The 144179-nt window shown below is 40.8% G+C and overlaps 2 protein-coding genes across 4 annotated transcripts; one reads left to right on the top strand and one right to left on the bottom strand.

The window, feature by feature from the left end:
• Positions 1–12187: 12187 nt before the first annotated feature.
• abhd15a (abhydrolase domain containing 15a) lies at positions 12188–27991 on the bottom strand. The gene is made up of 3 exons (XM_074641908.1): positions 27079–27991; positions 14994–15346; positions 12188–13482 (listed from the first exon to the last, which is right to left on the bottom strand). Exons 1-3 carry the CDS (start codon positions 27577–27579, stop codon positions 12825–12827), a joined length of 1512 nt encoding a protein of 503 aa, XP_074498009.1. The 5' UTR covers positions 27580–27991; the 3' UTR covers positions 12188–12824.
• A 53949-nt stretch (positions 27992–81940) lies between these two features.
• On the top strand, positions 81941–139921 carry LOC141771527 (cGMP-inhibited 3',5'-cyclic phosphodiesterase 3A-like). 3 transcript variants are annotated; one of them, XM_074641905.1, is made up of 16 exons: positions 81941–82996; positions 114081–114131; positions 123845–124090; positions 127479–127624; positions 127710–127825; positions 127974–128217; positions 128454–128527; positions 128742–128938; positions 129296–129433; positions 130538–130649; positions 131613–131720; positions 132240–132439; positions 132857–133060; positions 133275–133436; positions 137570–137843; positions 139347–139921. In XM_074641905.1, the coding sequence occupies exons 1-16, from the start codon at positions 82079–82081 to the stop codon at positions 139688–139690; spliced, it is 3534 nt and encodes a 1177-aa protein (XP_074498006.1). In that variant the 5' UTR covers positions 81941–82078; the 3' UTR covers positions 139691–139921. The 3 variants fall into 3 exon arrangements, with proteins under 3 accessions (XP_074498006.1, XP_074498007.1, XP_074498008.1); XM_074641906.1 differs by lacking the exon at positions 114081–114131; XM_074641907.1 differs by lacking the exons at positions 81941–82996; positions 114081–114131 and adding an exon at positions 116520–116703.
• The last annotated feature ends 4258 nt before the right edge of the window (positions 139922–144179 follow it).

Below are 144179 nucleotides of genomic sequence, written 5' to 3'. Positions count from 1 at the left end.
ATTCACCTATGTATCGCGTTTTTTTTTTTTTTTTTAGGATTTTGAAATAAAAAAAATGTATTGCTTCATTTGAGTCCATACGGAGGTAAAAGGAAGTTACCGCTTTTGTTGTTGTAGTCTGAGTAAGGTGACGTCATATCCGTTCCGGGTCCATCACCAAAACAAAACACAGCCAGCCGCAGTGAGCAGGAACGGCAAAGCAGAAAACGGCCTGCACTCTCAGATGTTAAATCCAAAGTAGTAAACACTACACATACAGTAAAGTATGGAAACACTTTGGGTTTCACACATTGCCAGGAAAAGCAGAGCTAGACATCATGGCTAATGCTGCATGCTTACTCTGTCATGGACATGAAATGTTATCATATTGCGTTAACGTGGGGTCAAGCCTGCCGTCACTCTCACCTCCGTGGTCAAATCAGCCGACACTACAACTGTAGAGCACCCATATACTGACATTTATGTTAAATGCATTCAAGCGACCCCGATGGAGCTGATCATGTATATATATTTAAAGAGAACGGAGCTAACGGTAAGAGCTAGCGGCGGACTTGGTGAAGTTAGCGTAAATATACACGTGTGACTACGTTCGATTTTCAAAGTAAGGTGTTAACAAAAGGAACTGTATATACAAAATACATATATGGAAATAAGATTAATGGATTATATTCACCAGTAGTTTAAAACATTACATGTCGCTTATAAATTAAAAGAAAAGGAGGAAATGTATTAATAAATAATGCCTGACAATGACTGATATACAGTATTTGACTTCAGGACATCTCTGACTACATAAGTGCTGAAAATCAAACATTTTTACTGTTTTAATTTAGATATTTTCCAAAGTAAAAGTCCCTAGAAGTGTATGATTCAACTTTTTCCCATGGTCTAGTGATAAAAAAGTTAACAAAAATCGCAATAAATCGTAATATTGAATCGACACCCAAGTATCGTGATAATATCGAATGGGGAGATAGGTGTATCGTCCCATCCCTACTGCATATGCCAGATATTTCAACTAAAAGCCACTTTGTTTTATTTCCCTGAATTGTTTAAACGTAGACAAAACTAACCAGGATCGACCCAGCTTGCAGGTGACTCTTGTCCTACGCTCTTGTCTTGAGAGATGCTTTGGTTGTAGTTGCCATGGCTGTTTGGCAGACCAGGTTAACTGTCATGTTGCATTAGTTCTTCCAGTGTTAGCCGACTCCAATTTAGCCTGAAGGAGGGGTGGTTACCCACTAGCAACCTCATCGTACAGAGAAAAGGACATGCATACACATGCAACGTGCAGACTGAGATGCACACGCTCACACAGCGGTGCACACTGACAAGCAGTATAACTGTCTTTGTCCCCCCTTTTCTCACCCTCATTTCCCTCTCTAGTGTCTCAATCTCTTGTCCCTTTCAGGCCCAACAAGAATGAAACTAGCACACATAAGCTGGTGGATATGCGCTAAGCTAAACCACTCCTCGCCAGCAGAGAATGGCCACACCCTGTAAAACCCATGTAATGTGACAGTTAAGGAATTCGCTGCAGGCTAGCCACAAATACTTGCAGCCTGAGTCCAAGATGCTTGTACGTCACTTGCGGTGTAAATTGCGGAGCTGGAGTCAGGCTTGCTGAGAACAGTTCTCAGCATGTTGGCTCCTTTTTTTAACTTTTTTTTTAAACTTTTGCAGGTGCTTAAAAAACGTTTGGCATTGTTGAAATACTTGTATTTGTAAATGGTTTTAAATGTTCGTATTTTGCATAAGATTCTACCCCCCAAAACCGCTTAGTTTTCTTTGTAATATAAATAGTGATTTTTGGGTGAGGACTGGTTTTCATGTAGAGCAAGGGTTACTGTTGCATGTATGTTGTCACTGGTATCAGGAAGTAACTTTGTTTCTATTGCAGTTTGCACTACAAAACAACTTTGAAAACAACTTGTTTGCTTGACAAGCAGAACCATTTTTATGATTACAATGTAAATAAATAATCTGTAGTATCAAAGTTATTTGTAAGTTAATGTATCTTAAAGGAACAGTGTATAGGATCTGGCGGTATCTAGCAGTGAGGTTGAGATTGCAACCAACTGAAGCCTCTCCCGTGTGCCCAGCATGTACAAGAACTACAGTGGCCGACGCAAAAACGTGAGTGTCACTCTCTAGAGCCAGTTGTTGTAAGAGTAGCGTAGGTCATTTGGAGCAGAGCCAGTGCTCAGTGTGTGTTTAGGTGGGAAGTGAGTTGTGAAGCAAAAGAGAGAGAGTGGCGGCGACGAGAGCGAGTAATGTTATCGACTCCGGCTCAAACCGTTCTGGGCTACTTAAGAAATATGGCAGTGCAACATGGTGGATTCCGTGGAGAGGTCCCGCTCCCTATGTAGATATAAACGGCTCATTTTAAAGTAACGAAAACACAACGATTCTTATTTGAGTGATTATACACTAAAGAAAACATACTTATTAATATTATATTCCATTTCTGCCAATAGATCCCCCGAAATGTTACACACTGGACCTTTAAGTTGCTCGGACCTCTTGCCCACTTCACTTTGGAGAAGTACGACACAACACCCACTGAGTGACATGACCTGGTTATATTACACATTGTGATTCTTTCTCTTATCTCCGTTTAAGCTCAAATTTGGAAACATGAGCTGTTCAGTCCAGTGCAATGACACACTGTACCACAACTCAAGCAACAAGAATGCAGATGATATCACATTTTCAAAAACATGCAGTATCCAGTTTAGTCTTTGTTCTGGGACAACTGGGACATTTGCTTTGTGTTATCCCAACATTGGTGGAGAACACATTTCCTCACACATTCTGATGACCTTGGAATTAACCAGCTGATCAGCTCAGATTTATACTAACATTTAATCTACTAAATCTGCTAAATCGGAAATCTTGCTCACCTGTCCCTGCACACTTAGAACAGAAAAGACAGCACTTACTATCATTGTTGAAATGTAATTTAACAATGCAAGTGCGGTACACTTCTTTAATTAAGTTATAAAGTACTCTCACGTTACTACTTACTTGTTTTGCGGCACTATTGTAGGGTTTGAAAAACTGACACTTGTATTATGTTGCTGTTTATTAGTCATTATTCCTACCATAATTGCCAAATCATGGGAACACTTTATTTTTGTTTTTGTTTTATGGAGACCAAATCTTGGTTTTGCATTTTCAGATTTGCAGAATGTCAGTCCTGCATGCACAGACACACCCCATGTAGCTCATTGTCAGTGACCAGGCCACGAATTATCTGTTGACTCATGGACCAAAAGCAAACGCAATATGTCAAATAGTCTTTATGGCCTTTCAGATAACATTTAACGATGTTTGTTTCTGTAATCATTAACTGCACTAAACACTATTAAACACAATATTCTATTTTAGAGTTATTTAATTGGATTTCATTGCTAATGAGCATTACATACACATTAAGCAGGGTATAATGCCACTATCAGACGGGCCGCAGTCCAAGGTGAGGCTCAGACTCCAACCACATGGTACGCTTACATGCCAAGGAGCACCCACTGTTCACGTGAGCTGACGTTAAACCAACGCTCACACATGGCGAACACATGTTCGACTACCAACCCGAGTATGCAAAGAAAATGATCTTATAATCTGGTTTTCATTCAGCAGCATGCTAGTTCTGAATATGAAAATAGAAGAAATAATGAACATATCTAAGAGCAAGTATCTAACAGTACAATGTAGACATTTTTAGATCACATGAAAAATCACACTTTTATTAACAATCAATTTTAGGATTTTTGAAAAATTTGGAAAAAACATTGTGTTTAGTAAAAGGTTTTCCAGGGCTGACCCGAATACCATCTTTTGGGCTTTTGAAGCTTCGGTGAGAAATATTCGAAGAGATTTGAAGGTATTCAAAGCTTCGCGGCAATCTGTTTCAGTGCCCAGGACAGTGCCGCTGACGCACTACTGTACACACACGCACCCTCATACACAAAAAACAGTGATATCCATCTGAGAATAACTAATAATAATTAATGTTGAATATGAATAATGTTATTTATGTGATTTACCCTTATTTCATGGGCTATTTGGGGATTTATACTTTATTATTACATACTTGTTTGATTGTTTTCCATATGGAATATTTTTTTACACTGCATATGTGTGCATATCTTTGATATTCAACTTGTTATGAGTTCATAAATACCAAATACTTGCTCCTTGTAGTTTCTGAGATACAGCCATTTATCATACTATATGTCGTATTAGGGCACAGGGGACTACTTTTATAAAATATAACAGTATACCGCTACTGCTACTACTTTTATAATATATCATGGAGTCTATTGCAAAAACAGTAATTCCATGTGCCCAAAGACTAGATATAGTATGATAAGAAAAACTCACTTTTAAGCCAAATGGTTCGGACGATTTTGAAAATGTCTTCAGATTTTTGCTTAATCGAACCTAGAGAACACTTCCACTAGAGGAAATTAAAAATTTCAGTTGCGAATACAAATGGGTTAACTAGTTCTTCTGTTCTCATGCACACTGCTACTCAGGTGCTGCTGTTGTTTGTATTGTTTTTTTGCTTTAGCTAGTTTGCTCCTTACCACTCTGTAGAGTGGACGTAATTCCAACTGAGTCATGTATCAACAGCAGGCAAGTAAAGTATATAAAGTATATCTCTCTACAATTAATTTAGTCACGTGGTTTGTATCAATGCAAGTAGCTATAACTAATCAGTATGCCATGAATGCTCAGTTTGTTCACATCTCTTCAGTATGGAGTCATGTGACATGAAGTAACCTTTGTAACACATTTCATGAATGCAGAATGTATCTATGGAAGATGATCGGTCGTTTCCTCAATAGTACAACTGAGGATCAATATTGAATATGCAACAAATTCAAAACTTAGTCAAATGCTTTTATGTTCAGTTCCCCTGAAAGCTGAACTCCTCCATTGCATCTCCGCATTATTTATGGACATGGACATGTGTGACTCGGCAGATATCTATTTAAACGGCCAGCTTAATATATTCCCCATGTGCTGAGCTCTAATTTTAAACAAGGTGCTAAATATACAGGCAGTTTCCGAGCCAAAAGCAGAGATAGCTGCGTCATTGTGTCTGTCAGAGCCGAGTCAACCCCTGGAGGAGAAGTCTGAGGGAGGAACATGTCAGGCATAGGCCACGTTGATGCCGCCATCTGCTGGCCGGTGCAGCAGAACAGGTGGTCTCCATGGCGACGTCAAATGACATGGTTGGGTAGTTTGGATGGGCAAGTAGGTCGAGTGATCTTGATGAAGGCACCGTTGTGAAACCAGGTCAAAAGGAAGCAGACGACGTTTAAAGGGTCATGGATGTAAAGCTGCACTGAATAATGATGTGATCAGAACAGTGCAGTGGTTTCATGTGCTCTCATTAAACAAACAGACTGTTTGCTTTATTTAGTTTACTTTACTTTACTTTTGCTCCCAATGCCACTTTAAAACTTTGGAAGCTAAATGCACTTTCTGACCCAAACTTTTTCCTGAGTTAACTTTTTTAAATTAACATTTGCTGTCTTAAAAATGGTTAAATAAACTAATTATTAATGCCATTTTTTTTAGATAATAATATTACAGTAATCCCAATAAATGTGCTGGTCTCTCTTGGCACAATCTTATACTTTTTGTAATACTGTACATACCTGATACTAACAAGAAATGACTAAAAAGTATATTAAATCAATGCCAATTTTGAACAAATACATAGAAACTAAATGTTATTTTGGTCGTCAAGGAAATCCTTATTTTTTTTAATAAGAATTACAATTTAATTGTGAATTGGACATGCAAACCCTCTTTAAAACGCTGCAATTGGGACCACAAAGAGCCATCCTTTTCCCCATAACATCCACAAGATGGTGCCCTGATCAAAGGAATTTTCTGGGGGATATCTCAAACTGTGTTGGCTGTTTTTTTTCATATCTGCACTTTAAAATACTTCTTTAAGAGAACAAAATGGGAAATATGAAATAGATAATAGATACCAAGGACATCCAGAATGAATGCCTGACCAAAACCCAAATATGAAGCCCAACATGAAGAAATGTTATATATGTGATATTACATTAAAGGTGCTCTATACGATATCCAGAGCATTAATGTAGCAGCAAACAACTATTTGCTATGTAAAGATATAGAGGAGTAATGTCTACCTGAGCAGAGAATGAAGTAGATGGGCCTGCCGCAAGTGCCTTTTAGTGCCTTTGAGGCTGCATTCACACCAGATCAGGCGGTGTGGCGAAAACACAAGTCTTCCCATTCATTTACAATGGGGTTAGTGCTTTTTGACTGCGGCTGCAGTTACCCCCCCAGGTAAACACTATTAGCTCTGTCAACACTGTTGCTGTTGTTTGCAATGTCAGCTGCGAGCCGCCGGCTCAGCTGTTGCCATGTTGAAAGCAGTGTTAAGGCAATAGAAATGCTCCCAATCTCGCATTCAGCACCTTTAAACGGAAATGGCACACATTTTTACACCTATAATAAGACGTAATAAAGCCGACCGTTTCCTGCTATAAGTGGAGTTCTTAGTAGCTGAGTGGCCAGGGTCAGCAGTCTCAAAATGAAACATGATGGGACATGCTCGCTCGACAACCCCACTGAACTGTGTCGTGGTAAATACTGCATTAGACATACTGCAGGTGTATTGTAAATATTTTACAGCCTCACATTTCATAAAAGATTGATAGTGCAAACGGCTTGTTACTATATGTAATAAAAGAGTAAATATCCCCTGAATCGTAAAAGACAGTGAGGGTTTAAATGTAAAATGCTGCACTATTTGCGGTCCATTTATTCCAAATAGTCGATGCCAACTCCCTGCTGAATGTCAAAGGTCATTGTTGTTTTTGTGCTGAACTCTAAAACCAGGAGCCAACACGTCACCCAGAATTAACAGCAAGCATAATATATGTATATACCACAGTAGATCAAACTTGAGATACAATAAACAGAAAACTGAGAGTCATAAAAAATACAGCAACGGTTTCAGTACGAAATCATGGGAGGTTTATCTTTCTCTCTTGTCTGTCCACACTATCTCTAGTGTTTTATTTGAGTTGTACACACATGTAAACAGCAGGAAGTCAAGAAGTCCTCTACTGTAATCATAGCCTGTGTACAGTATAACTCGTTTGGAAACTTACTGAGAAGCAGAGCCAGCGAAGAAACACCAAAACTCTTATTCCTCACTTGTTGATCACCGTCCAAACCAAGTACAATTAGAGTGTCAGTGACCCAATCCTAAACATCTGTTTTGTATTCTTGTTGGCCTGCTGTCTCTGATCGCATTTAGTTGTCTTGGCTCTAAAGAGACCCTGATAACGTAATGCTTTCAGCTAAAATGTCTCTAAAGTTACTGCACAATATCTCAGGCATTCCTGCTATTTTCTGTGAAAGTAAAAGCTTTGACCACACCAGCTGTTAGATCATCTTTAGTAGAGATGGAAACAAAAGAATCCAGAGGAGGTGCTTCTTGTCTGCAGTGGACGTTTTTATGATTAATGTACTATGTTGACCACATCGGAGTGTTTTGTTGCTCCTTCTTGACCCGAAACTGATTTCATGTTGATTTTGTAGAGAGTGGCTCAGTTCTCATTGTAGACTGTATAAAAACATTCAGTGGAGACATTTGTTCTGTTGATACTGCATGTAAAGCTCATAGTTTATCTACAATACAAAGAGTCTATCATAATAGTTTGACATTTTGGGATTTACACGTATTCGCTTTCTTGAGTGTTTGATGAGAAAATGGAAACTTCTCATGTTAGTTTGTTAATTAGTAAGCTAGGAGACGGTTAGCTTAGCTTAGCATAAAGACCGGAAACATTCAACCCTATCTCACAGGAAGGCGTATAAATTGCACGACATTACAAGGACATTCCGCATGTCATGAGGACCCATTTCGGGCTCTTAGCATTTGTACGCCGCTTTTCACGTGTCATTTGTACACCACGCAGCAAAACTACGGTAAAGTCTGCAGTAAGGTTGAGGCAACACAACCACTTAGTTAGGTTTAGGAAAACTATCATGGTTGGGCTTAAAATGAGTACGTAAACTAAGTAAAATACATTCCGAAACAACGTAACATAAGTATGAAAAACATGTCACTAAAAAACACGTGACAAATGTCACCAACATCCGCGCATCCACCTCCCCTTCCGCTTAGCTCTGAGCGCAGCATATTTATGCAGATGCAATTACCACGCAGTTAGTCCAGACTACATGGCGTACAAATGACACGAAAAAAGCAAAATAGGTGTTCTTATAGCACGCTAAATGCCTAGCACATTATCGTGTCATTCATGCGCCTTTTCGTGCGAATGGGCTGAAACATTATACTTTATATCTTTTGTTAAATCCGTACTGATTTCAAAGCGCAAAAACAACACATTGTGCACATTACCTGCCATAAAAAAATCACAAATTGTCATTTGTACACTTCATTCTTTTTTTTAACATAAGCTAACATTAGCCACCAAAAGCTACTGGTCATACCAGACCAATAAGGGTTGTAGCAGCAAAACCCCTGAGTGTACTGAACTGATAAATTGTTTGTTTTATTGACTATTAATTCAGATTTTCATTTGTAAGATGAGGATGAAGAATTTCTTCTTTCAATAATGACACAATCTTGCTTTAACACACATACATACAGTATTTCATCCCCCAGGCAGTTTACTGAATATTATGGCAACTCTAAATCTTTGTTGAACTCATACCTGCAAAGAATTTCCTATTGTGTATTTACCATATAAATGCATTAACCAGCCTCTCACCTCTTTATTTCCATTATAATGCAACCATTGTGTATTATTTATGAGAAGGTACAAACATATTTTCTTCTAGTTGTCCCACTTCAACAAATGCCCAACAGAGCATGAGCCTCGATATAGAGAACCTATGATTTAGTGTAATCAAAGTGATGGGAATGTCAAGCTCTTTCTAAATGAAATATCAATCATTTTAATTAAATCAGTCTCTGATCACTGAGGCAGACTATAAGGTCTGAATTGAATAAGCAAAGTGGGAAAGGGCAATTCAATCTTAATGGCTTAATTTGCTAGAGGCCAATGAAAGCCAGCGTTTATTGCGAGGGGAACCGTGTCTGCTTGTGGTCATAAATTATGAGGCTTAATGTCAACAATAAAACAGGACAGGTTGTATAAAACCCTGTTTTCTTTATTTTTTTTAAGCATGGCACCCCTGCTGTCACGTATGCTCTTTTTCAGCATGTGCTGGCCAGATTTTATTCCAGTAATAAAAAACCACAGACTTGTCTTTCTTAGAGGTCCCAGATGTTTGTTCTGGTAATTTCAAAATAAGAGTGACATAATGTGCCAACATCTAGTCTAAAACACATTTTCTAGGAGTGATTAAACAGCTTGCTTGCATGTTGGTGTGTCTGTTATGACACCAGTGATAAGATCTATCTGCAATGACAAGTGCATGCTTTACTTGTCAACAGTATTTACGCCTATACTGCATCAACATTTGATTATGAAATGCTTTATAAAGCACACTAAAATACTACTGTAATAAAAGAGTAATTTGTGCATCATCACTTACATAATAACAAGACCGATATCCATCCATCCATCTTTTGTATATCCTTTGCTATTTAACACATCCATAGCTCTGATGCATGCGTGTAGTCTGCTTACGGTATATTTGGTGACAGTCACACATACACATGCACATGGTATCTGTGCAACATTTTAAACCAGTCTTGTATCGTCTTGTTCTCTAAAAAACAAAACAACGGTTTTAAAACTCTAAAACCGTATACATGAAATGTAAGGCCTCTAATTCTAATTTTGAGTTTTTTTTTTCAAGAGAACCTGATAATTAAAGTAACTGTGTGTAATATTGGGGAATATAATATTAATAAGTATGTTTTCATTAGTTTATAATCACCTGAAACTATAAGAATCAATGTGTTTTTGTTACCTTAGAATGAGCCCTTCATATCTACATAGGGAGCGGGTCCTCTTCACGGAGTCCGCCCTGTTTCTACAGTAGCCCAGAACGGACAAACCAAACACTGGCTCTAGAGAGAGCCTTTCACGTTTTTACGTTACCTGAAGGCCACCGTAGTTCTCCAACATGCTTGGGAAACTGCAATAATGTGAGCTGCAGGGTGCAAGACCGTGGTACCACCAGCCGCCACTTGCAATCTGCAGCCACACCGCTAGATGCTAGATGCTCCTACAAACTGTAGCTTTTAAAGGGATTCATTTAAGACTAAAGAGATGTCGGTTTCACCCCAAGACTGACAGGTAACAGAATAAGACTCGTCCATCCACAGCTGCAATACTGATGATTAGTTACAAACTGTCATTATCATGTCTTGTTGGGTGCCACCTGCATTTGACAATGTCAACAAAGTCTACTGTAAATACCAAACGGGAAGTTAAATAACTTTTTTGTACTTCTGTTGAGTTCCTAATGAGACAGATTCTGGCTTGTCATCACTTCATATTACTTTTATTGAAGCGTAATCTGTATTAATGATGGTGTCATCATACACGTGTGTGTTTGTGTGTCACAGCCAGGCAGCTTGTGTTTTGCATGAGGCTGTGAATCTCCCCGTAGATAATGAGCGCATATAAGGATATCCTGCATGTATGTGACAGCTCGTTTGCATGTCTCTGTGTGTTTATTCTCTGTGTTGGTATTTCTGTGTGTCTCTCTGTTTATTTGTGCGTGTGTGTGTGTGTGTGTGATGGCGAGGAGGATGCGTGTTGACAATGTGTCTGCTGGCACACATTTTGTGTGTGTACACTGCTGTGTTCCAGCTGTCTGAGTGGATAAGGCTCAGTGGGTGCACACACACACAAACACAGAGAATGACTGTAGGCACTGTGCTATAATAGGGTGTGTCTGTGAGCATTTACTCAGCAGGGTTTTGACAAGACCTCAGATCCCAACTTTAGTGTGATGTGCTTTAAAATGAAAATGATTATGAGCAAAAATAATGAGAAACTGAGAGCACGATATATTAATGCAACATGCTGGTATTAATGAGGCATTTACTTACCTGTAGTGGAAAGATAAATGCTATCTTTCAGATACAAGTGTGTATCCCAAGTTTATCATCTTGGTTCATTTATAACATTTAAAATGTTTGAATTCCATCACATAATATAACACATTTAAAAGGCGTCTTTATAAAACAAAAATCAGTTGACAGTGCTTGGTAGTGTTGTGTCCTGATGCTTTCTACTGCTCTGAATTAACCTCTGCTTTTTCCTGCCTATTAAACTGTTGAGCTGCCCTTTGAAGTGTTTCAACACAATATTTATTACTTTGTATCGTTATAATTTGTGGAATTTATTAGCTTAATGCACAAGAATGAACCCAAATAGCACAATTTCCAGGTACTTGACAGATGCTTCAAACAACGCAACGTATCCTCATACAACGGTTCGTATAACTCACGAAAAGTTATTCCTAATTTTTTGTGTTTTCCTACTAATGTCCAGCAACATGTCCCACACATGTCAGTTCGCGCTCCAGTCTTTTCAAAATAAGCATCAGTCTTCACAGGAAACAACTTGGTTAGGTTTAGGCAGCAAAACTACTTAGTTAAGTTTAGGAAAAGATTGTAGTTTGGGTTAAAATAACACCGGAAGTGGCGTAACTCAAGTATGGAAGTTACGTGATAAATAAATCAACGTTGACTTCTGGTTTCACATGGGGTACGAACACCGGTCGCTTGGGCGAAGGTCTGGTGTTTTTTTAGCCGCCCATCCACCCCGACCTCTGCCTTACGTGGCATTTGACGCTCTTTATACTTCCTGGTTCACGATTACGTGGATTGAAATTGATTTAGTGCGATTATTTACGAATTACATTGCATTACTTTTCATAGGTATAGCTACGAACGGTGTATGAGAACAGCCTGCAAAAAACAGTATGCTGCTGTCAGTCTTGAATGCTCCAACTTAGTGCGAAACCAGCCACCATCACAGCTCCACCACCTTCAGATCCTGAGCAGCCGGGGGAAACCTCGGAGCAAAGAGTTTAAATGATGAGACAGGAAAGTGCTCATTAAAATATCATAACGTCATGACACAGATTTTCCTCTATCACACATATATTCCTCTATTCCGGGGCACCACAGGACATTTCCCAACACAGAAGAGAAAATCAAAAAACATACACAGTAAACTGTCTTTAATGTGCACAATAACACTGGATGAGTTCAATAAACTCATTTGACATGTAGCTCAAATTCATTTCACAGGATTGTTTTCCCCTTCTTTCTACTCTACTATACACAAGACTTTCAACACTTTTTCTCCTCAATAAAAATCCTTTCAGTGATAAAAAGAAAAACAGTAAGATGCCACACTAAGTGTCCAGATGTCAAACATCTTGTGTAAACTGTGTAAAATGTGAGGCAGATGAATCAATAAAAGCATGTGCAACAGAAGAAGCCTGTAGTTTTAACAGCTGGCAGTGAAGAGATTTGTATCAGTCTGTAGAAAAATATATCCCCACCCGTCTTGAGTGTTTAGTTTCAACTGTTCAGCAGTTAAACATTACGGCTGCATGCAGGCTTGTGGCCTGTCGTGCTCTTTTTTCTGTCCCGAGTGTTTTATGGTTCACATCAAGTGTGCGAGAACAACACACACTTAAAAGTACTTCATGACCTCAGTACTTCACAACATCTGCACTCTTCTAGATTTGGATATCTTGACATTTTGAGTGTCACAGAGAGCAGAGAACAACCTGAACACCCCCAATCTAAACAGAAAGCATCAGTGGAGTCCATTAACTTCCATTAAGCTCCCTCATCGTGTATAGGACCTCTGCCAACTGTAAATGGCGTGGATATTATGGGAACACGCTGGCACTTTTTTACACGTACTGACGCTGCGGTGGCGGAAAGCCCTCCCTCCTGCGCCTCCCCCCAGCCCCCTCCTCCTCGCAGCGAGCTGCTTCGCTCTCTCTTCTGCAGCGAAGAAGTCTGTGGTCGCCCTGAAGAATTCCAGCACGGCTTTGTGGCTCCAGTTGGTCCGACGGCCCTCCGTCCCAGTGTTCGGTGCAGCAGCAGCACTGACTGCACCACATGCACCGGTGGCGCTCCCCTCGGGCTGGGTGGAGAAACCACAGTGACTCCCACGGTCAGTTAGGAGGAGGAAAAAATGTGGGTTTGTCTCAAAGAGTTCCAAGGGCACCGTGGATTGGGCGTCGCCGCGGACCGGGTCGTCCTGAGCGCACACACTCAGAACAGGAATAGCCACTTCGTCCACGTCTCTCAAGGGTTCATTGCGTTCCCAGTAAGCGTCCCAGGTACCTGAAGTATTGCAGCTACTGCTGGTCCCTGCTGGTGCAGGTGCTGAACCCACATGTCCAGTCTGACAGAACAACGCCTCCTCCAGGCCACGCAAGGAACAGCTGGAAAACAGGGTGTCTGTCTGTATGGTCTCACCCAGCACCGTCTTGTACCTGTGCACATCAGCCGAGGACACACACATGCGCCAAAAAACAACACAAACATACAAATAAACAGAGACAACAAGAGAAAAGCAATAAATCAATTTTGAAGAGCTGCATGGCTCTCATAATCCCTCAGTGGCATTGATTAGAGAAACCTCACCTGGGTCACGATGTCTCTCAGAATCAATGACTTGACACTGAGCAGGCCGTCTGTTGCTACAGTAACTTGATTGTCTCCTTAATCTGTCTGTGCCTTTCCAGTTAATGGTTAGCGAGTACTTGCATCTGTTTTTCTTACAATTCCCTGTAACTGTGTCTCCCTTTTGGCTGACTGAAAATTCATCATTTTCCTCGTCTCAGTGTATTTTCATTTGGCATACTTCATGCAGCATCCTTATGAGGCTGTGCTGTTTTTCATCATCTTGACAATAAACTGAAAGAAGAGAAGGAGCTGTTGATCTCGTTCTGTCTTCCAAAACTCATTATTCTTCAACTAATGCACCATGTTTCAAAAGGGTAGGATGTGTACGTACTGCATATCTGCACCCAGAAATCTACTATAGACCTTTCGAAATAGAACTTCTTTGCAGGTTACAGGGTTATTTTCATTTCTGGCCATCATTCTTATAGAGTGCTGCAGGAATGAGTCCTAAAACCCAGTTTTTTGTTTTTTTTAATGGGTTTTTAGTTATATGCCTGATATGAGGTCTGTGGGTAACACAAACTTAAGAGAATTTAACGTTTAGTTCTTCGATATAAAATGCGTCAGTAAATATCCCACTTGTGAATTTTGTAGCTTTTACATGTCTTGAAAAAGGTGATTGCTAACAAGTGGCTAAATGAAACTACTAAACAACATCATGCTGACTCGTCCGCCTTTACAGCCTTGTTGTATTCTTGCGCTCATGCGACCGTGGTTTAGTTCGTTTATAGCCTAACGTTAGCTTTTTACTTCTGGCGATCGCATTCACACTTCAAAAATCTAAAAGTGTTCATTTGTGGAGATTATCTTGCTGAACAAAACATGTAAGTATCATATACTTTTGTTTGCCACAGAGTTTATTTTCTGCAATAATACAAAACCCAATAGAAAAAAAACATTGGCTCTTTGTCTTCCGGGTTGGCCTACAAAAATACGTCATCCTTGCAGCACTCTATTGGTAAGTACTCAAGTTAATTGCTGACACCTGGGAACGTGGCAACCTCACTTTAAAAGGAAAAAAATTAGACATCAAGTTTTTAACAAACTCCAAGGTTAGCTAAACATCTTTCTGGTTGAACTTTGACCTACCCTACTTGCCGTAGTTATGCACACGTTTTTTGACAGATATTGCTGTGGTGATGTCGCTGTGCTTCCAGATTTCAGCAATTAATTTGTTGTTGAGTACAATGTTATCATAACCAATAAAGGCCCAAACTATGCAAATAAGACCAGAATCTTTCTGTTTACCTATATCTGTATCATCACCATTTTGCCCACACATCCCTCACTACCACCGCCAGCATGTTTCCCTCCATACCTGCTGAGACATATCTTCTGGTAGAGCACCAACGCCCACTGCAGGGGCCAGCGCAGCCCGTTCTCAAACCAGCTCTGACAGCGGAACACGGGCGACAGGCAGACGGCCGCCGTCACGTAGCTGGACGATCCACACTCCCCAAGGTAAGAGAGGAGGAGGCCTGATCCGGTGCTCTCGCTGACCGCATACAGCCTCCCTGCAGGCTGTCGGTGTCGAATGTAGCGCACGGCCTCGCGCAGATCTGCAGGGTCACCAAACTGCTGCAGCTTGAGGGTGGTGAGCGGGGCGCCGTTGTGGCTGCGCCGGTTGAAAACTGCTGGGAGGTAGCCGTGGGACAGTGCAGTTTCACACAACTGTAGAGAGAGGGAGTGGAGAAAATAAATACAAGGCTGTCCATGTGTCTTCAAAAAGGGTGGAAGTGTAACGGATTGGGAGCATTATGGAGGATTTGCTGGGAAATTATGTGTTAAGTGTGTTAGTTCCTTTGAATTGAATATAGAATTTTCAGCCATAAGACAAAATGGGAAAGGTATTAATCCATTTATGTAACATTACAGAGAAAGGACATGAAATAGTTGACATACGATGCATTTTACATACACAAAGAGCTGGATTCTCGCTGCTACTGGCAGCTATGGGCATGGCTTTGGTGTTTGATGCGACACGGAGAGATGACTGTTTAGGTTAGCATAGATGCTGAAATAGTATCAGTTATATCAGAAGTGGAGAGTATTTCTTCTTTGAAAGAAGAGCAAAGAACGGCACTGAAGTATTTTCTCGATGGAAAAGATGTTTTCGATCTTCTCCCAACTAGTTTCAGCAAGAGTTTGATTGACCGATGGTTTATCCAATCTTTATATTTTTTTAGATTGCCTGCCCTTTTCCAAACAGGGTCATCTTATCTGAACAGGCCACATGCTCGACACAGTGTGGCCTGGTCTCTTGGTTGTAACCACAGAATTAAACAATGCCTCCTTTTAGAAATCAGTTTCCATTTTGTTCCACTAAATGTCTTTGCGGTTGTAACACCTGAAAATGGCATGGTACTACTTTTTATTGTATGGAAAAAGAAACGGTTGCCGGGGGAAGTGAGAACCCAGTAAAACTACAGGATTAAGTGTTGCTCCATTTCACTGTGCTGCTTCACTGTAATACTACAGAATAGGTTCAACTGCCTTCACTCCTTTGAAAAAGAACACAGTTAACATTTTGTCATACACTGAATCACAGGCTATTTTCTCTTACAGTTTCCCCTATTAATGATTTCAGACGGTTGAGGAACCAACTCTTGCGAGACAGATATACAATATTAGGCTTTTTAGTAATACAGTTTGGCTCAGTTGAACGTGAGCAAAGACGAGTTATGCATCCCGAGATACTGCCTTCAAAATGTGGCCCAAATAAGCGAACATCAGTGGCAAAACACAGCCTAAGAAAGCTTCCTGTAACATCGATTTGTCAACTTTGAGGCTGTTTTCAGAGAGTGTGTAGACGCCTTGGTTAAGGCCAACAGTGCTACAGTCGGTTTTGCTCAAAGCTACAGTATTTTGTTAATCCACAGGTACTTTCTGTGGTGACTATGATTGGGATTGGGATTATTTGTTCTTGTTTGTTGTCATAAACTTTTTGTTTGTATTTCATGTGTTCATTCTAAATTCCCAGAATGAATTGTGCTTGCATTCTTATATATTGCTAAACTAAACTTTCTATTATAGCATATTAGTCCGGGATCATTGAACCTCATTTTTCTGTAGTAGTATTATTTGTTATTGTTTGTTGCATCAAAATTCACTAGCATTTGCTATAAACAATCCAGCCCCTCCGTAGCTCCCCCAATCACAATTCTCTGACGCCACCGCTGATAATGTGGCAGTTTAAAAGTGATTTAGTTTGTTTACCAAATATCTAAATATGCATGTACGGGAGCCCGAAAAATACAGTCAGCCTATAGTGTAATCTATCCATTTAATCCAGCTCTGTGTCTCTGGCAGGAAGTCTTCCCTTTCAGTCAGCTGCAGTGTGGAGAGAAATATCACTTGTCTCTTCTAAAGCGAGCTATTGTTATTATTATGTTTATTTTGATACCAATGTAACAACATTATATATTTGGGCTGAATGAATGAATGGATTTAAGAAAACGCTTTACAATTGAATGAGAAGTGATGCCCTTTTCATGTTTCTTTAACCGAAATTCAAATGTGTGAATCGTTTTAATCACTGTTGTAAACGTGGCAGTTCTATTCAGCACATAAAAACATTTTTACTCAACTTTAAATGGTGTGGAGAATGTAGGAGAATGATATATCTTCAAAGTTTACGACTACTAGGTGCAAAACAGCATCATTTAGTGTATGGCTCCATGAAGAATTATGCAAAACTGATGGGAATAACACATGACAATAACAAGCCATAAAGCAGGTATCATTGAATAGGTCTCTTTCAAATCAGCAAAATAGTCTTCTGCTCACCCAAAAGTCTTTTTATCTTCAAAACGATAAATTAGCATAATTTTCTTTTGCTTTTAAGACTTTTGAGAATCTGGCTCTCCACATCTAATGGTTCTGCTGGTGTCTTTTCTCTCTCTGCATGTTTACTGTAAACTGTTGTTTACTAGAAATATTACAAGCCTGTAGCTGTAGCGTTAAGGAAGGAAAGCAGAGTAAATATATAACTTCTTCTTATAGCCTTGGCTGGACATTATCTTATTCTAAGCATCACTTGATTTGTTAAATCCTTAATCTTGTTAATGATAGTAGTTAAGTGTTTAATTAGCACAGATTCTCATATGACATAACTCTATTATACTAAAAGTTGAGCAGAAAAGACTTTAGTAAGCCTAAACCTGAGCTTATAATTACATAAAGTGGGGAAAATAACTGTGAAGTTTTGATTCGGAGCAGAAATGACAGTTAAATATATAAATTACACTGAAAAGCTCTCCCTGCAGAGAAGGACTGAAAATGAGAGATTGTTCCAGGCAAGTCTCTGAATATTACCTTTTAGAATAAATTATTCAATCCACTACAGTTTCTGGAAACACAAGCAGAGGATTTGTCTTCCCTCTTCCCCTCAACATAGAAGGAGAAGAGTTCAGTTCTCTGTTTCCTCATGTGGTCAGAAACGATTGTGATAGCCTGTGCAAATAAATAATCAGATTTGAAATGAGTTTCATTCTGCTTTAAATCTGCAGAAATCCCAGTGGGATGCAGGAAGAGCTGCAGAATCGCTGCATTAAATATTTACCAGCAGAGGAAGACTGCAGTAGGATTTTTGCCACTTTCTGGTATGAAAAGAGGATGCTTTGCGAGGCAGTGTCAGGAAAGCTCCGAGCAGAGCTAATACACCGGAACATCATTCATTCATTCAATCATTCTTTCCCTAACTCATTCAATAGATACTACTCTGAATCATGAGAGGAGGAGAAGAGCCATTTCAAATGAAAATGAATCACTTGAGTTCAGTTTAATTCTCAAAGATATTGAGAGACACGATTAGATATTTCACAATCTAGACTGCATATGAGGGCCGGGGCTGAGCGCTGACTGTCGCTGACTGAGATTAAATTAGGTGAACTGAGTGTGAAATGATTTCGTCCTGCTTACGCCTGCCTGCTCCGGTATTAATACAGCAACACTGTGGTGATGCACTCTGTGAATCACCCACTATAACAGGCACAGTGAGGGATGAGTAACAACTGCTCACAATAAACACACATTGAGGATGGCAAATAGGAAGAATCCACTTAGTCCAAAGATACTGCAGCTGTTATATAATTTGTCATCAAAACCTAAAAACCTACTTTTTGTTTGGAAGCAAAGCAATAACTCAATACAACTTTTTTTTGACAAGCTGATGAATTCACCAGCTTAGAGGGAACACTTGTACTGAGTACTTCCTTAATGTGACTATTTATTAGTTTGAACCTGTTAAGCCCAAGCCTTATCCCTCTGAAGAAACGCCTAAAGTAATATACCCAAAATGAATCAGGCATAGCTCCTCAACCATAAGGTTTATATGCATATATCCGGTCTCCTTTGAAAAGGTAAGAAGCTAAAGAATATGAATCCAGTGTAAGTAAACTAAACTATTTTACCATTCCAGAGAAAATTAAGATGCAAGATTTTTATCCTGGTAAAAAAAATCTTAATTTCAAAGGCAGTATCACCATTATAACAAAGGTCCTATGGATAACAGTGAAACTAAATGTATTCTAGACAACCTTGACAAAACACGGCTACTGTTTTCTGCCTGAGCCTCACCCAGACTTCCCATCAGCCCCAAGTGACTAAAATGTGCCGTTTCGGGTGAAAATAACATCAGCCTTGGTGAAATAGTTTGGCAAGAACATGGAACACTGTGTCAGTGTGACTGTAAAATGTGACGTTTGACAGCTTAGTTTCCCCGTTAATAGTGGGCGATGTGTTTTTTGAGTGGAGGAGCGTTTAAGTGCTTTAGAAAGCTTGGAATTTCTAGTTTCCAGCATTACCAAACATGTTATTGTAGACTGACGAGGAATTTATCACGGATCTTTTGAACGCAACTTGTTTGTGTCTTTACGAAGCTTATTTTTCTATGACTTTATTGTTAAAATACTCCATAGTAAGACATAGTTTGGACAACATACAGTTACAGATTCTGAAAGCTGAAGACCCCACATTTTCAAAACAGCATAACATGCATATCTTCTACAAATAGACCATCTTCCATGGCAACATTTTGTAACTATGCCACAGGGTTCGGTCAGCGGGCTTTTTTTCCAGATCAGATTTGTACACATTCAATTTCTGGCAGTACTTTTCCGAAAATGTTATGTTGACAGTGTGAATTTGTCTTTTTTAGAGATCTCAGCGTCATTGCAGGAACAGTAAAAAACGAGCAGCAGCTGCCCCAGCAGTTTTCTGCCAGAGCTGATAAACTGTCAGCTCGGTGACAAATTCCTTCAGCAGGGTCTCCAGACACTGGACAGCATGCCAGCCCTCATACTCACTGTCCTCCTTATACACACACACACACACACAGCATTTAGACAGCATTTATTCTGCTCCCCGCTGTACTGAAACAATGACAAAGACATAAATACAACAATAATCCCTTTAAAGCATATTGAATGAGGTGATCTACTTCTGTGTGACCACATCTAGTGTTAAACAAACTTCAGCAGCTTCATGGCGACATGTTGCCACAAATCAGGTTAAATTAAGGATGTTATTTGATTAGAGGCCTTTTAGAGGCAACAAAGCCTCTCGCTACAATGCTCTGCCCTCTATCCAGGTCAATAGTTTCCCTAAATACTCTTCAACAGGACTGTGATACATGTCCAGGGAATAGATTTGATTCTCTCATTTGGATATGTGCAGCAGCGCAGCCAACATTTAAGGGAAAATTTGTTTTTGTCCAAATGCAACATGATACTATTGTATACTACTGTATGGGCTCACCACATGTAAATCTTCATTTCACTGCTTCGCTGACAGTTCAAAAAAATGATAAAAATATAGATTAAACGTTACTGTTCTTGTTGTGTAATGAATGCCACAACTGCCATCTTTATAGTTAATTGATTGGCAGTTTTCCGACCAACTAATTGTATGAATGAACCCTGGCTAAACAAAGCAGAGTCTGTTTCTTCTGCATTACAGCAGACAAATGGCAGAGATAGAAAACTCTCCTTCCATCCAACATGGCAGCACTGCTGGAGAAGAGAGTGGTTAATTTAAAAAAAAAAATCATGATACCATAGATGTAGAGTGTTGTGAAGTCTTACAAAAATGATGGACTTTAAAAAATATAAGACAGTTTAATTCCTCTCGCTCAATTTCAAAGTGATAAGCATCACATTGATAAATTCAAAGGGGAAAGCAGCTATTAATTATTGAGGATACCTGTCACAGTAAAAATATCTAGAACTGAAGTCCCAACCGTTTGTCAAGCTACAGTGGCTCCTGTTCCACAAGCCTCCATGAAAATGCATTTCGTCATAGAGGGTTTGTTGCATTTGTTGCATACTGTATTGTAAAGTTTAAATACATTAGTGGCATCCATATTTTAAGGTAAATGAGCTTCTGATACTTTATTGGGTTAGTGAAAAATGAGATACCTTGTCATTTTAGCAAAGAAAAAACAGCCGATTCCATGAACCATAGACAGAAGTGCTGCCAAATCCTGATGCGCATATTGAATATTCCAGGTAGGGCAAGGCACTGATATTGGAAAAAGTGTGAGGAAAAAATGTATCCAAGTGTCCACTCCACGCACTCCCAACAGTTTTGAAATGGTGCAGCAAACCAATTATGGACTACAATTCCTACACTGGTCAGAGCCCATTAGGTTTTATTTTAGTTATAGAAGACTGTTTGCATATCGTCCAATTAACACTGCAGAATAAGGATGAAGGAGTCTTCTGTAAATCTCACTCAAAGTTAAACCACAGTTTTTGTTGTAAAAGAGGTCAGTGTCTTGGAGTATCTTTGTTTATTGGTTCTCTTTCCAAACTTTTAATAACCCTGTTTTTTGTTTTTTTAAATGAATAATAATGACTGACTGTGCATGGTATGGCTTGTCTGTGTTAGTATGGCTCACCAGAGCAGGACTGATGTTTGTATGGCCAGTCAATCATGTGTTTCACAAGTGTATTGATTTTTCTGCTACACACATGATAGCCTGACTTTGGTTTTCTATTGGCTGTGGTCTGGAGATGGTCATGCTTTTTAGTTTGAACAGTTCACCCAATATGTCCATAAACACCTTCTAAGTTAAGCTGAAAATCCGCTCTTTAAACACGTTGTCATTATCCCATTTCAAAACCAAGAGCCAACACCAAAAGATAAGTTACTGTTTTAATAACACAGACTGGCACGGGTGTGTCGACTCGACACCAAACCTTAAAATTCACAAAGAGATGAGGGGACAGAAAACACACATCTACTGTAACGCCCCATTTGCTTCTTTGCCTACTCATTGTTATGTTATGTATATAGCAGGCCGTTCTCATACACCATTCATAGCTATACTTACGAAAAGCAATGCACTTTAATTTGTATATATCCCACAAAATCAATATACTCCACATAATCGTGAACCAGGAAGTATAAAGAGCGACAAGCACCACGTAGGGAGGAGGAAATCTTGTATTTAGCGTAAATTGACACGCGTTGCTGGACATTCATAAGAAAAATGAGGAATAACTTTTCATAAAATATCATACGAACTTTTGTATGAGGGTACGTTGCATATAGACATAGATATCAGTACATCTGTCCTAGTATACCCGGTCCTGTGCTTTGTACCGCTGGTAATGTTTCTTTGATTGAGACATTTCCAACACTATGACTGATGAAGTATTACTGCTACTATTACCTCTTTCACTGATCTAATCGGGACTGTTAATGGTAAAACTTTCCCACTGTTACTCCAGGAGTGCTAAACTGGCCCGCAAGGAATTTGGAAAATTCCAAAGCTGCTCTCAGAAAAACAATTATCTAAGTGTTGAATGGTAAATTATACGTAATGACTGGATTATATAATACCTCATATCTATAAGGAATGAAAATGAGTATGCCAAAAGCATTCAGAATAAAACACTTAACTAGGTCACAAGCTTATGGTAAACTGCTCACAAGTCTATCTGCTCGGTCAGGAAAGTGTGACGCGTGTAAATCATAAGAAGTGAGACAGCTGCAGCAGCTGGATGTCTGCCTCAGGAACATTTAAGGCCTTTCAACACGTTGCTCTAAAACGCTGAATATGAGTCTCAGTCCTGCATGTCTTTACACACCTTCAGTATATTAAACTGGCCTCTTTTTGAGGATGAAAATGGGTTCAAATTTAATTTGTTGATGGTTGAGGTCAGGAGAGTTTATGGACGTGTAGCTGTCTGTGCAGACGTGCTTGGACTTGAGAGTTTAGATTAATGCAGTGCTGGTTTAAAGGAATAGTTAGACATTTTGGGAACTATGCTTCTTCATTTTGTTGCTGGGGGGTTGTCATGTGCTGGATATAAACATGTAAAATCACAATGTGTTATTTTTACACTTCAGCTTATTTACTGATTAAAGAAACAAGATATAATGCCTTAATTGATGAGCTTTAGAGGTGCTGATAGGAGGATTTTGTTACCTTCGGACTGAGCCAGGCTAGCTGTTTACCCTTGTTTACAGTCAGCTAAGTTAAACAGCTTAATTTTTTACCACACAAATATGAGAGTGGTATCAATCATCTCATCTAACCCTCAGCAAGAAAGCAAATAAGTAGGGCTGTCCTCGACCAAAGAAATTATTAGTTGACTAACACTCATGCGATTTTGTCGACCTATCGATTAGTTGATTTAATTGACAGATCTGTAAAACTGAGTTTCTCCACAAAGAATTACTCAAAAGCACCACTTTAAATGTTGTATAGAAAGCATAAAAATGGACTAACCAACTAAAGAATCTTAGTCCAAGACCAAATGGACCGGTTAGTTGACTAGTCGACTAAGAGGGAGCAGCCCAACAAATAAGCGTATTTCTCTAAATGTCGAGGTACTGCTTTAAAGGTGCTCTCTACGATATCCAGAGCATTAATATAGCGGCAAACAACTATTAGCTATGTAAAGATAGGCTATAGAGGAGTAATGTCTACCTGAGAATGAAGTTGCTCTCCCTTTGTGTGTGTTGTAATCCAAGTTTATCCTTACATTGTTGACATTGCGGTCACGGCTGATAATGCCGTCCGGATTGACGGCGCCATCGCGGAAGCGTAGCACCCACCCTCCGGTTCCCCCCTCCCCAGGTTAACACTGTTAGCTCTGTCAGCACTGTTGCCTTTTTTTCCACTGTTAGCGCTGTTAGCTACGAGCCGCTGGCTCAGCTATCTCCATGTTGAGAGCCGTGCGGAGAAAATAGAAATGCTCCCAACCTCGTATTTAGCATCTTTAAGAAACGGAAAGAACAAATGTGTTATATGATCCTAATGTCATTCAATTCACAGTGATTTAACTTAACTAAGCAACCGACTGACTGACTGACTGAATGAATGAATGAATGTTTGTATATTTTGTATTATTTGGGATGAACACATTTCAAACTCTGTAGACATTGAAAAGACTGTATATGACTATTGTTAGTACTGTATCAACGTTTCTACCTATACCATATGTGAATATATATGAATCATTCCAGACCACATGAAACAAAGGAGCATGAGTCAAACCGAGAGTAAAAATATAAATGATTTAAGAGGAGATGGCTCATTCATAAATTCATGAGTTGCTGAAACGTGCCGTGTAAAAGAGAAGGGGACGGGGACCACAAGCCTGCACACTCCGAAGACAATCTACATTTCCCTCTCTGTTTCTGCTCTGTGTCACAGATATAGACCCATGTGTGTGTGTGTGTGTGCCCACGCAAACATGAGCTCTTCTTATCTACACACACACACACACTGGGTTGTGCACACCAGTGATAGGAGCAATCTTAATTGGTGTGTATCCCTTGTGGTGCCTCAGCTTTCCCAGGCGTAACCGGCTGACAGCATCACTATACTCTCTACTCTGATGATGACCCAAAAAAAAAAACACGAGGCAGAGATCTGTCTGAATGTGACAATTACTTTTCATCTCTCCATCAGTTTTTCTTTTTCCCCATGGTAAAGCTTTAAGTCACCACATGTTTATGCTTTAACACCGCTTTCCTTCTATTTTTGTCTGTTCACACTTCTCTTCTGTCATCCCTTTATCCTTTATTTTCATAGAAATTATTCCCTCTAGATTAATGTCAAGCACATTTGGTTTTGTCAGTGTGTTGAGTTCTTGCAGACTTGTTATTTCTGACATGGGGCTGACAGTGAGCCTGCTGTGACTGATTTGCACACAGACCTAACAGTATGAGATGAAATGAGCTATTGCGCGATGCCAGGTGCCCAGAGTGGCGCGAGAGCCAACAGGCAGTCATGTGGAGCGGCACTGCACTTCCCCAGGCCCCTCAAGTCAAGCGACGCTTTGTAATCCCTCACTCAATTACCTCAGTCAGTGTATTGAAAGAGCAGTTGAAAGCCTCCGCATCTGCTCCTTTTACCCCTCCGCTCTTTTCTTCCAACTGAGCTTTGCCATGGCTCAAACTCAAGTGATTGCTTTTGCCCAAATGGTCATTGTTGATTCGCACCGACATCTCCTCACGTCTCTTTTAAAGGGGAACTACGGCCATTTTCAAAATTCATACATGCTATTTTTATGGTCTAAGACAGTCCAAAAAATCTCAGTAAACATGAACAACTCTCTCCCAAATCCAAAAACCAGAGTTCCAAAAACTCAAATTTGTGATGTCATCAAGTATAACATCTGGTGCTGCTCCATAGACAATGAATTGAGAGAGATGTTCTAGATGACACTGAGAGCACCCATTTTCTGTTTCACAACTGAGAATGCTACCGTAGAATAAAGCTCATTTGGGTATAAAATAGAAAACATTCATTGTCTATGGAGCAGCTCCAGACTTTATACCCTCTGACATCATATGTTGAGACTCTCTGGTTTCTGGCTTTGAGAGAGAAGCTCATATTATGGAAATAACATATTTGAATTTTTAATTTAGTCGGTGTTCCCATTTAAATGGCTGAATGTCTGACTTCTCTTTTGACTATAGTTGAAATACTTGTTCTTGTATGTGTCTTGCATGTTTCTGGATTCTACCCTCTGAATTTGAAAATGATTCGCTCTGTTATTGTTTAGTATTTTGGTATTTTAGCTATATGCAAATGCTCACTTCTGCCTTTTTTTAGTGTAGAAATGCTACTGTTATATTTACATTGAATAACAGGACACAATACACTCATGTAGTTGCTGTACTGTAATTTTCTTTAGTTGATTAGTCTTTTTTTATGTGTTTTTTTCATGCTGAATGACTTATTTCCAAGAAACTTATGAGCACATCTCTGGTAAACACAAGATTTAAAGTGGTGCTTTTGTATGATTCTTTGTGGAGGAACTCAGCTTTACAGATCTGTCCATCAAAATCGTGAGTGAAGAATTTCTTTGATCGTGGTCAGCCCTAGTTGGCTCATGCTGTGAGAGACCGAGCAGAGACAAAGAGCAGTTACAAAGTTCATGACACAATTTAAGATGCATCCTGACCTTTTTGCCAATGAAATGGATACAAATGGGTTTCTTTCTGTAGATATGTATGATTCAGAAACAGCAATATGAGGCTGTCAGTGTCTGCAGGGAAATCTGCTGTTTCTAATCTTTTACAGGTTAGCAGGTTTGTGGAATGTTTGAAGTTTATTTCTGTGGTATTGTTAGGGATGAGGCACCTGCTGTCCAGCAAACAGCTGTATGGATATTTTTAAAGGGACTGTTTGTAACTTTTTACAGGTATAAATCTACCGGGTCAGACCGCTCTGCTGCCTGCTTGCCTTCACTCACACAACGCGCGCGTTCTCGCTCCACCTCACGTTCATGCGCGCTCACTACACCCTGCAGAACAGTTAGTTTAGCTCTGAGAATATCTAGTGAATGTACAGTGAATGTTTGTGCAGAAACAAATGCTGTAGCTCCTCCAGACCAACAGAGGTTTTCCGTGTCTGGTGAAGTGACGGGGCTCCGCAGCGAGTAACGTTGTCGTCTCCGACCGGGTGCCGGTGTCTCCCTGTTCACTCCGGCTGCGGTCGGGAGACGATAACCCCGGAGCCCCAGAGGCTGAAGCAGCGGGGCTGAAGCAGGAAAAGCCAACACTAGGATCAGCATTGATTCACGGAGAGACCTCCGTCTGGTCAGCTAACATTACTGCCAAGCAGGTGAAATATAGAGTAATATTGTGGTTTTAGCTGACGTGTGTCGCCTCACTGTTTTGAGCGATGCTCGTTCATGTCTATGTAGACCGACGCTGACTTTCGTTGACTTAATGGCCACAGGTGTCGCTGTTAACAAGCATTTCTGAAAGTTACAAATAGTCCCTTTAAATTTTCTATAACTTTTTATTATGAACACTGTCTGATCTTTTGTTTGATGGCTGTTCAGTTTCAGCATGCATATTATTTATATATATTATTATCTATGATCAACAGGATCATTTTATACAGTGAAGTCTGTGAGAGAAGCCATGAAACGCACCTTTAACACATTCCTGGTGATCTTCCCAAAGGAGTTTGGGATGATGATCAGAATTGGACTGGTGGAGTGACTGGAGGTCCTGCGTCGTCTCTGGTAGGATGGCACAGCCCAGTCCAGCGCCACCAGACCGTCGTCGCTCAGCTGCAGGTTGTCCCGCACGAACTGGACCGGGCTGTCGTAGGGCCAGCACGCCTCGTACACACTCTGCAGGAAGGAGCTGGACCGCCACGTCCAGCCGACGCACGACGGAGAGTAGTTACTGAAGGTCCGGCAGTGTTTCAGCAGGTAGTTGGCCAGCGCGGACGGTTTGCAGATGAGAGCCACGGTGCGTCTCTCATCACTCCCATCTCTTGGTGTCTTGTCCTTCGCTGCCTGGTGAGAAATCCCCAGTCCCTGCAGCAAGGCATCCGACTGGCTCTCGGTGCCAAAATATTTGGAGCCTGGTGGCCAGATCAGGACCACCAGGATCACAATGCACAGAGCCACCAGCCATTCCAGCATTGCAAGCAAAATGAACACAGCACTGGACACCTTATTCCAGATCTGAAGTTAAGATAATTACAAATTTACATTACAGAAAACAACTCTCAGACTTGTGCTTATCTTTTGTCCCTCAATTGATGCTCAGCTCTGAAGTTTGGTTCTTCCCTCCTCCGGTGCCAAAAGCGCACCTCGTCTTCTTCTTTGTATAGGCGTGCTGTGTCGTTAAACAGCGTTTCTATCACTCCAAACCGGATTTCATGTTTCCATTTCTCGAGGCACTTTTTAATTAACGAGGAGATTCCATGCATCCGACGCCAACTGGCTCATAAACATAGACCATGTGCAGCAGGAGGACTGCGCTCAACCCAACAGCTGGGAGCGCAACACAGTCTGTGAGCAACGTGCCTCTTAATGCTGGAAACGCCTCCCATCATGTCCAGCCCCTCCACCCAGAGGGAGCAGGTACTCACTCTGGCACGTGATAATCTCTGCTGTTAGAGTTTAATTTACTTCCAGTACACACACAGTAAAAGGAAGTACACTTTAGAGTGGTTTTTTTTTACACTTAAGATATTATCTTGTTTGCTCTTCCTGCCAGGCGTGTAGTAGTGCACATGGTCATTATCAGATCTGAGTGAATTCTTTGTGAATGAAATTGGCAACATGTGCACACTGTGACCTTGTAATGAGAGAGTAAAAAAATAATTAAAGGGACTATTTGTAACTTTCAGAAATGCTTGTTAACAGCGACACCTGTGGCCGTTAAGTCAATGGAAGTCAGCGTCAGGCTCGCGCTTCCTCGCTCTACATAGACATGAACGAGCATCGCTCAAAACAGTGAGGCGACACACGTCAGCTAAAACCACAATATCACTCTATATTTCATCTCTCCATGAATCAATGCTGATGCTAGTGTTGGCTTTTCCTTCCTCAGCCTCCAGGAAGCAGCGGGGATCCGCGGCGAGTAACGTTATCATCGCCGACCGCAGCCAGAGTGAGCAGGAAGACACCGGCACCCGGTCGGTATAACGAGATGATAACGTTTCTCTCTGCGGAGCCCCGTCACTTCACAAGACACGGAAAACCTCTGTTGGTCTGGAGGAGCTGCAGCAGTTATATCTGCACAAATGTCCACTGTACATTCACTAGATATTCTCAGAGCTACTAACTCTTCTGCAGTGTGGAGTGAGTGCGCGCATGCACGGGTAGAGGTGGAGCGAGACAGCGAGAACTCGCGCGGTGTGTGAGTGAAGGCAGGCAGAGGAGCAGAGACTCTAGCCACACGTGAGCGTGCATACGCGAGCATGGGATCCCGACCCGGTAGATTTATACGCTTAAAAAGTTACAAACAGTCCCTTTAAGCATGAGATATGGATACCTGTAATCTATGAGCAGCTTCTTTGGTGGAGACCATAAGTAATGTAACCAGTTAAGCAGGTCTCTGTTATGTAACAAAACAACGTCAGGTTGACTTCAGACTTCAGTGTCTCAGTGTTGTAAGTTGAAGGAGAGGGTGAAAGTAGGCCAGCGTGTATTTGGACGTGCACATTGTGATGCACAGCGAGCGCTGCAGACATCCAGTTTGATTCAAGCTTATAACGTTTATGTAATGAGAGAACCTCCACTCTGCTATTTCCCTCCTTCTTTGTTTTATCTCTGCAACTCAAACAGATAAAAATAGCCCAATTCAATAATGAAAGCAAGGAACCAGAGAGCAGGAATATTATAATTGTAAATCAGATATGTTGGAGGATATATAGGGCAAATAGAGATTATCATCTACAAAGGAGTATTTCTCTCCTCTGTGGAAAAGAAGAGGAGCATTTGAGCAGCAGGAAATAACATTGTCCTTCACTTATAATATTGTTAGCTTCACATTCTGAGGCACAAGTTGAAGTAGGGATGCTCATAATCCCAATTATTTTGGTCAATATTGAGATCATGGTTATTTAACATGATTACTCGTTGATTTTGGAAACATCATGCATTTAGAAAAGAACATTTCGTAGGCTACATTTTAAAGTTGAATGCATCAATCTGGTGAACCTCGAGAGCAAAATTAATTAAGAGGCTAGATCTATGAAGAACTTTGTGCTATAGTAAACAATTTAATTAGAAACACATGGGTTGTATACATAGGAATGTTGATGACACGGCAAAAAAGTCACACCCATAGCATGGTAAATGAGACGGGGTCGACATCGCCGCACTGAGGACAGCCCCAGTTGACAGTCGTGCTGCACCACAATAAAAGAAATATGGTGCCTACAAATGGGGTCGTGTTTACCGTGTTCACGATAAGAGTCCATATGAACACCCCCCTCTTGTGGTATTCACAACCTTGTGAGTGGAAAGTTTCTGAAAGCTCAGAGTTCACGAGTTGTGACGTGTTTGTTGACGTTGTTAGAAATGGCGGAGGCCATGGAGGTACATTTTTCAGTGCATAATAAGTTAATCATTTTGTAATTTTAGTTTTATATTGTTTTTCTTTGTAATTTTTTACAATATGTCTGAGGAAAATGTTGATATTCCCAACGGAACATCTTTTTTCTCTGTCCTTATGCCTTTGCATTTTCTGCATTATGTTACCCACTTGCTTGCCAAAGTGTTAGCCTCTGTAGCTTCTAGACGCCGACAGTAACGTTAATATTACCGTTGCTTAGCAGCGGTGTTCTCACGACTTAACCACTTGAACGCCCAGCATATCGTGTACACACCTTCCCATGTTGTAAACACGAGCTCACAAGTTTCATTTGAAGGCAACAAAACACGCCGTGGGCCAGCCAGCGATGGGGAGAGTTACCATGAGAGGATCCTCCCACATCGAGCAGCCGTCACTGACCTGCCAAAAAATGTCAATTAGATTAATTTCACAGCCCTAAGTTGAAGCCATGGTTGTTATTGTACACTCAAAGATCCATGGGATATTGAATTGACATCTTAATCAGTCACAAACACACGTTCGTGCTACTACTTATTTGGTTGATAGATTTCATGGAAAGCTGTAGCCGTGCCATCTGTTTTTGAGGAAATGTTGTTTTGGACTCTCATTTAACCGATGGCAGCATAAACAAAGCGCTGCGGCCTGCTGAACAGAATTGGATGGCGGTGTCACTGTGTGTTGTTCTAGTTTTCAATGCCACACTGTTCCTGTGGATTAGCCAATGGAAGAAATGAAAAACAAATGGCAACACGGGAGATGCCAAGCCGAGAAGAGGAGAATTGAGACAAATGAGTGGCTGGAAGGATCTCAGTATCACCTCAGAGACACTTTGAATGCCAGAGCTGAACAGCTTACAGCTGGTACACCGGAGAGAACCGGGTGGGGGAAGTTGTATTATGTTAATTTACTTAGCATGCAGTTCCAGACGCTGCTCATGAGACACTTCCCATTTGTGCGTGATAACCATCTCACTTGTTGTTGCAGCCCCGGGGAAAGATAATCCCTCGCTGTAATGTAATTTTAGAGGCTCCGTGGTGGTCTATTAAAACTGTTTGATCGTCCCCTTTAATAAGACGTCACGTAATTCCTAGAAATGTTATTTGCACAATGTTGATTTTAACGCCCTTAAAGCAAAACTTGCATGAAAATAATATATTTAATGGTCATTCCTGTTATTCCTGTCAGATGTTGTCAGAGGCTGCAGTCTGAGCTGCAGGTGGAGCTGGATTTTCTCGTTTCGTGATAGTCATATTGGCCTTGACATGATCAGATTTTAGCCGAAGCTTAGAGATAAAGGAATGGAAGTCATCAAGGGGAGCACAACCTGTTCGAAACATTTAGTAAAATCATTTCATATTTTTAGTGTGAAACTGACTGAATGAAGAAGGCTCAAAAAATGAATTTTGGAAACTCCCAGGGAATAACCAGGAATGCATGAGATCAAACACATTCTAAATGATCGTGTTCTCTGATATACACACTGTCTATCAAGGGCTGAGTGAGGCTGATAGGCATCAATAAACACTAGACTTGTAGTCAAGACAGATTTGTAAGTTTGCAAATGGGAGATGACGTAGTCTTCAAAATATGATCCGTGACACCTGCATGTCACATTCTGTATCGTGGTTTACGGAAACATTTCTCTCAAGCAATTGTTTTATTAATTTGTATTAAACTTAAAGTAAAGTGTGTCACCCATCTTTGCAGATTTCTGCAAAATGAAAAACCTGTGAGGGATAGTAAAAGGAGGAGAGAAGACTGTCGATGTATCCGAAAAGGTCACAAAAGAAAAAAAAAAATGTGTGGAATATAATGATACGTTTTGCATTGATGGGAGGAGGTGAGGAAGGAAAAGGTCAACAAGTCAACTTGAACTTTGGGACCAGATGGAAGTGACTAGATTAGATAAGGTTTGGACTGACCGGGTAGTGTAGGAAGGTCGGACATCAAAGACCCTGGAAAATGTCATGAAGGTTGTCTAAAAAAAACAAAAAACACTGCTGTCCTCTGTTTGAAGACCATGACCCTCATCTTTAGGTTAACTGATAACTGAAAAAGACATACAAAGAATTGGTTGGGGAAATGGTGCAGATGATAGAGGCTTGTCGTGTTGGTCATTCAAATACTTTTAGGTAGTTTAATCCATATGTAAGAGCCAATTATGCACATATTTATATTTGGTAATTGTTTATGTTGGCATGATATATTACAAAAGTTCTGATATTATTTAAGTTTATACCACAGTTTTCGTATAGTTTGATCCATATAGGATTATGTTGTTTAGTGCTAGAATAGACATTGTATTATTTACCACAGGTTATAGTGCTGAAAGGTAGTTTTTCATTGATTATGGCCAAAAAAGGTTTTTAAAATATGCCGTGAAGTCTGCGTAGGTGTGGATCGCAACACATTTTTTACTGTGTTAACGTTTATTAACGTATATATTGGAACATGAAGTCGGATGTGGACCGGCAGGGATTTAAGTTGGATGGAAATCACCCGCTGTGACGTTGTAATTGATTCTCAAATAAAACCCCATGTCAAGTTTTCCCTGGCTCCTTGTGAGTACATTGGGTCTTCACAAAAAGTATTGAAATTAATTGGAATAAGAGTCAGAACTTGTGCAGACTGAGTGACCTATAGTACCTTAGAGCATGGGAAAACGGCCACTAAACCATATTTAAGATAACAAATCTAAAGTAAAATCTGTAGGGGTGAAGTTTTGTGGAACATGCAGTCCTCTATTCTGTCAGTATTTGGTATTGTGAGAATGTTGTGTTACCAAATTAGAGGCATTATTTAATGATCAATTGAGGGAGAAGACAAACTGATAACACACACATATCTTCCAGAGTAGACGAGGAGTCTTTGTATTCATTTTATTCAAGCAGATACATAACTGAATGCAAAACTATTCCTTTGGTGCAAGAAAGATGGGAAGAGCCTAACCCAGTAACTTTCCCAGTCATTGACCCCGGAGAGACACACACACACACACACACACACACACACACACACACACACACACACGCACACATGCCTAATCCACAGTCAAACATTGTGCTTTGATACGCAGAATATCTGGGTTCTTTCTTCAGGAGTGCTGACAGGATAGGAAAAGTAGTGGGCCGAAATGAAGACGTAGCCTAGAGGATGCACTTTATCCTCTCTAGATATTTAATGAATGAAGTCTCCTGGCTGCGATTCTGCTGAGTAACACATCTTCACTGTGGCAGAGTAGGTACAGTAGCCTACAATCAGTATGAGGAAGCCAATAGAAATGTTTTAGTGTGACAGATTAATTAAGAGGGCTGCACGGTGGTGCAGTGGTTAGCACTGGCGCCTCACAGCTAGAGGGTTGCAGGTTCAAATCTGGCTTGGGGCCCTTCTGTGTGGAGTTTGCATGTTCTCCCCGTGTTAGCGTGGGTTTTCTCCGGGTACTCCGGTTTCCTCCCACAGTCCAAAGAGTTAGGTTAGGTTAGGTTAATTGTTGACTCTAAATTGTCCGTAGGTGTGAATGTGAGTGTGAATGGTTGTCTGTCTCTATGTGTCAGCCCTGTGATGGACTGGCGACCTGTCCAGGGTGTACCCCGCCTTCGCCCAATGTCGGCTGGGATCGGCTCCAGCACCCCCCGCGACCCCTAACGGGATAAGCGGTTGCAGATGGATGGATGGAGATTAATTAAGAGTGCGTTATTATCCGTGATGAAAATAACATTGGAAAAACCTAAATCTAGTGCATGCTGTTATTCTAAAGCAATAGTTCAGCACACGAAAATATGCTTATTGGGTTGCCGAGAGATAGATGAAAAGATTGTTATGCAGTCAGTTAGCATAGTTTAGTATGAAGACCGAAAACAGAGGCTTGAATTATTTGTCTTGGAAGAGGTGAGAATGATTTTTTTTGGCTTGGCTGTTAGCATTTTTCACAGCTTCCAGATGATTCGATTCTGACATTTTCAACTTGTTTTTACTCTTCAGATTAACAGCCAAACACATTAGTTTACGTGCCGTCAGAAACTCCTGTAGGTTAAACTAGGCTTACTAAACATTTTTAAGGCTGACTAACTCTAAAAGACATAGAAACTGAACATGTTTAGTTTCAGCCAAATATTTAAGGTACATACGTGAGTCTGCAATCGTTCTGTGTGACGAAATAAACACGAAAATGCAAAATACTCGGGTTACTAAAAGTGAGCAGGACCAAACAAGCAGGAGAAAAGAGGAGTGAAGACATTAAATCCAAAGAGAAGAAGACAGAGAGCAGCCTGTGCAGCCTCATGACACATTTTATTTGTTTGGATCTAATTCGTGGGCCCAACCAAATATCCATCCTCCACATTTTTTATCGAGTTGCCTCCTTGGCGGGGATGCAAACCAGATTTGATATTGAGATTCTTTAATCTAAAATAATGTCTCTGCAAGAATGGAGTCTGCTCTGCTACTATGTTGGTCTCACTGCGTCTTCCTCCTCTTCTCCCCCCCCACAGACTCAGCCCCTCGTCACCATGACACAGCCACAACCTTTAACATCAAAACAAACAGTGACTGTGTCACAGCTTCAAGCTGATTACTGTAATTCAGGGGAACGGGAGCACCATCTTGGCTCAGACACGGTTCCGCTTTTTTTCTTGACTTATGTTTGATTGTTTTATGGGTAAACTTAGTCCAAACACAGTGCACCAACATCCCACCTAAGCAATTACAAAAGGAGAAATGTTACCTCTCCCAACCCAACCTCTGTAGCTGCAACCACACGCAGAGCTCGTGTTTAAGTTGGCTTTGACTTTTTTCTATTTATGTGGTGTTGCAGTGCATGTCCTTCTCCTGAACCCTGACTCTGACGCAGGTCTACTGTTGACTGACTCATACCCATGATCAAACAGATGTGTCCACTTCTCAGGGTGGTTATTTGATGGGCTGCAGTCTCTGAGGAATGGTGGATGAAAACAGAAACAAAATCCAAACAGATGTCTACATTTACACTTGCTTTGATAACATCAATAAATCACATATGAATTTAGAGCGTAAACATCGTCTTCCACAAGTGTCACGAAGATTAAAAAAAATATATCAAGTCACCAACAGCCCATCCTGTTGCATTGCCACAGTCTCGCACGTCAAGACACGACCACATCCGAGGCAGCGGCCTTCCTGTTCCATTTAAACTTCCTGTGACATCAAAATGAACATCTCAGCTGAGGTATAAAACCTCCCAGCAGCTCACTGAGCTATCAAGATAAAGAGTGAACAGTAAATTAGCCAAACAGGAACTCAGGTAATGTCTTTAAAACAGAACATTTATGAATTTTGTACTTTGAACTTCACTTTTTGATCATTTACAAGTGAGGTTTGGCCCAGGTGTTTATCATAAAATAGTCGGTCTCATAAAAACACCCAGTCAACTGCAATCAGCCAACAACCAAGCACTGTTTTAATTTTAAAGCTCGTCAACAGGAAAGCTAATCTGAGACTTGTTCATTCTCCAAGAGCGGGACAACAAATAAAACAACAGACGAGAGAAGCAGTTGATTGAGGAACTTTAAAGAGATGCTGAGGCAGAAAGTTAAATAAGGAAGGAAAGGGTGGTGGAGGGTAATATAAAACAGAACGAGATAAAAGAGACGCAAAGAGGTAAGAGAATAAGAGACAACAGAGTCTCTCATGGCAGTTTGTGAAATACTCACGAATTTTAATTTAATTTGATTTGTGTACATAGACACGAATTTCCCTTTTTTTTGTGACACTCAGCATGACTTTCAACAATGTAGTTTTGTGCGTTTTTCTATGAATGTCCAGCAACACGTGACGCACGTGTCAATAACTGCTCCAGTCTTTTCAAAATAAAACTGCTTAGTAACAAACTACTTAGTTAGGTTTGGGAAAAGATTGTGGTTTTGGTTAAAATAACTCCAGAAGTGACGTCAATAAAGTACAGAAGTTACGTGACAAATAAATCAACTTTGACTTGTGGTTTCAAATGGGACACGAACACCTGTCTCCTGAGCAAAATGTTTTTTGACCCACTCATCCACCCTGACCCCTTCCCTACGCGACGTTCACCGCCCTCTATACTTTCCAGTTCACAATTACGTGGATTATACGAATTGAGTTTGTGCAGACCATCACAAAATAAATGTGAAATTCGTGTCTATGTACACAAATCAATACGTTAAATTTCTTGACTATTTAACAAGCTGCTGTGCGACTGGGCTGTAAGAGATGTTGAGGTGGTACAAATGAAAGGGACAGAAAATATGCAGAATTATGCAGATGTGCCCTGACTGCTTTTTTGCCTCTTGACCTTCTCAGCAGAGACGAGTGAGTTGCCTCTTGGAAAATAGATTAGATGGAGATTAGCAAGTCTTGGATGTCTTTTCTCCTGCTATTCCTCCTGCTAGAGGTCTCTTCCTCTCAAGTAAACCATCAGAAGGGCACGCCATGTGAGTGTGAGAGAGCACATCAAGCATTAAATGTTCAAACAGATGCTGCTATCGTTTACGAATGAATCCCAATCCCTGGTTCACTGAGTGAGAAACTTTAAAGGAACAGTGTGTAACATTTCATAACTATGTTTTCATTATTTTATAATCACCTGAAACTGAGAATTGTTGTGTTTTCGTTATCTTATAATGAGCCCTTCATATCTACATAGGGAGCAGGTCCTCTTCACGGAGTCCGCCATGTTGCTTTGCCATGTTTCTACAGTAGCCCAGAATGGACAAACCAAACACTGGCTCTAGAGAGAGCCTTTCACATTTTTACGTTACCTGAAAACCACCGTAGTTCTCTGACACGCTTGTGAAACTGCGGTAACGTGAGACGCAGAGTGCAAAACCTTGGTGCCGCCAGCCGCCGTCTGACTTCTTTGGCTTCTAAAGTAGTGTTATTATGGTATGGATAGCGTCTGAGTGAGGCGAACGACGTTACCACGGTTTTGCACGCCAGTACTGGTTCACATTACCGCAGTCTTGGAAAGGGAGGATTGAGTGGAGGGGTACTCAGATGGTTGCAATCTGCAACCACACAACTAGATGTCACCAAATCCTAATCTAATCCATTTTAAAGGGCCTGGAAACCAGTTTTCTTCATCAGCTTTTCATCACAAGCAATTGTGGTCCTACACCAATTATTTAATCATGAATATTTAATGTTGTAGAGAATTACCCAAGATTCAAAAGCAAGTTTTCAGGGGTTTTAAAATGTAGTGCGGTGATCTGATATAATGGAAAAATCAACTGAGGAAAATACTCCCAATCAAGAAACGCAAACGAAAACACTCCCACAAAAAACATTCAAAATCTTATTTCAGCATCAGGTCAACATTTTTGTTTTTAATAATATCTTAATTGGCTGGTTGAGATTCATAAGTCAAAACACAACAGCAGGGACGTGCTGCAGGGAACTGTATGATCTCATAAAATATCAAGTGTCTGCTAATGCAGAGTCCTTGGCTCAGCTGTGCTTTTGTAAAAAGAGAACAAGGCAAAATATGTCGAGGTCCAACTTGGCAGCAGAATCGGGTGTTTTGACAAAGACATCAGAGAGTGGGAGTAGGTCGATGAGGACAAACAGTATCATTCCACACCGCCGGACCCTCAGAGGAAGTCACTGACAAAACAGGGCGACATTCATTTAGCCATGAACTTTGTCTTCTTAGGAGGGACGGCAATTTTACAGACTCATTAATTCAATTGATAACGCGACTTGTTATTATTCCCAACTCATCACATATAGATGTCACTTTCTTACACACTGGGTAGCCCTATGCGTCAAACTATTACGCTCCAATACGGTCGCAGTAAACACGTGGTTAACATTGTGAATTCAAACAAAAACACTTGGTCACGTTTAGGCAACAAAACTACTTGGTTATGTTTAGGAAAAGTTCGATGTGAGTTAAAATGAGTAACGTAACTTAAAATAACTCCATGTCGAGTTTTGGTTTCTTACGGGACACGTACAGCGCACTCCTGGGTGAAAGTCCTGTGTTTGTTTGAGCCATCCATCCGTCCAACCCTAACCCAACCACCTCTAAGTGGACTTTATCGGTCTTTATACTACATGCAGACTTCCATAGCGCTTGTTCTGAGCGTCCAATATTGCCGCTGATGGGTTTACATTGGAGTTAGTTGAAAGCCTGGTGTGTCTCATACAGACACTAGTGCCTTGTGCAACGTTTTCAGATGCCGACGGCCATGACAAAACATCAGTATTTGACGCTCCGAGAGTGAGACTGGGCTGGATATAACCAGAGCGGTAAACAAAATCGTATGTCTTCTATTCAGCTGTAGTGTAAAAACCACACAATCCACAATTTGATTTAATTTTGTTTTGTTTATTTACTTTATTTAAAAGGAACCATGTTCAATTTAAAACATAAATGTCACCATTTTAAGCACTGGTACGGTGTCTTTAGTATCTGCATGGTGATGATTTGCACATGTGGCATTCAAGAAACTAAGATAACAATTGATAAGTATGCCCAGGATGCTGTCACCCACTGGACTGAACTGCAGAGGATATTTCTTTTCCATTCACAGTATTTCTGTGGTGAGGAAAAGGGCCAGCTCAGGGTTAATGTTTTCACTGTGACCTCGGATGCCATCACTACAGAATATTAAGTACAGACAAAAAATAGTTTGAACTCCTGCAAAAGAGCTGTCAGTCAAGCGGATGATTTAAAATCCCATGTCGGGGTGGGTGAAATGTTGCGAGGCAGCCAGCTAGATGATTGTTTAGGCCTACACTGTGACTGCTAATGTCAACATGTCTAGTATATAAGCATCAAATCTTCATTGGATAAAATTAAATATGCCTTGGATATTGTTTGACCTACAATATTATTTTTTAAGAAACTATACCTATTACATATAAAGTGCCATCATGACAGAACTTTTCCTATCAGTTGTCAGTTACTCGCTCAGGGATCCTTTACGTGAGGAGAGCCTCATCAGCTAATGGTGCCTCATTCACCCTTAGTGCAATAAACACTACCAGATTTCCATAGTATTAGAGTATTAGTCAGTTGAACCATAACAAAACACTGTCCTTTTGTAGCATTACTCAAGGACGGTACATGCAAGTGGTGAAAGTGAAATTTAACTATTGAAGTAAACTATTACGGCCAGTGGGCGGTGCTTGGTTTTGGCTTCAGTGTTAACATGGTAGCCGGGTCACAAACTTTCTCATTTTACAGCTAAATAGTACACTACAAGATGTTTCTGAAAACATTTGGGTTAAGAAATAGGCATTACAGTAACAGAATATTGATTCATATTGATCACTTGATCAGTTGCCCAGAGACAACTTTCTTAAAGGCCCTGAAAACCAGTTTTCTTTATCAGCTTCATATCACAAGCAATTGTGGTCCTACAGCAATAATTTATTATTTATTTATTATTTAATTTCTATTATCTATAGAAATTATAGACTGTATAAAATATGGACATAGTCTCTGTATTGTCACCCATAGATTTGAGCCGTTGTGAAGCTCAAAGTGGATGGCTTCGTTGATGACACAGCCTGACTCCCGACTAATCCAAAAATGGGCAAAGAGGTGACGCAGCTAGCGACCTTGTACGGCACCCACCTGTCACTCAAAGTGGCCACGCCTTTATTATGGCTAAGTTTAAAGTTTAAGCCTTAATATACTTTAAACGGGTGATTTTTATATAACAATTCACCCCCGCACAGTTATTTTAGGGGACATTAGCTATAGAGACCACAACTGTTGTTTGTATCAAGCTGTAAACATGTTAATTCTTCTGTAAAGTTGGGCATTTTAACACGGGAGTCTATGGAGATTGACTCTTTTTCGAGCCAGCATCAAGAGGCCATTTGATGAACTTCAGTTTTTGGCACTTCCGCGTTGGCTTCATCTCTCAGCACCGGAGTTTGTCGCATGGCTGAAACTCCCAATACATGTAAAACTGTGTAAAGTCAAGGGGAGCTGTAGAATCAGCTGATAATTCACTATGAGCGAACCCTTTCATATTTCCACATTGTTATTTCATACATTGTTATTATAAAATATTGATTATAGCCGCTTTAAAGTATATAAGGATCATTATTTTTAATATTTATAGACTGCTATTATTATTTTATTATTATTCATATTTATAGATTACTATAATAATAATAATAATAATAATAATTATTATTATTATTATTATTATTATTATGATTATTTCAGTAGCATATGACCAATAAGAAAACAATATTTAAAGGTAACACTGTTTCTGTCTGCTGCTAAGGTTAGAAAGGATTGCAGGAATAAACCCTGTGACGTGTCGGTTGATGGGATTACGACTGCCCCAGCATAAGGCACAGTGAGTAGGAGTTTATTGACATTTATAGTGTTTATAGATGTTTTATTGATACAATAGCATCTGGACGCTGACTGTTCTAAGAGTTGACTATATGTTTCCCAAAAGCCTGCAGAGTTCTGTCCAAACAGTCCACCATACCATCTGTTACTTCTCTTCTGCACATCTTATTGTCTCCATCTCTGGAGCACATTTTTGTCTGGTGTCTGCATGATGTTCCATTGAAGGTCGTTTTAATCAAACCCCTGCGACTCTTTCGGAATGGCGATGCCATTTTTTTTTTTTCCAGGAAGCTGATTTGTGAGAGGCCATTTGGATCGGACACGCAGAACTCAATGTTCAGGTTACCATGGTGATCTACCTTACTTTAGAGGGCAGTTCCCTCACTAATGTGGAGCATTATAGTACACCTCTGATTGCTTTGATAATAATATACCACTATAGAGTACGTCAAAGCTGATCTTTACCCTGAATACAGATGGATATGGGTGACATTTGCAATAATAAACATAGGCAGAACAATGTCCGTTAAAGCTTTTGTCACTGCTGCACATGCAATTAACAAGATGAAAGCCAATCCCTTATGTTTATGCTGGATCTCATCCAATTACAGCTGAGGCGCTGTGGTAAATCCAAGCTGCTTTGTTTGTGTTTTTCACGGATGGTCTCTCTCTTTGAACCACATATCTGAACAGGTTCCCTTTGAGGGTGCAGGGTGCTGTTTGCATGTGTTTGCACGTGTTGTGTGTGCATGTGTGTGTGTGTGTGTGTGTGTGTGTGTGTGTGTGTGTGTGTGTGTGTGTGTGCTCTTTGTGCCAGCGCTGAATGTACAGTAAACAGAACATGACCCGTAAGCTCCAGCGTGCTGGCTGCAGGAGCCTGACAATGAAGAAGGGCATGCAGAATCAGCAACTTGGTTAAAGGTTGCTTCAATCTGCTGATATATATTCTGTGAACAATATAAATCACTGTTCTGGAGGATTTGTAGATAATATTCAGGAAATCTGAGTTTCAAGTTAAAGGATCAGTGTGTAGCATCTAGGGGGGATCTAATGGCAGAAATGGTATATATTATTAATAAATGTGTTTTCTTAAATGTATAATCACCTGAAAATAAGAATTGTTGTGTTTTTGTTACCTTAGAATGAGCCGTTTGTATCTACATACGGAGCAGGTCCTCTTCACGGAGCCGTCTGCCATGTTTCTACAGTAGCAAACACTGGCTCTTTTCACGTTTTCGCATCGGTCAACGTAATTCTCCTACACGCTTGGCACACGGAAGAAGTTTCAGTTGGTTGCGATCTGCAACCTCACCGCTAGATGCTGCCAAATCCTACACACTGCACCCTTTAGGGGGAATATCTAGAGTCATTCCACGATTGGAAACCAGTGATCTCAGAACAGCACAAATCAGGAGCATCAGGGCTTTGGGCCGCTTTTGTACCATAAAACACTGCAACACATAATTTACTTATGTAACTTTATTAAAAAGGTGCAAATGACTAGTTTACAAATCAAATCAATCTCGACTGAGATTGACAGACTGATTATAACTGTCCATATGCCTGTAGAGGCACCAGGCTTTCCATTAACTACAATGTAAACCCATGCACGGCAACAGTAAACGCTCATAGAAAGTGCACCGGCAGTGATGTAGTTTAAAGAGCGAAAGGACACACACACAGTGCAGGTGGGAGGGGAGGTGGATGAGTCCAACAAACAAACACCAGGCTTTCATCCAGGAAACCGCTGTCCGTGTCCCGTGCGTTAAGTTTCACTTTCATGTTACAATCAGCTGTTCGTTCGTGTCCTGTGTTCACAACGTTCAGTTTGTTTTCACTTTACAAACGTAGTGGTTTTAAACCCAACCATGTTGTATTCCCTAAACCTAACTCAGTGGATTTGATGCCGCCAAGAGGAGTGACAAAGCGGCAGTATGTGACAAGTTGGGATGAGAACGTGTTGACTATTTCCGCCACCAACATGACAACAGTTTCTTGAATTATAGAGATTTTTATCAGAAAAACAAATCATATTATTTTATTCTATACTTTAGGTGGTAATTTAAAAGTACATGACAACCAGTGGCCTCTGTTAATGCTGTTTACTTAACTAGATGGATTGCAAGTCAAGATTTGTTGCCGCTGTAGAGGAAGATTTCGGAGCTCAGACTGCTTACAAAGGGCAGACCTGTCAACTATGTCAACAAAGCCTGAGGCAATGTTAAAGTTTTAAGGTGTAGACCCCAGACCATACAGTATTTGTTGAATTTGATGCCGAATGCAAATATTAATGTTCCATTGTTGTACATTCAGAGAGCTACGGCATTAGTTCTCTAGTAAGCTCAGATTTCCTCACAGTATATTGCACGCCACTCAGTCCCATAGCCTCTCTTTCACACACACACACACACACACACACACACGGAGACACACTCACACACATGCGTCACATCATTCTCCACTTAATTAAAGAGCCTTCACCTAGCTGCTTCTGCAGTGAGACGTATGAACCCGTGAGATCTTTAAGGATCTGTCAGTCACCGGGGGTAGGCGGTCAATCTTCCTTTGAGGGCGAAGTCAGTGCACATTACCATTATTATCATTAATTGCAGTCACTGAACCTTAAACGGAGCTCAAATGAGACAAGCAGCTTCGTGCTTTAAAATCCATCAGTTATATCATCATTGTGCGCAGAAAATGACATTTGCACACCAGCTGTTTGAAATCATGCTTCATATGAGGCTGTGTTAAACATCATACGTCACACTGAGTGTTATTTGCACGTCTGTTCCCGAATGGTCGGGGCGTTATATGTCTCTGAAAACTGCTCGAATATGCCTCCCTGCCTCTTGTATATTTCAGAGGAATCTGCAAGAGAAAATCATTATTTCTCCTCCCAAAGGTAGAAAGTTTGGCTTTCTGTTGAAAGATTTATTTCAGTCCCCTCCTGTCATGAGATGAAACAACAAAATGCTCTTTGAGCATGTTACAGTAGCTTGTGTCTCTATGAGTTTGAATTTTCTTGCATTTCTTTTGCTTTCCTTTTCATATTTATTATTTTATTTTGGATTTAGTTCTGAGTATTTCTAATAATTTGATGGTTACTTTCAACGTCTTATTCATGCTAATGGCCCTCAGACCTCCTATAGAAGTCCTCTTAAAATCCAAAACTTTAACTTGATCATGATTCCTCCTTGTGACTGTCACCCCTGCATGGGATAGTAGCCTGCTGCCTGTGCAAACACGATGCCCAGATAACAGCATGTGGCAGACGCTGAAGGTGAATAAAGGGTACGATAAGAGCATGTGTGGCTTTCCATGCAGTGACCTGGCATGGGATTTTACTCAATCCAACATTTATTCCACGATTAGTCAGAGCATTGAACAAAGAGGGGCAGAGATGTTATTTGTGCTCCGATACCTTTCAGTCACTCTTTCATTCATTCACAATTTTCCAAAAGCTGCAAGAATAAATGGGTCATGTATTATGTATCTGTGGTACTTTACCATCATGATCCTGTTTAATTTGTTCTTCTTTTTCTCCCCACTGGAGTTTTAACCCCTCCCACATGCAATTACCAAACATTTGTTTCAGTCTTCCACTGTAAGTCAGTCACACAGTGGTGACAGTTCGCGATGTGCTCTTAAAAATAGCACCGATGACTTCAACAGTGAATGGCAGGAAGGAAGTTCTAACATGAAGGGATAAATGCACATAGAAAATGGCCTTTAACAGAGTCGCAGACAACAATGGAGCCTCGCGAACCCATCCCGTCCCAACAATGACGCCATAAAGAAAAATAACAATAAAAGCCTGCAGCCACTTTGCAGCCGATGGAAGAGCAAACAAAAGTGTCGACCTGATTCACGGCAGAGATTTGAAGAACACAACAAAATTGCTTTTCTCTGTTGTAGATAACTTCTAAAATAACTTTTGTTTGCTTGATGGTCTCAGTTTATCTCTAGTGACAGGTCTCCCTTCGCAGGACTACATTAACACTAAACAAAAACAATCCTTTGAGATCCTGATGGAGAAAAGGCATCTGTCCTTTTAGGGTGTAAGAAAATGAGAACATGCAATAACAACTGAATAATAAGATTACTGATTTTCCCCATAATTGCATTTGTTTAAAGATAAGATAGAACCTTTAACCCTTTGGCCAGAACTTCATAACTAGAAAGGGAATTCTTTTTTTCCATTTGAAGTTGATATATTTGCTCATCAGAAAAGAAAATTAACTGATAAGTGGTTTCATTGTAGAGAAAACATTTTCCACACTGATATTCTCAAGGGTGGAAGAAGTAACACGAGAAGTAACCAGAAGTGACACGAGAGGGTGGAGCTAAGTACAACCGAACGCTGAATAAGACATTTTCCGGTGATCAAAAAGGATATAATTAACTTTCATGAGCTCAAAAAACACTGTGAAAGAGTTAAAGTTGTAAGATGAAAACACGATACACCCAGACCTGACAACACCGTGGTAACGACCTGTCAATCACAAAGTAGCCATGCCCTAAAGCATCCCCTGCTTTATGGTCTATTTGACTCTAAATGGGACCATAATTTACTAAATGAACATCATGCTGTATTGAAGAAGACTTGAAACTAGCGATTGAGAGAATACATGTGCATACAGTGAATATTGAACAGTCTTTCTGCATACAATGCAGTGCAATAATGTTTAAGTAACAACACACAACTTTAAACTTCCCAGAGGGACTCTTTATGCCAGCAAATTATAGCATCTGTCATGGAGGTCTATTTGTTTTTCTCACATGGATTCACATGCAACTAAAGGTCTAAAGATCATTGTGTAGTTGTGGATGCAAACACACAGTCACGAGGGTTGACGCTGCCCTTTTTTGGCATCCTGCCTTAGTAAACAATATTTCCTGAGATACAATGCAAATTCTGTCTCTCCCTCTTTGTTTTACACACAAACACACACACACACACACACGTACACGCACGCACACACACACACACACGCGCGCGCACGCACGCACGCACGCACGCACGCACGCACACACACACACACACACACACACACACACACACACACACACACACACACACACACACACACACACACACACACACACACACACACACACACACAGAGAGATCCTGCCTCTGTTTATATCACTTAGCACCCATTAAAACTTTAGCCTGTTGTAAGCTGTGCATAAACACACACAGATCACACAAGTCAGTGTGGATCAGAGCAGGAATTTAGTGCTTGTTGTGATAATGGAAATGGTTTATTTTAGAGATAAATACTGTAGGGTTTCTGAGAAGTAGAGATATGAGCACTGCAGTTCTGATATGTAAACAAACCACATGCCCAAATACACTGAGAAGATTATCCTACCATGTGTGTATGATATGAGATGAAGAATTTGCGCTCGTGGTTGCTTAAGAATCAGTAACTCAAAGATGCTGCGTCCTCTATTCACATGCAGAAAAGCCAGTATCCAGTATAGCGGTGGGTGTTTACAGCATCACTCTGCTGCCTGCTTTGATGTAATTTTGGAAATGCTGGCATGGAAAAATCACACATCATGGTTTTGTCAAAATCGGGTCAGCTATTGTGCGTGACAGATGGATGGACAGTGTGTGAGTGACCGAGATGCTCTGACTGAAAATGAAGAGTGTTGAGGATAAATGGTCAGCTCAATATCTTACTTTGCATAAATGAACTCCTCTGTTGTGAAGAGTGAAACAGAGAGACAGAAAGCCTTATTTGGCTGTCCAACTTCCAGGAGACTGCACCAAATATTCCCAATGAGTCTGAGCTTCTGTATGTACAGGGGAAGCCAGTTTTAAGGTTAAAGCTATGAATAATGAAGGGCTACAGCAAATGTTAATTTTGGCACCAAGTGTTTTATTCATGGGTTCTTGCTACACCCCCAAAAAAACATGGCAAATGGAATGACGTGGTCAAAATATCCGATACAATATGCATTAATGTAACAAAAACAGGTTCGGTTCCCAGGCAAATTCACACTCTTGCTTTAGTTGACCTTGTGCCATAGTTTGGGACAATAATGGTTGTCTTCACAGTGTTTAACATTATAACAACATAATCTTGAGGCAAAGATAAGCCAGTCAAAATGAAAGACCTGGTCTATGTTAGTGGGAGCTCAGTATTAGTCGACTTTTTTTTATCGTTTCAGCGAGAGTAAATAGAGTTGCCACCCACAAGCAGAGTGAGCTTGTATAGTAAATTTCTATTCAAAGAACCATTTGAAATATATAATGTGGGAACAGTCGCAACAGAACAAACAGTGATGGTATAACCAGTCGGCAACTTGGCCGACCGCGGTAGTCGGTATTACCGATGTTACACGGTGGTCGGGCACACACCACCTCCCCCACCGTCGTTTTGCTTTCTTTTTTTTTAGAAAAGAAACATTTAGTTAATTTTTGCGTGTCAGTGCCGTGTCATCAATACATAGTTGAACGACGGACGCTACAAACTGAAAGTGAAAGTGTTTGCTCCGTATGGAGTCTCAGCTCAGAGTAGCAGGAGTCAGATTTCACACACGGGACGAGAGAGAGTTGACAGACAAGAGATGGCGGAGGATTTGGTGTAAAAGCAAAAAGCACAAGCACCTATTTGGCAATATTTCAGATTTAAACCCAATGGTATCAGGGAACCATAACGTTAATGAGGTAATTGCCGTGAGGAGGACCGAGCGGTCACAGCCGGTGTGCGCGGCGGAGCAGCGCCAGGTGGAAACCTGCAGCCCCGCAGCGAAAGCTCGACTGGAGAGGCCAGACACACAGCCACCCGACGTTAAAGATCAAAGTAAGCGCTCTACACATATTGACCATCATCTTTTCTTGTAAAATGTCCGGTGTAATCGGTAACACCGGTGTTGTCACAAGTTTATTAAAATTTCCTCACCGTCACATCCCTAGCGGCAACCTTTGGTTCTGAAAAGTGAAGCCAATACGGAAGTGTCTTAAAATTGCATTCTTCCTAATAGCCAGCAGGAGGCGACTGCCTTTGGGCGTGGCTACCTTGTGATTGAAAGGTTGTTACCATGGCGTTGTCCGGTCTGGGAGTTTTGTCTTACAACTTCAACCCTTTCACAGTGTTTTTTCAGTTCATAAAAGTTAATTGTATCATTTTGCTCAACTAAAAATGTCTTATTCAGCGTTCGGTTATCTCCACCCTCTCGTGTCATTTCTGGTTGCAAAAACCAAGATGGTGATGGCCAATAACCAAGATGGCCACTACCAAAATGCCGAATTTGAGGCTTCAAAAACGTAGTCCACAAACCGATGGGTGACGTCACGGTGACACCGTCCACTTCTTATATACAATCTATGGATAAAACAGAGAAAATTAAAGCGTAAAACAAAGCAAATATGAAAAAAAATCAAATAGCTCATTCTGTTACTTGCCAAATTTCCAAATCTTGAGTGCCTTGTCACCCTACTTCTCTCCGTGTACTGTAAGTAGATTCTGATGAAGATCTTTATTTCTTTGTTACAGATCACATAGAGTAATCGTATTAATGGCTACATTAGCTACAAGTGGCAATGTAGGATAATAATAAAAGATAAAAGTGTAGTTGTGAAGTGTAGGAAACGTAGCAAAGAAGACTCAAAAAGTCAGCAAATTGACTCAGTAATGTTAGTTACAGAGTAATATCTATCTTGCATTAGCTAACATTAGCCATCGTAAGCCACTGGTCATACCAGACCAAGTAAGGCTGGAGCAGCAAAATCCGTAGTGTATAAGGGCTGAGTACGGCATGTTGTTTTTGTGCTTATAAATCGAGGTTATTATTTGTGCGATATTGTAAGAATTTGTTATTTTTCCTTTCAAAAGTCACATAGTGTTGCTTTAAGGCAGAAGCCCTCTGTCCTCAATGAATGACATTAAAGGACTTCTACATCAGGCTGATGCACTTTTTAATATCTTAGAGAGAGAGTGAGCGCTGGCTGATGAGATCAACTGTCCCAAAATAGAAGATTAAGTCAGCAGCAGTGTGTGTGTGTGCGAGAGAGAGAAAGTGCAGAAGAGAAAAACTGAGCTCACGAGAGACGGAGAGAACATTCATCTAAATTAAAAAGACATGGACCCCGGACACCTAATACATATTACCACCACAACGACACCTGCTATAAAACTCATATTCATGGACTTATGCTCCAAACACTTAGATGCGATGCAGAAACAGATGTTCATTAATATGCTGTATGGAAATTAATCAGCAAAAGAACTTCCTCCTCAGTATGTGTAAAACTTTCCTACATCATTTTTCTTTCAAACGCCTTCCCTTGATTGAATGAAAACACAATGCAGAAAAATATACTTATGGATATAAACACACTTTCACAGAAATACACTCAGATGTTACTTACTCTTTCAGCAACAATCCAAAGCTCCTATTTGGACCAGTGGACAACCTTCCGGGTTTGAGAAGTGAAGCCAATGTGGAAGTGCCTTAAACTTGTATTCTTTCTAACAGCCAGCAGGGGGCGACTCCTCCGGTTGCAAAAAGAAGTCTGATTGTATAGAAGTCTATGAGAAAATGAGCCTACTTCTCACTTGATTTATTACCTCAGGAAACATTGTAAACATGAGTTTATGGTCTCAATCTCTAGTTTCAAGTCTTTTTAATATAGAATGACGTTCATTTAGTAAATGATGGTCCCATTTAGAGGCAAATAGACAAGGCAGGGTATGCTTTAGGGCGTGGCTACCTGGCGATTGACAGGTTGCTACGACGGCGTTATCCGCTCTGGGAGATGTCCGTGTTTTCGTCTTACAACTTTAACCCTTTCACAGTCTGTTTTCACTTCATGAAAGTTAATTATATCCTTTTTGGTCACCTGAAAATGTCTTATTCAGCGTTCAGTTGTACTTAGCTCCACCCTCTTGTGTCACTTCTGGTTGCAAAAAAACAAGATGGTGATGGCCAAAATGCCGAACTCAAGGCTTCAAAACAGCAGTCCACAAACCAATGGGTGACGTCACGGTGACTACGTTCACTTTTTATCTACGGTCTATGATTTGGACATAGTGGCTCTTGGCATGATGGGAAAAATAGAAACATTATACACCCTACAGAAAATCCACACTCAGTGCACAATGCAAATTTAATTTATATCGACGCATTATATGATTTTCCTTCCGTAAAAGCAGAGAAAATATGATACAGTAAATGTTAAATTGGTTTTGTATGAGCTTATCTTGAAAGCATGCATGCATAGCATAACATCATTACTGCTATGCTCAGTTACCCTTTCAGTGGGGCGGACTCAGATCTAATAGAGAGTTAAATGCCACATGGGATGAGTGTGATCTTTGTGCAAAGATTAGAATAGGTGTGGCTCTCCTAACAGTGGCTGCACAATGGTACATTCTTATATTCCAGGTCCCTGTTTATTTCAGTCATTCAATGTTATATAGCAAAGACAAAAAAAGTATTTCCTCCGTCCTTGGAACAATTGTGTCACAACAGCAAACCTTCCTCTCTGGACTGATGCTAAATTAAACCCATGGTTAGTTAGTGCCACGGAGGTCAAGGTAATGAACTGGAAAGGGGATACAGCTCGCTAAGAGCTGCCACGGTCAATGGCCCCGACATCCTCTCTCTCCTGCAGCGTCTCTGAATAGCACGATAAGGGCCCCATAATTAGGAGGATGGATAGCTATAGTATTGGCCAGGGATTGTAAAAACTAATGGATCACTAAACTGACATCCATTAACAGGCTGCTGTCACTGAGGCAGCAAGACAAAAACATACTCTCCTGCAGTCAAATGTAATGTTTTATCTTGTTTCTTGTAATAATTCAGCCCTCTTTTTTCTTTTTTCTTTTTTAGAAACTCATTTCCATATTAAATATATTCAAGTCAGAGGTGCCTGCAATGCATTAACAACATCCTAGGACTGTAGCGTTCATGGCAGCTTTCTTGCAGTCGGGTGTGGGGTCACAGTGTTTAATGATTTCTTAAAGGTTCTCTATATGATATCCAGAGCATTAATATAGCTGCAAACAACTATTTGCTATGTAAAGATACAGAGGAGTAATGTCTACCTGAGCAGAGAATGAAGTCGCTTTCCCTCTGTGTGTGTTGTGAGCCGAGCTTCTCCTCGCTTTGTTGACATAGGTGGGCCGGCCACGCGTGCCTTTTAGTGCATGTGAGCGTGCACCACTGGCTAGCTCACGGCGTCCGCTCTGCGCTGCTCTCATATGGTGGTCGTCGCGGAAGCCTAGCACCCACCCTTCGGTTCCCCCCAACCTTTAGCTCCGTCAGCAGTGTTTGCCGTCGTTTTCACTGTTAGCACTGTTAGTACCTACTAGCCGTCGCCATGTTGAGAGCCGCGCAGAGGCAATAGAAATGCTCCCAATCTCACATTCAGCACCTTTAAAGTGCATTAAAATATGGTTTAAATCTAGAGGATTTGAAACGTTTGAGACCTATTCAAGTCTATCAGTTGCAGTGTATTACACAGTTGTAAAGAAAACTCTATACTTGTTTTACATAAAGTACAGCAGAGAAAAAAACGAAGATGTTGCATGAGACAATAGAGCTGGACTGACCTTGAATAAGAACACAAATTACTTTTCCCACACCCACACTGTTGCTCACCACGAAACCAAACAGAACCAACAAAACAGTGACCCAGCAGAGCCCTCTTCTAATGTAAAACAGCCTCAAATAGAGAAAAAAAGTCTCATACACTAGAGACAAAGGAGGGGAAATCAAGCAGCCTCTATACAGATCAGTGACACATAAACCCTGAAAACCAGCGTAAAAGAACAGAATAGACTAAATTTACTGAAGCAGGAAGCAGTAGGAAGAACTAGAGACAAAAATACTTAATAAAGAAAACAGAAATGGACAGAAAGACAGATATGTTAGTCCATTTAGACACAGTTGAGGCTCAGTAGCAGTGAGTCTGCCGGCTGATGTGAAATGACAGGCTGTTTACTGAGGCAAGAGAGGGCAAAGGGAAAGCAATAGGGAGCACTTTGGCCTGCCATCAGGGTGGCTGCCGGAGCTTTTAAGAGCCTGAATGAGGGGTGGCGTAACTTCATTAGTGTCCCTGGGCAGCAGCGAGAGCAGGTGGGGAGCACTGAGGGACTCGAGGGAGGATTCCATCTGCAGCCAAACAAGCAATTAGACACACAGAGTCTCTGCCACCTGCCTGGGCTGTGACAAATGGCAGGATGAAGATTGCCGTGTAATTATGACGTCTATCTAAGCCATCTATCTAGGTGTGTGTTGTGTAACTGTGTTGTTCACGTTTGCTTTCCATGACTGTGTATGTATGTGTGTCAGAGGGGATTTTAATATACAAGAGTGTATTAGAATAGCATCAAACTGCTGTCTGCAACTCGGGAAGGGTAACGGAAAAAGATGGCACTTATTGATCTGGACTCTGTGAACACACAAACACACAGAGAGAGTTAACTGTGTGAAATGGAAAGATTTCATATTTGTTTCTATGACAACAGTTTGATTTAGGACTTGATGCTAAAAGCTACTCAGAAATACAACTTTCCATTTGTACACGTAAGACAGTCAAGATTCACTTTGTTTTCCTAATTATAACAGTGATGATGATAATGTTTAAAGGTGCAATGTGTAAGATCTGGCCAGAATTTTTGTTCAAGACATGCAAAAAAATTAACTAATATTATCAACAAAATGTGAAGAGGTTACAGTGTTGACGTTATGTATGTATTGTGTTGCAGAGATATCTACTGAAATGAGCATGCTAACCAGCTAGCCCCGGCCTGTCCTGTCTTGTAATACCACTTGTTCACTCGAGAGGTGATAGTGAGTCGCTGTAGCGTCCATGTTTTTCATTTCCCTCTACCGGTTTCCTCCCGGGGTCACAATTCTCCTGTATTTCTCCCAATTCATGGCAAATTTTCCCACTTTTTTTCCTTTTTTGTTATATTAACCTGTCTCTCTGTACAGCGTGTATAAGCCCTACTGTTCCCACTGGGACAGCAATAGAGGTATACCAACTGTAGTTTCCCGGCGGAAGAGAGCAGTCTATGCTCGAGACACAGCACAGTGTGAGCTCATGTTTGAGCACCCAAAGTTGGGCTTTGCTCGTTATAGCGGAAAGCCGGTGTGGCGCAGCGCAAGCCATTGGAAATAACGGGGTTCAGAATGTAGTGGTGTTGTTGTCGCGTTGTGTTTGAAAGGGCCTTCATTGAGTGAGAAACGGAGAGAGAAATGGAGTGTAGCAAGAGAAAGAAATACTCAAGCTGGGGCAATAAATAAATAAAAACTGATGAATATTAGTTTCACATAAGTTTACACCAGAGGGGCGAATTATTCAGTTTTCTCTCCTGAGAGTTAAAGGTAAAATTAAAAGTTTAATATAAAAAATGCTGTTGCAGTGTACTTATTATTTAGTTATGTCATTCTTTAAAAGTCACCAGAATGCAGGAAACAAAGTCTCTGAAACTCTGATGTTTCTGGGGGAGGACCCCCAGACCACCCGCTTTGGTTCTGAAATCCTCCCTATTTTTAAGGTCTCAGGGTTGGTAAGTATGGTCCACCATGAGAGGGAGAAGAAGTAGAGCTGCTCCGAGGGTTCGTCAATAATACATTCATGGTCCGTGTGCGTACTGATAGTTTGTTTATTGGATTAAATCCAAAGTGGCAGAAACAAGAAAACAACTCGCACCCTCGCCTCGTCCTCACCGCCACCAGGAGACTACGGAGGACAGCCTGAGGCGGCGGCTCTGGGAGACAGAGACAGACCTTCCATTAGCAGTTAGCATCAGGTCCAGGGGTCTGATCCTGGGGGACTGCTGCCCTGACACCTTGCTGGATCAGCAAACTTTTTGTTGCTGCCGCTTCACTGGTTAGACCCAACGCTCCACCAGCCCACTCTGATTTCCGGTGTTGGGGTTTTCGCTGCCGGCGGGGAGGGAATAACGGAAACACGAGTTGTTCCCTCATCTTTGTCACCCCAGAACCAATCCAATAAACAAACCGTCAAAAAACTACCGTACAGCCCCCGGTTACTGTCACAGTAAACACACTACTGTAAACTATAGGCCACACGTTAAGATTGTAAAATAGCAGTGTTATTTTGACCAGCTCTCAGAGTTTCAGCAGTTTGGTTGAATTTTACGTATTTTTGCCGTGCTGTTGATTGATGACTATAAATTTAGATTATATGGACCCAGTAGTAAAGGTGAAATGCTGCCCCCTGTTTTTTTGGAGCAGGTGGCATTACACAGTGCACCTTTAAATTACAAACCTGAAAAATCATTCTGTGTCAGCATCTTGATCGTCACTAAAGCAAAGAACATTTGTTCAAGTACGTACTCTGAAGTATGGTTACAATCCGTGAAATAATTGGTCGTAAATACAGTAAACCTTCATTAACTGTGCGTCTCCTCTCACTCTTCTTAAACTATTCAGGGGAAACGTTTGCATATATTCTAGATTTGTCTTTAACACCGATTCACTTTTTAAAATTCAAAATAAAAGCAGTAGAAGTGTTATATAGGAGGACTGTTGGCTGGAGCCACAGAATTGGGTCACAGGCCTGTTTTTGTTGGGTGCCATGAAGAGAGTTCACAAAAAATATCATCTCTCTAAAATGCAATGAAGGATGCTCAGGAGCATTTAAAGACACATTTTATGTATTGTCTTACACTTGTATTGTTAACACTTCAGGTGACAGAGTTAGGATGGCTTACTGACACCCTTCAGTGTGTTTTGCCCTGTAGCACCATCTAGTGGATAAATACTGTCATAGCAGCTCAATGCATTTGTTGGTTACTAAAGTGAATTATAATGAATGAAGTGTTTAAGTGAAATGGTTTCACATCAAATGTATGGTTTATTCTTTATTCTTGATGGTTTGCACAATAGGAGCAGTAAATTCAGGTATTGTGACACTATTTTTTAAACAAGGAACATTATGGGATTAAGATACTATAGAAAACATAAAACAAAACATATGAGTCGTATAAAGTGGCATATTTTGTCAAATTTGTTCTATTTGTCTGTTTAGAGTAACTACCTGGTCCTGCAGTCACAGACAGCAGGTTTGCCAGTTCATTTTAAAGGTCTAATCTATGTACAAATCATTTAAAAAAGACAAACCATCAACACTGTAAGTGGTAATTATGTGTATTACTATGTACCATGTATGGGTTGTGTGTATTGAGAAAAGTGAAAGATTAATGCAGTGACATTTTCTTACGTTAGATGTACACTGACCTGAGAAAATGTCACCGCACACTCGGGTGACTCTATGATTGTTGGCACTGAAATAAAAGTGTGGAACTGAATGGAAAGATTTAAAAGAAGATTATCCCTAATTACCTGTGAAACACATTAGCTTAGACCTATGATCTAAGACCTTATCTTAACATTTGCCTTACCTAATCTAGGCTACTTAAACACTTAGTTTTGTAGGTTTGAGTAAAGGCATAATAAGCCATATGTTGATACATTGGTCACAATGTTTATATTAGATTTAAAGTATTTGCTTTGTCTTTCAGTGAAGCATCCTCCTTTTCCTCTCCTACAGTGAGTAGCCTCAGGGTAGCTCATTACTGTTTCTGTGGCTGAGGCAGCAACTGGATGTTGGCTTGAAAACAAACAAATTAAAATAACAAAGAAGAAAAAATAGACGCGAGAGTGTTTACCTCTGCATGAAGGAGATTTACTGTAGCGCACTGTGTTTTTATTGAGCGTCCTCTTTGTTTTTCTTAGCATTCCTCTATACTACTTGCACATGCTTTCAGCTCGCTTTTCACGTTTCACAAATTTCAGCATTTTATATGTGCTGTGGTTTCTAAAACGTTTAGCTTTTAATCAAACAATTTATGTTTGCTTTTTCCCATAAAATGTATGTACTCTACAGACAGATGACGCACAGATATTTGACAATGATACCAATAGTGCCATCCTGTGGCCAGTGATGAAGCACTTTAATTGTTGTGTGTTTGGTGCAGTCATACTCTTACAGATATAACTTCTATCTTTGTGGCTTATTATGTAGTTAGTTCAGTTTCAGAGGAAAACAGCCTTCACCACCTTTTAACCAACACCTAAGACCATTAAAGGATGGAGTACGTATGAAATACAAACAGAGGTTACCGAGCTGTGACTTTGACTCTATGAATACATGCATAACATTTATTTATTCATTGAGTTCAAAAGGAGTGAAGCAGCAGGCTTCTCAGTCATCTATATAGGGATCCCAACCAACTGACTGGGTAAACCAATAGTTCAAGCATTATTTACACACTAATAAAATTGGAGTTAAAAATTGCAGATAACTACAGGAATTTTCTATACAACCAGCGGTGCCACATGGAAACACAGCCTTCTAAAAGACAGTCACAGTTTTCTTCCTCATGTGAGTAATCAGTAAGAAATTGAGTACATAATGAGATTACTTGATCTGTAAAAAAAAAGAGAAAGTCACCATCCTTAATTTGCATACAGGCTACAGTTTGCAGGCATGTGCTTCCTCATGCATGTCCTCATCGTGTGTCATGAAAACATTTACTCACATATGCATGAATGCTAAAATAGGCCCACATGCAATGCACCTCTCGTGTTAGTTCCAACATTCAGACACGCAAATGCACCAGCACCCGCCCCCCACACACACAGACACACTACACACCCGCTCAATATCAGCGGTAAACCATGTGAACATCCATTGAAGCAAAAATAATATGGCTTCTTCATCACAGTTTGAATAAAATAGGACACTGAGTCAGACGTGGTCTGATATGAATGCAGTTGAAATTGGAACATCTGTACAAACCATCAGATGTAACTTTTTGCACGGAGCGTTACGCCACTGAAATGCATTTACAGATGGATACTCTCTAAGGCAATGCGTTTGATTGGCAATAATGTTAAGATGTCCTGTGGCATTCAAGCGTGACTCCTCTTTTGTCAAGGGGCCCAGTGTTTCTTGAAAACATCGCTCGCATTGTCCCACACAGCCTGAACGACATGATCAATATGTTTTTGCCCGCAGGCTTTTGCCGTTAGCTCGTTGTCAACTGGATGATTGGCCATCCTGGAGAGACACAAGGGAAAACTGAACTGCAGCTCCTGAAGTCGAATTGAACCAACTAACAGGCACTACATTCTTCTGTATTATACATTTTAACTGTACACAGATACAATGTACGTCTTAATAATCCACTCTATACATGTGCCTTTATAACCTTCTCTCCATCTGCTCTGACTGAAGTAGATTAAATATGTGCAGTCAATAACAGAATACTGTAGTTTGTACCTGTTTTGACCTGCACGATTGCTGTATTTAATAGAAAATGCATATTTTATAAAATATTCTCTATACGATATCCATTAATATAGCATCAAACAACTATTTGCTATGTAAAGATATAGAGGAGTAATGTCTACCTGAGCAGAGAATGAAGTCGCTCTCCCTCTGTGTGTGTTGTAATCAGAGTTTCTCCATGCTTTGTTGACATAGCCGGGCCGGCCGCACATGCCTTTTAGTGCATGTGAGCGTGCCCCACTGGTGAGCTCATTGCCTCTCAGCGCTGCTCTCATACGGCAGTTACAGCTGATAACACCGTCCCGACCGACGGTGGCATCGCAGAAGTGTAGCACCCACCCTTCAGTTACCCCTCCGGTAAACACTATTAGGTCTGTCGGCACCTTTGCCATTGTTTTCACTATTAGCACTGTTAGCTACGAGCCGCTGGCTCAGTCGTCGCCTTGTTGAGAGCCTTGCGGAAGCAATAGAAATGCTCCCAATCTCGCATTTAGCACCTTTAAGATTCCAGTACTGGTATCATAGATTTACTCACCCAAGTAATGAAAATGTAGTTTGGATTTAATGCAGAAAGAAGGTTAATGTACATCCCATTCCATAGTTGGGCCAGGTGAAGGACGACAGATTCAATAATGTCCCAAATCTGTGCCTTTTTTTCAGTCTAATAAAGTTATGGGATCTTTAATCCAGTGTATGGATATTCTCCATTTTTACTCTTTCAGATTTGATCTCATCATTGGATCATGTCTCATGCTTGTAAGGACTGCTTTTATGAAATGAACCAAGAAAAATCACTCCATAGAATAGATTGTTTTATAATATTTGTTTTCCTGTAAACCCAGCTTTGTTATTGACCATTTTGTTGCTATCTTATTTAAAAGTCCCTCTGGTCCACTCACACAGGACGAATATTACAAAGAATCAACTAGAGAAGGACATAAAGATCCACTTAACCTTTGCAGTAAACTGCATATTAAACCAGATATTGATCAGGTGGACGTAGAATCAGAGATGCAATAGTGATGAATCAAGAACGTATATCATCCTAGAGGGTAAACACCCATAACAACACACATGTGCACACTCAGGTTGAGAGGTGTGATGTAGGCACTTATTCTCTTACTGTGTTATAAACAAATACTGAATACAGGCACACAAACACATGAGGTCCAGCTGCATTGAGGTCTTTTCCTGTTTCTGACAGCTACACGCACTACTGGCTGGTTTTGTCTGAGCCAATCAGCAAATGGCTCACTGGGTGTTTCCTTTTACTGCAGCGGGAGTTAAGAGGAGCAGGGCAGAAACAAATGACTGAAAAGGAAAAAGGAAATGCTGAAAGGTGTGTGTGTGTGTGAGAGAGAGAGATCGGACCACTTACTACAGTGACGTGAATTTGTTAACTGTACGTCAAACAGGAGAGCAGTGTCACGCCGGGTGGACCAATAGGAGGCAGAGAAATGGGGCCACTTATGACATCAGTGCTGGCATGGGATGAGAGTTGCCTGCATGAGGGAGCTTTCCAATGAGTAGACAGACGGAGTGAGCATGCAGTGATACTCCAGTCATCAGCAATACAAAAACACAACCCACACACTCTCTGCTTTATAATCCACATTGGGCTCATTTTGCACGAGCCAAACGTTTTCTTGTTTTTCATTCACACTTATGTGTACATACAGAGCATAGATGCACAAAGCTTGTAAAAATGGATGGGGATTCCTGCGTAATATTAGACACTGTGGATTTAACATGTCTGCTCCGTTCTTGGTAAAATCCCTCATATAAAAATGTAAATGTATAAGCAACTATTTTGCATATTTATGCTTGTAGGATTAAGCATAAATGGGATGCCCTTTTGTTTCAACACAGGTAAAACACTAATATTTGGACGTTTCTACATTGGTTATTCCTACAATAAATACAGGGAAGTAATGTACGGTTAATAAACAGTAATGGTCAAGCAGCTAAAAAACACAGGTTGTGGAAAGATTGTAGTAAAAACATTCATTAAATAATGATAATTATTGATAATTATATATATATATATTGTATATATTATCATGTAATTATGATAATTCGCAAGGCATTTAGTGTGCAATACAAATGCCTTTCTTGCTTTTGTCATTTGTACGCATGTAGTCTGTACTGACTGCAGTGTAAATGCATCCGAGTGAAATGCTACGCTCAGAGCTAGTGACGTAGAAAAAAAAAGTGAGAAAGACCTCTTATGGTGGACAGGAGGAGAGGTGGTTGGGTCCAACAAACACACAATTTTGACATTCATTTTCACATATGTTGATCTACCTTGGAGGCCTCCAGTGTTATTCGATAGTTTGTTGAGTACAATACAAAATCTTAAGGCAAAGGCTCCAACTTTGAGATGCTTTTATGCATGTGCACGCAAATATACATGCAAGACACACACACACACACGTAGACCTAATGCATGTTTGTTAAATAGGCACAAATACACACTTGCACATGAAGGACTATGGAGGAATCCAGGTAGCCAGATCAGGTTTCTTTCCTCAACAAAGAGCTCTCTTTCTGCGTTTATCTCTGTCTCTCTCGCTCACACACTGAGCGGCACTGCGGCAGCTGCTGCTGCTCATACCATCCATATTTCACAGTCATGTTACTCATCAAGAACACAGCGGAACAGAGTAGTTGTAGGTGGTGATTCTGCTGTGTAGTTAAAATAAATTACAACACACTGTAGCAGCAACCATCCAGAACCGATTATTGTTTGTCGATGTGTTTTACAAGAATTACATTTTGGTAAGTAGCTTGTTAACATGAAAAAAATGCAGTTAGATTTTCCTGATTTAATATGATGACATAACATTTAAACATATTATTTTAGTGGAGGGGCAATGTTTTTTTCATGGGAGGGTTCAGCACAACCGCCCCTTCCCCCCGATGACCCCTGACACGTGTATGTATGCAAGTCTGTATGCAATGCAAATCAGCAGGCATGAACGTGTGCACATACATAATTCATGAACATTGATGGATGGATGTACACACAGTGTGATAGTATGTACTGTGTTCTAGGTAATGGTAAAACTTTATTGATCCCAGACAGAAGGATGTAGGGGGACATGTCCCCATTCACAAACACACGCACGCGCACGCACACACACACACACACACACACACACACACACACACACACACACACACACACACACACACACACACACACACACACACACACACATTGTGAATGAGCTCTTATTGATCTGAGACCTTCACTTTTGAAGAGATTGAAATCACTGAAAACTTGTAATTACTTTTATATCCCTCCTATTATGTGGACGGCAGTAATGTGTTGATCCCTGGAGTACTGACGGTGACACTCAAACATAAATGCTGTTTTGTGTACAGACACAGTAAATGAATGCAAATGCACACACAAACACTTTTCTGGCCTGACTGACCCCCACCAGAGGGATTACAGTAAGTGCTGGCCTCAAGGAAAATGTGTTGGATCGACCATCTGCATAACAAGGAGAGTTAGATGACGTATTCAAAAAAAAGTAATCTTTTGTTTTTGATTTGGTCATTCCAGCCACATTAAGCCAACATTTTCAAACACACATACCCCAATGTATGATATGCTCTACGAAAATGCTAATGCTAATGTTACTATTATTTGAGTCATGAACAAGCCGCACAATAAAAGTGTGCAACCTGATATCGTGGCAAAGCGTGTAATAGGCCCACCTGTCCACCAGAGGATAGCATGTTAGTGTCAAGTTTTCCCTCGCCGAGGCGTGAATATGACACACGTGCAGTACCAGCAGAGGGCAACAAAACCACTTAGTTAGGTTTAGGAAAAACATCATGGTTGTCCTTAAAATAGTACATAAACTAAGTAAAACACGTACAGAAACAACGTAACAAGAGTACGGAAGAAACGTCACTAAAGAACACGTCACTAATGTAGCTTACAAAACAAAACACTAGTCTCGAACTGCGGTCTCCTGGTTGAAAGTCCTGTGTTTGTTGGACCCATCTACCTCTCCTCCCGTCCACCATAAGCAGTCTTTATAACTTTTTATTCTCTGTCACTAGCTCTGAGCGTAGCATATTTATGCGGATGCATTTACATTGCAGTCAGTACAGACTACATGGTGTACAAATGACACGCCAAAAGCAAGAACAGCATTCTTATTGCTGACTTTAGCCTTGCGCATTTTCGTGTCATTCGTACGCCTTTTCATGCGACCGGGCTGCAGTGTGCCGATGCACCCCATTCTTCAGGCTTTGGTCTGAAAGCAACAAACTTTACCAGAAAAAAAGGAACAGCAAGCCACTTGGCAGCTTGATTAAGTGGCCTGCACATGATCATATCACATGTGTCCACATCAATAATGCTTGATAATATTATGCGTCATTATTATTATTATTTTTGTGTGTTCATGGTTTCATAACAAACTTATCAGCTATTGCAAAAAAAAATTCTGGTCAAGGCAAGGGTTCAGTGTGACTCAGGAAACGGCAATGAGAGAAATTCACACAACTTTGTATGGAAATACCTCTGAGGATTGGGGGGAAATTTATGACGTCATGACAGACCGCTGTGAACCAGCCCGTTCTTCTCGAGAGGGGACTTGCTGAGTGAGAGCGAGGCCGGGATGTGGCTAATCAGAGGGGCCTGTCAACTTGTCCAGTTGTGTTCCCACATTGTTGAAGTGATGATGACAAATTGGGCATTTCTTTGTTCATATATTTGTATGCAAAGATATGAGACAAGCACAAGTTGTGCCAAGTATGAAAGCATTCAATATTCTTGCATTTGCACACTATCTGTGTACACTGTGAATTACAAAGACTCTAGATGAGAAACAGGCCTTGTCATAACAATAATGTATTAGAAAATACTTTTCTAATACGCAACATGAATTTGAAATGTTGGGAACAAGCTGCGCCGTGACCGTCAACACTGCACTCTTACTAGTAAAAACAGTTCACATTAAGTCCAGACCAACTTCAGTATGTAGAATATTGATGTGGATTTTCCATGGGCACTCATTTGTACAAGCTGATGTGATTGTTACAATAAAATACCCCTCTATATAGAAAAGACCCCCGGGATTTTACTGTACATTAATCTGCATTTCCATCTTCTTTCTTTCTTGCTTTCTCACCCTCGCTCTGTAAGCCCACAGCTCCTATGGGAAGGTGTTGGGACGATAAGAAAAAGCAAGTCTGGAAAGCAGGGAGAGGCAGGAAGGAGAGCGGGGGAGTGGAGTAGGGGGGGCCTTTACAGCTGTTTCATTCTCTTTCTATTTACGATTCCCACATGTTTGTAAGGCAAATCCTGGTTTAGTAGTGTACACAAATCAAATAATGCACAAATCAGGATAAACTGCTTAATATACTGCGAATTGTCTTCTAAAAGCCAGATCACCAGGTGGTGCTTTTGGTTGCATAACTTTGACATGGTGCGTTGTTCAGAAACTACTTTACAAAGACAAGAGGCAGAAAGAATGAAAGATAGTGACATTATTAAAGACAAACAGGAAGAAGCATATGAGGTAATGACAGCACCGTTGGCTCTGTAATATCTTTATTTATCCAAAACATACAGTTATGGAGAAACTGCCCGTAGTCGCATTCTTTCACCGTTTAGTCAGTGCCTTTGTGACGGTAGCTGTGAGACATTTACTCTCTCTGCAACTTTTTGCTGCTGTTCTGAGTCAAACCAACGACCTTGTGGGCACAAGCGCAGTGCTGTAACCTTGCGTCTACCTCCATCTCCTACTTTCCAAATCGTAGAGCATTACATCCTTTGTGTGTGTGTGTGTGTGTGTTACAATATTCTTAATTATCGTTTGATTGTTTTATTTTTATTTAAAAAAGGCCTGTCCCTCATCCTGAAATACAAACGATCAGGAAATGAACAACTAATGTTACGCGCACATTACATGAGAATCAAGCCAATTTTGGGCCCGATTCCCCGCTCTGACAATGGTCAGCAAAGCCCTGATTTTGTTATGGTTCTAAAGATTATCTTGCCAGATATTCTTGTGGTGTGAGGTATGATAAGGGTATTTTTTACATCCCCGATCTTCCCGGAAGTCCATCCTGGCCACACTGATTTCGAATCGCAAATATTAAAAAATTTGAATATCTACGACTGGATATCCTGTTGTGTGTGGAAAACCCAGAGGACAGTCGATGACGCAGTCATGTGGGAAAGAGCGATAGCCCATTGAAAACCAAGCTGACTGAAGAAGGAGCCAGAGCTGCTAAAAATCTTTTAGTGTGGGCCAGCCTTAAGAAATGAGAGAAAAAAAGCAATAAAAAGGTCAGCTAGTAAGCACTTATGTATTTAGCTGTGTAGATGTTCCTTCTTCAAATTGGCATTCAAGGGTCTTTTTCCTCACCTCTGTGGATGCCCACCGCTGGGTTTATGGCTTCACAAATAAGGCCAATGTCAGTGCTTCCGGGTACGCCTGCTCACTGTGAGCCAGTATGACACTGGTACAATGGGCCGATAATGGCTCTCTTGCTGGGCAATAAGCCCATAAGGATGATGACTAAATGGACCAGGCTTTTCCTCATGCCTCTCCTCCACTCGCTTGCTCTCTCTCCTGTTTATAGTGCTTCTATGCCTGGTGTGTATCCATGTGCATATTTCTTTTAGAAATAAAGAGCAGCCCAGACAACCTTTTTACTGGAAACCTGCTGCTTCTTGTAAGTTATTATTACCAGGCCAGCTGGGAAATGTAGTTCATTTTGTCCTGCATTTCCTCCCAATTGGTCGCCTCTGTGTCCCCAGTGAGGAGCCCGGGGGGGAGCCTCTTTGTCAATTGCCTGAAGAACATAAACAGACCAGCAACCCTGCAGGGAAATCTCAGTTGGGTAGTTTGTATCCACAATCTCATTCTGTTGGTCACCACCTGGCAATACTGTAGCCACTGCACTTCATTAGTGATTCATGTCACAACACTTCTCTACTTGAATAAGGGTTGGGCTGTGCTCCAAAAGAACTAGTTTGTACGATGTGTGGTCCCACCACGTTGGTTAGCAAAAGTGTATAAAACTCTTCTGATAGGCCGTTCTCATACATTGTTTATAGCTATACTTATGAAAAGTAGTGCACTGTAATTCATATATATCACACTAAATCAATTTGTATGTGATCCACGTAATTGTGAACCAGGAAGTATAAAGAGTGACAAACGCCGCATATGGAAGAGGTTGGGGTGGATGGTTGGGTCATAAAACATCAGACTTTCACCCAGGAGACCGGTGTTCATACCCTGTGTGAAAAAACAGAAGTCAATGTTGATTTATTTGTCACGTAACTTCCGTACTTAAGTTATGCCATTTCTGTAGTTATTTTAACCCAAACCACGATCTTTTCCTAAAACTATCGAAGTAGTTTCGTTGCCTAAACCTAAGCTGACACGTGTTGCAGGAAAACACACGAAAAATGAGGAATAACTTTTCGTAACATATCATACGAACCGTTTTATGAGGATATGTTGTTTCCGAACAACTACACTGGAAGATAATAATTGGTTGCGCTCGGTTTTTCACATGAAAAGTGACAGAAACTGTTGTGTAAAGAATGAAAAGTTTAAGGACGAAGTTCAAATTCTGCCAATTTTGTCATCTCAGTGAGTGTGAATGTTGCATTGTTAGTTTCACAAAGTTGTCGAAAAAGTGTGAAAGCTGTTCAACCGTCCAACAAGCACTTCAGTTGAAGAATACTGGCCACCTTAAGTTTCTAAGATCCTGAAGTCCTCCACTTGGGATAGATGCCTAACCTTCACTGGGAGGAGGAAGCCCCCATTTTCTCATATCAGACTCGCCAGAGCTGTTTTTTTATCTTGAATGCATCTTCGAGATCCTAGTCCAATATTGCAAGAAGGATGTCACTAAACTGACATAAGGGTGACATCATAAATGAGAGACAGGATAAGATCCTTTCAAAAATTCTGATAGCCACCTTGAACATGCTTGACTCAATGCAGAGCATTAGATCTCAGTGTAGAGGTGGTGCACCATTAAACTACGAAAATGGAATCTGCATCATTCATTTGGAATCTGAGGTTCAGCATTTGACCAGAGTGAGAATAAAATGTATTTTGCATTAAAGACGACATGATCTGTACATGTTCTGTAGAGAGCAGTTCCATATCATGACCAAAAAAAGATAAATGCGGTATTCAAAATATATAGCAGAACTCTGCTTCTTCCTCCTTTTAGTAGAGGATGTCAGAGTATAACAAATGACTGCAATAAAGCACTGGCTGCACGACGGAATTCAGTTTCCACACATATGCATTTCAAAGCTCTTATGAGGGGGGATGTGACAAACAAATTCAATAAAGCAGCAGAGATGAATCGACACAGAAGAAGAAAAACAGACTGGTGTTTCCTGCAACATCCAAACAGTTCTACCAATTGTACCCGAAAGTCAGTCATTCACTCTTCAGATTTGTGTTGGCTATTGAACCCTACTTGCTTCCAAAGAGTTGGCTTTTTCATCCATCATTACCAATGCCATACTAGCATTACTAAACGTCTGATCCACTGTGGCAGCATTTCACGCTTTCGTCTGGAAACTTGAAACATCCGTAGGCCAGTCGCACAGCAGTGTTATTGGTAGCTGTCCAGAATAGAAAGTGCTGCAGAAGCTTAACCACTACGCTGTCCCTCAGGAATGGTTTCTATTTCAGTGTAAGTACACTGTCTGCCAATGGATATGGATGAAGTGATTGGAGGAGGTTTGGAGGAGAGAGACAGGAATATTTTATCCCAGAGCGAACCTGCTTGGCAAATCCTTCTGGCTGCTAAAGCTTTGATCGTCTCGTGTATCCTTGATTGGACTGCTTAGAGCTGAGCAGAATATATGTATTATTTGGTACAGTACAGTAAGTGAGATGTGAAATATTAAAAAGCTCAATAAAAAAAAATATTTTGTTCTATTTTCTGTTACAGTGCAAGGCAACATCCCATAAATTCCTGCTCCATTGCAGTCAAAGAGCTCCTCTAATCTGACTTAATGATGAAACCTTTTTCAGCTACACATTGATCCTGACATATAAACTTTGCATCACTTCCCAAGTCTCATTAGAGCGTTAATTAACTCAGTGATTCCTAACCAAACTGACGACCCTTGACGAAGTAGCATATTTTATGGATATTTCATATTATATTCAATGCATAACAATAATGGTACAGAATAACTGATAAACTGTACAATTAACTCAAATAGGGAACGGGAAAACTGCAGGAAGCTTGTTTAAAACGAGCAATTTAGATGAATTTTGAGCAGATTATCTCATCAGAGATGAGTTTTTCTGTTACTTTTATGAACTTGTATTACAAATATCTGTCTGTATTATGTATTATTATTATTTTTTTTAACAATCATACCTACTCAATAAGCTTCTTTGCGCTTGGCCAGTCCTACAAACGCAAAAGTCTGTCAGAGTGACTGACTGAGTGATGAAATTACACGATTGGTTGACCGAATGTTGGAGTTTCCTCATTGGCCATTGCTCTTTCAAAGTGAAAAGGCGGGGAACAGATCTTTATGCAAATGAGCCCGTCCAGCGCGACGCATCCGTCTCATGAAACTTGGACCAAGCTGTCAAATAAGGTGATCTAGTTCTAAAATGAAACGAGATTCAGCAGTGGCATAGCCTATTTCTCACTTAAAATGTTTTCAGAAGTAGATTTTGGTGGATTGTTTAGGCGGAATAACAGTAAGATAGGGTACGCTACCGCTTGAACGCCTCGCCGGACCTGGTGTACATGTACCGCTGGATTTAACATTATAGACAAGACCATTGACTATTTGTGTAACAATTTAGCACAAATTCACAGACTGACCATACACGGTCCAGCCATATACTCGGTTTTGACCGAGTCTTGTTTAACTATGTACTTTTCTAATCTTTAATATTTATTTTTATATATTTCTATTGATTTTTATTTATATGTTAAATAATAATCCAAACTTTAGAAATAATTTAATGTAGTTTTCTTCACAGAAATGAACGAAATGCTGAGATATAGGCCATCTGTATATATATATATTTTTTAAAGCTGTCTTAAGTCAAGTTTCCACCAGGAAGTTCCTGGTAATTTTAGTCCCGGGACTACTTATGGACAAGGAAGATCAAGAAGGCCTCTCGACCCCCCGTGAAGCTTTGGAGACCCTTAGTGGGGGTCGGGAACCAGTAAATTAACTTATGGCCCCTCATCTTCAATCCATCCAACATGTATATGACTGTAAAAAAAACACATACAGATATTCAGAGATCAGGATTACTCTGGTAAATCCCCTTGCTTTTGTTTGAGGAAGTTGCACTCTGACCCCTATGTACTGGAGTTGATGCAATCCATAGTAAACACTAGTTGATATAGCGGCAAATAGATTTCCCTGGGAGGCTTATCGCATACCTCGACCTCTGTATTTACGGAGAGATTGGGGCGGCCTGGTGTGCAGCCATGATTGCATTTTTGTATTGTGGCTGCCATTCAGGATTTCAGTTCTGGGCCCAGTTGTAATAAAGCTTGCAGTGGGATGGGTTATGGGCATTAGTAATAGTAGCTTTTCCTAGAACTGTTTTTATTCCAGCATTTTGTATTGTATATTTGTGAAGTGACAAGCATATACTGTAGATGTGTGTGTGTGTGTGTGTGTGTGTGTGTGTGTGTGTGTGTGTGTGTGTCAGTGAAGTAAGAGCAATATGCTGTAACATGCTGTAAGTGCCATTGTGCCGCATAGGGAGGGAGTGACGTGGGTGGGAGAGAACCGGGGGATAATAGAGGAGCTCAAGTCAGCGAGGTAATGATGACGACAGGGGAGGGCCAGGATCATAAAGACGGGCATGAAGGCTGGGACTGCTGATCTGCAGAGTTCAACCAGGGACAGCTAGAAATGGAGGGTACGCTGTTAAGGAGAAGGGAAGATCGTGCTAAATGAACTGGTTCTGTCACTTACAGTAAAATCAGCAGGGATGGGAGGTCTGGGTCTTCTCAGTGGGGATGAATGTTGGATGAAAATATCCCCCCTCCCACATCCACCACCTCAATACACACACAAAAGCACATATACTGTAAACAAAGACTGTCTGTAAGGCTGCATTCACACCAAATCCTGATTGACAGGATGTGAGGCCTATCAAAATGGTTGGTTTTAAACTGGTGCACAAGGCCAAACTGAGAGAAAGACAAGGTTACACTCCATTGTGTCACATGCTGCTCTTTTTCCCGTGGACGTCTTCCGGTCTGATCGGCAGTTACGTAATTGGTCATTGCAGCATGACGTCGGGTTGCGTTTCTCCAACTTTTGCCGCTGCAGGTTTTTTTTCGTTATCCCTCAGCGGCCCCCAATATGCCTAAACGCATTACCCACATTCAGATGAATGGGAGAACTGGCGTTTTTGCTGCAATGCCTGATTTGGTGTGAGTACAGCCTCAGGTTAATTATTGTGTAAAGCAGTGGGCAACATCCGGGTCTGAAAAGTGAAGCCAATGCTGAAGTGCCTTAAACTTGCATTCTTTCTAACAGCCAGCAGGGGGCGACTCCTCTGGTTGCAAAAACAAGTCTGATTGTATAGAAGTCTATGAGAAAATGACCCTACTTCTCACTTGATTTATTACCTCAGTAAACACTGTAAACATGAGTTTATGGTCTCAACCGCTAGTTTAAAGTCTTCTTCAATACAGCATGATGTTCATGTAGTAAATTATGGTCCCACTTAGAGTCAAAATGCCGAACTCTGAGGCTTCAAATCGGCAGTCCACAAACCAATGGGTGACATCACTGTGACTACATCCACTTCTTATAAACAGTCTATGGTAAAGACAGATGTTTAGCATCAAGACCTTCAGCTGATTCTGACTTTAGAGCAGGAGCTGTTTGTATTGATGCTGCATCTCCATTTTTTTCTAGGTGTGTTTGTTTGTGTTTTCTTCTATGTTCACATCAGCGTGCCTTTCGTTGTGTATTTGTGTGTACTGGTGTTACTTTTCAAGCATGTGCAACCATGCATACAAGTGTCTTTCCCTGTCTGCCTGAGTACATCTTCATTTTAGCATTTGGCCTTTGTCAGGAAATGCTTCAGAACTGTGGCTGCATGCTATGATTTCATCATGTTATGGGGATTTTGTTTGTTGGATGTTTTAAGGAGAGATTTTCACACCTTGTTGGAACATTATTAATTCGTTGACAATATAATTTTAAGGGGAAATATGTGGGAAACAAGTTATATGGCTTATATGTTGCTTTTCATAACTGGTCATATCACCCATTGGTAAATAGAATAAACAGTTCAACTGTGGTAGGAAGGGACTGATGTGATGCTGACGAAGCGCCCTCTGAGTAAAGCTGATCAATGACAACCAAAAGTGGTAGTAATCATGTTTATCCAGTTTGTGTTTGCGTGTGTAAGCGCTTGGGCTGTATGTGAAGGAGATGGATAGGGAAACTGAGCTGGTTTGATGTTAATCAAGCTTGGCACAGCTACATTAACTTCACTGGCCCCACAGGCTCGCTCTCATTCTTTGACTCTCTTGCACCTTTTTATTTCCCCCATCTCTGTCAGTCAACTCTATACTGATGGGTTAAAGGTTTACATGGATCTTTAGGCTTTAGTCTCACACTGTGTCAAATGTAATTAGCAAAATGAAAATATATAAAATTATCTTTTCAATTTGGCAACTTAACAAAATATATTAGCTGGAAAATGTGTTTCAAGATTGAAGTTGCTGCAGTCAGTCCTGCTGTTGGAACAAAAAACGCTGCATGCTAATCATACCATCAGGGAGGTACTTTAGCCTCAGGAATGCAAGGTTTGACATTGCAGTGATGGTAATCTGCCAACACAGAATCTGCACTGACACGGAGGCAAAGGTATCCCACGTACAGTAATACACAGAGATCTAACTCTCCACAAGAAAACTAAAAAGCACATTTCCCAAAATGTCAATCTATCCTTTAATAGTAATCCTTTGTGGCTAATATCAATATCCCAAAAATTCAATGATAATACAGTCAGGACCCCCGTTTTTTGTCTTTTTAAGACATTGTTACATGTTGCAATGGGAAGTAGAAGCTTTATAATTATTATAATGTGATGCTCTGAGTATTGTGAAACCACATCATTAGGTAAGTGATGACAATTATTCAATCAGCTGCCCACATACAGCGACATATGCTGACAACGAACAAAACATTATTATGAATAACAAACAGGTATAAATAGACTATTAGCATAAGGTTCAAAAGCAAAGAACAACTTGCGCTAGATGGGATACTTGTCTGGAGGACAACAAGAGGCCCTTGGAGTTGCACACATAAAAAACACACAAACACACAGACACATGGCACAAATAAACCAAATTTGAGAGTTTTTTTTAATGCCACTTAGACGCATGCTCTACACAAATGCAAATTTTTTCATTTACATATTACTGCAATGGGAGAGTAGGTGCAGCCTGCTGTTCATGTTTGGTTCTGTTTTATCAATGAATCCATGTGAATGCTTTATTATGACGCCCATTCGGGTGACTTGGTGACATAATGAGCCGTGCGTCAGTCACTCAACCTGAATTCACCTTGGTGTAGGAAAAAACGAGATGAAAGCTGGAGTGTGTGTGTGTGTGTAAGCACAATAAGGCTTACATGTATGTGTGGCCATGTGTTTGTGTGATTTACGTGTGGACAAGAACACGTGTTTTGTAGCTTAAAAACTGATTTTGGGATAACAAGCGTGCTCTCCGATGCCGCGCTGCTCTGTCTAATCAGATGGAAGAATATGGAGCAGTCAGTTTCTCTTTCATCATCCTGTTCACTGTGAGGTGAACTCATAAGCAGCTGTCTGCATGTGTGCACACAAGTGAACGCACAATGCATGCACGCGTACTGAACCCTTGCTGAATTTTTCACCAGCAGCTCTGTTCTTTCATGATGACAAACTCAAAACTCTAAGGCATCCCAAAAAATGAGTTTCTTGCAAATGCGTTTAACAAATTATGTCATCAGACTTTAAGCAGCTATAATCTGTATTTCCATATAGTTCCCCTCAGCTCTAAAGATATTTATAGTGTCTTTCAGCTCATTGTTTTGGTTTTCCACTTTGCAATTTTACTGTTTTGATTCACTTCACTGCTCTCATTAGCATTGTTTTCGGTAGAAAAATACAGTTTTTAACCCACTGTGCACTACTTGCTCAGCACCAAATGGCAGAGAGGCAGTTAGACTAGCTGGTGAACATAGTAGAGCCATTAGCAGCTAAAGAGCCAGATATTTCCCTCAGAAGTTGGTGGAGACCAAATCAGAGCAACAAGGAGAGCGAACATTGGATTTAGATTCATCAGGTGGACACAAACACGACTCTAAATGAATGATAATGTTGCTCCCTACCTGCAGGATGTGGCAACTTTTTGCTAACAAGTTCTTCATATTAACTTAATGTGTGATAACATGTCTGTGTTGTGTTTAAGTAAGATTATTCTTGTATCTTGTTTCAAGAAAGATTCAAGAAAGACTTTCCGCCAAAGATCACAATAAAACTATTTAAAAAGATGTATTCAAAATATTTCCAATAACTCCAGAGTGTTATAAAGTCCAAAAGTCAAAATTTATTGAAAAATGATAAATGTAATAATTTCTAAAATTTACAACATGTTTTTATCTAATGAAATATTCTGCTTCAATCCATATTTGTTGGCATTTAGCCTTTCAAAAACAATATTTTTCACTGCAGTCAAAAACCTATTTACTCTCCCGATTGCTGCACACAAAGGGAGAACCGCACACGGGGAAGCCCAGCAGCAATCTAACAGCACCATAAATTACATTTATTTAACAACAATAACAAAAAATCAATTTTGGCTCCAACACTATTATAGTAATTAATTAAGTCGGTACAAAAAAAAGATCAGTCTTTGTGTAGTAGAATAGACTTCAATCAAAATATGTTGGGAACCACTGCACTAACCCATCAGGATGATTTTCTTTTTTAAAATTTGCTTAAAATGTCAACATAATTTGGATGGAAACATAACTTGTGTTTCTAAGGGCCTCGTCATACTACATAAAACTGTAAAAACTGTTCAGCCGCCTCATCTTGTAGCATCAGTAGTCTGATCTTGTCGCTCACATATAGGGAGACAGGCTGTAAAATATTCATAACATAAGGCCTTTCTATATAATTCATTGGTATTTTCTGTAGGCAGCCACACCAGGTTAGACCTTATATTTGTTCTATTTAAGTGGGATTTGTAAACCACGGTGGGATGAGTTGCCTGGCTCCTTGTACATGTGAATGTGTGTTATCCCAGCGGATCACAGTAGTTTGTAGATAGCTGGACAAACACACGTCTAGAGAGGGTCAGTCAGAGGTGGCACATGTGAGAAGGAGACGCACAAGAATGGAGTGTGCAAATAAATTGGACTGAGACCAGCGTTGAAGCACAGGTACAACTCCTGATAACACATAGTTTCTTTTCTCTGTCTCTTCATATACGCTGAGGTCACACAGTACCATGCGTACAAATACAGGAGCGGATGAATACTCTAACCACATTTCCTTCTCACCTGTAGTCCCATAGATATTGCTACATACATGCCAACATATATGTACAATGGCAGGTAGGGCTGCACGGTTATGACCAACATGATAATCACGATTATTTTGATCAATATTGAGATCACGATTATTCATAGATTTTAGGGACAAAATATTTTTATTGCACTTTCTAATGTCTCATTCAGCATTCGGTTGTACTTAGCTTCACCCTCTCGTGCCACTTCTGGTTGCAAAAACACAAGATGGAAACGGCCAAAAACCAAGATGGAAACGGCCAAAAAGCAAGGTGGCAACAGCCAAAAAGCAAGGTGGCGACGGCTTAAAACCAAGATGGAGACGGCCAAAAACCAAGATGAGACGGCCAAAATGTCGAACTCGAGGCTTCAAAACGGTAGTCCACAAACAAATGGGTGGCGTCATGTTGACTACGTCCACTTCTTATATACAATCTATGGGCATGACAGTCCCCCAAAAGTGAAGCCAAAATGGAGCACGCATTTTAAACGTCAATATCACAGTCGATCATGTTCATTTAATTGTGGGAAACAAAAATCGTGATCGCAATTAATATTCGATTAATTGTGCAGCCCTAATGGCAGGCATGGAACTGCTCTGAATTTCTCCCAGGCTGTCCCTTTCCTGTTCCCAGGCCTTTGACTACCTGAGTTAAAGTGACACACACACACACACACACCACACACACACACACCACACATAGTGAGGCCGCTATCGCAGCCCTGATAAGCAGTCCGTGGATTCCTGAAGGGTTAGCAGACACAGCTTATCTTGCTGCTGACGCAATGCTGCCCTGTTAAGAGACTCTTTCTAGTTTGACCAACAGGGACTGACTGGTTTGGTTGTGTTTTCCGGGTCTGGTCTGATGAGATCAAGCAGCAGCGGGAGCCCGTATTAGGCCGGGCGTCTGCGTTGGTTCGAAAGAAAAGGTTGAGCAAAATACGCTGTGGCTTTTCTGCTAGAGTCACAAATTCATAGCAAGTTTTTTTTCCTCGTTGTAAAACATAGATAGGACTTGGAAGACACAAGAAGAATAAAATGCATATTTCACTATCACGTCGTAAATTTCTCTTCTCTACTACCACACATACAAAACCTATAAAGAGAGAGCTGCATGTTCCAAGTCATTACTGGTGTGAACAGGCCACTGTTAGAGATTTATGACTGGTGGAGAGTAGCAAACAGGATATGGAACATTTTCTGCTGCGCTAACTCATAAACAACTCCTAATCCATCATATGGTAACAATTAAGGACAGACTGAACAATATGTATATGTGCGGGTTGGGGTATTGCATGAGCACATATCAGTGTAATTTTGATATTTTCCTGTTTAGCAAAGCAGTTCTATCAAATGAACTTGAATAAATTCCATACTTTTGGGTATGATCCCACCAAGCAATTTCCCATTATTTGCTATTTAAGAGACAACCATAGAATTGAAGACATCTCTGCTAAATTTAGGCTCCACGAGGAGGGGAAATTCAAATGTTTAGTAGATGTCTAAATCTTAGATTACTGTGAATGACTTCTGGAAGACATAACAATAATACAGCTTCATCTTAAACCTGCAAAGCAGCTGTCTATGCATTCCTCATTACTGTTCTGAGAAAGATAACACGTTATATGTCTTTATTTTTAACATACCACTGGATACAATACATCATGCATTCATCTTGTCTGTGTGGAGAATCAGTGATGCCTTGTACCCTTCTCATCGTAGTGCATTTATGTCTTTTGCTTCCCTGTAACAGATCTCAGGAAATATTGATTAGCTAACTCCGAGGCGTTCCATATCCTTCCTGTACCATTTGCAATTCAGTCAGTGTTTCCTGCATAAAACGCTGCTCTCATGTAACATTAATCAAAGCCGTTATGAAGATCTTCTTTCAAAGTTCTTAGTGCAGATAAGGTTTTGGACTGGCTGTATTGTCGAGCCTCCTGCTCGACTTTTTATATTCACATGATTGGTTTGTTTTTGTCGTGGTCAAAGATTTCGTGAGAATTCAGAGTCCCAATTCCTGGACCTCTACACAGGTCAACTGAGATGCTGTTTACTCCCTAATGTTCTCACGATCAACAGATTTCTGGCTACTCCAGACTTCTTTCTTCAAGCTGTCACTTTTGCATCCCGTGTATTTTCAGCTGCTCAGAGGTGGCAAGTGTGCTACAAGCAAGTGACCAGCATCACAACACATTTTGGTGTCGATCCAAAAGGAAGATGACGTGATATGTTGCTGAACTCACCATGACTTTTATATTAATTTTCTGTTATTACATACTAAACAAGTCCTCCCTGGTTAATGATGAAGAATGGAAGCTATAAATGAATAATGTCTTTTTAAAAAATGACTTCAACAGTAATGAAGTGCCAAAAGAAAAAGCGCTGCCAGGACAAGAACTGTTTTCAGCTGATCAGAGTCATGTTCACAAACACACTTGAGGTCTGAGAAGTGAAGCCAATGCAGAAGTGCCTTCAAATTGCGTTATTTCTAATAGCAAGCAGGCGGTGACTCCTCCTCAAAAAGAAGTTCTCACTTGATTTATTACCTCAGTAAACACTGTAAACATGAGTTTATGGTCTCAAAGGGATGTTTCACATCATACAGCATGATGCATTTAGTAAATTATGGTCCCATTTAGAGTCAAATAGACCATAAAGCAGGGTATGCTTTAGGGAGTGGCTACCTTGTGATTGCCAGGTCGCTACCACGGCGTTGTCCGGTCTGGTAGTTGTCTGCGTTTTCTTTTTTAACCCTTTTACAGTGTGTTTTCAGTTCATGTAAAGTAAATGATAACTTTTTTGGTTTCCTAAAAATGTCTTATTCAGCATTCGGTTGTACTTAGCTCCACCCTCTCGTGTCACTTCTGGTTGCAAAAAAACAAGATGGTGACAGCCACAATGCCGAACTCGAGGCTTCAAAACGGCAGTCCACAAACGAATGGGTGACTACGTCCACTTCATATGAGCAGTCAATGGTTGGAATGGGCAAAACAAATCTGTTTGCAGTGAGTTACCCAAAAAGATGCACTTCTCCTTTAAGATTTTAGAGCAGTGCTTGTAGAAGTATTTTTTTCCGCTTCCATACATTTTTATTTTCCCCACTCCACATACATAAACCAACACAGAAAATCATTATAACCACACTGTGTTTTTCCCCTCCAAAGTATTACAAGCCTTGTGAAAGAGCGGCTTCGTTCTGAATCTCTCGTATGATCAAGCTCAGCTTTTTCTATGTAATTCACAGTGGATCACTAATTTGGTGTGCTTTGTTTAGTGAGTCGTGTGTCCTTGGCATACAGTCACTGTTGGAGTGTGCCACTGCACCCAAAACTGTAGAGCGCCACGGGTAAAGAGTTCCCCCCTCAGAGCAGGAAAAGGGTCAGAGCAGCACCTTCAAATAACATTTCTGGTGTTTAACAAAACACGGAGAGGCAGAGGGAAGAGGTGAGAGAGAACAGTCATCTCACTGCTGCACAGCCCCCCAGAGACACAGCCCCTTCTCTCTCCACACATTCACACATGTAGACACACTCAGCGGTATATATATATATATACACACACACATGTAGGCAGACACGTACAGGGGCAGCAGCACAACCTGCGCTCTCCTTCAACAGGCACAAGCACAGGCGGTCTGTTGTCTCTGGCAGCCAAACAACTGGCCAATGACGTCTCTCTGGCCCAGTGTGTCAGAACATGACGAATAGTTTTATGTGCCATTATCCAAAAAAGGTTATGACAACAGGAACACATTGTATAATGTCTAAAAAGCTACACCTGCAGCGGGACGATGCTGTAAACTTTATTGTATAAACCAAAAAGCAGTCACACGCTCGGGTTTGGTTTTAAAACACAGTGCAACTGCGCATGACGTATGTTTGAATGTGTGTGTGGGTGTGTGTGTGAAAAGAGAAGAGAAATGAAAACTCAGTGATTAGAATTGGCCCACGACCCTGTAACATTCCTCTTGGTGTCCTTCTGTGTGGCGTTGAGGGTATTTTTAGTTTCTCAAAATGCGTAACACTGCATCTCTCTCTGTGAGCGGCCAAATCTTCAGAGCCCGGAGGTCTAAGTTAACCATGACAAAGCTAATTAGTCAAGCATAACAAAAAATAAAATCTGTTATCATTATGAGTCACCCCATAATTTGGAAACTTGCAGTGTTTAGAAAGTTCTGGCTGTTTTATTGTGGGCTATTTTTGATTGCACCTGGTGTACTTTTAATGCACTTTCACTGTGTTGCAATAAATGGGAACCATGTGTCCAGAAAACATTTGGAGCTCTATTTCTGTAATACAGCATATTATGTCCGGGTTAATGAAGTGAAAATTACTGTGTTTTGGATCATAACCGAACTGATTTTGATCGGCTACTCCATCACTAGCAACTCAAAGTCACATATCATACAGTGTTGATGCATGTGGTGAAAACACATTGTTTTTGTCTTGTATTACAAAATAAATCTGTCATTTTACTTTTACTAAAGTACTTTTTATCACAAGTATTGTAGTCTACTTTGCTACATACAGTATATTTCAAGTCACATGAAAAAAGTCCCGATAAACTCTATTTGAGAAAGGAACAAAGGAAATTTGTCAAATCAGCAGCCTAGGCCGAGAAGAAGCACACACAGGCCAGCAGATAGTGAACACTACAAAAATACACAATAGTGCGATAAAACTAAGAATCCGTACATTATGGGTTATGGTTAGCATTATCCTGTTGTACCTCGGCATAGTAGAAAAATCAAATAAAAATGTTGCATCTATCCTAATGAATCAGATTGAATGCACTACCCCGGCCTTCAGTGGGGTGTGTGAGGACTTCCTGTTGTTTTTGACAATAATCTCTGATGTGATTGCAGCTCAACATGTTTGAAAACTTTGAGGAGCTCAGTGGGACCGCAAGGCTGAGTGGACTGGTGAAATTATGGATTGAGAATGAACGAGCAGAGAAGTTGAACCTGGAGCAGATTGAGGACTCCCAGCATTACGTTCAGACAGGTGAGTAAGCCATAGGATAACAAACCTGCTGAGTGTTGTATTATAACTGTGCAGCTCTCTATTTACTTGAGTGGCTGCAGCCGCGTTGGAGTTTATATTGTTGATACATCGTGTTGTGTCTGCCTTGGTTGTGTTTTATTCTGCTGTCGATTCTAACATTACAAGAAGTGGCAAGTTATTTAATTTATGTGTCCATAGACGTTTTATTTATTAACGGTCATTTTTGTTTAATTATGTGAGTTTAGTCTCTTTAATTCTTGTGGGGCTACATTGAGGACGACAGTTGGATATCTATAATTAATAATCAGTTGTATGGACAGGCTGCAGAGTGCCCTTTTATAGAAGTGGATTTATTGTTGCTGTGGACATAAATGCTCCCTGGTGAGATGTTGTTCCAGTAGTGTAGCTATACTTGACATTGAATGCAATCTTGTGCAGCCTAGAGGTGTGTCTTTAATTTTGCAATGGTATCACATCATCATATAACTTTTTTTCTTCTGTCTTTAAAAATATAGTACAACATACAATAGCCTACATATGCCATATATGATATATACCATAGACATTACACAAGCTTACAGGAACATTTAATAAAGAAGTCATCCACTTTGAAAAGGTCAGAACATAAAGGGGAACGTTTACATATGATGCCAGGAGATATAGTATATCAGGATGTATAAGTGTGGTTGTGTAAGCAAACCACATGCAGATAACCTGATGAAACACATTCACATCCAGTTCTCTTCAAGCACTTCACAATGATAGATGACTCTGTTACAACACTTCCTCAGTACAACTGGAGGAGTGTGTCTGGACAACATCTCTGAGGCCAAAGGGCGAAGAATGTTATTATCATGGCTACCTTTTGCCAAAATGTGATTTACAGTGTGTTAGTGCTGATGTACAGCAAAAGACGGGGCTAGACCTCGCTAGAGCCGGCCCAGACTGAGTTTGCTTCTTTATTGCACCTGTGGGTCCCCATGTAGAGGACCATATCACAGTTCGGTGATTGTTTTTCTTTTTTTTGAGATGGCAGAGATGGCGACTGACTTGTAAACATTCAGCGAGGGCAAAATAACTGTGTACCTGTCCTTTAGTCAAGTATCAGAAAATTTGGACAGTGACTGTAAAGTAATTTGTCACTTTGGAAAATTGTCAACCAGTATAAAAAATAACTATTTGGCCCCTTGTGCACTAAATGTTCCTCTCTCAATCTCCCTGACCTGACACCATGTTTCTAAGGAGAAAAGAATGAATGAGAATGAACAGTTTGTACTGGCAAATATCCTCTGACCACCGTGATGCGATGACTAAAACATGAGATTTATGCCCTGATTGCACTCGACTGATTGTGCTGACCCATGTTGTGTAATAAAATGCTGTTCCTCTGTTGCATCGTAACTCAAACTACTAATGGGGGAACGGAGAGACCTCATAAATTTATGATGCATATAAAGCTACAAATAACAAAATGAATGTTCCCAGTGTGTTAGACAGATGTTTTTGACTACTTTTCAGAATACAGCATTTTTCAAGTCAACTGTATTTATACATCCCAATATCACAAACCACAAATTTGCCTTAAGGGGCTTTTCAATCTGTACAGCATACAACACCTTTAATTCAGATAAGCAAAAGCTCCACAAAATAACAGCAGAAAAATGGAAGAAACCTCAGGAAGAGCAACAGAAGAGGGATTCACCTGCATCACGAACAGACATGCAGTATGTTGTGTGTACAGAGAAGACCAACATGGTGGACAATTTGGATGACAAAATTATAGATAGGTAAACGTATATGAGGAATATGGATCCGGGAGGATGTCAAGAAACTTCCAGGTGTTGCCAAACAATATGTCACCACCACATGATCTCCTCTCCATCATGGAGACCTGGAAAGAGGACAGGCTATGCAAGCACACAAGAGGCAACGCTCAAGCACAACATTCATACAGCCAGGAGAAAGGACACAAGGGAGAAAGAGAGACAAGAGGAGAGGCTGAATATCCTGCAAGACGACGATCCAGATCCAAAGCATCTGGAATGACACCGACAGCCAGGAGAGAGAGAGAGAGAGAGAGAAGGTCTCAGGACGGCTGATGATCCAGCACAGAGGAGTGAAAAGAGAGGACAATGAGGAGCAAATGATGAGCGAGAAAGAGGGGCATCCAACTTGGAAGCTTATGTGCTTGTGGGACACAAACAAACGGAGGGTTAGAGAGATGCAGAAAATATACAGTATATATCATCGGCGGGACAAATATGGACTATAAGTATGAGGCTTAATAGATTAAACCTGCAGTATAGGCAGAATGTTTTTGGCATCATTGGTCAACAATTTCATAATAACCTTTCAGCATATTGTTATTCAAGTGTTCTGAGAGAAAACTAGACTTCTGCACCTCCTCATGGCTCTGTTATCAGGCTTTAAAAAATCGAGCCCGTGACGGAAGACTTTGGCCAATCACAGGTCATTTCAGAGAGAGAGAGCGTTCCTATTGGCTGTTCGCTCAACGGAGGCAGCTGTCAATCATTCGGAAACTCCAATCAAACGGTCAAACTAGGCTATATGAATCAATATTCTGTTACTGTAATGCCTAATCTCGGTTACTACTAACATTGTACTTTTTAGCTGTAAAATGAGAAAGTTTGTGACTCTGCAGCCATTGAGATCTGTTGAGGAAATACCAAGCACCGCCCACCAGCTGGAGCAAACTTTCTCATTTCACAGCTAAACAGTACACTACAAGATGTTTCTGAAAACATCTGAGGTGAGAAATAGGCATTACAGTAACAACATATTGATTCATATTTGAGCGCTGCCTAGTTTGACTGTTTGATTGGAGTTTGCGAGTGATTGACAGCTGCTCAGAGATGACAGGCTCCAGATCAGCTCTGATTGGTGGACACCAAAGGACACAGAAGCACATGATTTTTTTCAGATTACCTGTCTCATGCACTCGTGACCGTTTCATAAAAATAACTTTTTAAAATCATATTTGCTCCAATTCTACCCACAGCAGCTTTAACTGAGACTGAGACCGACCCGCCGGACGGATAGTAACAGATACAAGGCCTGAAGTAATCAAAGAATAAGCGGAGGAGATCAGACAGGTTTGAATCACCTAGGTAGATAATGATAGAAGCTACAATTGTTGTAATATAGTCAAATGTTCTGGTTAAGAGACTAGCTGCAGCATTCTGAACCGTTTGAAGACTTTTAGTACTATAGCACACGGCCGGCCTGACAACAAAAACATGTTCCTTTCATACAACCAATTTAGAGGATTTCGTTGCTTTACTAATACCACAGAAAGAGACGACAGACGTATATGTGATTGCAGAGTAGTGCATCCTTTTTAAATCCTCTCATAAAATGTAGGGCAAACAGGTGAAGGCTGCTAACTTGTCCTCAGCCGGTCTGCCACACAGACAGGAGGCAGAGGATGATGTGATTTAGGATTTTAATCCGGGGGGGAAAAAATATCATGGGTAGCAAGATGATTAGTGCTAAATTCTGCTCTTTGTTGTTTGTAGGATTCTCATTTTGTTTTTTTGGAGTGCATCCATGAAATGAGCACTGGATGTAACCAGATTAAAGGAAAGTGAAGCTTCCTGAAGAGGTTCTTATATAGTAAAGTGTCCTTGACATGTGAGTTTAGGCTGATAAATGATATAGTATAAAGTTGTTTGGAAATAGTATGTTATCCCTTTTTTGGTGCCCTGTCATATTTATACAGTGGAGTACCTCCAGAATGTATTACAGGATCACTATAGTCAATTCACATAATGGGCTGCTCCGTCTTCCAGAACAAGCCAGGAAATCTTCATGTAAACATGGCATCCATCCACCGAGGACTGAGTCACATCAGCCTGCAGAATGAACCGAAAACACGGGGAAAAGAGATGAAACGTGACGGAGGAATCACCGGAGCAGCACAAAAACGGGATAGTGTCTAGTGGGAGGAGAGAGACAGAGAGAGAGACAGAGAGAGACAGAGACAGAGAGAGAGAGAGGGGGAGAGAGAGACAGAGAGTGAGAGAGAGACAGAGTGAGAGAGAGACAGAGAGGGATAGAGAGTGAGAGAGAGAGACAGAGAGAGGGAGAGAGAGACAGAGACAGAGAGAGGGGGGGAGAGAGAGAGAGAGACAGAGACAGAGACAGAGAGTGAGAGAGAGACAGAGAGTGAGAGAGAGAGACAGAGAGTGAGAGACAGAGAAGAAGAGACAGAGAGAAAGAGAGGGAGAGAGAGACAGAGTGAGAGAGACAGAGAGAGAGAGAGAGTGAGAGAGAGACAGAGAGAGAGAGAGAGAGAGACAGAGAGAGAGAGAGAGAGACAGAGAGGGAGAGAGAGACAGAAAGAGAGAGAGGGAGAGAGCGAGAGAGACAGAGAGAGAGAGAGACTGACAGAGAGAGAGAGAGAGAGAGAGAGACAGAGAGAGAGACAAAGAGGGATAGAGAGAGAGAGAGAGAGAGAGAGAGAGAGAGGGAGAGAGAGAGAGAGAGACAGAGAGAGAGAGAGAGAGGGAGACTATGTGGAGGCAGTGGCCTAAATGTGTGAAAAGCCAGCCAGGGGTTTGCTGTTTTGGTTCACTGGTTGACTACCAGAGATCAAATGAAAGGGGGGAAGTTGTGAAAACTTAAAGAAAAGTTGTGTGAAACCTATAATTTGGCATTTTTTTTTTAATTTTATGCATACTTATTGAACTTTAGTTTTGGGAGGAAAGCATCACTGACCTAATGTTGCATGCAGCATTATCATGGGAATCAGGTGGAGACATGACACTGAGACACACTTTTAAGGATTAATCTATTATTTCCTTCGGTCAGCAGCAGCAGATATTCCGCTTGACTCTCTCCACAGCCATGGCCTTGGAGGCGGACAGCGACAGAGGTTCATCCAGAAGCGCTCATGACAAACATCCCCGGGCAGCGTTGGAGCGCAGCGGCTACGTGAAGACATGTGTCACCCCGTTGCACCGGGACGCACGACGGAGCCAGTCGTCGTGGCTGAGACTCGCCGTGACATGGACTCACCGAGGAGCGTCGTCGTCTGCGGTCTGCTGCGTCGCCTCAGTCTCCGTTATTATTCTCGCTCTGCTGCTCAGATTGGTCGACTGGGATGCAGAAAGCAGCAGCAGCAGCAGCAGCGGGAATAACTCTCCTCTCCATTTCTTGGCTGCGGAGCTGCTTTTGACTGTGTGTTACTTTCTCTCCCCGGTTTTTACTCTCGTATGTGCCTTCTTCTGGGTCGGACTGTACTGTATCCGCTGCGGGGTGCTCGTCCGCACCGTGGTTTTCTTGTTAGCGGTGTGCCACTTGGGCGAAGCCGCCGCGCAGTGCCTCCTGAGCGGCTCCGAGCAGCAGCTGCTGTCGCTCCCAGCAACCCTGGTAGTCCTCGGTTGCCTAGGCAGCGGGGCTCTGCTGGTCGTCCGGCTGCACCAGGGAGTGTCCATCCTCGTCTTCGTCAGCGTCGTCCGGACCGTGTCTTTAGTCTCCCTGGGCGGACTCCGGGCCAGCTGGAGACCCTACCTGGCCTACCTGCTGGGGCTGCTGGGGGTTTTGCTTGCGCGGTATGCTGACCGGCTTCTGCCGGCCTCGGGGACCAGCGGGACGGGGTGCTGTGGCTCTGTGACCGGGGCGAAGGAGGAGGACATCCCTGTCTTCAAGAGGAGACGGAGGTCCAGCTCCATAGCGGCCTCGGAGATGATTATTGCTCACAGTCAGAGCAACAGCAAGTCCCACCGCAGGACTTCGCTGCCATGCATTCCGCGGGACATCCAGGTAAGACATGCTTCCAACTTCGGACTGCTGGCTCAGAGAGTAGAGGTCGGAAGGTCGGTGGTTCGATCCCCGGCTGCTCCGGGTCACATGTCGATGTATCCTTGAGCAATACACTTAAACCCAAATTGCTCCCGAAGGCATAGCCATAGTTCAGTTAGAGACAGCCAGAGTTTGAAGTCCTTCATAAAATATGTTTTTTTCCACAATAATACTTTACACAAGTAAAACATAATATTCTCCATCTTCTACTGAGGTTCTTGGTCTGTTGAAAAGGGAACGAATGGACACACCATTGTGGGCATACAATTTTAGATTTTTATTTAAAGATAAATAGCAGTGTGTTTGTCAACTCGCTGTCAGAGAGCAGAGAGAGCAGTACCCATACTGTGGAAAATGAGTATTGAAACCGTTTCAAATATTCAGTATCGATACTGAATATTTTTGACAACACTAGTGCAGATGTAAAGATGTGAATGTGACAGTCAAATTGCTTCTGACGGTGGTTGACTCCTGATTGAGGACTGGCATACCATAACACATCTGTCTTTATGTTTTACGGAGAGAATTGGACTTTTTTGAATGCTGATTGCTTTGCAGCCTAATGTTATATAGAAAAAAAAAATTGTTTGTTAATGGTGTATATTTTTTGTTCAGTTAGAGACAGACAGAGTTTGAAGTCCTTCATAAAATATGTTTTTTTCCACAATAAGACTTTACACAAGTAAAAAATAATATTCTCCATCTTTTACTGAGGTTCTTTGTCTGTTGAATCTACAATGTTTAGCTTAACCCCTATACTGAGCCTCTACCGACTATCCTGGGACTACCTACTTTGCAATTCACTTTTTAGTGTCACACCATAACTTGACAGAAAGTTGAATATATTCACTAAAAAGTGGGACCGAATACAGTATAAAGCACTTTCAAGATGTGGCATGCCCTGCAGGGTTAAACATCAAATCTTTATTTTGTGCTTTGCTTCATCTTTATAGTCACTAAAGAACAGTAAGAAATATTATATTAAAATTCTGTCATAATAATGTATTTGATAACACAAATGTGAGGAGGGAAACTGTAGCTATAAATGAATTATTTAAATTGAAAAAAGGAAGGGAAACATTAATCGTGTTTTAGGCCCTGCAAGTGGTGCATCGGTGTGTGAATGAGTATTTAGATTAGAACCTGATGGGCAAAGTTGGCACCTTAGTAGCCTCTGCGATCAGTGTATGAATCGGTGAATACTGACATGTAGTGTAAAGAGCTTTGAGTGGTCGGAAGACTAGAAAAGCGCTATATAAAAGCAAGTCCATTTACCATTTGCTTATGACCTTTCCCGACCTCTTTTTTGGGTATCCTTTTCTCTTTACGCGCGTTTCCTTCATGCAACATAACACAGATTGTAATAACACGCTTTATTATTATGATACTAATGATTTGTGTGCGTAATAGACCCACATCTACATTTTCTGAGGCTCAGTACTGTATAGACCCAGTAGTGCGCTCCGGGCGGCTGTGGCTCAGATTGGTAGAGCAGGTCGTCCGCCAATCGGAAGGTCGGTGGTTCGATCCCCGGCTTCTCCGGGTCACATGTCGATGTGTCCTTAAACAAGACACTTAACCCCAAATTGCTCCAACATATTGGTGGACAGCTTATTGTAGAAACTTATATTGTATCTGTACAGTATATGGCAGCTGATAAGGAACCAGACACTGCAATACAGGAATGCCAACTAGGTTTGAAATAATTTAGTAACAAAGTCACCATACATATTTTGGCCACTAGAGCAGACAGAGATTTCTACGCTGTAAAATGTCCTGCTTAGTATGTATCTTGGTCACAATTCTAAAGAAAATTACAAATTAAGGGATCGACATGAAGTTTATTGTCTATGTTCAGGCTGTTCTCATACACCAGAGGTATTTTAACCCAAACCACAAACTTTTCCCAAACCTAACCCGAACTAAGTAGTTTTGTTGCCTAAACCTAACCAAGTTGTTTCCTATGAAGTTTATTTTTAAAAGACTGTATGCATGTAGCGAACGGAAATTGACACGTTTTGCTGGACATTGATTGGAAAACTCACGAAAAATTAGTAACACTTTTTTGTAAGATATCATACGAACTGTTGTATGACAATACGTTGTTATGTTATGTATGGGGCATATGTTATTTATGGAGCGGCTGTGGCTCAGAGGGGAGAGCAGGTCGTCCATCAATCGGAAAGTCGGTGGTTCGATCCCCGGCTGCTCCGGGTCACATGTCGATGTGTCCTTGAGCAAGACACATAACCCCAAATTGCTCCCGAAGGCATAGCCATCGGTTTGTGAATGAGTATTCAGATTAGATCCTGATGGGCAAAGTTGGCACCTTAGCAGCCTCTGCCATCAGTGTGTGAATGGGTGAATGCTGAGTTCATGCTTGAGTGGTTGAGACTAGAAAAGTGCTATATAAATGCAAGTCCATTTACCATTTGCTTATGACCTTTCCTGTACCTCTTTTTTGGTATCCTTTTCTTTTTTACGCACGTTTCCTTCATGGCAACATAACACAGATTGTAATAACACGCTTTATTATTATGATACTAATGATTTGTGTGCGTAATAGACCCACATATCTACACTTTATCTGAGACTCAGTACTATGTAGACCCAGTAGTATTTTTATGGTGTTTTTTTAATTGCTACATCCTGCAAACACTGCTGTTTGCCTTCCTCTCTCTGACACTGCTGTTAATTTGGTCATCATCATTGTGCTGTGCTGTGTTTGTGCTGCTGATAAGCAAATGGATGGATGGAGCACTTAGCATGCCAAGTCACCGTGTGCACTGTGAGTGTGTGTGAGTGAGTGTGCGCGCATGCATATAGGTGTGAGGTCACATGTAAATATTTTGAAAGCCTCTGTTTATCCTGGGTGCTGGCTAGTGGTGGTGTGGCGCACGTGTCTTCCAAACTTAACACATGATGGAGCCAAATTTGATACAAACTGTGTCCTCATGAGAACCTCCTCCTGCGGTGCGTGATTATTGCAGTAGTGTCAGTGGAAATAACAGCAGGGAGGATTGTTATAACAGTCATAGTGACACTGTATATCACTCTGATGTGTTAATTAAAATGAAACCTTAGTATTCCTGGTGTTGATCCTGGTGGTGCTTGTACGTTTTTTGGAAACTCTCAGTGTAGAGAATGCAGTGATATGGGGGAGATGTTTAATGTGACTCATGATAATTAGCTGGATGTGACCAAACATCCATGAATGAGGTGGATGTGCTCTCTCTCTGCCCTGAATACTTTTTCAATGAGCTATAACTTGGAGCTTGAAGCACACTCTCTGTTTGTTATCCAACTTGAGCTGTTCACATCCCCAAATATAGCACTGACTTCAGCTTCTGAACATACTTTACTTAAAGCGTGTTGGTTTATTGTTCATTGAAAAACGTTAATTTTTGGCACGCAAGTGTGACACTGATTGCTTTCTATGAATCAACATGTCAACATCTGGCTCCTGTCACGATACTGGAATTTCTAACTTTGATACAATACCTTTAAAAATATTGATATTCAATAAAATGTTTGATACCACAGGGAAAAATGGACACACCATTGTGAGCATACAATTTTAGATTTTTATTAAAAGATAAATAGTGGTGTGTGTGTGTGTGTCAACTCGCTGTCAGAGAGCAGAGAGAGCAGAAAGCACAGCTGGTACCCAGGTATCCGTACTGTGGAAAATGAGTATTGAAACCGTTTCAAATATTCAGTATGGATATGTATCGATACTGAATATTTTTGACAACACTAGTGCAGATGTAAAGATGTGAATGTGACAGTCAAATTGCTTCTGACTGTGGTTGACTCCTGATTGTGGACTGGCATACCATAACACATCTGTCTGTATGGTTTACGGAGAGAATTGGACTTTCTTGAATGCTGATTGCTTTGCAGCCTAATGTCATAATGGTCTATATTTTTTGTTCAGTGAGAAACAGCCAGAGTTTGAAGTCCTTCATAAAATATGTTTTTTCCACAATAATACTTTACACAAGTACAAAATAATACTCTCCATCTTTTACTGAGGTTCTTGGTCTGTTGAATCTACAATGTTTAGCTTAACCCCTATACTGAGCCTCTACCGACTATCCTGGGACTACCTACTTTGCAATTCACTTTTTAGTGTCACACCATAACTTGACAGAAAGTTGAATATATTCACTAAAAAGTGGGACTGAATACAGCATAAAGCACTTTCAAGATGTGGCATGCCCTGCAGGGTTAAACATCAAATCTTTATTTTGTGCTTTGCTTCATCTTTATAGTCACTAAAGAACAGTAAGAACTATTATGTTTAAAATTCTGTCATAATAATGTATTTGATAACACAAATGTGTGGAGGGAAACTGTAGCTATAAATTAATTATTTAAATTGAAAGAAGGAAGGAAAACATGAATCATGTTTCAGGCCCTGCAAGTGGTCCGTCATTTTTTTTTCTCAGTTTAAATTAAAGCATTTTTCCACTACTAACTATCTTATATGTAAACATGTCACTCGCTCACATTTGAGTATCATGAAAACATATCAGATCATATTTTGATATGTTATTTACGGCCAGGTGTTGACCTCCCGCTTAAACAAATGATGCTTCCACTGATCATGCTTTTATACCTGTGAATACCTCCTTCACTGAAGGTTACTCTCCTGCAGTCTTTGCCCCTGAATGTGTCCCTCTAGTGACAAACTGAGATAAAGAGCTTTGGGGGGGAATGAACGAGGAGCTGGCGATGTTATTACCACACGATGGGAAATAGAGCTGGTGATCCATAAACATGCATGCGCAGCGGGGATTCACCGTGATCATTCTGAGTGGGCGAGCTTGTGTCATACTCACCCATGTATGGCTTAGCTGAAGAAGCAGCGTAATCCTAACTGATTACACCGGTCTCTTCTGTCTGTTGGCATCGTCGCCCTGATCGCATTTGCAGATTTTGAGACTAGAGAGGGAAAGAAAGTGTGACTGAGAGAAAGAATAAAGCTTAATTGCAGTAATTAAATGGCTCATCAGTTCTCTACTTTGATTTGTGGTGTAGCTGTCCGGGTATAGACCTCACAGTGATGGGCTACTCTGTTTGCCTGCATACTAACCTTTGCACTTCATAGCTAGTAATAGCTTGTGCCATTTTCCTGGATATTAAAACAAAGCAAATCTGATTTTCAGATTTTTGTGTTATTATTTTATTTGATGTAGATTTTTGTGATTCATTTTCTTAAAATGTAGTTTTCTCATGCTTTTTATTAATCAAAATAACACTGACAAATTTCCCTTTTTTATAAAAGAAAATACTAGCGAGCCCCTTCCTCAGAGATATAACTCTTAAATTAGTCTCTCTAGTGCTGTTTGTAATCAAGATGGTGTTAGGCAAAGTCCTCTTAGTGTCAGTAAATTGTCACTGTGGATTATAGCAATAGCCATAGATTTAGCCTGAACCTTGTTTTTTAAATTTACCTGAGATTGTAGTCCATATAGTTAGTCTGTGTGGGTGATGGTGAGCTGAGACATGGTTGTCCTATCTCCCAAATTTCCCTCTCTCATTTGGAAGCTGGAGCTGATCCCACATCAGCTGCTTGACTTTTGGATGCTTGGTTGTTCATAACTAATTGGTATCCAGGGAACGCCGACTTAGTGGACTATCTGTACTATTAGAACAGCTCCATTAGCCGCTCTACCCCGTCATGTCTGGAACAGGACTGATGACAAATTGAACTTTGAAACTTAAAATATCTCACAGTTGACCAGATGCTGAGGACAGCGTGTCCTCCTGTAGCCTGTCCTCACCATGTGATGTGTAGGACCAGTGAGAGGAACATGGAGATTGATGTAGAGAAACACAAACAAATTGATTGCACCTTGGGTTTTAAAGTAGTTAAAGACATTACCAAAATGGTACCATTTCCTAGATTATTGATTTATTGCATTTGATTTTTGCAATAAGTGTAGTTGGAAATATAAAGAGTTTTACATATAGCACAATAACACCTAAAAAGGCGTGCTGATATCCAAAAATAAAAGATGATTCCAGTTTTTGGCCACTTGATGAATGGAAATTCATTGTCAAGCCTGTCCTTTTAGCTCTGTTATGGTATTTTACCTTCCTAGAGATTTGACTTTCTTCACTATTTAGTTGCTAGCTTTTGTCCGTCTGCTATTTGGTGCTGGGAAATGAATATACAGCTCTTTGTCAGAGCTTGTGTGTTAAAAACAGTTGCCTGCTGCAGCTTTAAACATTTTATTTGAGTGACCAGATCCTAAGTGTAAAGTATAGTCACCATCGTCCTCGAGAGTTTACATAATGGAGTGAAAAATGTGCACTATGTATGTTACTTTTGATGAAAAATGAAAGTTATACAACACTATACCTCTGAGAGAAATGCTGCAAAATAATGATGATTCATTAGTGTCAGAAATGTTCTACTCACTGTAGAGTAAACCTCTGAGTGTTTCCTACGAAGACGATGGTGAATGAGTCAACAAGGGAGTGATAATTCGGACACAACCCCAGTCTGCATATAAAACTACCCCATATGGGCCCACAATGTATCCTCATACAACGGTTTGTATGATATCTTACTAAAAGTTATTTCTCATTTTTCGTGCATTTTTATACGAATGCCTGCGTGTGCCAATTTTTTGTTTTCAAAATAAAATTCTGTCTTCACAGGAAACAATTTGGTTAGGTTTAGGCAACAGAACTACTTAGTTAGGTTCAGGAAAAGATCATGGTTTGGGTTAAAATAACTCTGGGAAGTGTTGTAACTTAAGTACGGAAGTTATGTGACAAATAAATCAACTTTAAATTTTGGTTTCACACAGGGTACGAACAGCGGTCTCTTGGGTGAAAGTCCAGTGTTTGTTGACCCATCCATCCACCCTGACCTCCTCCCTATGCTGTGTTTGTCGCTCTTTATACTTCCTTGTTCACGATTACGTGGATTACAGACAAATTGATTTCATGGGATATATATGAATTACAGTACTTTTTGTATAGGTATCGCTATAAACGGTGTTTTTAGAACAGCCTGGTGACCATGACGCCCAAGGGTGAGAAAGTACGCAACCCTGCCATAATGATTTAATATTTTAAGAATATATTACATCTCCTGATGCCTCTTACTACTACTGCATGTTGTTGAACTGAAATAATTGTACCTTTGAATGAACACAAACTTTATCTGTGTGGTTTAGTCAGTCGTGGACCATTTTGGAAGCTGCCATTTGTCCATTCGCTTGAGTTGTTACAGAACACACATTTAACAAATTAGTCAGATCAGTTACTCACGTTTGCTTTCTCCTTCACTTCTCTCTCAAAGTCTCTCTCTGATGCAAACACACACAGTTTGTAGGTACAGTTTACTCGTACTGTAGATAATGAAGCTCTCCAGAGTGCAGTTGTACCTGAGAGAAGTGGGGGTTTTCATCAAGCGTTGGTTGTGCAGTATTTATGAAGCAGGCTGGTGCAGCCTGCCAAGCCAGAGGCAAGACAGTCACTCTGCTCAACTGGAAGCTGGAAAATAGCTTCAGCTATGTGGCTTTATTTCTGTATTATTTTCTCTTTTAGGTGAGAGGAACTTATTGTTTTGGTGTCGTACTGCTATGCAGAACAAACAAGCTTATATTAATGTAATGAGAGGTTTCTATACTATCAATATGATGCCAACGTGAGTCTTAATATTGGAGGATTTTGACATGAATTCGATTTTTTTTTGTGGGCTAGCTCCACACAGAGGCTGTGCTTTTTGACAGAAGTTGTTTGTCTTTCAGCCAGGGTCTCTGTGGGATGGGGATTTTGGGGTGGGGGGTGGAGGGAAGGCCTCTGCTAGTGGTTTTTGGGTCACATGCAATTCACTCGCTCTATACAAGATAACGGCAGCCATAAATAGAAAGTCTAAAAAAAGTGTTTTTTTTTGTTACTTTGACGTTTCATCATGCAGTTCTTTTCCCCTCTCTGTTACACAGTCACAATTACAGAAATGGTAACATTCAGTCACTTCCTTCATCAAAGGCCATCAAAACATGACAAAGTTACTTTTGCACTGCACTGGAAACATGTCAAAGTACAAAGCCTTAGCAGGATGAAACAAATGAGTTCATTTCATTTGTTCATTTAAAAATGGAGGTCAGACCTTGATCAAGGCCATACTGTGTTACATAACGTATTCATCATCATCATCATATACAGTATCTCAGAGAGAGAGAGAGAGAGAGGAGGACGGGAGGGAGGGAGACGGACTTTAAAGCAGAGACATGTGCTCAGAGATCTATTTGAGGGAAGGCCCATATTCTCTCATTGACGCAAATGCATTTCCAGGGAGACATGCAACCTGTTCCGGTTGCTGGAGCCATCTGACTTTGTGTAACATTGAGGCTTATTATACCTTTATATAGAATATTGTTTTATTTCTAATGAATGCATAACACAGTGAGGTTGTAAAAACCTTTCTTACCAGAGAGAGCATTGGTAGTGGACTTTTATTGTCATGAAATTGAGCACAAGCATGAATGCATGAACTTTTCATACAAACAAGACAAGACATTACCCATCTTCCTTATGTAGTATAAACAGCGTACAACAGCAGTCTCCAACCTTTTTCCCTCTGAGAGCTCATTTGACCAATTGACTGCGGCCATGAGGTACTCATAGCACCAAGTTGTACATCGCCAATAGCAGATATAATTTCTGTCTTACTTAATAACGTTTCAGTCATCGCCTCTATTACAATCCCGCCATAGGCGAAGGGCTTTTTGCATTTCGTTAGGATGTGCGCCACTAAACGAAGCCCCTGTCGATGCGTTTAGAGATGTTCCGATAACATTTTTTCCTTCCCGATACCGATTGTGATACCCGATCTTGCGATATCGGCTGATCCCAAGTACCGATTCGATACCAGCATGATAAAGTAAATATGTAGTTATTATTATTATCATTATTATTGTTTATCAGCTGTTTACTACTGACCATGTATGGCTGTGATATGACTACTATCTTTGTTGTATGGCCTGGCTCCGGTTAAACCCTTTGTCAAACACGAACAAATAACAAAGAAGAATTGATTTACGGTTAAACAAGTTGATTTTTGGGGGGGGTTAATAATTTAATGTATCGGACGCATTTACGATACTGGTATTGGAACAACTCAAGGTGCGTTGGACTTCTTTGTCGGTTTGGTAAACAGACGGTTGTCTTTTAAGCGTTGTTTTCATCTCTTTTAATTTCTCTGCTACCAGCTGGAAAGTCCCTTGAAAAGTTGTTGTGGACTTTGGTGAAGTGACGCACAACGTTACATCTTTTACCGACTGACGCGCTCACACCGCAAATGAAACACACAGAGTTGTCATTCACATTCGTGAAAAAAAAACAACCTCTGTTACCCATTCCTCATGAAACAGTATATTTTTTGCCTTTTATTGGCTTGTCTACTTTCTGTGGTCATTGTCAAATCTGGTGTGAGCTTGCTAGCCTGCAAACATCGTCACTGCAGCGTAACTCGTTTAATTGACAGCAAATTGGAAAATAATCATGTTGTGTCAGAAGGGGACGGGATGTCTGTGAATTTGATTGGACAGCAATTTAAACAGGTTTACAAAGTGACTTTGTGTTATCAAATCAAAGTACATATTCTTTGAACTTTAGCAAGCCACTTAGAAATGGGTAGCAAGCTAACTGGTAGCTGGTAACTGGTAGTCCTCTGGTATACCCCCCCCCCCACACACACACTTTTGATGGCTCTTTTGAAAAAAAAGGTTGACACTTTCATCCAAACTACATGCAGATCAGTTATAGATAAAACTCCTGGTATTGTAAAAAGACATATGAATGCAAATTCAATCAGGGGCCAAAAGTGCCGGTGCATAATCGGATGAAATATCAACTTTCCTACTCCTCGGGATTGGTGATTGGTCATTGCTAGACGAAGGGAATGAAAGAGTTGTGTTAAGGAGAGAAAAAAGGGGAAAGAAGTGGAGTGAGATGTACAGAAATTAGGCAATGTTAAGGAAAAACGGGGTTAGAAAGTGGGACTTTAGTAGCCAGGTTTGTGTTGCAGAGGTGCAGCTGTGGCCTTCTTGAATGGACCATTGAGAAAAACAGGAAAGGTAGACAGACGATGAAGAAGATAGTGGAACAGAGATGGAAAGATGGGTTAAAAAAATAAGTGATTGAAGGAAAAGAACACACTGGCATTAGCGCAGGCTGCATCCAGCCCCCAAGCAGCAGTCAAATAGCCAAATGTGGGTGAGTGAGGAGGAGAAGGAGGAGGAGGAGGAGGAGGAGGAGGGTGGACAAACTAGCTTGAGGGGACCTAATGCAGGAGCTACTGCGTGAGAGAGGAGCAGGGAGGGAGTGAGAGGAGGGGAAAGAGAGAGTGTTGAAAGATTTGCTGGGGAGGGTGAGGAAAAGAGGGGGGGAGTGAGAGGAGGAGGTTTGCTGCCAAGCGCAGCAGAAGTGTTGATGGTAAAAGGACAACTATCTGGTCCCCCCGTTCAACCTCTCTCCTGCCGTTTCTAAACACACCGTCGCTCCGAGCGCTCACACGGACGCACTGTTGAGGCAAGTTTGTGTCGATGGCATGTGGTTTTGTGCGACAGATATTGTGTTTTTGTGTGTTTGTCTCCACATAACGTGAATATGGCTCTATGCCATATGCTCCCACAGAGAGAGGAGAGGGCCGGGGAAAGAGAGTGTGTGTGTGTGTGTGTGTGAGAGAGAGAGAGAGAGAGAGAGTGGCCTCCACAGCTTGCTTCTAAAAGGCAGCAGCAAATAATTTTAACCTGGCCTGGCCACTACTGTATACACGTGCTCACACACACACACTCGTACAGTGGCTTCCCTGCTGGCTGTCCAGATGAGGTTTGTTGGCCTTGGACAAGGATTGCCTTGTTACTTGATTCAATGGTGTGTTTTAGCTCCAAAATATGCTTGGTGAGAGGTGAGAGGCGGGGAGGGGTGGTTGGCCTGGGCAGGGGGCAGCATCGACGAGCAGAATCTACATCTGTCCATACGTCTGTCTGGACTGTATGTCTGTCTACTTTTCTAGAGAGTTATAAACAGTTCTGCTCTGACTGTTTTATGTGAGTGCTTTGCTTTCATGACATTTGTCAGTTTGAGCTTTGAAGAAATTCAATTTCACACAACATAGTTAGGGATTTCCAATTTTTTACCTTTACTCTGTGGACACAGCACGGGCAGTTTGGGAACCCTAGAATCAGGAATGGTTGGGATTTACCCCTCTGTTCTTTCACAGCTATGCCCTTAGTTTGCAGACTTAAAGCTGGCCCACAATAAAATAAATACAAATAAATGTTAACAGATGTTGAAAATGGGAGAGACGCAGCAGATAACGACATGTAAGGATAAATTCAATAGTTTTGTTCTTATAGAGTGTGGAGAGCAAAGATTTGCGCACTTGCGTCCTCTGGGTTCACCCCTCACAATCATAGACTGTATATAAGAAGTGGACGTAGTCACCGTGATGTCACCTATGGGTTTTTGGACTGCCGTTTTGAAGCCTCGAGTTTGGCATTTTGGCCGTCGCCATCTTGACTTTTTGCAATCAGAAGTGACACGAGAGGGAGGAGCTAAGTACAACCAAACGCTGAATAAGACATTTTTAGGCGACCAGAAATGTTACCATTAACTTGGTGATGAACTGAAAACACACTGTGAAAGGGTTAAAGCTGTAAGATGAAAACACGGACAACTCCCAGACCGGACAATGGTGTGGTAGCGACCTGACAATCACAAGGTCGCCACGCCTTAAAGCATACCCTGCGTTATGGTCTATTTGACTCTAAATGGGACCATCATTTACTAAATGAACATCATGCTGTATTGAAGAAGACTTGAAACTAGCGATTGAGACCATAAACTCATGTTTACAATGTTTACTGAGGTATTAAATCAAGTGAGAAGTAGGGTCAAGTAACACTGAGTGATGTGTTTCTTTTGATGATGAACACTGACAATACCGCTTACTCTCAGCTCATCTGTGTTACACGTATATTTCCTCTTGTTAGCAGGATGAATTCATTGTTTGTTTTTGGTATTTTCATGGGATTTGTTGAAAATAATAAAAAGATAAAACAACGCCAGCCTAATCCTTTAAAAGCAATACTAGTTGATCTCAGAGGAGAGGGCATTACTTATTCAGTAATCTCGCACAGTGACACAATTTTCGGGGGCCATTTGTAAGAATCCTCATTTAAATGTAGAGCCAATTAAAAACTCTGCCTTTGGCCTTTATCATCCTGCATTGTATGACGACAATTTCTCCAAACCTGTTCCTACATAGATTAGTGAGATTATTTATTCACAACACTTCCTCATTTGCCTCATTTGCAAAACAGCATTATTTAAGTCAGCGTTTCAGTAAACTTTAGACCACAAGAGTTTAACCTGTGACTCTGTTAGTCAAAAAACATGTATGACTGAAACCATGATGAGAAAAAATGCACACAAATACAGAGTAATCAAATTAAAATAATAGTTTAATTTAATTGAGTTTGATCAGATTTTCTGAGAAATTTGAGTTATGGGCTTATTATCAATTTAGACAACATAATTGTGTATCACGATATCTCAATATTTGATTTTATCACCATACAATTCTATTGAAAAACAATAAATTATCATATCGAATTATCGCCCAGCCCTAACCTAACTATGCAGTTCCCCTCAGCTACCCGATTCGACTGTTATCAGGTCATTAAATAGGCATTATAGGCCACTATAAGGACCATAGATGTGGGTCAATATGGGGCCTACTACGCCTACTACGTTGTAAAAGTGAAAGTGAAACTTAAAAGCAATACGTTCTAACATGTAAAACTGAAAGAAACGTCATTTCTTTAGGTTTAGGAAACAAACTACAACTTCTTTAGGTTTAGGCAAAAAAACTGTTAAGTTTAGGGAGATATACTACAGCGCTTGACTTCCACTTCTGCTCCAGTTATAATTACTACGGTCACTAGAGGTCACTTTCGTCTTCTTTTAAACCTTCTTTCAGTAATCTACCAAGTGAATAGATGATAAAACCTACTAGTGGGTGTAGTAGTTCCCTACTGACCCACATCTATGGGGCTTATAGTGACTGATAACGCCTATTTAATAGCCTGACAACAGTCTAATCGGCTGCCTCAGCTCTGCATATTTAAAGAAAATGACTGTTCCCGACACATCTTTGCCAAGTTGTCTTATGTGATCATAGACTGTGTTTAAAACTCTATTCAAGAGATTATGCTACATTTTAAGATAAGTTGACTTCTTTGCAATAAACACTTAAAGAGAAAAGTTACCCTATTTTGTCTTGTGTTAGTCATAAATAGTGAATTTGTGTAAATCGGCACTATTTATTTTGTACGTACTGCTCTTGAAGCGCCCTCTGTTGGCAAATTAAAGCTAAACGTCTTTCCTTTACTAGACCCTTTTTGCTGTGTATTCTGCACAGCTAATGATGTGTGTATAACAAACATTGCATAAAGACACGTGTGGACATGAACTGTACACACGTACACAGAGCCTGGCCTTCGTGAAGCTCCCAGATGTGCTGTGTCCTCGTAAAGCAGGATCTTATATTCAGATTGAGTTGAAGTGTCATTGTTGGTTAGCTCACTGGCCCAGTCAAGCGACATACACACACACAGCACATGCTGTCAGCTGCCAGCCTCATATGTATGTATGCTAATGTTGCAATACAATCAGCAGCTCGGTTTCTTCAGCTTGCCTCCGTAATACACAGATTCCCTCTACCTCGCACGCACACGCAATATACTGTAGCTACTGTGTGTGCGGAAGACACACAAATGCTAATTTTTTGTGATGAATACAAATCACTGCTGCTTTCATCATCACAGCCTCTCAGCTTGGCGTTCACTATATCTATGCATCGTTGAGCACTGCTCAAATACAGGTGTGTGTGTGTGCACGCTTCCCCGTGGTTTATGCTCGGTCAACAGTCTGCCGACAGCGTGTTTGTCTTGGACGCCTCCAGCCTGCCTGTAGATTACCCAATCAGATAATCAAGGGTATAATTGCATCACATGCATCTGGGAGTGTTTTTCCCTTCCATTATCCCTCATAATGCACGCATACACGTCACACACACACATGCTGCAGACACACATTGATGACGTACATACAGCAGTTAATTGCCAGAGGTTGTCTGTGTTGAGGCTGACAATAAGTCCACTTGTCAGGACATAAAAATGCGAAAGCTGCGTCTTTACATGCTGTTTTGACAGCAGAGCGTCACTGAGAGAGACTCTGGCATACCTGCTCCTTTGAAACTGGGCCTGAAGTTATTATAATGACGGGGAAGTGAACCGTGAAATGATGGATAAGAGAGTACAATGTTACTTTGCCTCTGATGTTTAAAATAACTCGCCAGGGATATTTCGGTATGAGACGGGCCCTCTTTTCTAACGGGTGATCCAGCAGTCTCATTTAGTTACATTTTCAACATTTGGTCCCTCACTGGAAGACATTTATTACTCATGCTATCACATGCATCGTTAACCACCATTGTAATGCTATTTTGTGATGTAATGTGATTAGTTTAATAGTGTGTTAGTCTGATAAAAGTTACATAACTGTACTTTTTCAATCAGGAAAGACTCGTATGAATTGAATGATGATTTATTACAAAGTGCACGAATTATGAATAGTAACAGTCTTTGGCGATTTAGACCCGATGTGAAATAATGAAGGGGAAGTGAAGCTGTAGTAGGATGTAGAAATATTCCCCCAAAGAAACATGGAATAAATACATCGATTTATTGCCTATGAATATGAGGTTAAGACGTGCACACCTCCTTACCTTACAGCATCTGGGAATTTAAGCAGAATAAAGTTAATTAGGAAAAAACAAATTATAACTCACGAGGTATGAGGTAAAGATAGAACATGATATGGATATAATATCAAGACCAGGTGATTGTGTTAACCTAAGAACAGTGCTAAGTGGAGTTGAGAAAGACCGTGCAATATAAGGTCGCATGCGAGTGTAATAAGTGGGTTAATGATATACATGATAGCAATTCAATTATGAAGGCACGTTAGCCTACTATGAATGATGTTGAATCAGACTAGTGTAATGTGAGATCTCGATAGACCATTTAAATGAAAGCCTAGTAGACCATGTTGAACGCCGGTCATGCTGACCATGAGACACGTGAGTCTCGGACCTTATTGGGTTGATGATGAGAGCCGCTTGAGACGCAGGTCATGCTGACCATGAGACACGTGAGTCTCGGATCTTATTGGGTTGATGATGAGAGCCGCTTGAGACGCAGGTCATGCTGACCATGAGACACGTGAGTCTCGGACCTTTTTGGGACGAAGGCCGTTCTAGTGTTAAATAAACATTGCATAGTGTGATTAATGAAACGAGTGAAATAGTTTGAATAAGGTTGTGCCAGTGTAGCCGTAGTCCTGAGAGATGAAGTATAGTATTTGAAGAAAGCATAATAGAATAAATAACCACCACCACCAGTTATATGAATGACTTACCGAAATCAAGGTTTTAATGATCTTTGATTTGTGAGGATGGTGTTGACATCGGGGCGAACGTAGGAGGTATAAGCAGACTAAGACCAGAGTATTAGAGAGGTCACGATAGCCAGAACATTAGAGAGGTCACGATAGACCAGAGCAATAAGGAGGTCACGATAGACCAGAGCAATAAGGAGGTCACGATAGACCAGAGCAATAAGGAGGTCATAATAGACCAGCATATAATAATAATAATAATAAATTTTATTTAGTGGCGCCTTTCTGGACACCCAAGGACACCTTAAAAAGATCAATTAGAACATTGACAGATAAAACAATATAACAACAACAGGACATGACAGAGACATGATTGTACAGACACATAGGATGGGTGATGATGAGTACTAGAGAGTGAATAAGAATAATTACCTTAGCTGTGAATAATGGAAATAGCTGAATATAAGATATATAAGAGTGTAGGAGTATCCAAAGGTAATGAATTGATTGTAATGATCTGAATTAATTAATCTGAACAGATGATTTGATAAATGCCGAGATCAGCTGTACAGGACCCCGATAAAATAGAGGGACGATTAGCAGCAATGCAGCAGCTAACTGAACACCACCACCAGTTGTATGCATGAATATAGTTATATGCATGAATATAGAGGATCTGCTGTTATTTGTGTGAAGGTCGTGATGACTTTCTGTGCAGAGGAACGCGTGATGCTTCCGTTCGATCTGAAGTGTACTAAACATTTTGCAAAATAAAACGTGAATATGTAGTAATAAAGAACCCATACTTGAGAGATTAGACGGAAGGCCAAGATTTGCTTGCGATACTCCAAATGAATAATACCTGATGAATTCCGAGGTCAGCTGCAACCGGAACCAGCCAAAAGGGACGATTAGCAGCATGCAGCCGCTAAACGAAAACCACCACCAGTTATATGCATGAACATGAAGATCTGTGGAATGACGCCGAGGATCCGCAAATTGCTGTTGCCGCTGAGATAGGTCGTGATGACCCTCTGTGCAGATGAGCGAGTGATGCCTCCGTTCAATCCGAAGAGTTTACCATTGGGATGCCGACGATTGAGGGACACATGAACCAATGTAATTGTGCTCCGATGAAGGCCCCGACATGAAGCCCACGAGCCTATGATGAACGCTGGAGCCAGAGGGAGGCTGGCGCTGAGACCGTACCGTTATATTCTCCCCCCAAAAGAAACCCCACGGATGACGTGTCCGTGGAAACTGAGACTGTGTAATTTGCTTGCTCGTGAAGAAGAATGCATGCCGTTATGCCACTGCACAGGTGTGTGTGATGTTGAGATGAGGTCAGCCATGACTAAACACTGTTTAAGTTGGATCGTGTGATCGAGCATATGTCAGAAGGCGACGCGTCCCCAGCCATATGTCCCAGTTGAACCGTAGCTGCACCGTGGTTATGAGTTGATGCCAGAGGTGACGTTGTTTCCACGTCGAATGCATTCGTCGAATGCATTCGCATTCCCGGCGTCGGAACGCCGAAGCTTGTCGCAGCCATCGCATATATATTAGCCAGAAGGCTTCGTTGTTTCCGCGAGGCACTGGCCTTCCTTTACCACGATGTGACTTTTATTTATTTATTTCGAGCATGGTTTTGAATCTGCCTCCAGCTGCCGTCCATGAGAGCCACGAGACGTTCATTTTGCCAACACCTACCGACTTTCAGACCAGTTTATGATTATATGAATCATATTCTGTTACTGTAATGCCTACTTCTCTCTCAAATGTTTTCATAAACATTTTGTAGTGTACTGTTATCTGTAATTGTTCCTAACGCATCTGCAAGACCTCAACTCGGGAGGAACAGGCAGTAAGAGCTGATCTGAGGTCTGCTGCCCCTCTGTCGTCTATGACCCGGCTGTCATGAATCAATATTCTGTTACGTTAATGCTCATTTCTTTCCGCATGTTTTCTCAGATCATCTTGTAGTGCACGGTTTAGCTGTAAGATGAGAAGGTTTGTGACGCCGCCGCCATTGTGAATTTGGTGAAGGAACAACGAGTTCTGTTCACTTGACCGGAGCACACCCGATAGGAACGCTCTCTGATGAAAAGACCCGTGATTGGTCAAAGTCTCCCGTCCAGGGTTAGATCTTTTACGCCTTAAAACGGAGCCATGAGGAGGAGCAGAAGTCTAGTTATCTCTCAGAACACTTGAATTACTATATGCTGAAAGGTTATGGAATTGTTCCCAATGCAGCCAATACTGACTGAATTTTAACTGATATGATGACTATAATGTATTAACTTGCATTTAAGTCCAATTACACAGGACTTGTAGGAACGTACAAGCGCCACTAGATGGAGACAGCATGAAGACAGCGTATGAGACTTGCAGTGCTTATTATCGTAATACAAGTATTTAAGGTTCCACGTGATTTGCGATGCTTTATGAATATTGATATTTGTGGGGTTTAAAACACATAATGTTGTCGAGATTACCCAAGTAAACCGAAGTTTGATATATGTCACAGATTTCAGAAACAGAAGGCTGCTTCAGTCCAGAGTCTGTAACCCTGTACGCTGTAGAATTAGAGCGCACCGCTATTACAGTATTTACGGTATTAGTTCTCTTTGAGCCGTGATGTGCCGAGAGAATGAAAAGTGTTACAGTTTGAACAAACACCTCGAAAACTAGTTAAAAGACAGCTGGTTATCTACAAGTACTGGATCCCGTGAGACCACCGGTTTGATGTACCCGCTGAACTTGTGGATTTATTGAGCAGATGACTTTGAATCACGCCGGTTCTTCTGTGAGGAACCCGAAAATGTTTGAACTCTGACTGAATACGGAGCGGAATGAATGATGCATGATATTGAAGCTATCCAAACCTCGAGTGCGATGTCTGTAGCCTGGAGTAGCAGATGATGCTGCCTGAGCAGTGAACCAGAGGGAGGAGAAACTCCTCTGCTGAGGATCAGACGTCGCTTGTTATGCCACGAGACTGGATTAAAGTACGTGAACTATTTGCCGTTTGCATCGAGCTGCTCGCGTCCGTTAGTGCTGAATGCTGACACTGAAAACTCATAGAGGAGAACGGTTTTTAAACTTTTGACAGCAGCATGTTATTGGTTGAGGGAGATATGGCAAGCTCTGATTGGTCACTGAAAAGAGAGACGCCCATAATCAGCTGATATATTAATAGCCCATGAGAGAGAGAGAACCAGAATGAATGAGCTTGCACCCCTAGTCTTCCTGTCTGAATTTACGCATAAGCTTCATATAACTTCTCATTAAAACACAGGATTGGATCTCAATCCCAAACCTGTCAGCAGGTCTTTTAATACTGGAACTAACCCTGGGCTGCTAAGTATAAGGTATTTTTGGTACACACAAAACACTTGTTTGTTCCCGTATTACACACTTCGTTTTCAAAGGGCAGATATGTCACTTCACTGTTCCAGATTGAATCTGGGTTGTTCTTGTTAAATCCCAAATGTGTACATTGAGGAGCAGACCGTTAGGTTGCCACCAAACCCCAAATGTACCTTTATTCTGAGATGCAGCTGCATGACATCTGAAATCAAAGCTAAGAAGCTATTAGATAAGCCTACATCAGAAGTCCCTACAGTCTAAATTTGGATGCATCTGATCTCCTGTCTTAAAATTAAAAGGAAGTGCTTTTTTTTAAGGGGACATGATGGAAAAACTGTGATGAAACATTAATGAGGAGTCATCTTAATTTCAAAATTTGCACGGCCCAAATCTGTAAATGAATTGCACTTCCCCAGTAGCACATCTGAATATATCCAGCCAATTCTTTACATTGTTTAATACAGTGTGGCTATCATGAGATGTACATGCTATCATTCATATGTGAAGTGTTTTTAATTTGGTTGCAAATCTATCATCTATGCATTATAGTTGAGCCCCCTCCCCTTTGATGACAATACATAAACCTCACCTCAAAAGCTTGCTTTAAGCTTTGAAGTATATTCGAATGGTGCATAAAATATAGTCATGGATAAAAGCACTTTGGTGCATTATTTCATAGTCTGGAGCTGCAGTGCGTAGGGGGGAAAGGCGACTCTTGATGAAATAGAAAACTGAGAAGACATGAAAATGACTGGACTGCAGCATTAATTTGGGTAATATTTTCCCTCAGGGCATTTTGCCTCAGAACATGGGCATCTGTAGTCAAAAAAATCCCTCTCTGTTTGTATCTCTTTCATTCTCTCAGCCTTCCTCTCTTCTCTCTCTTTCTGTCACCTTTTTGTCTGCCTGTCCCTCTCTGTTTTCTCTCCCACTCACCCGATTTCCTCTCTGTCCAACTTTCACAGGACAAATGCCAAAGGCGGTATTATTGTGTCCTCAGCTGCCATCACTCACTGTGTTATGTAAGACACTGCTGCTGATGTGAGTGTGTGTGTGTGTGTCTCTGCATGTGCTTGTGTTTTTGCCTGGCTTCAGTCCTGATATGCCTTCTCTGAATTCACAAACATCCCAGCGTATCCAAACTGAGTCCAGCCTTGTTTCAGCTCTACAGATGTGTTTCAAACTTGACCTCTTGTTCTATGGCTCCGTTTTAAATCCATATAAAATTGGCAGGAGGGTGTGTGTGTGTGTGTGTGTGTGTGTGTGTGTGTGTGTGTGTGTGTGTGGAGCGGGGGGTGGGAGGGTGAGTAAAGAGAGCAATGTTTTTCTAAACGATGCAGGTTGTAGTACTTCAATAGAATTATATATGTTAGAGCTATTATTATATTCTATAACCAAGGTGATGTTTTGTTCCTTATTAGACAAGGTGTGGCCAACTAAATGGTTTGTATCCAAACTCTGGTATACATTAGGGATGTGACGGTGAAGACATTTTTCCACCGGTTAATAAACTTGTGTCAACAACAGTGTTACCGATTACACCGGACATTTTACAAGAAAAGATGACGGTCAATATGTGTAGAGCGCTTACTTTGATCATAACCGTCGGGGGGCGGTGTGTCTGGCCTCTCCGGTCCAGCTTTGGCAGCGGGGCCTCGTGGGTCTACCTGGCGCCGCTGCACCGTGTACACCGGCTCTGAACGCTCACATTTCTGGTCGGAAGGAGAAACACCTACTTTTAAACATTATGAAAGACTTGGATATCAACAGGTTTTTGTATATATGCAAATATCGCTACCCCGACCTTTTCAAGAAGGTGGTTGAAGGAATGAAAGAGGGAGGCTGTGTTCGCACGGTCGAACAAGTGTGCCACCGGTTCCGTTAATTGGATGCACGGCTGCATGTAAATGGGAATATTAGCGGAATATTCATTTTCATTAGACATGTAAACAGCTTAGTAGGAATATTGTCATTTTCAGAATAAGGGCAGAAAACTGAATATTTTCTGCATGTAAATGTAGTCAGTGACGAGGGATAGTAAACCAGAGTCAACCAGAGTGTAGGAGAAGTAAAACCATCATGATGGAAAGACACATTTCACATGAATGCTTTCCACATTTTTTTAAACTAAAAAACATCCAAAAAGGACATGTAGGTCTCCCTTTTGCCGTCAAAACAGCCCTGACCCGTCAAGGCATGGACTCCACTAGACCTCTGAAGGTCTGCTGTGGTATCTGGCACCAAGCCGTCAGTAGCAGATCCTTTAAGTCCTGTAAGTTGCGAGGTGGAGCCTCCATGGATTGAACTTGTTTGTCCAGCACATCCCACAGATGCTCTATCTGTAGAATTTGGAGGCCAAGTCAACACCTCAAACTCGTTGCCATCCACATGATGTAAACGAAAAGGTGATTCATCAAACCAGGCCACCTTCTTCCATTGCTCGGTGGTTCAGTTCTGATGCTCTTTCACCTTTCACCTTTCTATCAGAACCAGCATTAACTTTTTCAGCAATTTGAGCTGCAGTAGCTCTTCTATTGGATCGGACAACTAGGGCCAGCCTTCGCTCCCCCTTGCATCAATGAGCCTTGGCCACCCATGACCCTGTCACCGGTTCACCGGTTTTACTTCCTTGGACCACTTCTGGTAGGTCCTGACCACAGCAGACCGGGAACATCCCACAAGAGCTGCGGTTTTGGAGATGATCTGACCCAATCGCCTAGCCGTCACAATTTGGCCCTTGTCAAAGTCACTCACATCCTCACGCTTGCCCATTTTTTTCTGCTTCCAACACATCAACTTCAAGGACAAAATGTTCACTTGCTGCCTAATATATCCCACCCACTGCCAGGTGCCATTGTAACGCTATGTTACAATCAATGTTACTCACTTCACCTGTCAGTGGTCATAATGTTATGGCTGATCAGTGTATATTTCCTACCAACACTGCATACTTTGCTATGTGACAACTGCTCATGCATACAGTACATATGAAACAACTTTATTCAGCTCCACTGTAACTAAAAACATTGCGGTTACAAAAAGAGAACATGGATGTCACTTTCAACTGGATCTAAAATGTACTTAATTTAAAAAAAAATACATCACTTTGCACTACAAGCATTCAAAACCAGCAGATCATAGACCACATCTTTTTTTGCTAAATTGTAATACATTTTCATGATGTCTCAAACATCTTAGGAGCAGCAGAGAGTCTATTTCAGGTCAAGTTTCAATATTCAGAAATAATTGGCTCCCTTCTATAAATGGCGCCCTGTTTTTCTCTGCGAGCTGTGGGAAAGCATCACGAAAGGAGCGCTCGGTTCTCATCTGAAGAGCAGACGAAGGAGTTGGCCTTGGGCTGTGATGTGTATACAGCATGGTACACACACAATCTCTTCCTCTCTGTCTCTCTCTCTGTCTCAATCAGACACTCACACAAACACACGTATACTGTATATATGTGTGGCCTGTTTGGTTCCTTTAGGCCTGATGCAGCTAATGTCAACGCGTTTCCTTCGTTCATTCAGCTTATTTTCTCCATTGCTTTCTCTCCCTTTATCTACCTCCCACTTCTCGACCTCTCTCTGCCCAATCTCATTCAACAAGGAATTCAATGAGCAACTCCTTATTGGATGAAGCTGCTCTGGTGTGAAACAGGCTGAGTGTCTTTGGTTTAGCCTGAAGTCAAGGCTACTCAGAAGAGCCTCTCTCTTTCTATGGATTTGCTCTCCTTCAAGTTTCATACTCAGTGTCTTTCTTTTTGTTGTTGGTCCTGTCAGACCAGTGTTTACTAAGTGTTATCTTTTGGGTACATACACAAGATACACACACAGATACACAAACCAGAGTTATAGCTTTTGTATGGACTGTATACTAACCTCTGTATGAATCAATAACGCCACAAATTTCTTAGGCTCAGTTTTAAAGCTAGATCAAAGATACATGATGGCATCCTCCGAAACTACAAAACCTAAGAAATCCATTGGTAGCAACCATGTCATACTGGCTTGTCGCGATGGAGGATAAATGAAGCTACGAACTTACACAAAATTTTGGCGAGGAAAAACTGTCATGGCCATTTTCAAAGGGATCCTTTGACCTCTGACCTCAAGATATGTGAATGAAAATGGGTTCTATGGGTACCCACGAGTCTCCCCTTTACAGACATGCCCACTTTATGATAATCACATGCAGTTTGGGTTAAGTCATAGTCACGTCAGCACACTCATCTTTCACTTCTCCGTAATATACATTCTTTGGTTCAGATTATGTAGTTCAGGGTAAAGCCAATCCTTCAATCATTACAGTAAGATGAAACCATTTTTTTATACTGGCATACATTGTACTGAGAAATGCACCGGTGATAGATGTTAACGGCAAACACTCCGCTGGGTCCTAATGTCGACTCTTTTTCTATGTCTCATGATCCTGAGCTTTATATTTTATTTTTCATCTTAAATCAGACAGACAAAGCAAAATAATTAATTACATACAGACATGTTGCGGCACAAATGTCTGTTATCAGTTATCTCCCATAAAGAGTAGCTATCATCCGGGTGATTTTGGAGGGGAAGCATGAAGAAGCTAAACTTCAAGAAGCACAGAAACAAAATGGGATGTAAGTCATTATGCATGCAGCAGCTCCAAATGGAAGACCAGTGTCTGGACGCTCACGTTGCTCCCATGGGACTCAGCCTGAAATGCTAACGCCCGGCAACGTCAGTGTCAATCAGCGAGAGCAGAAAGCTGACAGAGAGAAGTGGGTTGCGGGAGCTGTGACGCACTCCCCTCTCACAGTAATAGGAGTAGAGAATGACAAGCTGGCGTCAGTAGCCTAACATGGGTACAACAACACGAGGGAAAAGCACTCCACTTAGCCTTGGAGGAAGGAGGGGAGGAAGACAGGAATGAAATGGTGTGTGTGTGTGTGTGTGTGTTTCAGATGAGTTTTGTGCATGCATGAGGGCTCGTTTGCGCGTGATTCAGCTTACTCAGTGAAGTAAAGATGACAAGTAGATCGTGCAAGAATATGAATGCAAGCTGTTATCATTCTAACTGTGATGAATGGTATAAATGTATATGTTTTGTTATTATTATTAGTACTTTTATTATGATATTATCTTCAATGTTGTGTTAATCATTAATTCAGTCATTTATTCACTGCAGTACAGGTCTTACTGATTTTCATTAGTAAGGCCACATTCAAGTGAAAAGATCCTCTTTCACTGCACAAAAGGCCAACAAAGATAAAGATATCATGGAAGAGATTATTTGTTTTAATTCAACAGTAGGGTCGGGTGATATGGATAACATCTCTTACCATGGTAGCCGATTTGTAATTTGATATATAAGTGATATATCATGAATATTGTACATCTGGAAATTCAACTGAGACACAATTTACAGATAAAATAACCAGATGGGAATGTCTGTTCTTGGCTTATCCAGTGACTTAAAAACATTATTTTTTTTTTAACATTACCCATAATTAACCTAATAAAACTAGATATGTTATATGGATTTTGTGGAAAATGATGTAGCAAAATCCATTTATTGGTTGGCACATCTCTATAGTCTCATGTTTCTTATTACACGGCTTTGTTGAATACTCGATTCTGATTGGTCAATCACGGCATTCTAAGATCTGTTATTTCTCAATAGCAGACCGTTGCTATGTATAACAGACCGTTGCTATGGGCGCAGTTCTGATGTCGGACTCTGGCGGACCGTTTTTGTGTCAAATTATTGATTTCTGAAGTAAGTAGCCGTGTAATAAGTGGGATAATGCATAGCGAGCCGGTCATTGTTGTGAAATAAACCCATTCAGGAGAATGCAATCATGACGCATCGCCCTGTTGGGGTTCATTTCACAACAGTGACCGGCTCGCTGTACATTATCCCATACATATTGCACAACACTAACTAACATTATGAAACTATGCAAAAACAAAACAAAAAAAAGCAGAGTTGGGTGTTGATTCTCAGTTGAATTGGTAATAATAGCAACCCTGTCATTTGTCAAGAATCATTTGATTCAATGTTGATTAAAAAGAATAACACTTCATCAATTAATTCATCATTCAGTGCAGTATTTAGCGCAGGTAAGGAAAAATTGGCATCTTAAGAAGAATATTGAGCATAGTTTTAGAGCTGCATTAAAGAACTTCAAAAGCTTATTAAGGGTCATGAACATTAAACCTTTTTTGTCAAACAGGAATGCAATATTATTGATTATTGGTTTTGCCTTTTAAAGAACATACATACTTATATTTAAAGAGTCAGTCAACACAGACAACTCTTCAATAATTTACGGTGTTGAAATTTGGTGCTTGTTGTGTCATTACTCGGGTTGCAGTTATATGAAGCATTCAACACATCAGCAGATAAAAGGCATCATGCTACAGGACATATGATCCCACACAACTTCAAATCCACGGTTTGTGAGCTGTTGTCTATGAGAAGGACATGACAAAGATGTAAATCTAAATGTGCTGACAGATGCATGCATTTACTTGACAGTACATGCAAAGGCTTAGTCATGCAACTCCACTGTGAAACACACACACACACACACACACACACTTGCCTGAGGCTATGTTGGTGGCTGCCGTCAGCACAATTCATTCACAGGGGACAAAAAAATGGTAGAGATAGAAATGAAAAGATGAAAATAATTTTGCTTTTTTCTACATTTCAAACACTAACATATTACAGTATCTGTCAGCATTAACTATTTTTTCATTTTAGCACATACACTGTACAGTATACTGTACAGTATGTGCTACATAGTGAGAGGAAGGCTTTTGTAAACTGTGTTTCCTGCAGCTCTCTAGCCGACTTTTACTTATTCATAGCTACTGTAAACAAGTCATCTTACTGTGACTTCTGGGAATGCAACGGATTTAGGGGAACTTGCCCTGGTCATTAATGATATACGACAAAACTTTTTTGTCATGAAGATTTTTAATTATACATAACATTTAAGCTTACTGTCTGTCATCCAGTTGTGGCACCCCAGTTGCAACCAGAGATTGACCGATTATAGGCCTGGCAAAGACCAACACATTCGCAGACCGGAGCAGTGTATCCAACATAAGGCAGCAGATATTGCTGAAGTTGCGATAAACATCTACCAGAATGCATTGCACGACTGCTTACAAAGACAACGAATGGGAAGCGTGGAAAGGATGGAGCCTGTGGTCACGTACCATTAGTCTTGTTCCAATAAATAAATCTGAGTTCACATGTTTTGGTATTGATTACATGCTCAGATCATCCTTAGTGTCAGTCCACCCCTCACGCAGACACACAAACGCTTGCTTGACGGAGTGACGTGAGCGTGTAATGAGATCAATAAGCAATCGCTGGTGTGGTCTGGTTTCGCAGTGCTTTGACAGGAGACCCCTGATACGCTGATTGGAAACAATTAGCATCAGTGAGCAGCGCTAACGTGGTTTTGAGTGATGACGGTGATGATGAGTGCATGTTTGAATTCACGTGTGTGAGTGTGTGGGTGGGTGAGTCATCATCATCCAAGCCCAGAAGTCCCATCTCTCTCCCTCTAACACACACACACACACACACGCGCACACACACACACACACACACACACACACACACACACACACACACACACACAAACACACTCAGGGGCAAACCATGCATACACAGGCAGCTTTGCCAAATCCTTTTGGCAAGCTAGTTGTTTTGAGTGGGTAAACAGTGCTTCTTGGGGTCACTATGAACCAGTTGGTATAGAAAACATCATGTGCTGTGTCATCAGTTAAACTATCTTCTATAAGGAATACAACACAATTAGAGTATTGAGCATCAACATTAAAGTACAAGCAAGTTGACTTCAATGACAAGCCTTTGTCAGAAGCCTGACATGCTACAACAGGGAGCATTGATTTAGTATGATTGGTTTTAAAATGAGATGATTGCGATATCACCAGGTGAAAAGAGGTGATATGAGGAAATGACTGTATATATCAGCTCAGATACATTATATGCTCCTTTGTTTTCACTTCAATTATTCACATTATACAGTAGTTCATCTTGGTAATGGAACCATTTCTGTATTCTACTGTGCGTTGTCTAAATTTTGATTTGTCATCATCACTCTCTATACTTGTATATGTGCTATGCCTCTCTCTGTTTTTCTGCCTCAGCTGGGATCTAGTAAGAACAGTTGCTGGCCAGTAGGGGTTTTGGTCTGGCTTGCTGGGTTCTTCAGGACTGGAGTGTCTGAGTCGTGACAAACAGAGATGCGTGTGTGTGTGTGTGGGGATAGTCTCCCAGTGTGTTTCAGTCCTGTAAACAACCCCAAATGCTTTCACATTGATAACATGGATTTCATGTAAAGTTAAAGAGCAGTTCAAGAAAAACAATGAGGATATCAAAGTACACTGTCGTGGAGAAGGAATTTCCCCCTGCGGTGATAATGATAGTGATGTTATTGCCTTTTTTTTAAAATTACTTTTAATTGTATTGCTATATAAATAAGCTCTATTGTTGTTTTTTAAATGACAAAGATGAAAGTTTTAAAACTAATGAAATATTTGTTTATTGTTAAATGCAGAACACAGAAGAGCAATGAGGCACAGCGGGTTTTATTCAGCTGAGACGCTTTGGTTGCATGTGTATTAATTTCTCCTCCATTGATATTGTTCAGCATTTATAGCCTACATGTAGGATATGACGATTGGTCTTTGTGGTATTTGTCCCTCCCCTCCTCCATTGTGATTGACTACAGGGTATAAAAGTGACACTGACAAGCGCAGCGTTTTACCCAAAGTTTAAAATTTTTCAACTTTTGGCAACCAGAAAAAAACAAACAAACGTACGGCGCTCAGCGCAGAATAGACGCTCAGCACCTCGTCATCATATACATCGTATATCATATTTCCATGTTGTACCTGTGCCAACATAGGGGGCTGCCGAAGAAATCACTATGGTTTTAAATGGTATTTATCTTGTTATATTAATGAGATTGATGCAGCACTACCGTAGATGTCATTTAGAAGTAGTCAAGATGAACATAACTCATTTATAATATGCATAATGGACTACAGTGTTTCATGTATTATTTGTTACATTCTACTTTAATTGGGAGAGCATGTAATCACTCTCTAGTACAACGCTCTAATTTGTAACAGATGATAATTGTTCTGTGGTTTGTAGTACGACCAAGTTTGGATCGCTGGTACTCTCTGGATAGAGATGTAGTGTTTTTGCACGTTTTAATATTTCAATTACATGCAAGTCAGGTGAAACTAAAGGTACTGAGGTATAAAGAGTGCATGATGGGATGGGATCCAGCCTTCTTTGGACTTGAAAGATTTTTATTAAATGTGTTAACTATTGTGAAATCACTCAGGTCATTCAGGTCATTCAGGTCATTTATTTAAAAAAAAAAAAAAAAAGACATAACTGCACAATTATATAAAAATAATGGTTTTAAATGTATGGATTTATTCCATATACACAGGAGGCTTGTCCCTGTGAATATGCATATTTTAGTTTTGCATACCGCAAAAACACCCCTGAGACTAGCAGTGTTCATGTAAACAAAAAGAGCTCCCCCTGCAGTGTGCAGTGTGTTTGTGCATGTGTTGGCCATCCCGGCAATGTAACACTCAGACATGTGTGTGTGTGTGTGTGTGTGTGTGAAGATGAACCATATCTTTTTTTTTTTTACCTATGCTGCTATGCTTATATTTGCATGAGTGCAATTAGAAGCAGTCTACTTAAGACTGAATGATGGAGCTGTCAAGGATTATGTGGCTCAGAAGTGCATTAGGCCTCTGTGATTTCCCAGCATCTTATAGACTTGACATGAGAAGTGTATTTGAGCCGTAATGGAGGTCTTCAAGGAACGGCGGAGCACAGAGGAGGATTTAAGGGCCTGGCTAAATGATAGAAGCTGAAGTGTAGTTTGTGATAGAGAGAGAGAGGGACTCATTTGGTTTTCTCGAGTCTGATTTCTGCAGCACTGTCACTGCATCATTACTTCAGTAGAGCACCTTGTTTACCGGCCTGACTCTTAAATAAGCACCAACAAAAAAAGAGCGGCACACACAGTATTCCATGAGGTATTTTACATGATCGTGGAGTTCATTGGGATTCAGCATTACAGTGCTTTTATTCTTCCAAACAACCTCCCTCCCTCCCTCGCATCCTGAGGGGCTCGCATAAAACATGAATCCGCTGTATTAGGCAGATTATCTCATCTGCCATTCAAGATGCAAAGTCATCTCCAGTGGATGACAGTTGCACTGTCAGGTCATCTCATTTTATGCCATTTTATACATCAGCCTACAAACTGTGACAGCTAGGGCGGTCCACAGACACAACACGCACTCGCAGACATGCACACTAGGCCTGGGACCAGTTATTATAATAATAATAATTATTATCAAGAATTAAGCAACATCTATTATTAAAATTACCCATTTCCTTTTGCACAAGAAACACTCTGCACGTTGACGTTATGCAGTCAATTAAATTGAAGATACAGTAAAGCCAAAGCTGTGTTTAAACATTAAAAGTAAAGACAACATTAAAGCTGCAGTTTCCAATTCCATAATACTATACTATTATACTATTACTATTACTACTACTATACTACTATATTGTTGACTTTTGTCAGCCACGGTCACGCTGTACAAAGGGGTAGCACTAGAACTGGCACTTAAACTCTTCCATAAAACCATAATAATAGTTCCCGTTTGGAGCCACGATTGCAGTGTTTTTAAACCCTTCATCATTTTAGTGACCTCCGCTTACTATCTTGTCATCACAGTTTAGCCTGAACTAATAGTAGTATTTGCACGCACTACTACCCAACTACGTAGCTGCTACGTGGCGGGGTAGTAGCGCGTGCATACATTTTTTGTTTCAAAATAAAAATATTACAGCAAAGCCAAAACTTATTTGAAATCCGATTTCAATGATCTCATGGTTAAGGTATTATTTTTGATAGTTTTGTTTTTAAACAAATTTTATTTAATTTTTAAAAAATATTTCAGAGTTTTCTCCGCGTACCACTAGAGGGAGCACGCTCACCACCAGTGGTACACGTACCATAGTTTGAGAACGACTGGTCTACTACAAAACTAAAATTGACCTTGATATTTTGTTGCAGTTTTAAATAAAGTGACATAATCTTAACAAGGTTGCATGACAAGGGACAAAAAAAAAAAATGTAATGCAGTGTGGTGTGAAGCTCCACTGGACTGAATTTTTGAATGCATTTTTATCTGGCCATGTAAAGAAGGTAACCCATAATATGGGAAGCTCTTGTGAGATGGTTAAGGTTAGGTATTGACCTTGAATGCTTAAGGTTAGGATTGGTCATCGGTCAGCGAGTCTTGTGAGAGTTTTCGCATTCTTTTGCACTTTTCCACAGTTTGTAGGTTACCTTCTAAACAACCTTTTTATTTCACGCAGTGGGGATGCAACAGAGAAGAGCATCCTAACTGAGATGCCATATGGCTTTCAAATTAACCTCTGCTGTCCGGTGTGATTACCAGTGTGAAGCTTTCTACATACATGAAACAATTAATCAAAACTAAAGTGCAAAATGCTCAACTTGCTCCAACACAGCAACGGTTAGTTCTTCATTCAGTCTTCCCATTTTTGGCTCTTCTTCATCCCCACTACACCAGCTGTTAGTAACATTAAATGTAGGTCAGAGGAGAGCACACCCCATGATTTCTGCATTGTCTTTAAGTGTCCAAATGAAAAAAAATACTATAAACAGGAGGAAACGGTTAACCTAGCTCTGTTAAAGGTGCCTTCCGAAAACTTCAAAGCTGTCGTATTTAGGGAAAGCCACTCTGAAACTCATCGTCTGACTGTGAAATTGAATTACGGTTTTCTCTTATTGAACAAAAACTGGGAAATGGTTGCAGTGAGGAGACAGATAGAGGGAGGTGGTGGGGAGCTGTATGTAGATCAGCCCTCCAGCTTTAAGGGTGATATGTTCTTTTCTCTTCCTTCATCAGCAGCGCCTGCTCTTCTTTTATTTTTAGATGGGTTGACGGAGAGAGGGATGAAGGGAGGAGGAAGTAAAGGAGAAGACAGCAGGAGAGGAAAAAAAAGAAGTTAGATAGTACTGTATTGTGTCACAGAGTGAACAGGTCTCTGACAGCAGCTTGTGTTTGTATGCTTCTATCTCCAGATTATGGGCCAGCCAGAATGGGACTACAAGAGAGCTCTGAGCAGATCCCAGGTCAGTGCAGCCCTGAGGGAAAGGGGAGGAAGCATGTGTGCGTGCTTGGCATCATTTTTCTTCAGCTTAGTGTAGTAGAATAGCACTTGACTCGTTACTGCGGGATGTTTTTAAGCATTTAATTAGTTTGTGAGTTCACAGATGTGTTCAGATTTGAAGGTTGTTTACTTGAATGCCTGAATAAATGTAAATTGTATTTCTGTTGTGGTAACATTAAGCCCATGAGCTTTTTTGTCTAGTTTAGCTCTCCTAAGGTTGAGGCTCTTACGCCTTCTACTTTAACTAGTTAATTTGCCCCATTAAACCTGTCCAATCTGTACAAGAACTCTTTTAGTTACTAAGTAATTAAGTGTAGTAATTAAGTAGCTTGGTTTCCTCAAATGTGTGAAGTGCTTAATGATATGGCTTTTTTAAATCATGTAGTTTGTGTTGATCATTTGTCAGTCTTTAATGTTACCTGAAAATATAAAATATAGGGCAATTAATCAAATTTCAATTTCAGGTTACAATTTTGGCCTCCATTAAATAATGAAAACAAGATAATCAACATGAAACAGTTATTGTGCCGCATTACGTTTCGCAATGACACTGTCATTTTGTCTTGTACTCTAAACCCAGCGCACCCCTTTCCTGTACAGCGGTGCACATTCACCCCGCTTCGCAGGTCAGGGACAGCCACAGTGTGGGAGGATCCCTTCATGGGAGCTCTCCTTGGTGCTGGCTGAACCTCGGCGGGAGTATTTTCTCCGTTGTGGTGTGCAGCACCTGACTCTAGGTCGGCTTGGAAAGGCTCGGAGTGATGGTGGTGCTTTACAGCACCACTCGCCCGGACCTTGCCGCTAAGGGCCCGTTGTGCGATGAGAAGGCACCCACCCGACCCATCTTGAAACACGGACCCCGTCTCTTTAACCATGTTTGTAGGTGTGACTTTTTTAGCCGTGTCATCACCGATCATATCTATACAACCAATGTGTTTATGATTAAATTGTTTATTAGAGCACAAAGTTCTTCACAGATCTAGCCACTTCATTTTGCTCTCAAAGTGCACCAGATTGATGCATTTAACTTTAATATGTAGGCTACAAAATGTTCTTTTCTAAATACATGAAGTTTCCAAAATCAATGAGTTATTGTGTTAAACAATCGTGGTCTCAATATCGACCAAAATAATCAGGATTTATGAGTTTTGCCATAATTGAGCAGCCCTAGTATAATATTTGTTTTTCATACATATTTCAATTGCCATTTTTCAGCTGGCAGAAATTACAGGTCACTAAGAGGCAGGACAGACAGAACGCCTTAACTGGAGCTTCTTCCCTCTAATTGTATGTGGAGTTATGTCCTATATGTTTTCTTCTTTTTGCATTTATGTCCTCTATGTTTGCACTGATGTTGTATGTGGTGTACCGTTACATCTGTATTTAATTCCACCAGCCTAGCTGTGTGGTAATATAAGAAACTTGAACTTGATGGGATTGTAATTTAAGTTTACCCCATTTTTTTAAAGATGTAATAACAGGAATTGTTATTGACATGCCGAAACAAGATGCTGCTAGTTGAACAGATCACTCGTCCCCCTGTCCGCTAATTATGGCAGGATAACTTCTTTTAATTGTCATGAGCATGCAATGCAAAGTAAATACAGATAATTGGTTAAGAAAGAAAATCTGAAAAATCCAAGTTCATTCATATATATTTGGGGAAAAAAGTCATCAATCACTAGTTTTCACCATGGATATCACTGGTTTGACTTTTCCCACCAGGGCTCCCAGATTTTAAAAGTCGGCATGATCTTTTCAACAAACAATTGAAAACTGTCTTTATTTTATACTCACCACTCACGTAGACTCCACCACTCATTGGTGTAGATTTAAATCATCCATAATATGCAGCTCCAGCTGTAGCCAACAACAATCCTACCATCTTAATAGTCTTTTAATGAATCAATATGAACCTCAGTTTCCTGATGCAGAAAGCAGCTGTTCTGATAATGCACATTACTCGCTGCTCGGTTGTCATGCATCACCTGCTATCACAGGAAACACTTGACAAGTAGTGGGCGTAGTATAACTGTGGCCAACTGAGCCCCGAACAACAATTTTATGGTCCATAGTCGAGTCACTTTGATCTTTGTCCCGATGTATCCTAGCAACCAGGTATTTTCAATACAACTGATTTCAACGTACTGCAGGTCTTCTCATCCCTGAACCACCGGTGAACATTTGCAATTGGCAGATGCAGGCGAGGCAGGGGCGGGTGAGAGGACGGAGGGAGGTTCATGAAGCAGCAGAGGAATCGAGAGCAGAGCAGAGGAGAGGGCGAGGAAGTGTGTGTGGACTACATTATTCAAATGTCAGCTGCTTTGGATTGAGATTCTTACGACGGTGACATTTGAACAAGGGTTAAAGGAAGGAAAGGGAGCATATAGAGTTGTCGTATCATATCTATAGCAATCTATAGCGAGATCAGGAGGAGTGAGCGGTTGTGTTCAAGCAGAACACGAATGATGCAGAGAAGACACTCAGCAAGTATCATGGGACGCCACCAGGACAACACACGTCCTCCTAAACAGGTTCAGTATTGGTTTAACTGGAGTCTCTCCTCCTCTTAGTCTGGGTGCTGTATGTACATGTGCTTTGTCTGTGTGTGTGTGTGTGTGCAGGACAAGGAAAGCCATTTAATCAGTAATGATGAGCTGGTTTAAATAGGACAACTTGAAGCGATGTCTAAATTAAGCTTCTTGAGTTTTTAGGTCAATTACGCATGTGAGAGACTGGTGTTCGTAAGCAGGGGAGTGAACTGATGAGAGATTCAGTGTCACTCTTACTGTTCTTAGATGGGTTCTATTTAGTGAGCAGCGTGTCCTTTTAAGGCTGGATGTGTTATAGATCTCACAGCAACACAATGGTTTGCATAGTTTCATTATCTTCAACACAACACGTGAAGGAGAGATTGCATCGATATCTATTGATTTTGTGTCAGCACCACTTTTGCAACATTGTGAATATGAGAGATTGCAAAATGACAAACAAATGGTACAGTCTCTGGCGTTCACACATCTTGACCAGCTCAGAAAGCACATCTTAGCTACCCCTGTGCACCCTCCAAAACATATACCTCGTCCATTGTTACTAAATCAATAGAAACATTTGTTAACGATTAATAGCCTCGCAACTGTGAGGCGCTCCCGCTCGGCAGTCCTGCAACTGATCTGCGATCATCCTCCTGTATCCAGAACATGAACTTGGCCTCTGGCACGCTTCATCATTAATTCTTAAAGCAGAGAGAGGTGCGAAGGATTTCTGTACTGTTTTGGTGTAGTAGTACGGAGACAATGGGCAGCTCCCCTCTCACTGTAGTGCTGTATTTACAGTTGTTGTAGATGAGACTGTGGAGGAGCTCAGCTGGCCTGCTCGAGTGAGCTGTCCTCTTTTTCACTTGACTGGCCATGGCCTGCCTGTGGACTCAGCTCCTCTCTTTCTCTCTCTCTCGCTCTGCCCGTCACTCTCTTTATCTCTCTCTCTCTCTCTGCTCTCCCCATCTGCCTTTATGCCTGATCTGCCTACATATCTCCTAACTGTCTCTCAGGAGAGGATTGGGGGATGGGGGCGCAGAGGGAAAACTGAAATAGTGGGCAATAGCAAAGAAAGAAGAGGGGAAATAGGAGACTGGAGGAGACATAATTGCAAGAGGGAGAGAGAGAGAAAAGGGGCGATAGTGTACATACCATGATCATAACATAGACATCCATCTACGCTCAAAGGGAATAGTCCCACCAAGTAAATTTGTATAATTACTAATCATAATATCTCATAACATTTAATATGAGACACATTCACATTAACAAGTAACATTTCAGTGACTTGTTTTTAGACAATGCATCTTGAATATATGTTAAGTGATAAAATATTACTTTTGAGAACTGCAGGCTCATTATGACACAACACGTCTTAATACTAGTTAAATTTAGCTCAAAATGAGTTTCCCCAGCTAATTTCAAGATCTCTTTTTATCTTGAAAGGCCAGAATATTACATCTTATTTCAAGAAATCTTACCAAGAGAATTTTCACTTGTTCCATTGGTAGATTTATTTTACTTATTACAAGTAAAACACCTTTTATTCATTGTTTTTTGTTTTTACTTATTTTTAGAGTGGCTTTTTTCTAGTTTTCTAGTGTGCGTGGTGGTCAGGCATGATGACTGGAATCAAAACATTTAAAGCATTTTAAATGGGCTGTCTTCAAGTCAGTGTTATTCTGTGCATGCATGGGTGGACTTCTTTATATACGTTTCTTGTGCTAGATCGCCTTTTAAATGATCAAATGTTAAGGTCATTTAAAAGAGACAAAAATATTAAGGGGATTTCCAGAGGTGACGATTTCTTTCATTGCTACTTTCTGACTTTTCTTTGCCAAAAAAAACCCCAATATAATGCAATTTATTTAAATTAAAAATGTCCAGCAATAATTGTTATAAAGCCGTTTTTGTTGATGCTGTATCAGACATATATTGAGTCATTGTCATTAGGGCGGCAACTGACAATTATTTTCTTGATTAATTGGTTTGGTTTATATAAATGTCGATCAGACAAGACCAAGATGGCGTCGTCAAATGTCTTGTTTTGTTCACAACTCAAAGATATTCAGTTTACTGTCATAGAGGAGTAAAGAAATCAGAAAATATTCACATTTAATAAGATGGAATCAGAGACTTTAGACCTTTTTTTCTTAAAAAATTACTCAAACTGATTAATCTATTATAAAAATAGTTGGCAATTATAAAAATAGTTGGCAATTATAAAAATAGTTGGCGACTAATCCATTAATTGTTGCAGCTCTACAATTTAATTATATTAAATATTCCAGCAATAACTGTTATGAAGCCTTTTTTTATGCTGTATCAGACATAAATTGACTCAATATCTATATATATGTCATTTTGTAACGTATATAAACGTTTAAGGTGTGACCACATATTGTACAGTATGTATCCAACCCTACTCTGAATGGATGTTGGTTTACCTTTTGACATTGATGATGTTATATGTCTTCGACTACTGATCCGAATCAGGCGGTCTATTTTTAGGAGCTTGTGGTACACTGATCCTATTTTCCTTATCTACGTTCATCATCATAGACCAGTGTTTAATATTGTCTTCTGTTACAGTGCACTGCATTTGTTGAGGGATTATGACCCATCTTTCTGTGCGCAGCATGTACTGTATTACTCTGAAAGCCCGACAGAGTCCCAAGAGGCAATTCTGGTACATGCATGCCTCTGTGTGTGTGTGTGTGTGTGTGTGTGTGTGTGTGTGTGTGTGTGTTTGTGTGTGTGTGTGTGTGTTTGTGTGTGTGTGTGTGTGTGTGCGTGTGTGTGCGTGTGTGTGTGTGTGTGTGTGTGTGTGTGTGTGTGTGTGTGTGTGTGTGTGTGTGTGTGTGTGTGTGTGTGTGTGCGTGCGTGTGTGTGTGTGCCCACTGTTGATTTACTCATTGACCATGGCTCTGCCTGCTGTCTCCTGTGGGCCTTTATGCTGGGAGGAATCGATAACCTTCTCCCTCGCCTCGCCTCTCCACTGTGTCTCTACGAGAACGGCGCTCTGTAGCGCTCCATCAGCTCAAATGCTTATGCATGTTGCTCTGAATGAGCTTGCAAATGCACACATATACTTTATTCTTTTTTAAAAATGCTCAAATATCAGGATTATAACAGAGAAAAGTGCCATAAAAACAGCTGCAACACACACACACACACACACACACACACACACACACACACACACACACACACACACACACACACACACACACACACACACACGCACGCACACACACACACACAGGCACACGCTATCTCAGTCTCTCCCTGACATTAGCTGAACAGAGACCATTACTGCCAGGTAATGGGTGAATGTCACAATAGCAGGATGTCATAAAGCTCTGGAGTGGTCTAATGGGTTTTGTTCAGGTTGAGGTGACACATGCACACTCGCACATGCACACACACAGACACGCGCTCTTCCAGGAAACTATCTTCCTAGGTGCTTGATGCATTTACTCATCACATCGCAGCCCCCGAGCTCCGACATGTTTGAAGAGCTAATACAATCTGTTTAAGGAAGCAAATTATGTGAATCATCAGTCACTTTGTTTGAATACAGAGGGGTGGATTTGCTGTTGTTAACTTGTATATTCCCCCTTTACTCCCCTTTGCACATCTTTTTCTACCTTTAGCTCTGCCAGAGACAAATATATGTATGAGGTACAGAAAAGTGATAGTGTGAGTAGAAGAGGTAAACTCCCCAGCTCAGGATATGAGAAACCAATGAATGAAATCACAACAGAGGTGAAAACGTTAGGCACGGATACAAGCAGAGTGGCAAAAGCAGAGGTCGCTGCCAGTCGCCGAGCCCGGTAGCCTCGGGAGGTAGGCAGATGGGAGAGCGAAGGCTTATGGATGGAGTGATCACGTGAGTTCTTCATGTGTTGGCACAGTGGGGGAGAGTCAGTTCATGTTTGAATGTCTTGATTAACTCACTCTAGCAATCCTCCATTGTTCCATGAACTCTCCTATCATTTCCATTTCACAACCTGTTTTGGTTGCGATTTGCTTTCCTCAAGGTGTCAAGAGTAGAAACCATAGACTGTATAGAAAAAGTGGACATAGTCACTGTGACGTCACCAAACTGGTTTGTGGACTGCTGTTTTGAAGCCTCGAGTTCGTCATTTTGACCGTCGCCATCTTGGTTTTTTGCAACCAGAAGTGACACAAGAGGTACAACCGAACGCTGAATAAGACATTTTTAGGTGACCAAAATGTTATAACTAACTTCCAGGAACTGAAAACACACTGTGAACGGGTTAAAGTAAAGCATGGACAACTTCCAGACCGGACAACACCGTGGTAGTGACCTGTCAATCACAAGTTATCCACGCCCTAAAGCATACCCTGCTTTATGGTCTATTTAACTCTAAATGGGACCATAATTTACTAAATGAACATCATGCTGTATTGAAGAAGACTTGAAACTACCGATTGAGACCATAAACTCATGTTTACAGTGTTTACTGAGGTAATAAATCAAGTGAGAAGTAGGCTCATTTTCTCATAGACTTCTATACAATCAGACTTCTTTTTGCAACCAGAGGAGTCGCCCCCTGCTGGCTGTTAGAAAGAATGCAAGTTTAAGGCACTTCCACATTGGCTTCACTTTACAGACCCCGGAGTTTCCCACTGTTAGAGACAGATTCATTAAAGGAGATATCTATTATCAGCTCAATGCAGATTGTTATCCAATTCATGTTGGTTAAAACATTAATTTAAGAGATAAGGTTCATGCAAAGTTCAGCAGCAATTTTTATCATCAGGCTACGCTGTGTTTTCCCCAACAGATTTGTTTCCAAGACTAAACAGCAGACAATAGTGAAGATGCTGTTGGGAATAACTGTTTTATTCTTTAACATACCCTTTCTCCACTATATGGCTTTCTCATATTTCATTGATAACCACATTTTTTCAAATTCATCCTCAAAGCTTCACACACATATCAGTACCAGCACTGGTCCAAAAGTTCCTAAAAATGTTCCTCCGAATAAGAGTCTACGTTAAAATTGAGGCGTGAACACACATCCCGATAATTGAACCAACTGAAATGTGTCTGTTGCGCTGAGGAAAACTGCCAGGTACTGACAGCTGGCATCGAATGTGTGGTCAGATTTGTAATCTTGTTTACATATTTGTTGATCAGACAGTTCCTGATTAAGTCAAAATGTAAGACTATTTTCCTAAGGCAAAGGCTTGTACGGCTGCTTGACTTGAGATTTAACATGTGAGAAGTGTTTTTCTTCTTTTCTTGAATGAAAAAAGAGTTTTGCAAAAACAACATGTCAAAGTAAGTTATCAATAAAGGTTTCAGTATGAGCACTAGTATCGACAAGCAAGCACCGCTAGTGTTTGGCTGAAGACAGGCGCTTCCAGTCACTATAGTAAAAAATAGGCAATGTTTCGATTGTGATTGTGATTCAAACTTTAGCTTTCTGGTACAGTCACTGCCAGTCATTCCCATCACGACTATTTTAAACACACAAAGCTTTTATGATTGAAACTAGAAGTGTCAACATCACAGGCATGAGTGGGAGAAACACTACTTTGAAAAAAATATCTGGAAATGGCAAGTAAACAGAGAAGCTGTGTGATCTGCCACAAGTTTGACAGTATTATTATATAACACAGTTCATGCAGGGTTCAGTGGGGAGCCACAGCTCAGCAGAGTTCACTCAGAAAGTTCACTCACCTCCAACTCTCTCTGCACTCACTGTTGCCTCCGTCTCTTCTATTTAACCAAATGTTGTGTTTTTATTTAATTTTTTCACAGATTCCTCAGAAGTTGCGACAGAAATGTGCAAAGCAAATGTTGTGTTCAAAGGTTATCAGTGACATTGCTACGTTACTCATAAGTAAATGACACATAATTCACCTTAAAAACACAATTTATCTCATCGCTGACAGCCGTGACACATAAACATGTGTCATATCGTTTATATCGTAATATATTATTCTTTTAGAAATACTGTCCATTCATTATTACCTCCTTTAAACCAAACTTTTTGGACTTCGCTCCAGCTCTGCTCTAACTAGCTTTGTTTGAGGGCGTGCCAAACTATCCATTATGCAAATATTTAACTTGGTGACATCACCACGTTACGGAAGAAAAGGCAGGACTTCAAACAAGGCGTTTCAGGCGGGCAGTTCGAGAGCAGTGTTTCTGTCGGGGAGAGTAACTCCCTTTGGCGTGGACTTTGGGTTTTGTAACTTTGCAGATCTTTTACATGCACAAAAAACTATACAATACACTAAAGGAAAGGGAAAAAGCATAATAGGTCCCCTTTAAGTTTTCCATGATTGCATTGTTGCAAGATATGTGAGTTAAATCCAAAATCTACAGTATCGACTCCTTTTTCTTCATGTACCATTGTGTCTTTAGCTTTCTCCACATTCACATGTATGGATTGACATTGCTTATTACAATTGCTAAATGTTGCATGCATGCACTTATATATACTGTACACGTATATAGGTGTATGTGTGTGTATGTGAGCGTGGAAATTGATTATAAGCTAAAGAGGAGCTGATTAGCACATGTTGACATTAACAGTGGAATCCATTACGGAAGCCTAACATGGTTGACCTTTGACATAGACGAGCCTTTGGGCTTGTCCGTCAATATGATGAATCAGTGACAGCTAAATGTAGGCGGGAGGGGGTGGCGTGTGTTATTCTTTATAGGAATATTGTAGGATGTCTATTGATGATGTTTGTATGGCTATGATATGTTTAAAATAATGTCATTATTCCTCACCAACCTCTACATGTTAAACCCAGGTAGCCATCATGCTACTACCTTTATTTTCAGTCACATTTTTAGAATTTCACATCAGCTGACCAAGCTGTTGCTACACCGACTGACAGGATGTCAGTTCCTTCTGGGACTGTAAAATATTTAATTCAGTATAAAGACAGATGCTCACACACAAAGCCCAGTACATACGCTGTCTCTAAACATATCCTCTTTCTCTCTCAGGTATAGAGATAAAGAAGTGGTGTGCGTCAGTGCGGTGTGACGTTTGTTCACCGCGTCATCATTGCATTACACCAGAAAAGATGAACAAAGAATGATTATCTCATCCTCCATCTCTTCCTCTTTTCTCTTCTCCAGTCGTCGGGCACCAGCGTGGTGGTGGACATCGCGGTGATGGGCGAGGCCCACGGTCTGATCTCAGACCTGCTGGCTGACCCCTCGCTGCCCCCGAACACCTGCAGCTCTCTGAAGGCCGTCAGCAACCTCCTCAGCACCCAGATCAGCCTCCAGCCGCTCCACCGGCCTCGCATCCCCGCAGACACACACACCTGCTCTGACTCCGAGGACGGGCCGGACAAAGCAGAGAGACTGGCCATCCCAAAGGTTTGTCTTCCTTAAAAATGTGTTTTTGTTCATTCTTGTGTCTTTGGTTAGATGTTTGAGATAATATCCAATGGCTGAACCACAATTTCAAATTCTGATGTAAGGATCTGAATTGGAAGTTCACTCAGCAGCTAATAGGAAGCATTGATTGGCCACCCAGAATGACTTAGAAGCCTCAAGACTAATTGTAAGAATTACAGCAATTGTGCTCAATCAAATTATTCTGTTGTATAGAGCTGATTAATACAGAAAATCAAAAAGTCATTATGCAACGTTAGGGTCGGGACCCCCCAAATGATCCCCAGATAAATCCGAGGCATCACTTTATGAATGAGAAGATCAGAAAGAAACAAGATATTATTTTTGGCTCTCTAATTTTTGCTTTTTTTCTTCTTGTGCAGTACTAAATATGCTTTCACCTCCCCAGGCCTCTACACTGCTCACGTTAAATAATCTGAGAAGTAGAAATCGCTTCTTGGTTGAACTGCTCACAATTCATTTCAACACTTTATTAGACCATAACCTGTGGTGTGGGTCACAATTAGTACTCCAAAGATTTAGCATCACACTACTATGATCTATTTTTCAGACTCACGATTGACAATTAAAAAAGAAAAATCTAAATCAAATGCAGCAGAACCAGAGATATCGTCTTTTTTTTATTCAAAGAATTCTTCTTCCTTTGTCAAAACTTGGCACCTATATTACCCATAATGCACCTCGACCGCTGACTGTTCTGTTGGAAATTCAGGTGTGTTATGCTTGCAGCGGCTAAAGCAGCTTCTAACCTGAAGCAGAAATGGGAAGTGGGCTAGAGAGGACTGGTACACTCATGTCTCTCTAAAGGCCCTGACACTCCAAGACGAGGGTCGGTCATCTGCCAATTTCGGGCTGTCGGTGAGCGTCTGTTGCCCTAGTTTTTGCGTTGTGTCCCGCACCATTGGCTCTAGTCTGCCTTTGTTGGAAGCTTTTAGGCCAATTCAGCATGTTGAATCGGCGGCGGAGTCTGTCAGTGAGAGAAATCACTCTGATTGGCTTTTCAGCTTAAACGAATCAGTGCACAAGAAGAAAAAGGAAGTGAGGAAAGCAAGCCAACTAGTAAAGTCAAGAGGACACACACCGAAGTTTCTTCTAATTTTTCATCTTCATCTCATCTGATCATTCCAATACACGGATAATATTCACAACAGCATGGCCATCTGGAATGAAGCTAAGTGGTGAATGAGAGTGGTGTGAAAATGGTCAGCAAACACCGCTTTGTTTCTTGTACATATCATAACAACAGCTCGTATAACCGCCGTCTTCGGTCTTCCGGTTTCCCTTTTTTAATGACGAATACAGACTTCCGCTCCCTGCTGGTAGGGAGAGTTACTTTATCTCACGCAGGCGCAGAACAAACATAATATTTGGCCGTTGGCTGTCGTCTTTGTGGTGTGTTCGAGTGCAACTTTTTGGCCAAGACAGTTCCTTGCCGCTAGTTCATTGATGTCGGTTTGGTGTGTCTGGGCCTTAACTCCACACCCACAGATTCTTGAATTCTTCAGACCCAACTAACGCTGCCTCGGGTGACATCACTCGAGGCAATTTAGCAACTTTTTTCACATATGTAGTAGAGCAGTGGGGTTCCCATTTAAACTTAAACATTATAAACAAAACTATCTCTGAATTAGTGAAGTTAGATGTATTAGCATAAGTGTGTTCGTAGAAACAGACCCAGTCGTATCAAAGTTTAGTTTTGTTGTATGCTGCAGTACACGTCAACACACGTGTACGCCCAGGTGTACCTCTTCCTGCATTCATCACCCCCCCATCTCCTCCCTCACTGCTGGCGTAGTGCTGGGCTGTAATGTAGCTAACAATGACGCACATGCTTCCAGAGGGCTTTTTAATGTTTTACAAGGCCAGTGCTTCAAAATGTATGCGTGCACTTAAGGCGGCAAGGAAACTAAATAAAGCGTGTGATGCAATGCTGGATAGCCCACCAGGAAAGTGACAAGCAGCTTTAACGCTGCCTGAGTGCACTCAAATGCTCGGCCCATGTAGTGAAACTCAATGAGGTGCCGTCTCATTTTAGCTCATTGAGGATTTGTGAGTCTGCATGAAGCAATGGGTTAAAGTTGGTGATTCAGCTCACCTTGTTGAATGGCTCTGAACTAAGGACAGAAATAGCTATATAAAGGTAATAATAAGAAATGCTGATGACTGAGGTGCATTTGTTACTCTGGTTTTGACTTAGCTTAACGGGACAGCAAAACACTTTGTTTCATTTCTTGTTCTTGTCTTTTTCTTGGTTTAACTCCAGCAGTTCTGGCTATTTGTCAAGTTTATAGCAGCTCTTAAACATTGAAGCACACTTATAATAATACTTCATATTACAGCTACACATTTTCCAAAGCACACCATAGGGGTTTATATTTATTTCACTATTTCAGACTTTATATAAAACGTCCAAACGATAACATGCAGCAATCCATCACAGCCAACATCCCGTCTCCTTCTGTTATTGTCAGCTACATTATTGCATAATAATGCAGTGCAGATGTTTCAGATCTGCACTTAAAGCTGTATTACAACACAGTAATACAATTCACAATAGCAAAAGAAGACATGATGTTCACGGTGATTGATTACCACCAAATGCCTGTTCTCTCGCTCTCTCTCTCTCCTACTCTGTCCTTCGTTCACACACGACTAGATGCCTTTTGATTAGCTGTCATTCACTGTAGTGGGGACGTATACCACAGAGCACTATGAGTTCATGTGTGTGTATGTGTGTGTGTTTATCTGCCTAAGAATTGAACAGACAAAGAGGGATGGGACATGATTTTTAAGAATCTTGAAATTTGATCCTCTGCTGCCCTCTATAGTCCTTTCTGCTTACCATTCTCTCTCCCACATGCTGTTTAAAAAACAGGAATGGGCTGGAAGAAAAAATATGGCATCCTTCTAGTTTGATGTCTTTACCTTTTTGATGGAGGAGAAAAGGAGGCACAACAGTTGCTCTGTAGGAAAATACAGCTCTATTTATTGGTTAAAACATGCCCCCGAGACTGAAACGTCACTTTAACTGCTAAATAGAACTATATTTGTAGTATTTGGATACTAGACCATTACAGCAGCAATTAAATCAAATACAAAGGTGATATACTGTGTATAAGAATATAGTCACATTAACAATATTCACTTCATGAATACATATACAATACATACTGTATCATAACATATCCTTTTCATACAAACACAGAGACATGGACATATCTTTCCAATAAGATGCAAATATTTGTAGCTTTTAATTGAAAATCCTTCAATTTTGAGATCCTGTCCAGTGCCAGTACACTGATGGTGTCCTGCCTGCCTCATCCACCCCGTTTGTTTATCTGCGTTACAGCGTCTAAGACGGAGTCTGCCCCCAGGATTGCTTCGGAGAATCTCCTCAACTTGGACCACGACCACCTCAGCTACGGGGCTGCCTACCATCGAACCAGGCCCTGTACGCCGAGACCGCTCAGCCAGCATCAAACACACCACAGACAGGTAACTCTCATTCACTCACTCACTACAATCAAAGAGGATTACAGTAACTTTGACAGTGATGGGTTTTGTTTTTATATTAAATCAGTGAATCATGGAACAACTCCGTGATGATGACCATCTCAAAGAGTCGCTCCATGTCTGCCTCCTGTGCTGTCTCCGTCACCTCCAACCACCTCTTCAGCAAACCACTGGGAAGACCAGGTAATTGATGTGACTTAAAAACATAGCAAGGAAAAAAAAATACTCAATTCAAAAGCAATTGATTGAGATAAAGATAAATAAATACTAGCATCAAAAGCAAATTACGTAAAGACTGAAACATTAGAGTCGGTGTTGCTCTCTTTTTCAGGTTTCCCCCCCTCCAACGTATCACCTCTGGGCTCTCCGTGCCCGTCTCCTCCCACCCAGGGCACGCCTGCCTCCAGCCCTACCATCAAGACGTGTTCAGTGCAGCTTCCTGAGCCGATTGGGCCCCTGACAGAACGGACCCCTGGCTCTGTGGCCTCCAAGAGCCACCACAGAGCCTTAACTCACAGTCAGAGCGCCCCGAGCTCCACCACCCCTCATTGGCGGCCTCCATCACTCTGCGGCAGGTAACATACATGCGATCACGCACTGGATTAATTCTCCTGTTACATTTCGATGAGCAGTTGACAGTTAGCACATTAGCAAACAAATACAGTGCAATATTAATTCTTATTAATTTGTGAGATCCAGTGTATGGATCAAGCCCACGTGTGACCAATATCCTGGCGCGCTTTAAACAAATGGAATGAACTAGCATGTATCCCCTGAATGTGTCGGTGTTTCTCTGTTCTCTTTCCATCAGCTGTGGCAGGCCGTTCAACAATCGACTTAATGGGGTAGACTCTGTCGACAAAGTGGACAGAATACCCCACCCAGGTAAACAGCAGAGTGTGATAGCAGCCTATGAGTATGATATACAAGAAAATGCTTCCAGAATTTAACCTGATTGATAAACATAGACTATTCTTCCAGCTTATTTTCTAGCTTGATAATTTGATTTACTCAGATTGACCTTCTCCACAACTGCCCTCATTGTAGCTTTTTATAATCATCAAATCGCACGTGTTTAACTTGTGTAACGTCTCCCTAGATGAGCGTGCCGTAGCTTCTTCGGACTATGACAGCACCTACGACAGCACCTACGAGACCAACCACAGTGACAGCAGCGACTTTGCACAGAATGAAGAGGAGGGAGAGGGAGGCAAGAAGCTGCCTGAAGCGAGGCAAGGTTGCAGGGAGTATCTGGCCGAGGGCATCGTTCTTCACCCTCTCCTGCCATCACCAGAGGTAGGCAATCGGAGCGCTTGGTAGTCTCAGTTATTATCTCTAATGTGCTTTAATGTGCTTCAAATCCCTCCAAAGACAACAGGAAACAAAGATGGATCATATCTTTCGATTAGGTTTTACAATGATTTAACCATTATTTACTGTCATATACTGCTCTATAAACAGCATACCTTTTTCTAAAATGCTTTCCCAAAATGCTGGAAACCAAGCAGTGGTGCAGTCGGATCGTGTATATCTCCAGAGTGAATTGTGAAATGACCCTAAGCTTGTTGTTGAGCATCAAACTGTGGTGACTTAAAAAAATGTTTACTGTACTTGCAAGTACTTATCAGTATTTTTCTGACCTTTGCCTGACAGGAAAAGCCCATCTTGGCCGAGGAGCCTGTGGTGGAGCCGGAGCTGGAGCCTCTGATGAGTCAACTCAACAACTGGAACTTTCCCATTTTCAGTCTCGTGGAGAAGACCCACGGCAAGACGGGCTGCATCCTCAGTCAGGTAAACACTCATTAGTGAGGAAACTTTGAAGCCCATATGACATTTATTTAATGAAAACACATCAATACTGATTCAATTAAAAGGAACTCATATTGACGGAAATGTTCACAGGTTTGTAATTAGCAGCTTAATGTGGCAATGAGGGACATTAGCTGTCATTTTAAGCTTGCAACAACAACAACAGCACTAGAAAATCAGTGATGCATGCAGTGTTGGCCAATCAGATCCAAAAACAATTCGATGTTAGTGGATACTAGACATTTTGGTAACACTTTATAATAACCATTATTAATAAATTGTAAATTGATAGTTAATTCAACTTAAGTTAATAGCTATTTTACAGTTAACAAGCATTGAAATGGTAATTAATCATATTTACCAATTATTAGTAATGCCATAATTTATGTTATTTTAAGAGTTTCACTGTTGCACACATAATATTGTATATACTATATTAAGTATTTGTTAATGATTACGAAATGATTTGTAAACCATCTATAAAAGCTATTTGGATGGCTATTAGAAAGTTGCAACTGATTATAATACCTTGTTAAATGCTTAATAAATACTTTGTAAAGCATCTATAAACATAATTTAGATAGATAGTTAATACTACTGTCTATGGTTAATAATTGGTTTCTGGTCCATCTGTCTATTTAATGTTTATACATGTTTTACAAACTATTTCTTAAAGGTTTACAAATAATTTGGTAATAATTAACAAGTACTTGATATAGTATATAAAATGTTATAATGTGTGCATCAATAAGCTGTTAATAAATACTTTACTAATTTAATCAGAATGTAATTCCTATCAGCTATGATACAATATAGAATTTATAAACTAATTATTTCATATTACACAAACTAATGATAAAACAACATAAATTATGGCACCTCTAATAAGTAGTTAACATTATTAACTACCATTTAATTGTTTAACTATTAACTAAAGTTTAATTATCTATCAATTTACCATTTATTAATGGTGGTTATTATAAAGTGTTACGATCTTTCTATAACAAAAGAGTGCTGTAGAATGACAAGTGACTTGACCCAACTATACATCTGAATCACAGTATGTTTCCTCGTGTTGTGTCCCAGGTTTCCTATAAGCTCTTTGAGGACACGGGTCTGTTTGAGACCTTCAGAATTCCTGTACACGAGTTCATGAACTACTTCCACGCTCTGGAGAACGGATACAGGGTCATCCCTTGTGAGTAGAAGACCTCCGTGTTTATGAAATTGTTCAAGTGAATTATTGATGTCCAGCATTATCTTTATCTGCCACAAGGGGGATATATTGCATTATCGTAGTAATAAAACACCACCAACAGGCCTACTTTCTGCTTCAGTAATTTATGGCATGCTCTTATTGTTCACAGTTGGCAGGAACATTGAGTTTCCTGTTGGTGTTTGGTATCAGAAGATGATCATATCTAATTAACTACGGTGTTTATGTCAATTCATATTGAAACCGAAGATGTAGCTGACAAAAGCATCTAAAATCCTTGTTTCTTACAGGCAGAGTGTAACATTGAGGGGGATATATTGGCAGTGATGGTGTATAATCACCTGAAAATAAGAAACATTGTGTTTTCATCACCTTAGAATGAGCAGTGTATATCTACAAACATCCCCATGTTTCTACAGTAGCCCAGAATGGACAAACCAAACACTGGCTCTAGATAGGGCCACTCGTGTTTTTGCGCCAGCCACCGTAGTTCTCCAGTGTTTTTAATTACATGATCTGTATTTCCTAACTATTTATACTGTAGTTGTTGTAACCTGTTTTTTACTTAGCACAGTTTCAGGGGGACACTCTGCTTTTGTAAAAATGTCTGGACTGCTCTCCACTGACAGATGAGATAACAAGTAAACAGCCTTTTGTCCTGTGCATTTACTGTATACAGTACAGTATTGCCTAATGCTGTGTTCTCTCATATTTGGACATGTGTCAACTTGGAATTTTCCCATAAAATAGACCTAGATGTTAAAAAGCAGAAGATCATTACTTCAGCAATGTTACAGATTCCTTGACTGAAAGTGGGTTTATAGTGATTTTTCCAGTTTAATATTGTTCTTGAGAATGTTTAAAACTGCTCCAGCTGAGATTTCATCACAGTGGTCTTTCTGCCCTCCACTGGTGTGAATTGGCATTTTATTTGACTCTCCCCAGATCACAACCGGATCCATGCCACTGACGTGCTACATGCTGTTTGGTACCTCACCACTCAGCCTGTACCAGGCCTGCCCGTCCTGCTGACTGAGAATGGGATACACACTGGTGAGGATGTTTAATACATACTGTCATTCCTTAAAGGAATACTTCACCCACAAAATGACCATTTGTATATCAATTACTCACTCTGTTACTTTGAATTCTTGAAGAAAACGTTGTTTTTCTCACATGCCTCCATGGTGAACGAAGAATCAAAAAACGGAGACGAGACTATCTCAAGACTTTTCTCCTTTTTTTATTATTCGTTCACCATGGAGGCATGTGAGAAAAATGTTTTCTTCAAGAATCCAAGGTAATACGTGGTGAGGCTTACAATGACTGATAACACATATTTAATGAGCTGATAATAGTCAAATCGGGTGGTTTAAACACTTATGACTCATTTTACAGTCACATCCTGATGATAGTTAAATGTAGAGTAGGTAAAATGAGTCAAAGTGCTGAAAGTTTCTTTCTGAACAAACAGTCTAACAGCACCAGGTGTTACAGCAGCTAATGAGGCGGCAACATTTTAGCAAAGAGCACCGTCAATGACGTAAGCTGTGGGTTTTTTTCCGCCCGTAGACTCAGATAATAGCATTACACCTGGTGCCACAGGCTTCCTGGTGTCCAAGATGAACTCTGTCCTGGAGGACGGCTATGGTTCCCTGGCTGGCCTTATCCCCGGCCTGGAGCTCATGGCCCTGTATGTTGCTGCCGCCATGCACGACTATGACCATCCTGGAAGAACCAACGCCTTTCTAGTAGCTACCAGTGCACCACAGGTAAATGCGTATTAACCTTTAGAACAGGAGCTCAGCAGTTTAGATGTAATTATGATATGAAGAAGAGTAAAGCAAGCTTTCACATAAATCCATTGCTTTGAGCTAAAATATTTTTGCTAATGGGACTACCTATCTGTGTGGAAGAAACATGTCTTCCATTAAGGCAATATTACAGCAAAATGAATATGCAAATGTTTAGATCCTTAAATTACATATACAATGTGTGTCACCACATCTTAAAACAGCTTGAAATAACCACAGTGTATGTGCCAACCAAGAACCAAAAGACCAATAAGCTCAACCACTACAAGAAAGCAATTAACAATCAATACCGATGGTTAAACACGTAGCAGCTTAAATCTTGAATGCCAAGACTGAATGTTCATTTCACTTCCTCCTCTTGGTCGTCCACTATAGGCTCTTCTGTACAACGATCGCTCAGTCTTGGAAAATCACCACGCAGCTTCAGCGTGGAACCTCTTCATGTCTCGACCTGAGTACAACTTCCTCGCTAACCTTGAACACGTGGAGTTCAAGCGCTTCCGCTTCCTCGTCATTGAAGCCATCCTAGCCACCGACCTCAAAAAGCACTTTGACTTCCTCGCAGAGTTTAATGCAAAGGTGAAAAAATCTGTGAAATAAACTGTAGAACAAATAAGTGACCATCCATCATCCATCTGCAATGATTGTTGTTATTGGTTATCTTCTCTCAGCTCCTGTCTTTACTCCCAGATTGTCCTAAACTAAAGCTGACAAGCAATCAGTGGGGAATTCTTTACAATCAATAGCTGTGTTTTTCTTCTTTACTCAAACCTCCCTGTGTACATCTCCCCAGGTGGGTGATGAAGGGGTGTCCGGTATTGATTGGACCAATGAAAACGACAGATTGCTGGTGTGCCAGATGTGCATCAAGCTGGCTGATGTCAATGGACCGCTGAAGTGTAAGGAGCTGCACCTGCAGTGGACAGAGGGGATCGTGAACGAGTTCTACGAACAAGTACGCTTATAAATCTCCTTCAAGATCTCACTTTCAAAGTTATTAGCATTTACAGACAGACAGTGGCTGTATGGAGTGCGTGGCCGAGTGAGATTGCGTGGCTCCTGATATTGCTATAGCATGGTTGGGCATGACTCTCCTTACTCTGCCTCTGATTGGTTTACCATGATATACTTACCCTACCCAATCTCACTTCTCATGCCTAAACATAACCAATCAAACCAACGAAGGCAAGGAGTACTAGCCATCAGAGGCAGAGTAGGACAGGTCATGTCTTCCCCATCCTAGGAAAAATAAATTTGTGCCCATTCATAGTGCGTGGCTGTTCGGAGCATGTGCCTGTTTGGAGCGGGCCGATTGCTTAACCTCCGGAAGTGGTGCTTGCAGCGCTCTTGAAAACAGCTCATTACTTGTTGGTAGAAGAGTTTGGTTGTAACGATAGTATATCCAGCATCCAGCTGCAAAAATTAACTGCACTCAATGAGCCAATGGCCTGTAAAGGCTCGCTGTGGGCGATATGCTCGACTCAGTCCGCAGAGCCCTGAATTATTATTTAAAGTTTATTAATATTAAATGTGTCCCATGTCCAAATTGCACCAACTTCGACACCGCATGTCCTTGGGTCCCCAGCAATACACCCGTCCAGTGTGAAGTCGATCGTATGAATGGTTCTCGAGATATGCAAAGGACACACCCACATAGGCACATAAAGACAGACAGAGATTCCTTGCTTTATAGTTAGATAGCATCTCACACATCGATAGATGGAATTGTAATGTACCAAGTACAGTCTGCGGAAATAGAAATTACAGAAATCTACATAAAAGCAATTTCACAAGTGTGTCGGAAAACTAGGGTGGCCTTCAGGTAACGTAAAAATGTGAAAGGCTCTCTCTAGAGCCAGTGTTTGGTTTGTCCATTCTGGGTTACTGTAGAAACATCAATCATCATCAGGACTGTGTGGATGTGGTTTGATCAAATTTGATTGACAGCGACCAAAGAACCCACAAACTGTCATCAGATTGTGATAATGTATAAAAATGCTAATAAGGATAAAAATGTAACGTAATTATAATGTTTTATTGCTCTCAAGAGGCATTTCATCTTTTTGCTCTCTTCCTCCACAGCGAGGTCGGGGTCAACTGCTGCATAACGGCACCTCTGCAGATGATAGTGATTTGCTTTTCGCTCAGGGACCCTTCAGCAAAGTGCTTTACGTGTGCAGCTGGATGTTCCCTCTGAACAGAAATAGAATAATCAAAAGACGTGCCTGCCAGCTGATGAATTTGTTAGAGACTCCTGTAGACGGACGCCTGGCAACAAATCCTGATGTTAAATAACAATGCCTCTGATTGGTCAGCTCAGTTAGTGCCGAGCTAGTCGATAAAGATACAATCTGATTAGCCAGAGAGATATGATCACTCGCCTAGCAACAACATGTTAGTAGAAAGCACTAATTTGAGACTCTTGAGCCATAATTACAGCTATTTTATGTGGTGCATTACGAAGGCAAAGATGGAAAGAAAATATTTTTTTTTCTTCTCAAAATGAAAAATCTTTGTATTTCTGTTATCACAATTAGCAAACTCACTATCAGCATTAATTTAGTTTATATAGTCCATTTTTTAATGAGGGGAACTTGTGTAACTTGAACACTGTGTAGCAGCTACAAACCCAATCATAGGCGCGCTGATTACTGAGGAAAACGTCCTCCCTCTGATCTGTTTCTTTTCTCCTCGCAAACCTTCTCTTCAATTCTCATAATAGCTTTTAGAAATGTGTATGTCCTTTGAGCGGGAGCATCGGGAAGGGGGGGGAGGTGGGGGGGGGGTGAAGTTAGAGAGAGCGGGTGAAAGACGGAGGGAGTGCGTATGTTTTTCTCTTCAGAGGGGAGACGGATGACCTAAATGAGTCATCCTTGACAGCGCTCATTCACAGTCACACATAGATCACAAGGAACTGACACACACACACACACATATATATATATATATAGAGAGAGATATATAGATATGTTGCACGCACGTATGTATTTGCATTATGCTCTGCAAGGCACCACTTTAATATTAAAAAAACATTAGCAATTTCTGGTTATTGTCAATTCCCTCTTTGTCCACTGGTGCTATACATATGCACACACATCTATCACATGAACCATTAGTGCAGTGCACTGACGCCATCCAGGTATCAGGTTGCCATAGCAATGGGAGCCCTTGCCCCTGTGTCCTCCTACTGAATAACTTTAAAAGCCCTGACATCAGAAAAAACAAACACAAATGCTCAACACATGGCTGTCACAATATATGAAAGTGCAACAGAAGCTAAATCACATTAGACACTGCAACATAAACTAGGATCCATGTCAAAAGATTGGAAAATATCCCAAAATGAAAAGGTTCCTCTGTTGAGACAAATCAAATTCATACTAATGAATGAACAGGTTAGTTAATTGTTGACTCTAAATTGCCCGTAGGTGTGAATATGAGTGTGAATGGTTGTCTGTCTCTATGTGTCAGCCCTGCGATGGACTGGCGACCTGTCCAGGGTGTACCCCACCTTCGCCCAATGTCGGCTGGGATCGGCTCCAGCCCCTCCGCGACCCCTAATGGGATAAGCGGTTGCAGATGGATGGATGGATGGACTAATGCATTTTTCATTTTTTTTTTTTTATCATGAATAAAGTATTTTGCTGCTGTGTTTTGAAGATAACTGTAGATATGGCCTTGGTTTGTGTGAGGATGCACAGAGCTATCACGACTGCAATCAGCAGAATAAATCTAAAAATGAGATTTTATTGCCAGATTGATAGCTTTGTCTTTGTGGGCGCTAAACAGAAAAATGGAAAGTGCAAGAATGATGAACATCCCAAGGACGAGGAAGGAACAGTCTTTATCCAGCCTCCATTTATTATAGACAATTGTTACGTGTATATAAACAGCTTCTACAGTCAGAAATATCTGATATGTATAGCAGGGAGTCTGACTTGGTTGTTGCGCCCTGTTGGTGCATACTTGGTGGTCAGAGATAGCACAGCGTATTTATGTCAGTATTTATCAGTGGTTACATTGTGGGACCTTGTGACTGTCTCATTTATGTGATTGAGTCCTACAGATCAGCCATATAGTTTGAATTAATGTTTTTCTATTTGTAGTCTTCTTGACCTACTTACTGTACCCATGAGGTAGTGTATCTAGGACTTTCTGTATATACTGCATATCTGAATTTAAAAAAACTTGAGTCATATAGAGTTGACCTACATGTGCAAGCCTGAGAAATTATTAAAATGTTATATATAAATATATTTGATATATAATATAATTTATTTAATGTAGTACTTTTAATAGGGGGGCTGCATCAAGAAGGGCATCTAGCGTAAAACCCATGCTAAATCAAATATGCGGATCATACAATCAGAACTCAGATGATCTGCTGGGGTGGTGACCCCTAACAGGAGCAGCTGAAAGACGAACAACAACATAATGTAGTACTTTTCTTAATAAATTTACAAATGAAACAAATCATAAAAGTAGTGTGAAAGATTAATTTGCAAAAAAACAACGAGTAAAAACACAAAATTGCCATGTATGGTGCAACAACAAAGTTAGAACACTCATATGAAATATTCACAAAAAAACTCTTATAAATATTGTTTTCTTATATTTAAAAGAAGTTAAAGTGTGCCTGAGCTCAACAAAGTGTCTTTTTTCTTTTTGAATTAATTCAGTTTTGTTTTATGTTTTATGACAGGTAATTAATTATGCTATACTGTATGTTTTATTTTGTAAACAGCACTTTGAAGGACTATTTTTGTACTATTTTTTATGCATTTATCAGGTCTGCAGTGACTAAAACTCATTTTTTTCTGTACTTCATATCTACTAATTTTAAGACCGTTTGCAAATTTTGAATTCAAATATGAATTCTTAAAAGCAGAGTAGACTACAAGCCAATATATATATATTTTTTTCCTGAAGCTATAAAAATAAGGGGCAGTGGAGAAAAATGTTCTCTCTCTCTCTTGAAATCTCATCATTATAAAACATAATGTTTGTGTGTATGTTCCATTTTCCAGCACATTGATATTTTATCATTTCTGCTCATCTCACATATTTGCCATGTTTGTACCCTTCTAGGGTGACGAAGAAGCGAACCTGGGCCTTGCCATCAGCCCGTTCATGGACCGCTCCGCTCCGCAGCTCGCTAAACTCCAGGAGTCATTCATCACTCACATAGTGGGCCCTCTGTGTTCCTCCTACGACTCTGCTGCTCTCATGCCGGGACGCTGGGTCGACCCACCCGAGGGAGAGACGGAGCCAGAAGAGGCGAAGGAGGAACAAGATATAGAAGAGGAAGAGGAAGAGGAGGACACAGCGGATGAGGACGCATCAACAAGCTCTGACACCTCCCGTATGTAAACATCTTATTAATTAATGTTGCATGCATAATGTCTGTCATCTTTTAATAGAAATCGTTTTATTTACATTTATCGGAATGCCTTTGTACCACTGGAGCTGGGTCATTCAACTGTAATATACTTGGAAAGCATGTCAACAGAGATTGTAACTATGAAACTTGGAAAATACTATTTTCTATACTATATTATTCGCTCTCTTCTTGAGAGTTAGATTAAAGGATTGGTACGACTTATATCTATTTTTGATAATATGAAGCTGCATGAAGGGCAGCTGGGACTCAGGGGGTAAAAATGCAGAGGGTATATGTATATGTATGTATATGACGAAAAAAAAAGAATAAGGAGACGGTAGCTTAGCTTAGCATAAAGACTGGAAACGGGGAAACAGGGAAACAGCTAGCCCAACTCTGTTCAAGTTTCCAGCACCTCTAAAGATCACCAATAAAAAAATTATCAAATTTCTTTAATCTGTACAAAAATAGTAATTCCTTGTAGTCTTGTTGTCGCCGTGAGGTTGACAGGCAATGAGCAGAAAGTCACTGGACGCAGCTTGTCATTTAGGTTTTTGTATATATTAGACCAGTGGTTACCAAACTTTTGATTTGATAAGATTTTGCCCCAGGGTCCCCCCATCTGATCACTGTAATTGGCTGGTCAGCTTAAACGAATCAGTTCACGAGAAGAGAAACCGAAGTGAGCAAAGTAAAGAGGGCACACACAGAAGGTTCTTCTAATTTTCCATTTTTATTTCATGTGATCATTCCAATACACAGATATTTTCACAATGACAGGGCCATCTGGAATGAAGCTAAGTGGGGAATGAGAGTGATTTGGAAATGGTCGGCAAACGCTGCATTGTTTCATGTACGTATCATAACAACAGCTTGTATAACCGCCGTCCTCGGTCTTCTGGTTTCCCTTTTTGAATGACGAATACAGACTACAACGACCTGCTGGTGTGGAGATTTATTTCCTCTCACACAAGTGCAGGACGTACATACTAGTTGGCTGTTGGCTGTAGTGTTTGCCGTGTGTTTGAGTGCAACTTTTTGGCCAAGACACAGGTGACATGAGGTAACGCAAGAGGCGGCCTTCGTCACCGCTAGTTCTCTGATGTCGGTTTGGTGTGTCTGGGTCTTTAGATGTTTTATTACAGAAAGTCTATGAAACTCATGACCAAAAATAGTCATACATTCTGTCATTGTGTTACTTATGGATGGATTTTTTGCTGGGGACCTCCTGGGCGTCCCCGGACCCCACTTTTAAATCCACTGTATTAGACTAATGAGGTATAACTTGTTGATTAGAAGGCTTTAGAGGTGCTGCTGTCAGATTTTCTAAACTTAGGACAGAGTCAATCTAGCTGTTTCGCCCTGTTTGCACTCTTGATGCTAAGCTAAGTTAACCGTCTCCTGGCTGTAGCATACAGACATCAGAGTGGCGATCGCCAGCTTTCCAAGTGTTTTTTGTCTAACTGTCGACTTTGTGTCCGACAGAGCGACAAGAAACCAAAAAGGTGAGCAGGAGGAAAGTGTTTTGCCAGATAACACAGCATATTCTGGAAAACCATGAAATGTGGAAAAGAGTCATCGATGCAGAAGCCCAGGAGGAGGCTCAGGAAGAGGACCCCAACTGCATCGGCAGCCCCTCCGATCCAATCACAGCCATCCATGAGGAGGAGGAGGAGCAAGCAAGCAAAGACGAGGAGGAGGAGGAGGAGGAGGAGGAGGAGGAGTCGATGGACGGCCTTGATGAAAGGGAAGAGGTGCCAGTTATAGAGGAAGAAGAAATCGTTCCACAATCAGAGACTTCAGGGGAAAAAGAGGAGGAACCAGAGTGATATTATGACCTCCTCTTAAAACCAGGAATCTGAACTTTGTCTAAAAAAAATGTTTGTTTCTTTCCTAACTAAACTCTTGATATGGTAGCCAGCACATCACTTCGACACAACACTGTAGAAGATGTTTTGGGTAATATGTGCCTAACAAAACCTGGGTTTGAGGACAGGGATGATGCATGCCCAGTTCATCTGACGAGGGTGAGATGAGCAAAAGATGACGTGACTGAGGAGTAGAAGAAGAAGAAGAAAAAAAGAGAATGATTGGGACTGTACTTGTTTTTGCTGTAGTGTTTGTTTTAGTCTGGATCTGCTGCCCTGCCCTCACCCAGGCTGCCCATCCTGCACTACGGGCCAAACACGCTGATTCACAGATTCACTCCACCAGTGAGTAATACACTGTCACGAGCACCCAACCACCCCCCGACCCCCACCCTTCTTGTTGCTCCCGTCATATCAGCACACTGTGGAGCCACCCAGGTGGTTGAGGATGTGCAACAAGTCCCTTCTCCTTGAAGACAATGGGATGAAAGCCAGGGAAAAAGCTGTGTCCACGGAGAGGGAGATGGAAAAAAGGGCCAGTTGTAGTACATTGTGTATACTGACATACACCTACACACATGCACACACAAATGCTACTGTAGAAACACATTCCTCACTCAGAACAGATAGGAAGCTTAACAAAAGATCCCTGTTGCTCTAAAAGCTTTATTCTCGCTCAAGGAAAAACATACAAAACAGGGTTTTGTTCATGTAAAACAATGTTCGTCCGCATGTTTTATCTCCCCGTCTTTTGTTACTCAAAGTCAGCGTAGCGCACCTACACGTTTCCAGGCCACACAACTCAGGAAGGCAGAAACCCGTAGAGAAAAAAAAAGAAACAAAAAGGACTTGTAGTTTCCTCGTCCTTATACTCGCCACTGCTTCAAGAGTTTCTTTCCCTGCTGTTTGCGATGCTGTCTGATTTATTTATTTATTTACCGATGAGACACGCGGTTCCCTTTGCGAATCACAAAGGAACCACAAGGGAAACAAGGTTATTGATCACATTATACTGTGTATTACAATTCTATTTTAGTTAGTTTTGCTTTCAGCGTCGGCCTCCCATTGGTCTCAATGCTACAATACAGCAGATCATACTGTTAAACTAACTCACAAGACACAAAACTAGCTAATAAGGTAATGTGTTTTATTAAGAAGATATAATTTGTGTCCACATTTTATGCCACTCCCCGACTTCTTTTCTTTACAGTCTCACTAGTGACAAGAATTCTTTCTTCTTTGCAATATAATTTATAGCCTGGTATGTAGGCCAAATGTTTCAGAAAGTGAAGTAATCCAATAAGCCATAGTGGCCCAGGCCAGAGCTGACTCACAGTTACAAATCACCCCAGAGGATTTACATCAATAAGACATTAAACAACCCTCCTCTGTGGAGGCTGTTGCCATCCAGGGGGTGCTGTGTACCCACAAGAAACTACCTGCAATCAGATCCAAATCATTCATTCCTTATTTTGTTGCACACAAAGGCAAAGAAAGTACATTTGATTTGATTTGATTATTATTGTGTCATGCATAAATAATATGCCCAGCCCAAACGGGGCTTACAAGACACCATTATTTAGAAAATAAAGAAAAGATAAAGGCAGAAACAAGAGTAGCAATATAAATTACAAATGATACTAAACAAATAAACCAACTTATAAGCATTAAAATTAAATAGCCATTCTGGATTTTGTACAGACATTTCATTTAAAATAGAAGTCGTTAACTCATCATATAGCGTGGACGATACAAAAGAAAATGTGATTCATTTTCAACTTCTCCTAATTCGCATACTTCTCACAACCTGTTGTCCTCCTGGATGTTTTTAAATCTATTTGTGGAACAGATAATATTAACTACTTTTTGAGCCTTACTTTACATAGAAAAAGAGTCACAGCTGCATCAATGTATAATGATAATATATGATGTTAGTTAATAAGTTATTAAGTCAAATTTAGGATTAACGAGCCTCATAGTCTCAAATGCTGCCGTGACACTGTCAGGGTTTTCTTTACCTACTATGAGGAAATCAAAATATTTTATATATATAGTCAATCCTCAAGGAGAGTAAATAAAAAAAAGCAGAATGAGAGAATTTTACATGACAGATGAGGAAAAAAAATGCGCTTTCATGGAAGATGATGTCTGCATGGTTTCTTTTTTAAGTAGCATATTTTGGCCAAAGGTGCAATAGAGTCCATTGAAGTCTGATCATAGGTCAGCAGACCTCAGTAGTCCTTACTGATAATATAGCATACGGCTTAACAAGTCATGTCTGTGCTCTCCTTTGATGTCCTCAGAGATTGAGATTGGTGGTGATGGAGGGAAGTGTGAACAAGGAGAACAGCCTTAGTAATGAGACTTAGTAACGGAAGAGGAAGGAGGGAGAAGCCTTTTAGCTCGACGTGTAGCAGCTAACATTACGAAGGGTCAGGGGTGGGGGGTGGGGGTCTCAGATCCTTTTCACATGCCAGTAGATTCCTCGAGATGTAGCTCTTTGAAGATGAGCCAGTTCAGTCGGATTCAAAATCATGTGATGATATACGTCTCCAAGTCTGCAAAACATGTTACAGGGATATGCGGTAAGAGTGTATTTGATCTGAGAAAAGCAGCCGGGGCTCTCTGGGGATTCAGATCCAGAGATTTTAAGGGTGCTTTGTGTCTTCACTTACCGATCTGTAGCAGGTACTTTGTGTCAAGGGCACATTTTTGATACACTTCCTTGGATTTTGACAGCACTTTTTGGGAGAAGCTGCCTGGTGAATCAGAGTAGGGATTGTGTGGTTATATCTGAGGCCATTGATCTGTACATTTTGCTTCCGCTCAGTAGTAGGTAGGGAATGTGCAACGTTTGCAGTTGCAAAATCCCTCAATGATTAGCTGAGGTGCACAGGAGATGGCACAAAATGCCCAGGAGTATTAAGATTTGTTAAGTCATTCAGAAACAAGATGGCAAACGGACAATTTTGAAGCCATGTAAGTTGCGAGTGGCTGGTGAGCTCCTGGGTAAGGGCCGATCACTGAGAAAACACATTACCAGGGGGGACGGAATAGAGAAAAAACATCAGCTAAGATTACAAAATACTGAATGCAACCGGTCCATTAGACATTATTCACACACGCTGGATAAAAACAGGCTAAGCAAACAATTTAACAGGCTTGTTTACAGATCCTGTCTAAGTTGTTACTGGCTTAACTTACCCTACTGTGACCCAATTTCTTAACTCATTTTGCCAACGTTAATGCTGTCTAAATCCTCAGCTGTATCCATTGCACTGTTATCAAAACGTCCATTGTGCAAAGGAGGGCTAAACTGTGCAACGTAATGCCATTGACTGCTTATTCACTGTACTTACAAGTGGGTGCAGTGGTTGAGCTTGTTTTTACTGCAATGAAATGAAAAAAAGAAAGCCTGTGCTAACCAAAAGCCTGAGCTTATTGTTTGCGTTTCAGTTCCAGTTGAGAGAAAAAGGCGAGGCAAGTTAGCACCTTTCAACAACAAGGCCAATTCAGCGTGCTTTACGTATGTAAGACATGAAAGGCATTGAGAAAAGAAACACAAGGCAATATGAAACGACACATTGAAATAGAGTAAAATAAGATGAAAGATAAAAAAAGCTAAAATAGAATCAAATGACAACTGTTTTTCTGGGAGTTTGTTCCAGATATGTGGTGCATAAAAACGTATTTAGATTGGACATTGGCGACAGTAAGCAGACATGTCCCAGATGATCTGGACGGTTCATAACGGAGCAGCAGATCAGAAGTGTATTTTGGCCCTAAACCATTCAGTGCTTTATAAACCAACAGTAGTATTTTAAAGTAAACTCTTTGACACACAGGAAGCCAGGAATTCAGAACGATGTGGTCTCTATTGGTCTTAGTGAGGACTCGGTGTTCTGAATCCACTTGTACAACTTTTAGAGAGCCTACTGAAGATAATCACAAAATCCTGCTGAGACATTAAGTCTTTTAATTCTTGATATATTCTTAAGGTGATGGAAGGCTGATTTAGTAATTGTCTTAAAGGAACAGTGTGTAGGATTTAGGGGGATCTATTAGCAGAAATGGAATATAATATTAATAATGTTTCATTACGGTATAATCACCTGAAACTAAGAATTGTTGTGTTTTCGTTGGCTTAGAACGAGCCCTTCATATCTACATAGGGAGCGGGTCCTCCGCCATGTTTCTACTGTAGCCCAGAACGGACAAACCAAACACTGGCTCTAGAGAGAGTCTTTTGTGTTTTTACGTTACCTGAAGGCCACCGTAGTTCTCCGCTTGGAAAAGGACGGGTGAGCAGAGGGGTATTCAGTTGGTTGCAATCTGCGATCGCACCACTAGATGTTGCCAAATCCTACACACTGTCCCTTTAATGTGGATGTTAAAATTTAAGTCACAGTCCATGACTACACCAAATTTCTAGCTTTGTTTGTATTCAAAG

This window comes from Sebastes fasciatus, chromosome 7 (genome assembly GCF_043250625.1).
Source record: "Sebastes fasciatus isolate fSebFas1 chromosome 7, fSebFas1.pri, whole genome shotgun sequence".
Lineage (NCBI taxonomy): Eukaryota > Metazoa > Chordata > Actinopteri > Perciformes > Sebastidae > Sebastes > Sebastes fasciatus.
The sequence above is the reverse complement of the archived record's forward strand: the minus strand, read 5'-3'. Positions and strand labels throughout refer to the sequence as shown.

Bases quoted from the DNA above. Each gene is read 5' to 3' on its own strand.
- abhd15a (XM_074641908.1), bottom strand. From the start codon at position 27,579: ATGCTGGAATGGCTGGTGGCTCTGTGCATTGTGATCCTGGTGGTCCTG. The intron at 15,347-27,078 runs GTGCGTTTCATG...CTCTCTCTACAG, and splicing joins TCACCAGGAATGTGTTAAAG to TTGTGTGAAACTGCACTGTC. The intron at 13,483-14,993 runs GTATGGAGGGAA...TGATGTGCACAG, and splicing joins CAGAAGATATGTCTCAGCAG to GTACAAGACGGTGCTGGGTG.
- LOC141771527 (XM_074641905.1), top strand. From the start codon at position 82,079: ATGGCCTTGGAGGCGGACAGCGACAGAGGTTCATCCAGAAGCGCTCAT. The intron at 132,440-132,856 runs GTAAATGCGTAT...CGTCCACTATAG, and splicing joins TAGCTACCAGTGCACCACAG to GCTCTTCTGTACAACGATCG. The intron at 133,061-133,274 runs GTGAAAAAATCT...ACATCTCCCCAG, and splicing joins TCGCAGAGTTTAATGCAAAG to GTGGGTGATGAAGGGGTGTC.